At 38.4% G+C, this 123,392-nt stretch overlaps 10 protein-coding genes across 20 annotated transcripts; 3 read left to right on the top strand and 7 right to left on the bottom strand.

Moving 5' to 3' along the window:
• Positions 1-489: 489 nt before the first annotated feature.
• On the top strand, positions 490-3,655 carry LOC143881569 (uncharacterized). The gene is made up of 2 exons (XM_077384713.1): positions 490-736; positions 2,595-3,655. The coding sequence occupies exons 1-2, from the start codon at positions 538-540 to the stop codon at positions 3,197-3,199; spliced, it is 804 nt and encodes a 267-aa protein (XP_077240828.1). The 5' UTR covers positions 490-537; the 3' UTR covers positions 3,200-3,655.
• On the bottom strand, positions 2,444-19,128 carry LOC143881568 (Polynucleotidyl transferase, ribonuclease H-like superfamily protein). Of its 8 annotated transcripts, none has more exons than XM_077384706.1 (12): positions 18,923-19,047; positions 18,266-18,433; positions 15,822-16,503; positions 15,602-15,686; positions 11,656-11,743; positions 7,850-8,037; positions 6,325-6,457; positions 6,085-6,221; positions 5,801-5,875; positions 5,008-5,127; positions 4,843-4,914; positions 2,444-2,892 (listed from the first exon to the last, which is right to left on the bottom strand). In XM_077384706.1, exons 1-11 carry the CDS (start codon positions 19,002-19,004, stop codon positions 4,870-4,872), a joined length of 1,803 nt encoding a protein of 600 aa, XP_077240821.1. In that variant the 5' UTR covers positions 19,005-19,047; the 3' UTR covers positions 2,444-2,892; positions 4,843-4,869. The 8 variants fall into 8 exon arrangements, with proteins under 8 accessions (XP_077240821.1, XP_077240820.1, XP_077240824.1 ...); XM_077384705.1 differs by lacking the exon at positions 2,444-2,892 and adding an exon at positions 4,474-4,679; XM_077384709.1 differs by lacking the exon at positions 2,444-2,892 and having other exon boundaries at positions 4,474-4,914; positions 19,020-19,128.
• A 5,218-nt stretch (positions 19,129-24,346) lies between these two features.
• LOC143881571 (uncharacterized) lies at positions 24,347-30,538 on the bottom strand. The gene is made up of 9 exons (XM_077384715.1): positions 30,298-30,538; positions 29,847-29,977; positions 29,652-29,737; positions 29,244-29,338; positions 27,415-27,511; positions 25,831-25,945; positions 25,233-25,387; positions 24,773-24,898; positions 24,347-24,674 (listed from the first exon to the last, which is right to left on the bottom strand). The coding sequence occupies exons 1-9, from the start codon at positions 30,477-30,479 to the stop codon at positions 24,450-24,452; spliced, it is 1,212 nt and encodes a 403-aa protein (XP_077240830.1). The 5' UTR covers positions 30,480-30,538; the 3' UTR covers positions 24,347-24,449.
• Positions 30,539-33,792: 3,254 nt separating this feature from the next.
• Positions 33,793-50,214, top strand: EMB1187 (Protein kinase superfamily protein). 2 transcript variants are annotated; one of them, XM_077384717.1, is made up of 11 exons: positions 33,797-33,988; positions 37,142-37,233; positions 37,640-37,746; positions 44,033-44,138; positions 44,687-44,809; positions 44,998-45,089; positions 47,407-47,491; positions 48,886-48,991; positions 49,097-49,163; positions 49,619-49,711; positions 49,832-50,214. In XM_077384717.1, exons 1-11 carry the CDS (start codon positions 33,882-33,884, stop codon positions 49,949-49,951), a joined length of 1,098 nt encoding a protein of 365 aa, XP_077240832.1. In that variant the 5' UTR covers positions 33,797-33,881; the 3' UTR covers positions 49,952-50,214. The 2 variants fall into 2 exon arrangements, with proteins under 2 accessions (XP_077240833.1, XP_077240832.1); XM_077384718.1 differs by lacking the exon at positions 44,687-44,809 and having other exon boundaries at positions 33,793-33,988.
• A 1,646-nt stretch (positions 50,215-51,860) lies between these two features.
• LOC143881573 (Calcineurin-like metallo-phosphoesterase superfamily protein) lies at positions 51,861-68,501 on the bottom strand. Its single transcript, XM_077384719.1, has 13 exons — positions 68,153-68,501; positions 67,569-67,631; positions 66,670-66,848; positions 63,332-63,467; positions 62,757-62,853; positions 59,155-59,214; positions 58,935-59,035; positions 58,760-58,794; positions 53,206-53,263; positions 52,976-53,050; positions 52,753-52,907; positions 52,398-52,670; positions 51,861-52,317 (listed from the first exon to the last, which is right to left on the bottom strand). The coding sequence occupies exons 1-13, from the start codon at positions 68,282-68,284 to the stop codon at positions 52,080-52,082; spliced, it is 1,602 nt and encodes a 533-aa protein (XP_077240834.1). The 5' UTR covers positions 68,285-68,501; the 3' UTR covers positions 51,861-52,079.
• A 3,529-nt stretch (positions 68,502-72,030) lies between these two features.
• LOC143880851 (E3 ubiquitin-protein ligase ATL59-like) lies at positions 72,031-72,822 on the bottom strand. The gene has a single exon (XM_077383826.1). The coding sequence runs from the start codon at positions 72,669-72,671 to the stop codon at positions 72,135-72,137; it is 537 nt and encodes a 178-aa protein (XP_077239941.1). The 5' UTR covers positions 72,672-72,822; the 3' UTR covers positions 72,031-72,134.
• A 4,653-nt stretch (positions 72,823-77,475) lies between these two features.
• Positions 77,476-87,119, bottom strand: LOC143881574 (protein TIFY 3-like). Its single transcript, XM_077384720.1, has 5 exons — positions 86,751-87,119; positions 80,154-80,256; positions 79,792-80,014; positions 79,609-79,666; positions 77,476-77,749 (listed from the first exon to the last, which is right to left on the bottom strand). The coding sequence occupies exons 1-5, from the start codon at positions 86,951-86,953 to the stop codon at positions 77,632-77,634; spliced, it is 705 nt and encodes a 234-aa protein (XP_077240835.1). The 5' UTR covers positions 86,954-87,119; the 3' UTR covers positions 77,476-77,631.
• A 1,052-nt stretch (positions 87,120-88,171) lies between these two features.
• LOC143881575 (uncharacterized) lies at positions 88,172-97,722 on the top strand. 2 transcript variants are annotated; one of them, XR_013251970.1, is made up of 7 exons: positions 88,172-88,445; positions 88,548-88,606; positions 89,537-89,596; positions 89,760-89,829; positions 93,314-93,419; positions 93,500-93,526; positions 97,365-97,722. XR_013251970.1 is itself a non-coding variant. In XM_077384721.1 (7 exons), exons 1-7 carry the CDS (start codon positions 88,239-88,241, stop codon positions 97,412-97,414), a joined length of 543 nt encoding a protein of 180 aa, XP_077240836.1. In that variant the 5' UTR covers positions 88,180-88,238; the 3' UTR covers positions 97,415-97,722. The 2 variants fall into 2 exon arrangements, 1 of the variants encoding a protein (XP_077240836.1); XM_077384721.1 differs by having other exon boundaries at positions 88,180-88,445; positions 93,314-93,383.
• A 1,126-nt stretch (positions 97,723-98,848) lies between these two features.
• On the bottom strand, positions 98,849-104,757 carry LOC143881576 (uncharacterized). Its single transcript, XM_077384722.1, has 3 exons — positions 104,312-104,757; positions 99,350-99,484; positions 98,849-99,261 (listed from the first exon to the last, which is right to left on the bottom strand). Exons 1-3 carry the CDS (start codon positions 104,721-104,723, stop codon positions 99,119-99,121), a joined length of 690 nt encoding a protein of 229 aa, XP_077240837.1. The 5' UTR covers positions 104,724-104,757; the 3' UTR covers positions 98,849-99,118.
• A 1,092-nt stretch (positions 104,758-105,849) lies between these two features.
• On the bottom strand, positions 105,850-115,775 carry LOC143881577 (uncharacterized). 2 transcript variants are annotated; one of them, XM_077384725.1, is made up of 14 exons: positions 115,639-115,775; positions 115,438-115,511; positions 115,239-115,328; positions 114,503-114,581; positions 113,357-113,473; positions 113,038-113,241; positions 112,819-112,896; positions 111,977-112,458; positions 110,691-110,790; positions 109,039-109,098; positions 108,866-108,958; positions 108,170-108,289; positions 106,878-107,255; positions 105,850-106,299 (listed from the first exon to the last, which is right to left on the bottom strand). In XM_077384725.1, the coding sequence occupies exons 2-13, from the start codon at positions 115,509-115,511 to the stop codon at positions 106,929-106,931; spliced, it is 1,824 nt and encodes a 607-aa protein (XP_077240840.1). In that variant the 5' UTR covers positions 115,639-115,775; the 3' UTR covers positions 105,850-106,299; positions 106,878-106,928. The 2 variants fall into 2 exon arrangements, with proteins under 2 accessions (XP_077240840.1, XP_077240838.1); XM_077384723.1 differs by having other exon boundaries at positions 115,438-115,775.
• Positions 115,776-123,392: the final 7,617 nt, after the last annotated feature.

The following is a 123,392-nucleotide window of genomic DNA, read 5'->3' on the forward strand; positions in this document are numbered from 1 at the left end:
GAGCCTAGCCGAGCCTGACCGAGCCGAGCCGAGCTTTTGAGCTTAACGAGCCGAGCCGAGCCTGGCCAAGCTCGGCTCGGCTCGTTTACACCCCTACTCATATTGATTAGTGCAACATATAAATCACCAAAAAAAATTTCGAATCAAGAGAAGATCAAGTTATATAAGTATGTAACATTATTTTGTGCATATAGTTGATCAACTATAGACACCCGTATAATCGATTTTATAGCGATAGGATCATATCAAGTAATATATAGCATTATTTGGTGTATAGACGATCGTTCATTCCACATAGGATACTGGGTAATGTACTATTATCTCAAGAATGTGTGCTGGTTAGAGATCCTTCGATAAACTATATACACTGAAAAACAATGTATGCTTGGTTTACATATCTGTATTTCCGTGTATAGTCTAACATTCACTACTGGAATAACAGTGTGTCTACATTAGAATGGACTATGAGGATATACTAATCATGGGCATTTTTGTTTCAGATAACAAAGAGAAAACAAGAGAGAGAGCGAGAGAGAGATGTATTCAGTTTGGTTATCAGTGAAGGAGAACATGAATTGCGGCGTAAGAACGCCGGAAGTTTACATGCCGAGAAAGGTGAAAGGAAGAAAATGTGGGACCAAGACCGTAAGCCCGGCGAGAGAGTTGTTGCCGGAAAGTGGGTATCCGGAGGATGACATCATTTTCCGGTGGAAGTACGGGAGGGAGCGATTTTGTGGTAAGTGGAACATTCTTTTTCTCCCTTACTATGATTCCAGAGGAGGTTAAAGGTAAGCCATACAACTTATTTGATGACATGTAAAGACCATACACAAAAAACAGTTTGTTCTTCAGATATTGTTTTTTGGCAGTTGCTTCATCTTACTATAACCATTGACTGTGCCTCTGATCGAACGAAGAAGATGGCCTCATCTATTTCCGGGCCATCTGAGTGATGGCTTATCTGATCAACAGCCTGCATCATAACACATATGTGCCAAATGTGTGGTTCTGATGAAGGGCCTCCATGGATGTCACCAAAATAATATCTTATATATTTGTACCCCATGAAATTAGGCGAGTGATATTCTCGCCCGCCCCCCCCCCAACAAACAGAAATCGTTAATTAATCTTAGGAAAATGGTGCAGAGCCACAATTGTTTTAAATGGGGCCCACATGGGATCAACAGACCCGATCATGCCCATGTGCCACACGTAGGCCCAAAAGGTGGCTGCTAGGAAACAGTAAAACAGCCCCATCTAGTGTATAAGAGTAGTTATAAGCATGGTTTTAAATTTCGGATTTCGGTGGAGACCGACACCGAAATCACTAATACCCGAAACGGTATTTTTGAAATTTTGGAATTCCACGAAATTTCGACCGAAATTACCAAAATTTCGGCTGAAATCTCGGTAATTTCGGCCAAAATTTTATATTGCATAAAACATGTTTTCCTGCTTTCGCCGGATTTCGGCCGAGATTTCGATTTCAGTGGGGTCCGAAATTGGTACCGAAACCGAAATTTAAAATCATGGTTATAAGTACAGTACAGGGCTGCCCCAAGTTAAAAAAGGGGTGAATATATCACTTCCCTTTCGAAAAAAGGATTAAACATTTTAATTTTATTTTTAAATTAAACGTGAATATGAAATTTGGTGGGTTAAAAAGGGAAATGATATCCCCACAACCATGTTATAATAAGGGAAATGATTTCAGCGCTCCAATGTTTTGATAAACATGCGCTCACTAGTTTGTCATGTAGGTTTTAACTTTTAAGAGCTTTTTGAGAACCGTAATATCATCTGACATCTCTTAAAATACTACATGACAAACAAGTGGAGCGCATGTTTATCAAAACACAGGAGCGCAAAAATCATTTCCCTATAATAATTGCTGACATTTTGGTCTTTTATTATTTAAAGAGCTATCAAATATTATTACAGTTCCCAAAAAGCTCTCGAAAGCCAATTAGAAAAGTAAAGACAAGCTGAGTTAGTGCAATTATTAAAACATGGCTGTGCTATATATCATTTCCATTTTTGTAAAAATAAATAAAAATAAGAGTATAAATAGTATTATATATTCAATCTATTATGTTCGATCACATTGACACCACATGAGCGAACGCAATATGCTTAGGCCTTCGATTGAGCTGGATTCACAGCTACACAATTTTCAATAAAATTTAAACCTTACTAGGAAAAACCTGAATTTTATATCCCTTGTTTTAATTTATTTATTTTTTAAAAAACCAACCAAATAAAAAAATTGCAAATAGGACCATTCCACACTTTCTCATATGTTATCTGCAAATCTCACAAGAAATTCAAAACAAAATTTGAACCAACATCCTAATCTAGGAAATACAAGCAATTAACCATCATTTCATGTCTATTGTTGTATTTTACTCAGGAAGTATGTATTTCTTAGTAGATATATGCATAGTAAGTCGAAAAAAAGCTTGTGGTATATTGGATTTTTCCCAAACATTTCCCAGATAGATCATCTATTCCCGAATCCAAACATTTCAATTGTAATTAGAATGTACATTCCATTTGGTTTATAATCTGACCGAAGTCTTCTGCTATGCACATAGAGCTTGACATTGGTGACGCATCTAGGAACATTGTTGAGATGATTTTCCAGGCAGCATCAATGAGGCCAGGTAAGTGTGTCAAGAAAGTAGAAAAAGTCTTGAAAGTGAGGAATTCGCCGGAGACCCTAGAAAGATTTGAGGATTATAGAGAGATGGTGAAGAGAAGGGCACGATTCCTACATAAGATGCACCCGAGAAGCATTGTTGATGGGAACGAGCTCCTAAGGTTCTATGTCACAACCATGAGATGTTGCCTGCGGAAGACGACCAAGGTGTCAAAGCTCTGTTGGGATCTCACCTGCGGAGTGTGTCGGATAATTAGATTAGGTTTCGAATCGGAAGAAATGAGAAGAGATGGGATTCCACTAAAAGCGAGCAGCAACATATCAGATGATGAAATGGTTTTGAAGGAGGTAGAGAATGGCAAGAGGGCTGTGGTGGTTTGCAGGGTTATTGCAGGGAAGGCCGTTAGTATGGTTGAAGGAGGACGTGATGAAGGATTTGATGCAGTTGATAGTAGTGGAGAGTTGTATGCCAAGTTTGACCATCTGTTTGTGAAGAATCCCAGTGCTGTCCTTCCTTGCTTTGTGATAATATGTTCATGAGAGAGAGAGAGAGAGAGAGTTTCTTCGTGTTGTATCTTCATACGAGTGACAGAGATGTTGGAAATTGTAAATCAAAATCAATGTGCATGGTTTTGTAGAAAGTCTTTGATGATTTTTAGGGTAATTGTTATGTATGGAAAATGTAAGAGTCTGTTGTGTTTTCTATAATCCTTAATGTCTAGGCTAGAATATCAAAGAGTCATTGTGGATGTCCTATGATATTGCTTAGGATTCCTAAAGGACTCATGGGCACTACAACAAGGTGTTTAATGTATTTAGCTATTTTAGGAGTGTCTTGGGTGTATATGTATGAAGTGATTTGAGTAGAGATTGTAAGCTTGGAGAGAAGCTTCAAGGGTGAAGTTTCAAGGGAGAAGAAGTGTAGAGATTCTAAGAAAAAAGGGAAAAGAACACCAAGTCACTTGTAAGTTTTTTATGATATATAAAGAAGTACTTTTATTTTGGTGTTACATTTGTGTTTTATTGGAGCGTTACACGAGCCCTTTTGGCCAAGTATCTCCCAAGCTCCCTTACCTTGCTCTTATGATCACAACATTGCATTATCAATCCAGCCAATTGGGGCCAACAGGTGGTATTAGAGCTAGATGTTGATACCAACAAGTGGTATAAGAGCTTAGGATGTGTAGTGTTGAAAATCTAGTCTAAAATTTATCCGTGTTTAATTCTGTTTTTTAGTATATATTAATTTAGTCAAAATTAACATATCATACAAGGATAGAAAGAGTGTTTAGTCTAGTTTCCAACAAAAAATAGAATTGTCAATCGGAGTTTTCTACAAAAAGTCATTGTCAAAAGAGCAAAGATCTGTCAGAGTGGACTGTTTCCAAAACCCGCTTCTCAAGTCAAAAAAAATTATGTCATGTGTTTGGTTAGAAAGGATGATCTATGTTTTGGGGATGATTATGATCCAAAATTTAGAAGTTTAACGGAAAGGATTTGTTTATGAGTTTTTTGTTTAGAATAGAGAATGATACTCTAATCAATTTCTACTTGTGGTTTCCATTTGATGAGTGGTGCAAATTTTTAGTGATGTGAGAAAGAGAACGATATACTTCTCTTATTTCTCAAGTTGTTGGATGGATAAGTGTCCCATGGTTCACAACAGGTACTGTGCAACTTATTATCTCATTTCATTTCAGTGTCCCATTCAATTCTAGCAATGGGAGCAACTGGAGTTTAGTCTGCACAGATGACCACACTTTCGATGATAACAAAGTTTAGCTTATGTTAAGTGAGAAAGTGACTTCCTAAAAAACGATGTAACCAACCATCCAAACTAACTTCCATATAAGCATTGTATCGTATATACATGCATCTATTCACATAAGCATTTAAGCTAATAGCTATTATGTGTTTTCGACAACTACATATCTTTAAAAGAACACTATGATGCCCATTCTAAAAGGAGCGGCAGTAGACGAGTTCTAGTTTGGATGTAAGAGGAGAAGAAGCCTGTAACCTGGTATTAAGAAAATACGGAGGACAATCCAAGGACATCAAGATGGATTTCCACAGTAGTCTATTACCAGTGGAAAAAGTGTGCATTGATGAAACATGAATGCGGGTCTGCAACATCGTTTGACTTCAAGATGGCAGAAAAGCTGTATATTAATGAAACATACCTGTGCCATCTCCAACATCCTGTTATATCAAGAACCATCAATGGGCAAATTTGTTTTACCCATTCGGGAAACCTGTGTATTGACAAAACAAACTTGAGAGATAGAAACATGATGCAGAGGGAAAAATTCGAGAGTCGGATGGTCCATGTGACACTTTGTACTTACGATATGAGATTTCCATTCAATTTTGCCTTGTTCCTCTTTGATACCCGAGAACTGAGGTTGGCCACGGACATGAAGAAATATATGAACGAGGACAGCAGCATCAAGAGCTGCATAATCTATCTGCACATTACTTTAAAGTTCAGATTTCAGAATCTAAACATAGAACAGGACCTGTTGAATTAAGAAAAACTAAAATGCCCTTAAGTACTTTTAAAAAAGATACCCCCTATGACTACGAATGAAGACTTTGATTTATAAATAATATTTCAAGCTAGGGGAAAATTCTTGAAAAAATTCTGAATGATTAGGACATTGATGTGAATCCCAATCATTACAGCTCCAGTACGTAGACACACATGCAAATATGAGCTATTACATAGTGTCCGAGCATATGTTTCTAACCCATTCATCTGCTGGGCCCCACTATAGGTGGACCATGGTGGAAAAAAACTGTCATTGACAATCTAGGCCTTCAAGCTGAAAATAGATCGTAAATTATAAAACGGTGAAGGTCCACATTTGTAGGAGTCCACAAACCTAGGTTTAGGGGACAATTGAGGCGATTATGATGCACGGAAAATCTATAGCAGGGCCCAACAGATGAAAATTTTGGGTAAGTGAGGCCACCTGTAATTTTGCTGGCTACATCGTACAAAAGCTCTATAGGTAAACCATATCCTGTTTTTGAAAGATTAAGGCTCAGCAACTTCAACAATTAGAACTAGAATTTTATCGTTATTGTTGACCAAATATTCTTGAAAAATCAAGATAGGTGTGAGATAAAGATATGTACTTGATTTTTACTCAAAGGTCGTTGTTCCCAGTTGCTGTTCCGCCGTGTCTTGTTCAAACCAGCTCCCAATACTTCCTGGTTCAATGATGATAAATCAAGCCAAATGATTCAATGTGGTCTCCATGTTGACATATTCATAAAATAGAGAGCTTCATAGTTATCACTCATTCAGGATAAAATATATGGTCGCAATACCTATGACTAAAACAACCACCAACACCAGTACAAGAAAACGAAATAAAAGAGGAACAATATATTAGGGTAATAGACATCTTTTGAAGTACCTTGGCAAGCCCCGATAGACCACCTTTACGCTCTTTGAACAATTTTTGAATGTCAAGGAGCATCTCATAGTACTTGAAGCACTCGAGCTCTCCATAAGAATGCGACAATTGTTGAAGATCACATTGAAAGTTATACCCTGAAAGGAGCCCTTATCAAATCACATTGTACCTTCAGCATTGAAGATAAATCTGGTTGCAAAAGAATAGTCCAGAAAGTGACGCTTTTAGTGACTTTCATACCAAGCTTCAAAATTCTGGGAGAACGTAAAATCCGTTTAAGGCAGGCATCTAAGGAATTGGGTTCATCCGCAAACAACTGGATCAAGTCTAAGATGAACACCTTCTTTTCAGAAGCAATTTGCATGATTGAAACCTGGAACATAGATACACCAATAGTTTTAATACCGATAGCAATGTCTATAAACAGAAATTAGATAAATCATCATAGTCCAACAGCACGGATATCATTATAGTTATATACCAGTAGCAAAGTACGAATACAAACAGGACAACTTTTACTAGTTCTCATCAAGCTGCATAATGTAGTGATCAGAAAGCCATATGGTACTAGACATTTAAAGGCGGAAAAAGAAGGTTTAAAATGGTTTCTAGCAAGAAAAATGGGGGGAGAAAGAAAGTTGTCATTTGTTGGAATTAGTGGAAAAACAAAGTTTAAAATGGTTTCTTGCAAGAATTAACTACTCTAAAATGCCAACTTTTACATAAGATCCAAGAATACTGGTTAAAAAGAGCTGAAATACCCATAAGTTTCCATCTTTATTGATCATGGTGAAACTTGGTGGCCTTAACAACTAGAGTCCCACATATAACAAGTAATCAGTTAAAACAGTAAAGAAACCCAACAAAGCCAAAAAATGAAAGAAAAGGAAAAAGAAAAAATTACTATGATCTGTGTATAAGGATTCATATATTGAGTGTCGACATGGATACACCTAAACATCTACAAACAGGGATAAGCCCATACACGTGCATACATATAAAATTACAGAATACTAGTCATAATTTGCAACCAGATAAATATGGTATTCATTTAACAAACTAATATATCATAGGATTAAGTGATTATAAGTCAAACACGCATGAGATTAATTAAATAATGATGCATTCATCAATTTAATTTAATTCTCTTTAGTCTCTAATCTACAGCAAGAAAGAGAAATGAGTAATTTGTTTAGGGTTTTAGGTTTAGGGGAGGGGGGTAATAACAAATATTAGTTAGAAAAAATTATTAATTTTTTCTAACTAATATCACATATGTAATAAGCCTGAGGGCAGTTTAGTCATTGTACGTAATTCCAATATATAAATATGATCGAGGGGGAGCTAGTCTCTAATTCTTCTCATTCTATCATTTCCACTCTAACATGGTATCAAAGGCCTAGGGTTACGATGCCCTAGGGACCATGTCCGCCTCGCTTCGCCTCGCCTCCGCCTCTCATCCCTCTCCAACCAATGAAGACTTGATTTGGGGAGAGATAAACTGACCAGATTCGGGGAGAGATAAACTGTTCTTTGATTGCCAGAGAAAACCTAGTTGAAAGCCTTCATGACTCTAGTTGGAGAGAGATAAACTGTTCTTTGATTGCCAGAGAACCTAGTTGAAAGCCTTCATGACTGTTGATTATTGATATTAGCCTCCCAAGGGATATTTACTATGATAACCAAGCTATCATTTGTAATGAGACGATAACAAATGAAATTAAACTCTGTATGCCAATTACTCAAAGATAAAATCTATGATTACCTTGTTTGGTGTGCTGCCTTTTTCATAATTAGGTTTCCATTCACAGTCTATGCCGACAACTTTACATCCTTCAATATGACTTGTAGCCCCAAGCAACGCATCAACCTTGTCGACCCATATAATATCTTCCAAAAGCAATTCAGACGGATGCAAATAATGAGTCTGGGGAATGCTTGCTTCAGATACTGCTGCATACAGAAAATTGACCAATATAGTATAACTTCGTACGAAATTAAAGAGCTTATAATTTATAGAGAAAATAGTCAATAACTTTAGTCAAAGGACCAAGTATGTATCATATTGCAAGATGAAAAATATATCTAATTAATACCTAACCATAATGATATTCTGGAAGAAAAGGAAATGAACAGGAACTAGTATAAAAAAGAAAATAACTGAACCTAGTATCTAATATGCCAGTATGCAAGACACAAAGCATAAAATTGTTTTCAAAATAAAATTAGGATTTTAAGTTTATGCATAGTATAAAAAGGAGTTGTCATTTTAGTGTGCATGATGCAATCAACCTGAAGCATATTTCAAATATGCAATACAAAATTATGAGCTCTCGACTTTATATATGAAAGCAATGAAAAGCCTGCTGAGCTACATACACAAATTATAGTTGATCAATACAATTCCAGGTAGGACAGACTATTTTGTGAATTTTGCTGAAGCCCCAAATTTCCTGTCTGGCAGGTATCCCATTAGGTTATGGGCCGACATGCGGTAATGACAGCTACGAATAGATTCCTTTTGCTATTCAACCTAGCTGCATTTTTTTGGTCCAAGAGTTGTGACAACAATCTGGATCAAACATGTAAACAGGCAACCTATAATGGATATAAGGATTTGAGGCGACCTAGAGTTTTTGGTCCTTCAAAAGTCATTGGCAACGAAATAATTTAATTGATTACAACCTAGACTTATATCCCCACCTTTTCAACTGCCCCTATGAAACTTAAACATAGGACCATTTGGTAAATATAAGTATAACTGGCAAGAGGTTAATAGATGTGCATTACTTCCAGTATAATGAAAACCATAATACAGAATCTTAAAAACAATAGCAGTAGCAGTATTCCATTGAATACAAAGGTTGAATGGTGTCCCCAACCCCTCACTAAGGAATCCCAACTGGTTTTTAGGGTATGTTCCTCTTGTTTGTGGATTCGTCAGGTGCCTGCTCTTTTTCTTTTTGGCTTGCTTTTTTTGGATATAATTAGGGTTTTGCACTGGTTTTTCGTTTCCGGAAAGATTGAAATGCAAGGAGACCACCTTTTTCTGGCATGCTCCTCTGGTTTGTGGATTTGCAGGGGCTTTTCTTTTTCATTTTGGCTTGCTTTTTTTAATAGTAATTAGGGTTTTTCATACTTAGATAATGTTTTCCAAAGAATTTAGGATTCTTTTGGCTTGCTTTTGGCTTGGATTTAGTCTTTAGATACATCTGGATCATGGATTACAATATTTTGACTAATACGTGTTATCTTTTTTATATTGCTGGTATGCCAAGTTATTGTGGATCATTTATTTTCTCATTATGTACGGTATTAATCTGTATAAATCTGCAGACTGTTCATTTTTATTTTTATTTTTTATCTTGTTGGTATCATTTCTCATTATGTACTGTATAAATCTGCCTAACTTGTGTATCATTTGTATTTTTATCTTGCTGGTATCATTTCCCTTTTTCTTTTTCTTTTTGCCATTATGTACTGTACAAATCTGACTAACTTGTGTATCATTTGTTTTATCTTGCTGGCATGCCATTCTCCCTTTTTAGTTTATTTTTTAGAAGAAGGAGACTATTGATTCTTTTTGGGTTGCTTGCCCTTTTTTTTTCTTTTTTTTTTGTTGAGAAAAAGACTTTTTAATTTTGGAATAAGATTTTAAAAATAATAATATTTAATATTTAAAAAATTTATTTTTACCGTTTTTTTTCCTATATAAACCCGAAAAAAACAGAAAAATTTAATATATCCCGAGATTTTCCCTTGCCGAGAAATTCCCGAGAACAAGATTTGTGACATAGACGCATGTATCCATGTCCAATGTTACTGAGAATTCTGAGTTGTATTTGTATTGGCAGTTGTATCTATATCCGTATTTGGGCAATGTAGCCTTTGACAAACCTTTTTTTTTTTTTTGAATGGTCAGCCTTTGACAAACCTATCATACCCAGATCCTTCAAAAACCTAGAGTATCCAAGTTTTGAACAAGCATACCCTGATAAGGGTAAGGTATACACCTCGGACTCAGATACTCCAGATCCATATATTAATTAATTTTTTCTTTTCTGACAAGTGGATATAGCTGATTAATGGTACTTGTTTCGGATGCTTTTTTTTTCTTACTAGGATACTGTGTATCATATACTTTTTCCTTGTCTTTTCAAAATCTCAAGGACTCGTATCATTTTTATTTAGTCTAACCAATTTTTTGAGTATAATATTCTATGTCACTGCATAAACAATTTTTCCCACCGGTAACTTAAACCACTGAATAAATAAGAGAAACTTACCTCTTCAGTCAGAGTTTCACTACCAGTTGGACAACCTAATGTTTCTAAAATGCTAAATTAAGAAATGATGGAACTAAACTAAATATCAATTTATTTGTTATTTTACATAGAACGTTGCAATAATGTTATTCATGGTTAAACTAGTTCAATATTACTCATTTGTTTCTATTAGTTTTTTGTCATTTTTATGATTTGATAGGTAAAATTTTGAAATTGGAACCTATGATTGGAAAATTGCAAGTTCTGTAGTGGAAACATACTCCCCAACCATTTCAACAAAAAAAAAAAAAAAAAAAACCCCTATGTCTTAGGTTTCAATGATCCTTAGACATATTGATAGAAGCATATAACCTTGTCGTACCCATATACTAAGACTTCAAGGTATAGGGATCCCCCTACCCAATCCCTAATCACATCGGATTCTTGTCTCCTTGTCCGGGATACATAGTGACAGAGCAATAAATCATTAAAACCGAAAAATGAGACAGTTACATGCAAACTACACATTGTAGAAGCAAATAATTAATTGTATGTTGTAAATTTGTAATGTATAAATATGGTCAGACTAATTTGAATTTCTCGTAGATGTCTCTCTAGCATTTGAGAATTTAGCTTACTTATGTTCCATGTTCTTCGTTTTCTTTGTTTCGATGAGTTCTATAAAAATGGATCAAGATCATGTTTCTAGCAATGCACCAATGAAGATATTGTAGCCAGCTACACTTTGTAAAAGTGTAGATGTACCCAATTTATCTAGAAGGGCGCAAGATCTACCTTTTTTTGAAATGGAACATAAGATCTACCTTTGTTAATTCTATTTTTCAATAACCAGAAACGAAAACCAAATGCTACATTAAAAGAAAAAAAACAGGATGGAACAAGAATTCCACCAAACCCGACACCTGAAAAGAGTGAAATTTTACTTGGAGAAAGGAGATCTTTGACAACCTCCAAATCAGCCTCAGAGGCTGTTCAAAATCAATTGCTCCACAGTGGATCTAAGAGAACTGATGATGCCAGCAAACGGTGCATGGATCTTTATATTTCAACCTTCAACTTCAAACCAATTGCTACATTTCAACTTTAGAGTGAAATAACCAATTGTTTGACCACCAAAGAATAAATTAGAAATAGATATATTTCTAGTCAATTCTTCGATGCAAGATTACATATTGGATTGTATTAATCACATAAGCAATGTACTGTGGGATAGAAAAATATAACGAGGGAATAGATTCATCATGAACTCACATTTAATGGTTTTAGTAGATGTCATTTCACATACCAATGTCTTTTATGAAACCTTTAAGGGAGTGCCGCAAACACAATTCATCAACCTTCTCTGTGTAGCCAGCTTCCATAGCCAAATATACCTTCATTACAATGTGCAATGGCAGAAATTTTCTTTAGAAATTTAAACACAACAGGAGCGATTGGAACAAGCAAATGTCCTCAAAAGAAATGGATAGAAAGAAATAAACAATTAATGAGTTGATCACTACCAACCAGTAATTAACAAATGACAGTGTTAAATGAATCGACCTAGTCAGCCCCATAACAAACACAATAATAGCTAAAAACAGGGCGCAAAATTCTACCTAATATTGCGGTGATGTTTCAAGGATATGGTTCTTGAAAATAAAAATAACAAAGATTCATTTAAACCTTGAGCATATTGCAATCAAGGTTTTAAATTTCGGTTTCGGTACCTATTTCAGACCCCCCACCGAAATCCGAAATTTCGGCCGAAATTTGGTAACATTTCTTTTTCTATTTTTTTTAAATTACATTTTCTCGAAATTTCGGACCGAAATTCCGGATTTCGCCAAATTTCGGTTTCGGTCTCCACCGAAATCCAAAATTTCGGATTTCGGCCGAAATTTAAAACCATGATTGCAATACTTTGTTAGATACGAGAAATTGTTGAAACAGGTTATGGTTCAAATTTTTGGCAAGTTTTCCAAACTATTAGACATTTGAGTCATTTTTAGTGCCAATCTTCATCATACCATTTTTCCTTTGTATAGGATGACAATAATAAGGTTAATTAGGTTTTGAAATTACATAATTAATAAATTAATTCTAAGTTTATATATATATATATATATATATATATATATATATATAGATAGAGAGAGAGAGAGAGAGAGAGAGAGAACTTGACCAATTTTACCCAACTACCTACTTGGCCGGGGCCGACATGTTGGATCACACAAGCAAACGAAGCCTCCACATCATGGGGCTCGTCATCATCTGTGAATTCACCGGACTCTTGATTAGTATCATCCTCCTCAACTGTGGCATCGGCCTCTTCTTCAACACCCATGTATAAGTTTTTTGAAGGGTATTAGAAGGCATACTATTGTCATTGCTGCCCTTAGTTGTTGATTCATATAGGGGCGCCTTTCATGTAGGTTGTGCAGGTCGTGCAGTTCGAAACCCACTGAGCTTAGAGTTATTCACATTATTAAATAATGTCCTAGGAGTTCTCCCCATATTTGATGATCTCCTGATGATGGCCTGGCGATGGCTTCTCCGCCATGCCTCATATTCTTCTCCACTTTCAAAGCCGTATGGAAAGCATACTCAATGTCATATATGTGCACACCATTCAAAAAAAATGTCATATATGTGCACAGTAGTCATCTCCTTGTGAATTTTAGATCTCAACCCATTCTTAAATGAGAAAGGGGTTGTCTGACATCTTCAGAAGTCTCACACCTAACAACAATTTTTTTATGTACTCAATGACTAACAGGTTACCTTGTTGGAATGTAACCATTTGATCATAGAGATCGCCTTGAAAGTCAAGTGACAAGTAATTATCTTTAAGACGCACCTTCATCTCCTTCTAAAGGGTAGTTGGCAGATGCCCTAACTAGTGTTGTCTCCTCTCCATGTTCCTCCACCATACTTTGGCATGCCCTACCAGTTTCATCATGGCAAATCTGACACCCCGGTCATCCGTCATAACATACCAGTTGAGATACTCCTCGATGGAAGCAAATTAATCAACAAATAATTAAGGACCTATATTGTCACCAAAAGCAGGAACACTGACATTCACTTTCTTTGTGATATGTCCCAGCATAGTAAAGTTTTTCCTGTTCACATACCTCATCACCCAATATGATTAGGGGTCCCTGATTCCTCACTCGTGCAGTCCAAGTAGTGGTCCTAGGGTTGGACCAGGTAGCTAACCTTCTTCCTGGTTGGCCGAAAAGTTCAAAAGACTCTGCATCTATCAAAATCTCCAAGCTCTTCAGTTGTGGCATTCCCTTGTGTAGAGAAGTTTCTTCCTTCCCTTAGTGCATCTCAATGCTATCCAATCTCTCTTCTAGCTTAATGAGTATATCATCTCTTTAGCTATCCCCTTGTAAGCCCTTCCACTTCGAGTTGCCATAGGAAAAACCTAGGTTCTGATGCCACTTGATGTAAGACTGGCTAAGGAAATTTGGCTTTAATCACAACAATAAGAATAAGGGTAAAAAGGCTAAGGTTTGGGGTTTAATGAAGGGTATTGATGCAAACCCAGTCACTCACATTCTAATCATCAGGCCAAACATTTACCTATCTTGGGTGTGCATTACAGGAGTTTCAGCTCAATCTAAAACTAAAAATTGACAAAATTGTATTTTTGTCTGAATCAGGTATGGTTTCTAGGAAAGTAGGAATAAAGAAACAAGTTTCTAGAGGATTTGGGAATCGATTAAGTGGAGAGCAGGGGCTGTTATGACAGATTTTGGGCACTGTTTTGATTGGATTTTAGGGATTCTTATGATTGGATTTTGGGGACTGTTATGAGTGGAATAGACTGTGGTGGACTGAATTATGGTGGCTGAGTGAATAGGGGTTGATTTACGATGACCGATGGAGTGAGAAGGGGTCAGAAGTGTATGTGAAGGATACGAGAGTTGGGACTATGAGATGGGACAGGGTTATGGTGGACGATTGGGTAGGAAGTTGTTGATGGCAAATGGTAAGGGATTTAGGAATATAGGTATGGATTTAACACTGTTTCTTCAACTTACGGATAGATCAAGAAGGGGATCGAGGGCTGTCAGCAATGAAAAGGGTAGAAAAATAGGTTGGGAAAGTTGCTGGTAACAAAGATGGTGACCGGCTGGGTTGGAGGTGATGGCTAACTGGTTTCTTGATCAACAAACACAGATTAAGTTTGTACATTTTATCTTTCAAAAAAAACACAGATTAAGGGTTAGGGAATCAAGAACTTAAGTAAATAACCAAAAGAGAGGGGAAGAAGAAGACCTAAAATCACTCTAGGTCTAGGGTCCCTAGTGATCACTCTTAGGGATGAGCATCACACTGAAAGAACACACAAGGCTGCAAGTCTGAAATCTTATTGAATATCTGTATCTATAGGGGACCCGAGACCTTGTAAATATAGGCAAATCAAATTCCACACTCACCTAGTAGATGTCCAAGGACTGGCATGGACTAAAAGATGGACTCTAAACTGACTAAAACAAGGACTCTTAAATAACACAGTCTAATAAAAGAAGTCTCCATATAAACTAGGAGTCCGGTCCAATGAAAACTTGGCACTAAGGTATGTATGGGACCTCTCGATTCATAATTACAAGGTAAAAGAAGTAACTACCCTCACAATTAGGAAAAGGGACAAATACCCACATTAGATAGGGAATCTCCCATGTGGGCCCCACACCGTCTTTCTCGTGCCAAATCAAGATGGGGGCTTTGCAATTGAGTCCTCTGTGTCTCCTTTGGTACACTTTCAGAGGCTGATTCAGATCCCTATCACTATTCCTTGCATATTCAACTAAATAGCTGAATAATCCTTGTTTATTTTGATTATGATTTAGAAGCTTAAGGGGCATTTAATAGAAGGTGATCTTCATGACTAGGATCGTAGCAAAACAATCCTTTTTTAATTTCTTTAGTAACTACGAGTTTGTTCCTTAACCTTCTGATTGTACCAGATACAAGATGTTCTGCTGTGGAACTTACTTTCAAAGAGATAAAGGATTCCAGCAAGATATATTTAGAATGATGCACTTGTTTGCATAAGGTATGTTATGTAACAAGAAGTTCTTGGTAACTGTGCTGAAGATATATAAAAGGTCAAAAAGTGGGGGAAAAAAGAGCATGGAAAATTATTTATGAGTAAGAGAATCCAATCAAATCTTCTAACTTCAAATGAGAATGAATTTGTGCTAAAAGAAGTAGATACTGCCAATGTTAGTTCTTACTAGGTACTCAACAAGTTGCCTATCATTGTTAGTCTTAATCTCTGCAATATCCCAGCACCCTTTTTCTGCGAGTTTCTTTAGTAAACTGCAATTTGAGGAAACATTTCTAGTAACTATGGAGAAACAAAGGAAAATAAAATTACAATGGCTTTGAAAAATCTAAGTAAGCTGGACTTCCAACAAAAACATGAGAAGCGTACAAGATATGATTGCAAAATACCTTTCCTTGTACAGATGATATGCATCTGGAAATTCCTGTTTGAGGTTGTTCTTTTTAATAACATCGTATGCGTTCTTTAACATTTTCATATCAAGATACTTTTGAACAATTAACCTTATCATTGGCTTCCCCATGAATGTAGCCCACTTCTCTGCAGCTTTGAATTGATGATCTTCCATCATTCTACATAAAAAGGACTCACCGGACTGGCGAATGGAAAAACGTTCTAAGAGGGTGACAGCAGTCATGTAAGACTGGCGCTCTATAAATCCAAATATATATCGCTCAACAAATGTTTTTGCTCTGTCTAAGACACCAACATTAACCTCAGAACCACATATGGCTTCTCCAATGTCTTTGAGTCCAACATCAAAATTTTCAATCAATTTTACAAGAATCCGCTCTTCATGGACAACAAAACCAGTGAGGACGTCCAGAAATAACTGCACAGCCAGGCTCTTTGCTTTAGAAGAATCTACTTGTATCCTTTGTACAGTTTGCACACGACGAAGAGAAGACAACATTAAGTGACTAAAGCCTTCAGCATTTGGCGATCCAAGTAAAGGCAAAACATAGAGGCACCGAACAACAAAAGTAGCAGGTCCAGGTTGGGGAGAATTTTCCAGTGCTTGCAAGACTTGTTGTTGAAGAATTCGAAACTTCAAAGTTGCCTTAAGTGTGCCTATTAAACAGTGAGCAACAATACTGCCAACATCAAACTTGATATACATCTATCAGCTTTGGTTAGCAAATACAAGTGTTAAGAACTATTAGAACGAAGAAGGATCAATCTACAGACAAAGAACTTTGTAAAATATATGTACAAATGCATCAAGCACAAATATTATATCCCATCGAGGATAAGATGAAGCCGGGATTGCACCAGCGGGCAGTGCAAAAGACATCTAAAACAGGAATATAAATAAAGAAAAGCCATGAAACTATGAAAAGAGAATATAAGTCACAAAAGTTCTAGCACATTACCAATGATTCAATAAAAATAATACATACCCTGCTAACATTTCACATTTACAATCATAGATAGATAGTGAAAGAGAAAGAAAAACAATGACAATGATAAACTAGTTGATTATCATAGGAAACAAATAGAAATGCATGTGGTTTCTATTGGATGAATCTTGAAACGAGGCATGACCGTGCATGACCATCTGCATTTTTATTTTTATTTTGAATGCTAGCATTTGTATTATTTTGCTTTAAGTTTACGTGCATGAAGGTGCCAGTGTTTTAAAACGTGGATGTGGGCCAAAACGTGGCCAAAGCAAATCCTAGTCAACTTGCGCAGCACAATTGAGCAATCGGTTAATGCAGCTGAGTACTCGGTTGACGCAGCCGAGTACTGGGTTGTCGCAGCCATAATTCAGACGAGTCAAAAGAGTTTTGATTAACTTGGACAAAACACGGACTAGGATAAGAACATGGCCATGGTAAAAGGGAGTCGAACGTTGACAAGGGGGGAGTTTTGAAACTGTGGTTCATATATTTCATAAGCAGCTTCACTCTTTGATTGATACAATCATTTGATTCCTTTACACAGTCAATGGTAAGCAATACACATGCTTAATAAATTGATGCTGGCAAGCTTGAAAAGACATTGCAATTCAACCTCTTGGAAAGGAAAAATTCAAGGTGGTAGCTACTTTGTTCGAACTTACTACATCCATCATGACACAAATACCAAACAGGAGAATATGAACATATAATATTTGGGATGCTTTTAGATGCACAGTGAAAATGAACGATGTCCACCTTTCAAACATACCCAAGTCATCCCCTCCCACCCACATCCCCAAAATAGCAACATTAAATCCATAGCTCAAGTCATTCCCTACCATCCATACCCCCAAAAGAGCAACATTAAACCCAATAAAAAAAATTAAAAGACAAAATTCTCCAATAATTCAAGAATATGACTTAGAATAGCTAGTTACTTACATTACATATGAGCACATACATCCCTATAGCAAACAGAGGACTGTGTAATCCGAGAAGAATAATTGAAAAGGGCACTATCATGGTTTTCAACTTGACACCAGAAACAAAACCAATTCCCCACAGAAAATGTTGAAGTATAAAAGATTAAATAACGCCATCTCCATCAGCTTAAGTTTAGCTTAAGCTTTTGGAGTAATTGGTTGTTTCACATGGTATCAAAGCAAAGGTTCTGGGTTCAAAACTCCTTGATATGAAAAATCCACATGTAATGGCCAATCCAAAAGAGGGGCAACATGTGTCACGTGTAGGCCAACCCTAAAAAGAGGATCCACACATGTGAGGGAGAAATGGTAAAGTATAAAAGATAAAATAACACCATCTCCAACAGCTTAAGCTTTTGGAGTAATTGGTTGTCTTGTCTCACAGAAAAGCAATAATTTTGCACATAAACTGGTTCAAAATGAAAGTATCAGTAATGAAAAACTTACCATGTAAGTAACATTCCTTCAAAAGGTAAACAAATACAGCTGGTGAAATGTGGGACAAGTCCGCGAAAGAATGCAAACAGATACTCCTACTATGATGAATTTCCTCTTCAATTTTATCATCTTCTCCCCCAATTTGTTCCTCCAACCCCATGCTAACAAAACCAATAACTACAGAAAATAACAAATATGTTATAGAACTTCAAAAGAAAAAATACAATGAAAAAAAACCAAGAAAAAAGAACTCCCTACTCACTTACGCAATATTATCTCTTATCTTTTCTAATCAGTGTTCACAACTCTATCAAGAACATGCATAAAGACAATTGAAACTTATAGGGCTAAAGGGAATAATGCAGAAATATAGAAGGATGAGAAAAGTATGACTCAAAATGCTTCAAGTTTTGTGTGTTTCTTCTCTCTGTCTGTACCAAGTCAAAGTCATTTTTGAAATCAAAAAAATGCTTCAAGTTTGGGGAAGCGGAAGAACAAAAAATGCAGTAGTTCTGAAAGGTTATTCCACCTCATGCATTGCACATATAACTGACTCCATTCTTGCATAAATTAGGTTTTTATAGTATGAAGAGAGAGAGAGAGAGAGAGAGAGAGAGAGAGAGAGAGACAGAGAGAGAGAGAGAGAGAAGAAATCAAATAACTAACAACAGTGATGGGAACGAAGATTCCAAGCTTTTGAAAATTCGGTGGAGAAAAGAACGAGTTTCAAATGGGTAGTACAGAGCATAGACAAAGGACGAACCCGAAAAGGCTCCCTTTCAACGCTGCTTTTGCCCCTCTAGACAAAGGTATTTCGGCCCACCAGGATCTTTTTTATATGGAGGTAGTTTCTTTTCTCCCTCTATTTTTTTGTAGTTTTATTAAGGGATATGATAAATTCGCACCCACTGTAGGATAATCCGCACCCCTTGAAACGTGAATTGTGGCAGACTTTTAGCTCTTAAATAAGTCAGTTTGGATGTTCTTAGCATAGAAGGGTTAGCATAGAAGGGTTCCTGTTGGATGCTCGTTACCTTGTAGATTAGTGGTATAAATAGTCAATAGAGAGGAGACAAACATTTGATTTACCTACTGATAAATAGTAGTGTTTGGTTGTCAACCTCGTAGAGCAATGGAAGGGGGTGTTATTACCAATATGGAAAGAGTAGAGATAGAATGGAGAAAGAAAGACAGAAGGCAAAAATTTCCTAGCCAAATTTTTCATTTTTTGAGAAATTTGACTTGGAAAGTATAAGGAGGAGACATTGTTGCGACGTCGACATGCAATTATTACCTCTGAAATTTGTATTGTAGTCTCCAAGAATTTTGATGTTACATTGGCAATCAAACACTATAAAGTTACCCAAAAGTGCATTTTTGCTTAGGAAATCCTTGAGGATGCCAGGCATGTGGCAACCAAACTGAAAGGCAAATAGATTCTCCTTTCTTTACTTTTCTTTTATCCCTTTGAGAGGGGAGTCAAACAATAAAACTCTAAAAATGTCCTGTGTGTGGAAAATTCGCAGCCCCCCACAAGGAATCACTTGACGTAAATGGCAAACGAATAATAGAAAAAAAAAATGCATCCATTTTCATTGATTTTCTCAATTATTATTTTTTTGTTTTTGCAACGAACCAACCCTTAGAGGAAGGCCGCTAGCTGTCTACGCAAGGTCTACATGTACACTGGAGACCTCAGATTTCGTCCTTGCTCCTAAAGAACACAGAGATGGCTTAAGGGGTCTAGTCGCAAGAGATTTGGACAACCTTTTGCGGATTTGACCAAATCAAGCATGAGTCAGATGTGTTTGAACCATACTGAGCAAAATGTGATTAAGCTAAAAAACGGGACGGGGAAAATTCGAGTTTAATATGGTTTTGGTTCAAAAACAATGTGTTTAAACTTTTTGTCATTTACATAATATGGTGGAGGCAAAATTGGAAAGTTGGCCAAAAAACATGTTTAAAATGTTTAAAATGTTTTCCTCAAAGAAACAGAGTTTTTTTATTGTAAAAGTTTTAGACGGGCGGCGACAGCGGACCGATGGTGACATCAACGGAAAATCTTCAGGTGGCTCCAACATAAAGATTATTGGAAAGTTATCTTGTTTCCATTTAAAGTTTCCTAGTGGTAAAAAGCCAAATGGGAAAGACTTTGTTTTTAGGTTTTAGGAAAACCTAAGTATAAAAAGTCTCTTCTTTACACGACCAAGGGTGTGAAGACAATAGGAGGCTTAGGTCCAAGAGAGAAAAAAGGAAAGGGAGAGAGAAAGGGAGAGAACAGAGGTTTTCTTCTTGGGTTTTCTTGGATTTCTCTTATGTATGGTTTTGGTTGAGTGAGCAAGGAAAAATGTTACAGTTTGAGGGTTTGCGGATTTGCAGGTTAGTCCTAGTGTAATCCTTGTACGTTGTTTTCTCATAGTGGAATATCATGTTCTCGCCCATGGACATAGGCATATTAGCTGAACCATGTAAAATCTTGGTGTTCATTTTGTGGTTTGTTTTTATATTTTATTTTTCTGTTCACTTGTGCACGATCGGATAGGATTTGCCCGGCAGATTTTCACAACATGCAGGTTATGTTTCCTTTGTTACAAACAATTTGGTCACTGTCTTGCACAATTTCCTCTATTGTTTCAATGCCATGGCTGCATAATAAAGAATCAAATATTCTAAATTTAAAAGCTCACACAACTAGTAAGGAATGAAAGTTCTATAGACCCCACTGCATTTTACTCAAACAAGATTACAAATTTCTTCCTAATGGTAACACAGGAGATGATACCATATATCAAGTCGAATCATTCGAAGAGTTCACCATGTTGTCAGCAACCGACACCTTGCTTAGTCTACTAGGGGATGGCTTGGCATCTTTGTTTCCAACCTTCTTGCCATGAGTGCGGCGATGATTAGAACCATGCAATGCTCTCCTTGCTACCGTTCCCGACTGTGGGTATACCTGGCATTTTGTGTTTGGGTATCCTTCGGCGAGCATTACACCGGCGAGCAGTGCACCCATTGTTTCCTGGTCACTTGTCTCAACATCAGCCCTCTCAGTAGCCATGATTTTACTGGAATTTGAATTGAAGCAGGTAGTGCAGTAACTAGAGGGAGACTGGACAGATTTTCTTGGTTAACTGATATGAAGGCCAATGTTCTTATATACAGGGTTTATAAAGAGATGGGCCATAAAAAAGAGATTCCTAGAGGGAGAATCCAGGAGATTGGCCAACCAAGGTGACAACCGAAAGCACACCTAAGCAGCACTTTTACTGTTAAAAGAGTAATCTTGACTGGTAAGAAACTTATATACCAGTCTTTGCTTGCGGAGTTAATCATGTACTCATGGGACCTATGTGAAATGTGAGTCCCGTTATCATATGATATCGTATTGGCTTTTTCTAAACTTGATTTGATAGAACAAATTGGTAAAGAAAAGTGGGTTCTTTTTGTAATCTACGCTTTTAATTTTGGAATAGGGATTCTGGTAAGGTGTACTTCCCACTAACTTCGGGGGTTTTCACACTTGATACCCTTTAGAAGAAATGCAAGTGACCCTCCTGTGTGAACATATCATGGGATGATGCTGGCCATTATATGACTGGAAGCATGCTGGCCATTAGAAAAAATACGTATGTATCCCCTGTGTGAACATATCATGGAATGATCTTGACCATGTGATTGAAAAAATGGGCCCTCTTGAAAGATGCAAGGTAACACATTAGAAAAATACAAGTGAGGACCAGTGGTTTTGGTGATCTAAGCCGTCCAACTAGTCAGTGCTATAATCTTGTTCATATTGGAGTGGGACCACCACGGGGATGCCCTCTAAAGCATACATATAAGCGGGTGGTATTTTGTTTCTTATCAATATCAGAAGTGTATAAAGAACAAAAGTTGTTCTTCTTCCGTTTGTGCAATCAAAAGGAATCCATCGGATCAACTTGCGGGATGCAGCATTGAGAATGATTGTAGCCATTCGAGAAGTAGACCAAACAAACGATCATACAGATCCAGCAATAAGTTAGGTATTATTTCTTCCTTTCTTATTTATTTAATCACCATCAGATCATCTAGACTCTTGGATCCTGAGTTTAGGGCAAGATCGATCGAAAAAGTTTTGTTCTATGCGATTCTATGTTCCGTTGCGCATAACGATCTTGCCCGGAGTGAGAACCTTTTCTAACACCAAGGAGCCCAACCTTGGGTCTTCACTGATCACCCGATCTCCTTCTAAGTAGAGATCAATTTGTTCATCGAGCTTCCAACGCTCCAAGGGTTGATACGGTGTTCTTTCCAACAATGTACAATGTAGAAAGAAGGACTCTCTTTTGCTTCTTAGTAGGCTAATACACAGATGTAGCACACTCTTACTCTCAAAAAGAACACAAGATGATCCTAAATAGCCTCTCAAAGAGAATTACAAGTTGTGGCACTTATGAGAGAGTTGTGAGAGATAATTTGATCTTGTAGAGTGATTTCTCAGGTGAGTTTAACGATCAAAAGTGGTAAGTACAAATTAAAAGTACTTATAAATGATCCCCATAGGAATTTTATAGAGAAAACACAAAATATAGCCATTATAGGGCTGTTAACGGACAGAACAGACGAAGTTCAAACATTTGCCCAAGTAACCGTTAGGCACTGGACGTATGCCCAGTACCTCGGCCGGACGTCTGTCTACTCTCTTTTTTTTCTTTTTTTTTGTCATTTTTCCTGCCGATTTTGCTCGTAGCTACTATCATTCATTTGTGTGAAATGGTAAATGGTTTTGAAAAGGTTCGGTCTCTACGTTGGCCTTCTGGATGTGAATTCACTTATCTTTTTAAGTCCATTTAGTTTTAAATTAATCTCTCAAGGTGACATAATCTCCTAATTTCATAGAGAAACTAGTTACTCTCTAAGAAATGAAATTGACCCTCTTGAATCTTCATTCTTGGACAATTCTTGAGACTTGCCTTGGCTTCCATGGATTTTCCGTATGTTGTTCCGGCTTTGGCATCGATCTTTTGGTCCAAATGGGGAATTCCGACTTTGTTTCTATCTTCGACTCTGGACTTGGAAGAATTTACTTACAAGATAACTCATTAGTCCATATTAACTTAACTTGATAATCAATTTAAGTTTGTTAATTATCAAAACATGAGTTTCCAGAGTACTTGTTGAACCATTGGGCTAACTTATCTTTCTGGCTTCGGAATGGGAAATCTTTCTTCTGTTGCATGAATCAAATGTTTTAATACATTTGATGATCAACATTACCTATGGTTGTAAATCCCTCCTTTGACTGATCTGAATCGTCTATTTGTTATGACATGCATTGAATCTCCGACGACCAAAAAATCACACCAATCAATGACCAAAAACAAAAACAGTACTGAGGTTTTAATGTTCAATTTGAAATAAAGGTTAACATAAAATTACGGGAAGTGATATTTACGCCCCTTTTCATCACCAGGGACACCCAGCGCCAGTGTATGTGGCAATCAAGGCCACTGAATTCTTCTGACATCAAGTACATTAGCCCTCCTTTAGTCATTGATACACTGGCGCCATGTGTCCCTGGTGACGAAAAGGGGCGTAAATATCACTTCCCATTCTCATAGTGCGTGTTAAGCTTTTAACCAAATCACTAAACACAGTTATTGAAACTGACCTGACGACCCGTTTGGATAGCCCTTATGTTTGGATTTGGATTGGAGATCGAGAAATCTGTTGATCTGAAATCCAGAATTTCCAAACGGGCCAAGGGTATTTTTGTCGATTTGTCAAATGACAGAGATGCAAATCAACATTAATCAAACCAAAGCAGAAAAACTAGTACAGATATGGTTTAGGCCCTCCACATTTGCTGGGTTACTGCTAGCACTCTTAACAAAAAATAGAGAAGCTAGAGCCTAGAAGGTGCCTTGCTGGACCTATACAACAAGAGAACCTTGTTCGTGCAAGCTTAAAAATGTCTTAGAAATTGATAATAGATCGAAGGGCTATGCCTATGATTACCTTTTATAGGTGGGACCCACATGTCAAGAAATGTTGACGATCAAAAGGCTATGATTATTATCCTTTAAAGGTAGGACCGACATGAACTTACAGCAATTTTCAAAGATAAATACAACAAACATTTCTGTCTATTTTGCACTATTCTCAACTAGGAACAGAAGAGAAAATGAAATCTGTCCACAAAATGAAGTTACATTTTAAGACACCCATTACTACCAACAAGCTCACCAAGTCTTTGTGCAGCAGCATTCAGAGTCGCATCGCTCTTGCAGAAAGCAAACCTCACATATCTGTTCTGGTAATTCCGAGCTGACCCCAAAGATGGTTCTGTTGAACTGGGTGCAGAATGAAAAAACCCGCGGCCCGGGACAGCAGCCACACCCACTTTTTTTATTAGTTCAGCAACGAAATCCATCTGAAAAATTCATGTGATTGATTATAATTTCAAAATGTAGAAAGTAACGACACAGCATCCATAAAATAATAATAATAACAAACTGAGGAAGTGCGTACATCAGAAAGTGGGCAATTCTCAGGAAGTTCTGCAAATACAAAAAACGAACCCTGAGGCTGGAATTGTATTTTGAAACCAATCGAAACCAGTATCTTGACAATGAAGTCTCTCTTAGCCTCATAATCCTAAAAACATCAAGTGAAAGGTAAACAGTGTTAGAAGTATAAATGATTAAATAACACCTACTCTAACAGCTTAAACTTTTGGAGTAATCTATCAGACCTAATGCCTCATGGCAGGTTCTGGGTTCAAAACACAACTCTTTGATATTAAAATTCTACGTGTATGGCCAACACCATAAATACAAACGAGGGGGAGTGTTTGAAGTATAAATGATTAAATAACACCAACTCAAACAGCTTAAGCTTTTTGAAGTAATTGGTTGTTTCACAAACATTTCACCCATTTACAAATATTCATGAAGATGTCATGTAACAAAAGAAAATGATAAATGCTCACCATTCTCAAGGACTCAAAATACGTAGGAGGGCTTCTTAAAGCAGTTAAGGCAGCCTCCTGGAAAGGTGCAGGAGCTGAATCTGTGATTTTAACATGGATGTTTTTTATTGCAGATGCAAAGCTGGCTGGAGCAACTGCCCACCCTATCCTCCAACCTGTACCACTTTTCGCCAACCAGAAAATAGTTATTATGAACAATGGGAACCAAAGCAGAAAAAAAAAAAAAAACAAGAAAATCTTTGCAGAACCATGGGAACTGGGGTTGGTCATGCCATAAGCTAACAGAACAGTAGCCCAAAAGCAGAACAGAATCATTCAATGTTAAAAGAAAAGCACTCCAAAAGCAGTACGGAATCATTAGGCATACAACTATCCTAATACATACATACATATATATATATATATATATATATATATATATAAGGGAATAAGGGATTGGGCCTCTAGCTCAATTGGTTAATGCTTTGTTCTTTTACAAAATAAGGATCTGACCAAAATACTACTATATAATATAATATAATATATCCTAACAGAATCAATGCTCACACATCATGGCATAACTGTCTGTCAATGTCCAAGTATGATATAAAGAGCTTACCTGTAACACTAAAAGTTTTTGACAAGGATGATGTTATGATGGTCCGCTCTTGCATCCCTGGAAGAGAAGCAATGGTAGAATGTTTTTCCATGTCAAATGTTATATGCTCATATACCTGCATTGAAACATCCGACCTCGAACTTAAAATTTAAAATCCTGAAAAAATGAAAAATAAACAAAAAATATCAACTTTTTTATAACACAAAGAACCGAAGACGAAACAAACATATACCAAATTTTTATATTAGCAACATATTTCCATGAGATTAACTTCTCTTGTTGGCGTTCACCTGTATAGAATTAACATCTCCTTCAAAGATTTTTCATAACCAATTCGTTATGCAAGTCAATTTAGAGATAGACAATTATGTGTTGCCAAAATAATTAGTAGTTAAGTGCATTCTATGGAAAATTTGGCACCTAGAAATCATTTCTGATGAACCACATGTTAACTCACAGAACGTCTTTTCTCAAATAAAGTATCTTGCAACTTGATGCGTTCTTCAATTGATTAAAAGCACAATTACTGTAAATCTAAGTTTGACTGTTGAAATAGTCTCCGACTAAAGGCAACATGATTTCTCAATTATGCAGAGTTATCACCAATAACCATGGACTTTCTTGTACCTCCATAGTAGTTTCTGAATCTGATCAAGAGCAATGACTCTCCGAGATGCCATGTGTCACTTACAAAAACCTTCCCCTTAATAGTATGTCATGCTAGCCCCATAAGCAAGGGTGCAGTGCCCAAATACTCAGCCTCGATGAATAGGCAGCTCCTCTCACTACCGAATCTTATGCTAAATATGTAGTCAGTGTTGGATCTCCACACTTATTAATCATCGACTCAATCTGCATAAAATTCCAACCAAGAATGGAACCCTTGCCTCATATCTGTTCTTAAAATTTGAGGTCCGTTAACATATGTTAAAACAATGAATTTTACACGGCCCCAACATATGGTGGAAACAGTCTGACAGCTCGCAAGTTTCCAGTCTATACAAACTTGGTAACCACTACATTGCATATCTAGCCCTGTCATTGTCAAGTACACAAAGCTTTGACGCGTCTGATAATTTATGATCACATACAACTGTCCATTTCATCAACCTCCATTAAATTTCTGTTGAACACATTATGACATCGTAATTAGTTTGCAGTCTAAAATCCCATAAATAAGCAGCAATTTAGGTGTTGTTATGGCAATTCTTCAGTTTATGGTACGATGTACCAACCACCAAATGGTCCGTGCTTACTGCCACAAAAAGATTTGAAAATGAAACCTGATGAATCACCAAGTTCAATGTAAATTTTCCATACCCTTTTCAAGTTCTTTTTGTAAGGATTCATTCTACTATTATTATTATTTTTGTTTATTACTTGACAAGTTCATAATAGTATCAAAATATTGAACTAAATCACTAGTGATCTGTCGAGTTTAATACAAATCATCAAAAAAGAGCTTAAAAGAGTATCCAAAGTTTCTATTTTTTTTAGCTTAAGAGGCAATTCCACAAGTTTAAGATTAAAAATGATTTCTGTATGTCCAATAGAGAATGAATATGTTGAATAGGAATTTCATACTTCATCAGTTATAGCTATGCAGTCCATGTCGCGGCAAGCTCCAGCGATGGCATAAAGCTCATCCTTAGTGAAAACTTTCCCTGTTGGATTGTGAGGACTGTGCAATTTTCCATTAGTAACTTACCACAACTTAAAAATCATCTAGTGAGTGCTTGACAATTATACACCATATAATGAACCGGGAATTTTAAATAGTAGTGACGAAAACAAGAGTTCTACCACCTTATTACTGTTAGCTTGGTAAAAATCACTTAATAAGCTATGCAAGATCTCCAGGAATTCGAATATGCTGTAAATCAACTAAAGAGTACACATACAACATACTGAATAATGTTTAATCTGATAAAAAAGCCATGAACCAAAAGGTGAGGTCTAACACCAAAAACCCTCAACCACATCAACATGACAACTAAAAAATGAATACTAATTATTAGTTAGAAATTGATTCACTAAACCCAGGTCAAGTTCAACCCTGTGAGTCTCATAGTTATGAAACCAAGTCTTAGACAACACTGAGCCCTAGATCAAACATTGCTCCCTTGGTTAAACATATTCACTACCATGGAAATAAAATTTGTGATGACATAAAAAAAACATACAATTTATACCGGAAGAATTATTATGCACATAGACTGTAAAATATATAAATTAAAATAAATATCATGGTGAATCCATTGCATTTTCTTAATGTGTAATGTATATAAAATACCATATAAGATACAATATAATTATACTATACTTTCAAAATATCATTAACAACTTCATGTTATATGATAGTAATTATGTTAAATAATAAGAAATCGTAAAAGAGATTTTTTATATGGCAAACAAATTACAAATCCAGCCAACCTCTTTAACTACTGAGATTTTTAAGGGATAAAGCTTCTTGGCACATAACTATAGTTTGATATGGCAGACATATTACAAAAAGTGAAATAAAAACAAATGTATAAATTTTTCAAGTTTTAGTTAGCTGCCATATTGTTTTTTTCTGCCATATCCTTTTTGCAGATTGAAAGATTAGTGGCATATCTCCTGTCATATTGAACAGTATAGTATACATACTTTTCTTGAAACCTATCTAAGATAGGGTATAGTGTAGTTATGAAAGATGCAAGTAAACTAACATTCTCTAATGCAAGTACGAAAGATTCCTTGTACACAAATGATGGACAACTTTCTTTTTTGGAAGTGAAAAATGGCTTTGTTAAAGGAGGATAAAATTACAGTATTATATCATCGGGCAGAAGTTCCACAATGTATAATACAGATCTTCTCTTGGCGAGCATATCCTCCATATCATCTGCCCTCCTAGAGATTTGTGTATTAGAAGTGTCCCTATCACTACATCTTTCCACTATTCTGTCCATATGATTTGCTAATCTCCATGGTCCCTGGCATTCTTTGTTGTCCACACTGTGCCATTTGTTGAATCACCTTCAACCAAGAGTGTCTCTTCCTACATTTCATGGAAATGTGCAATCCTGTTAAATGTGTGTACACCCCCACTTAGTTTGAGTCACTCCTCCTGATTGGCCCCGAAAATGAAGAATAACATCATCATTAACATCTCTTAAAGTGCCACCAATATCTGCTGGTCATTGGTTTCTTTTTTCTAACAGACATCAATGACGAAGCATTACTTAAAAAATGATTAAATTAAAGCTTCTCGTGTACATCTAATAGAAAGGAGAGGCAATTCGAATGAAAGAAATTAAGTCCATAGCTTTAATATTTAAAAATTTCTAATGCATACACAAGGCATTCATAATGAAACATAATGAAAAGTCCATATTTTAGCATTTTTCAAAGAGGTGTGTTGTACTTACCTGTTCAATACTACAGCTTTTGTTCGAATAGTGAAAGACTTCCTGAATTTATCTACATCCAAACTCCAATAAGGGGGATCCAGCGGCACATACACCTAAATCATGCCCATTTATAAGTCTTCCCCAACAAAAGTCAAGAAACTCAAACCGATTTGGCTCACTCAGAAAATCCAGGTTACTTGCCAATATAGGCCAAAATTTTAAAATAATAATACATAATAAATGAAAAAATAGGTACGGCCCATGATTCAGTATTTCAGTTCATCCCAGGCAAGTAAATCATCAACCAGTCCACATTGCGGTATATTGATTAGAACATACACCCATTATACTTGGTTTATGAAACTTAGCAAGGATTGGGATATGGGAGTACAATGTCAATACCCAACAAGAAATACAATTACTTACTGGGGTTCCTCCAGCCATAGTGATGCATGCTTCATATGTTTCATATGCAGGATCAAATAACAAAACTTCATCACCCTGGTTAATCGCTGCATAGACAATACAAGACAAATAACTCCCCAAAAACCCATCTTATAGAACTTAACAATAAAGGCTACAAATTCTATGAGGCTATGACTTGTTAATAGGGAAACATACTTGCAAAAACTGCCGCAGCAAATGCCTCTGACTGGCCACAACAAATAGCTATATCCATAAGAGGGTTTACATCCAAATCATGCTTTTGTTTCATCAATTTTGCCAAATAGTCACAAATGCCTTGCACATGCCTTGAAAATACAAAGAAAGTCTTTAACACAGCAGAAAAATAAATAACTTGTTTCATATCCAACTTTTCTTGAGGTTGTAAGAACCACAGTTCTAGATGGTGTATTAAGTTGCAACATAACTATCATGGCATTCATGTACCACATCCATACATGCATATATAATAACTATCTTCTGATTTAAGTTAAAGTTATTGTTACTTAGTGATAACTAGTCTGAAATTTGAAGCTTTTCACTACAATCCGAGATGGACATGGAGGCTTTTGACACAAGATTCCTAGCAAAAAATTGAATATTAAGAAAAAATTTGAGAAGGTTTGACCTATATTGGTTGAAATCGGAATTAATGGCAGAAATAGCAGCGTCTTTGATGTGGGAAGGTGCGGGGAAATCTGGGAATCCTTCGGCAAGATTGATGGCGTTGCATCTTTGGGCAAGATGAGAGAGCTCTTGAATGGGAGAGGGTTTTAGGGTCTGTGCAACCCTAGAAAGCTTCCCCTCCATTCCTGCGCCTCTCTCTCTCTCTCTCTCTCTCTCTCTCTAAGCGTATCTCCTCATAACAAATCGCACCACATTTTTTAGCAGAACCGCAAAATAATGAAACAAATGGAAACGGCCATATTTTGGGAAAATGACATACAAAATGCTGGGGGCTAGTAACTCTTCAATTCAAACATTCGTAGAGCGTAGTAGAAAGAAAAAGAAAAAGACCAATTTATCCTCGTGTGTGTATGTAAGTCACCGTGGCAAGTGGGCCCTGCCAGCATGGCACGAATTGCTACAGTGACATGGCTGAGCCAGCACGGCACGAAGACGTGGCCCGTGCCGAGCCGTGGGCTTAGGCACGCGGCACAAAACGGCACGGCAAAATCTGTTAAACAATGAACCTATGTTGCTGTTTTCCAGGCCCGGCACGACACGACACGACACGGGCCGCGGGTTGTGGGCCGTGCCATGCTTAACCTCAGGCTTATTCGTGCCGGCACAGCCCATCCAAATCGTACCGGCACGTGCTAGCCCGTGGGCCATGTTGGGCTGATAATTATAATACCGTGCCGGCCCATTTGCCACCTCGATATGTGAGCGAACAAACTCATTTTCCTTCTTCATCTTCTCCAAGCAAACTATAGTTTTCTTGTTCTATGCATTTCTTGCGCCAGCAACTGCAAGAGAGCCACACCGAGTAAGGCTTCCTTCATTCTACGTTTTTCGAGGAGCTGATTTCTAGCCTAATTTCGATTGAACGATCATAACTCACCCAATTTAATTTCAATTTAATTCGGGATTCAGTGAAATTTGCACCCAGTCAAAGGTAATGAAGTCTAATTTTCAACGAAATAAACCGTACTGGAAAATTCTAAGTATTTTGAGAGTTATGACATAAATGGTGAAACTCGTCAACTAATTTATGTCCTAACTCTGATTGAGTGACCGTCACACAGCCAATTCAACTCGGAATTCAGTGACAAAAGAAACCAGACTGAAAAATTTCAAGTACTTTGACAATTACGACGGAAATGGTGAAACTTGTTTGTTGTCGGCGAGTTGATTTCTATCATAACTCTAGTTGAACAACCATAATTCAGTCAATTTAACTCGGAATTCAGTGAAATTTGCACTCAATCGAAGATATCGAAGTCTAGTTTCCAAAGAAAGAAACCGTTGTGAAAAATTTTGAGAGTTATGATGGAAATGGTGAAATTTATCTGTTTTCGACGAGCTGATTCTGTTCTGACTCTAATTGAACGACCGTAACTCAGCCAATTCAACACAGAATTCGGTGAAATTTGCCAATCGAAGATATCGAAATCTAGTTTCTAACAACAAAAACCAGGCTGAAAAATTTCAACTATTTTGATAGTTATGATGGAAATGATGAAACTAACAAGATTTTGATTTCGACGGGTGGAATAAAAAAAAATGATTTTTGCTCAAACTCGCTTCCTCCGTGCTTGGAGATTCCATCACCAACTAACAAGATTTAACTTTACAAAAAATAAAAAGAAGTGTGTCCATAGTTGGTCATGTAAACAATGTGGCAATCATTGCAGAAGAACCACCTGACAATTTTTATTTTCCAATGTCCTTTGTAGTCTCTTTTTTGGGTGACCTTCTCATGACGCTCAATGTTGAAGTTGGAGCACGACTTAAATAGAACATTGAATTCGTGTTAGTTGGAACGTCTTCATGTGAAAGTGTCAAAAAGAAAAAGAAAAAAAAACACAAGTTTTTAAGAAAAAGAAAAATAAAAGCCTGCTACGTTTGGTTTCTGGATTTTTTCTTTATTCTTGGGACTTTTGTGGAATTTCCGCAGGAAACCCACGTTTGGTTGGTGGGCCCAAAATAATCCCAAGAACCAAAATAACCCCGCATGAAACCCCAGGAAGGAAAAAAAAAACTCCCATGAACCAAAAATAAGATTGTAGAAGAATTTTTTTCTTCCCAATAGTTCAAGCAACTAAACAAAGCCTTTTTTCCCACCATAGTCCGGTCATGGGATTTTTATTTTACCGGGATACTTACAGGGAGTTTTTTTCCCCCACCAATCTCCGAGGAAGTTTTTTGTTCCACAAGAATCCCAAGAACCAAAAAAATTCAGTCAACCAAACGGAACCCCAAACCCCAAACCACACACCCTAAACCTTAAATCCGTAACACCGCCCCCACCCACACACACAAGTACCATACCCCAAACTCGAAATCCCTAGCAAGAAGACAAAGCAAAGGCCATTTTAGACATTTAAATAAGCAAAATTAATAATTTAAGAGGAAATAACAAATATGTGGGCTTTACATAGCCTTGATTAGATTGCAGGAATTTTTCGGAGAAGTTTGGAAAGAAAAAGTATTTCTAAAATTTCCTACTTTTTTACACAATAATAGGATACCTTTAACCAACCATATATATGTATAGAAGGAACCTTCCATTTAAGATAACTTCCCTCACTGGATTAATGATAATCGTATCATTTCCCGTGGCCCTGTTTGGATTGCATGAATTTTCTAGAAAAGTTTGGATAGGGAAAATATTTCTTAAAGTTTCAACTTTTTCACACACGATGGCATATAACCGGAATCAACCCTATTAAATTTTGATGTAGAGGACCTTCAATTTAGGATAATATCTCTCTAAATTAATCACAACCATATCACTTCCTTCCTAATTGTGAAAAGAAAATTTTTTCTCAAGACAAAATTTTCCATCAGAAAAGTTTTTCTCGCAATCCAAACAAGGCCAAGTTTAGTCTTTTCCATCGCGCTTGTTCAAAGATTAGAATCAGTAGTCAAGGGTAATTGGCCGACAATGTAAGTCGCTTCAAGATGTTTATAAAATCAACGGTCACGACTTCACAAACATTGCTACCTATGCCCTATGTGGGACCCCAAAAATTGACTTTTAGTATGGGAAATGATATATTCGTCCTTTTTGTTAATTTGGGACAGCCCCTTCTACGCTAGAAGAGTAGTTACAAACATGGTTTTAGATTTCGGCCGAAATCCGAAATTTTGACTTCGGATTATGGTCAGGACTGAAACCAAAATTGCCAAAATTTACCAACTTTCGGTCGAAAATTTAGGAAATTTCGGTGAATTTATCGATAAAATATTGTTTTTTTATTTCTTTACAGGATTTCGGCCGAAATTTTGGCCCAAAAAACCGAGCGCTTCTACCGAAATTCGGCCGAAATTTCGGTTTGTATGAGGACCGAAATAAAACCCGAAACTTACAAATACACTAGAGGGGCTGGCCAAGTAAAATCAAGGGACGAATATAATCACTAACGAGATTTTATATGGCTTACAAGTTACAACCTATAAAAACTCTAGCATTTACCGTCAATCTGGAAACTGACTTTTGGCATAATCGTTCTCCTGTTTTCCCATTTCTATCCAGGGAAGAGCGCCATGGAAGTTACAGAGGAAGCTCGTGAGGATGGCATTTCCATCGTTCCCTCTTCATCACTCACCGTAGACGTCTCTCTCCCTCTCTCACAGATCAAGCCTCGAATCATGTTCGTCTCAAACTCCCTCCCTCTCTCTCTCTCTCTCTCTCTCTCCTGAAATTTTTGTTTTGTCTTTTTCTTTTTGTTGTCTGTTTGATTATTTTGTTCCTCCTCTTTCTGCTGCTGGCTTTGGAAAATAAGGGTTTTCAGTTTTTATTGGATTTTATTCATTTCTTCGAACCTTTGCCTCTGAAAATGGTTCAAATCTTCAAATTTCTTCCCGTTCGCTCCCTATTTTATTCGTTTTTCTTTTCATTTGTTATGTGCCTAGATGGGTCCCAGTTGGGTTGGAATAAATTATTTTACATATTTGTAGTTTGTGGAGTTTTTATTATTATTATTATTTTTTGGCATGGCTAGGTGTCGTAGATCACAGTTCTATTGAAACGGAAAATGAATAATAAGAATGGAGTAGGAGAAAAATAGGGAAAACAGAGTTAATTCAAGGAAACTTGGCTAAACATGATTGTTGAGAAAATCCGCTGGGTAAATCGGATCGGATCGTGCGCAAATAAATGGAAAAGATAAAACTGTAAAACAAGCCATAAGATGAACACTGAGATTTAGGTGGTTTGGCCAAGCCTACATCCACGGGCTAAAACACGATCTTCTATAATGAGAAAAACAATATACAAGGATTACAATGGATTAACCCAAACCCACAAGCCCGCAAATACAAGAGAGTAATCCAAGAAAAAATCCAAGAGAAAATACATAAGAATAACCTGAGAAAAGACGCAAGAAGAAACCCTCTTCTTAGTCCTCTCTCCTATAAGAAGAAAGGAGGTCTTGATGTCCCTTGAAGTGGGTCGAGAGGCTGATCTTCCCTCTAAGAAGATCAGTCACGTTACGAACTGACTCAGGTTCATAACAATTGGTATCAAAGAAGCACGATCTTGCAGCCTCAAGTAGAAGGAAATCCGAGGAACAATGGATCATTGGGAGGAGACAATGAGAGATCTCAAAGGGCATCTAGCTTCACTAAATGTCCATTACGATCGAATGCATCGGTATTCAACCTAAAGCTAAAGGAACCTCTATGTCCGAAGAAGCCGAGTGAAGAATTTAATTTGTTCAGCAGGAGCAATGCCGAGAAGGCTTCCACTAATAAACAAAAGAAGGAAAGAAATGAGGAGTGAAAGAAATTAGATATATGAAAAAGAGAAAAATCCACAAAAGAAAGGCGTTGATGATTATCATTGTTGTCAATTTCGACAAGATCTTCGCTATCATTTTGGTCAAATTGGTCAATGACATCGAGAAGATCCTCATCCACAACCATTTGTGCATCAACATCCTAATCATTTGAAAAAAAAACCCAAAGTGAATGAGCTTCGATGAACGACACGATGAGATCGGTTTGAAAATGGAGTTGTCTCAACCCCTTGATGAAGACATATAAAAATGGTGACTAATCGCAAGACGAAGAGAAGAAGAAAGGGAGAGAGAAGGAAAAAGAAAAGGAGAGGAATGAAGAATTTCGGAATGTCATGCACAAGATCTCATTTTTCTCTAATAGGTCTACGCTTAATTATTAACCTTGAACATACGATTGATTTCAAGGCAAGTGGGTGGAGTAAATTAGTTTTGATATTTGTAGTTTGTGGAGGTTTTTTTTTCTCCAGATGTTTGGTATTGCTAGGAGTCTTAGAGATAAGGGTTAAGGTGTCTAGATTAGCTTGGGTGGGAGTTTTAGAGGAAGTGGTAAGTGGCTTTTCTATTTGGTAAAAAAAACATGTAAGTAGCATTTTTCAAGAGAACGAAGAAATTTACCTTGGAAATTGTGTTTTGGCACACAAAGGAGGACCGACCCTTCCCTCGAAGTGGGTCAAGAGGCTGAACTTCCCTTTAAGAAGATCAATCACATTGTGAACTGATTCGGATTCATAACAGATGTTAGGTAGCTAATCAATACGCCAAAAGCACCATTGGTGATGGAATGCGTTAGGCTAGGCCCTTTAAACCTGTCCCATACTAGGTCCCACCTAGTCCCATACTTAGGCAGGTCCCCACTCAGGACCGTAACATACAACCATGCTTCCGCATCCGTAGTCCTTGGCGGCCCATTTGTAAAGGCTTTCACTTTGGCCTTTTTTCTAGGTAACCCTTTCCACATTTGCCCATTCTGCGGCCAACTCTATGGCAACTTTACTCAAACGGCTTTCACTTTGGCCTTTTACCATGTGGCACTTTCTAGTTAGTCTTCTTCATAGGTCGTCCCTTTCGTGACTCGAACACGGGATGTGGTAGCTGCTCCGAAACCAAATGTTAGGTCCCTAACCAATACACCAAAAGCTTCAAAGCTCTGATGGAACGCATTGGGTTAGGCCTTTTAAACCTGTCACATACCAGGCTGGGTCCCACCTAGTTCCATACCTAAGCAGGCCCCCACTCATGACCGTAACATTATTTTTCTCTTTGCCTGCATTTTGGTTTTGGAATTACGGTTGTTTTAGATCCTTTTCATAATTGTGTTCTTTGTTTTTTTTTTTTTTTTTTTGCCTTCTGGTTTCTTGTCCTTTCATTTTTGTTGCTATTAGTCGGAATTAGTGTTCTTGTTTCATTCCCGACTTCTTTTGTCTATATCTGATTCTTTATCAGTGTTCATTTGATACAAAAAGGCATTGTGGTTTCTGTTTATTATTTGGTTTCTTTTTGAATCATTATTAGTTTTTGTGAAACAAGCAATTACTCCAAAAGCTTAAGCTGTTAGAGTTGGTGTTATTTAATCATTTATACTTCAACACTCTCCCTCACGTGTGATCCTCTTTTTTCGGGTTGGCCATACATGTGGCACGCATGATCCTCTTTGGGGTTGTCCTTAAAGGTGGAGAGATCGCCGCCCCAAGGAATTTTCTCCGTCCTCGAGTGTAAGTTGGAGTTACCACACCCCGGCTCTGATACCACTTGTTGAGACCTGGGTCAAACTCACCCGTATAAGTCCTTCCACATCAGGTTCACTTCCGATGTGGATCTTTGCTTTCACGTGGAACTCCAACAATCGAATATATTTTCCCATTTCTCCTATTCTGTTCTCTCAAAGAAGAAAATCCATTTTGAGTATGTTATTATTTTAATAATTTAAGTTTTATGTTTCCATCTTTTATTTTTTGTTTGTTTTGATTAATGCCGGGTCTCACGTTTATGCTTCCATTTACTCAGAGATTTGTGTAGGAGTCTGTTCAAGGAATGGTCGTGCCTGGAGGATTCACGTTTCTCTGTCGAGACTGTTTCTGGTGGCATCACGAATCTCTGTAAGTATTTCATGTGGATATTGCCACTCGATTCTGTTTGTCGGGTGGTTCTTTGCGTTGACAGTTGTATACTTTTGATATGGTCGTTTCCTAAATTCTAGTGTTTCTATCATGACGCTAAAACATGCTCACTGTAGAACACATTCTATTAATTTCCTAGGACTTGGTTTCATCTAATTTTTGTTGGTTTTTATCAGTAATGTCGAATTGGAATTATAACATCTAGGGTTTATCAATTCTTTTCGAACCACAATTGCAGCTTTGCATTTTTATGGAATCATGCTTTTTCAGTACTCATCTTTCTTCTTCTTTTTGATTTGAAGATGCTCCTGCATTTTTAAATGCCCAGGTACTGTTTTTTCTCTAACATTCAATGTAAGCATTTTCATTGTGTGCCGTGTTGCAGTACTGAAGGTATCTGTGAAAGAAGATAATGGAAATGATGTTCTTCTAACGGTTCGACTGTTTGGCCCAAATACAGAATATGTGATTGATCGCAAGCGGGAACTGCAGGTTAATACTCCCACTTTGTTTTAAAATTTATATTAGTAGGGGTTATATGGTTGGAATTCGACCCTCATGAAATTCTCTATGAGAGATCTTATCTGTTCATCTCCTATGCTTTCTATGGGAAATTTCTTCATTTTGGTCCAGTCCCTTTGTTTGATCCGCTGTCCTTTTCTATTTTCTCTTATTTCCTTAACACATTCCATCACTCTGTCTCTGTTTGTCTCCCTCTCTCTAATATCTTGAAAGAAACAAGATTGACGAGAATCGATCAACTGCTGTGTAGCTAAATGGATCAGTGCAGATATGTTGCACTAAAAATTGACAAATGGAAGAGCTGCATATGATATGTGCACATAATTTTTTCTTAGTAACATATTAGATGGAAATAGTAATGGTGATGACACCCATATCAATGATCTAAATTCCAAATCCGTCACCTACTGGTCTCTACTATTAATTGGCCATACTCCAAGTTTTTATCTATTTGGTGATTTTGAAAGATTTCAAAAAGAAAAACTGATAGGATACGGGAGAAGGAGCATTACATTCCTAAATAAATAGAAAAATCTCTTTCTACAAATACCTAAACCTCCATATAGGGGAAGCCTCCTTTTATGACAACAAATCATGTTGATGGTGTCTCCCTCAACACACAACTTATTTGCACCAGTTCCAGAAGATAATTTGATCCTATTCCAAACAACCCGAACTTCAGCCTCCGTCACATTGCAGTCACCACAGGAGCCTGCAAAGGAAAGATTAGAATTTGCCCCCCCACCCTCTGCCCGAAACACCGAAACACTAAGAGCGTATTTGGCTGTGATTCTAATTTTGTTTCTTTATTTTAATTTTGATTCTTAATTCTGTTTATATTTTGATTATGATTCCAAAGATTCAGAATCATGTTTGGAAAATAACATAGGAAATCATAACCAATCAACCAAGTTGAAATCAAGGCAAAACACAGGTAATCACCTAAAGGAAATCGAGTCTTTACAGAAAGCAGTAAGTGGACACCCAATGAACTACCCTATCTGATATTTGTTGGTTTTTAAGAAATAAACACCACCAAAGTTTCTGATGTTAGCTGGTTTTTTAAGATAACTGAACACCACCAATCTCATCTTTGTGATATTTCTTACAGAAATTTGGGTCTTTCATTGTGAAGATTATGCAGGTGCTAAGAGAGACTTCCCATGGACACATCAACTATCAATTGTGAATGGGATAGGAAGGGGATTGGACTACATATGCAAGGAAGCAACATAAGAGAGTTTCCGTCATGGGAATGTCAGGCTTTCTAATATCATACTAAGCGGGAACGAAGAACCATTAATCAGTGAATATGGGTTTCAGAAATTTCTTGATCCGAAAAGAGCATTACTCCTGAGAAAGGTTTAACTAAAAAGTCTGATGCATTCACTTTTGGTGACATTCTTCTTGAGTTACTAACAGGAAAAACAACAGAAAAAGTAGCTTAGACCTTATCAAATGGGTTAAGACCATGCTGAGAGAGGAATGAACCGGTGAAGTGTTTGACAAATAGGGGGCATTTCCATTGCTCAGCATTTCTCTGAACTGTGTGTCACATTTCCCTGAGAACCGCCCAACTATAGCAGAGGTGTTGGAAAAGATAGAAGAGGTCATGAATGCACAGGATGACTGTTCATTCTTATCTACCACTTCTGTCGAATCTAACTAACAATATGGCTGTCTATCAAACCACTGAAGCATATATCACATAGTTTTGGTGTGTTAGAAGTGAGGCTAGGGTTAGAGAGAGGAATAAGAAGAGGAATGGAGGGATGGAGAGTCTCCACTAAGGGAGCTCCTCATGTAAATGATGTTTATATAGGCCCACGATAGGGCAACATGATACAATGACTATAATACCCTCTACAATACAAGTAATGCCTAAACTACCCTTACACACTATTCAACACTCCCCTCAAGCTGGAGTGTGTATACTATGGAACTCCAGCTTGCTACAAAGAAAACTACAACAAACAACTAAACAATAACCACACAACAAAAAAGAACAATAATCTCATACACACGTCCAGCTTGGGACAACCCTCCTTAAGCTGGTGTGGTGAATACATAATGAAAAGCATAACAATAAATATCAGGCCACAAGAGTACAATAGCGAGATCAACGGCCATAAAAAAGGAATAGCTCCCCTTGAATCAGCATGATGGTGAGAGCAATCAGAACATGGCCTCCCCATGACTCATAACACGACGAACGAAGTTGCATGCCGGCAACCATCAAACAGAAGCGCCTCAGCAGGGACAACAATGAGCCTCGAACAAAATAAGGACACCCAAGGCGCGCACTGCGAACAACAACGGAGTAGTACTGACGGAGACATTAACTGAGTAGCACAATCCCAATAGAAGAAGAAGAAGAAGAAATCCCACCACTATAAGGTTGAGAGGAACCAATCAACGACAGGGGACATCGTCGCCTGGAGAAAGATAACCAACAACGATAGGGGACACCATCGCCTGGAGAGACAACCGACCAACGACGGCGGACAACACGTCGCCCGGAGAGACAACTAACCAACGACGGGGGACACCGTTGCCCGGAGAGAGATAACCGACGATGAAGGGGGGGGGGGGGGGGACACCGTCGCCTGGAGATATAACCAACCAACGACGGGTGACACTATCGTCCAGAGAGACAAGGTCAACGGGGGACACCGTCGCCTTGAGATATATCCGACCAACGACGGGGGAGACAAGGCCGACAGTAGCTCGTCGCCTGAAGAGATAACCACCAGCGACGGGGGACACCGTCGTATGGAGACAAGGTCGACTGCTGACAGCACGTCGCCTGATGAGATACCGACCAACGATGGGTGAGCCTCGAACAATGAGAAGAATTGACAATGAGAAGAAGAAACCAAACAATCGAAGAATGGTGAAATACATCAACTAAAGGAGACAACACGACAGACGAGGAAGAACAACCACCAACCAACCACAACAAGAATGATTCAGAACATAAAGGAATCACCAACAACACTCCCCTTTGGGCGAGACTACATGAACCCGGAGACAGCAATAAGATAAGAAAAGCAACACCAAAACAACATGAAGACAACACTCCCTCTTTGGAACTACATGACAACACTCTTGCTCAAGTTGAAGGACGACTTGCAAAGAAAAGAAGACCTTTGAGGCACAAAATCCTTCTTAGACATTTCATCGAACAATTGGGGTGCACCTTGGAGATCAAGAAAAAGGCCATAGAAGCCAAAAAAAATATATAGAAAAGAGAAAATAAAGGATTAGGGTGGAAGTTTGGGGAATGGAAAAGGATTTGAGGCACAAAATCCCTCTTAGTCATTTCATCGAACAATTGGGGTGCACCTTGGAGATCAAGAAAAAGGCCATAGAAGCCAAAAAATATATAGAAAAGAGAAAATAAAGGATGAGGGTGGAGTTTGGGGAATGGAAAGGATTTTGGGGAGTAAATCTAAACAAAGACAAAGGCCATAGAAGCCAAAAAAATATAGAAAAGAGAAAATAAAGGGTTAGGGTTGAGATTTGGGATTTTTGCCGTGGGGATTTAGGGGAAATATAGCGCAATGGGGTGTGGGGCCGAGAGAGAGAGAGAGAGAGAGAGAGAGAATCTAGGGGCGTTTGCACAAAAACAACAAAGGAAAGAGATTTTTTGAAAATGGAAAGAAAAGAGAGAAAATTATAGGGAGAGAGATGGAGATATTTTAGGGATTTTTGGGAGAGATTTGGGCGTGGATTTGGGTTTTACGGCAAACCAAAACAAAAAAAAGGGTTACAACAAATAGATAGAGAGAGATGGTTCTGTGGATGATAGAGAGAGAATGGTGTGATGGTTCTTCTTCTTTCCTTCTTTCCCTAGGATCTTTGCTCTGATATCATGTTAGAACTGAGGCTAGGGTTAGAGAGAGGAAGAAGAAGAGGAATGGAGGGATGGATAGTCTCCACTAAGGGAGCTTCTCATGTAAATGATGTATATCATGGTTTTAAATTTCGACCGAAATGCGAAATTTCAGACCGAAATGCGAAATTTCAGATTTCGGTGAGGAACGAAACGAAATGGTACCGAAACCGATATTCCCGAAAATTTCCAAATTTCCTTCGAAATTTCGAGAATTCCGTCGAAATTTAGAATAAAATAATACTTTTTTATTCCGTTACCGAAATTTCGTCCCAAAAATTCGGGATTTCGTGCGGCAATTTTGGGATTTTGGATCAGTCCGAAATTTTAGCCAAAACCGAAATTTAAAACCATGATGTATATATAGGCCCAAGATAGGGCAACATGATACAATGACTATAATACCCTCTACAATATAATTGATGCCTAAACTACCCTTACACATTATTCAGCATGGTGCAACATTTTGTCTGAGTTGTCTTGATATCATGTTTTAACATTCAAAAGGCAAAAACCCATGTGTTATATTTTAGGATCAATAATTATACCATTAGTGCAAATAAAGGTGATCATATAGATCTTCTATCTGGTAAAAAATAAAAATTCAAGTTCCAAAATAGAGTAAGCATACATAACTCCAAAAAAAAAAACAAATCACCATTCAACACAAAATGTAAAAATCCAGCAATTTCCCCTTGCCAGTACTGCAATTATGAGTGTGCACCAAGGTTTCATAAGACTGAACTTGAAAACCTGTTTGGATAAAAATTCCGATATTGCTGGAGAAAGAAGCACGGCGATTGGAAAGAGTTGAGATTGCCGAGGGCAAAGAGAAAGAAAACCCTAGACAACGGAGGATCAAGGGTGGAAAGAGGTGAAATGGAAAGCCCACAAGAAAGCTTTCTACGATGCATAATCCCTTGACAGAGCTCGGGGCAGCAGTATGAAAGTGGTGGATTCTGGCAAAATAAGCCGTGGGGCATGGAAGGGTGATGTTTGACTGTTTTTCTTATCCTCATATAAGAAAATGGAGATGGGCAGAGAGATTGGGGTGTCTGTTACTTCTGCCCATCTAAGGAATATGAAGATCGGATGCTAATAGGACTCCTCGACAAATTGATTATATAAATATATAACACATACTGATATAGTATATCACTAATATACTTACACTTTTGGTTTTGGTATGCAGTTCTGTGGGGATGGACACAAAAATATTTTGGTTGTTTCGTGTCGGTTTCAATGAAAATTTAAAACCATTGTCTGAGACCTACATAATATAACAAGTTAGTCTTCTATATGTAGGCATGACATGGTTCACAACTAAAATATCCAATGTGCTTCCTCCATTCGTTTTCTAGGATAACTTCGGACTGTATGTGCTAAGACTGCAAAAACTGGAAATATGTGCTAAGACTAAGACAACAACAACTGGAAACACGGCTATGAATAGATGTTAACAGTGATGCATATATGTGCCTTTTTACTTTTCCTTCAAGAACATTTTTGAAAAAATACATGCACTTTTTACGATTTTTTTCCCAGTTATTTGTCGACGAAAAATCAATTAACTTCGAAAAAAGGGGCTCCTTGCCATTACAGATATTCATATTGCACAACCCTTGGTAGACATGCACGTTAGGGAGTATTGAGTTTCATGCAACTAGCTTGTGTTGTCATTAGATGATTATTTGTCCTTCAAGATTTGAATGGGCCTCAGGAATAGTGGGACAAAAATCCAATGACAATTTATTCATTTAGATTTTATCAAAAGGCCAAAACAATAACATCAGTAATAGGGTTATGGATTGTTCTCTGTTTTGCATTGGTACAATGACTTGCATTCACAATAAGAGGTGTTATCACTTTTTTTTAATATCAACCTTTGTTTTCAACTTTTTAATGTTACTTGCAAGGTCGTATGCTGTAGCAATGCCACTTTGATAAAGAAGAATGATTTAAGTAACCGATTTCTTTTGTATAATGTCAAATTATGTATTCTCTTATACGTAATGTCATTTTATAAAGTAATTTGATTCTTATAATGATCATGTGGGATAGATTTGATTGTTTTCAAAGAATTTCAGAAACTATAATACCAATGAAGATGGCAACACATGGTGTACGAGATTTGTGCAGTCAGTACATTGCTCAATGTAGAACACCCGAAAGGGCCAAACACAATCTACTTGTTTAAGGCCTTTGGTGATAATTTCTTTTCATTTTATGTCTATTTGGAAGTTCTTGTAGAGATGAAAATTAATTCTATTTACAGTCTTACTATCATATTAAGTCATTTGTCATACGTAGTACATGTGATTTTGATTTCTCTTGGTAAGTTACTTATCCCATTGTGTTCAGGCCATACGCCATCTCTCGGCTGCAGGATTTGGTGCTGAGTTGCTTGGAGTATTTGGAAATGGAATGGTGCAATCTTTCATCAATGCACGCACACTTTCTCCATCCGGTAAGAAATATCATGTCAGTAGATTGTTTCAGCTTTTGAAATTTTAATTGATTAACAATTTAACTTGCTACCCATATAGGGGAACCTTTTCTTTAGAAGGCCCCAAAAACTGATCTTAATTGACTTCTCCTGCACTTAGATATCCTTTGGCATTCATTGGAGCTTCATCAAAGATAAACACCCTCAACACGCATAAATTTGTACCCTTATTTTCGATCTTATCCAGAATTTTGTTTTCTTCCCTATGAGTGCCGAACTAATTCAGTTGGACCTCCCAAATGAGGTGAAATATCGAAACTTGTAATAGGATAAACACAATCTGCACTTGTTGTTCCTAATTGTTCTAATGGATAACATTGGTACAGTTGTCCCCATTGATTTGCCAACGAGTTTACTTTTCTATAAGATTAATGCTAATCCTCAGTGCTCATGGCATCGTAGTAATAGAATCTGCGACACTAATCTCAGTGCCCGTGCTAAATATTTACTCTAAATACTTCCACAACCTGATTTTGTTGGCTTGAATCTGTTCTTTTGGTCTTTGTCAGACATGAGCAAGCCAAAACTAGCTGCTGAGATTGCAAGGCAACTTCGTAAATTCCATGAGGTGGAGATACCAGGTTCTAGAGAACCAGAGCTGTGGAATGATATCTTCAAGTTCCTAGAGAGAGGTCCTTCAGAACTAATGTGACCTTTGTTTTCTAAGAATATCTTTTTTCCCCTCAATTTCAAGTTAACGTAATTGTTGCTTTCAAAATTCCATCACTAATCTGTTTGTCGTAATCTTGTATAGTCATCTTGATTTATTTTTTACTTTTCTAACAAATGCCACAACTGAACTAATTCTTTATGGTTGCAGCATCAGCTCTTAAATTTGATGATAGTGAGAAGCAGAGAAAGTATGAGACAGTATCATTTAGAGAAGTCTATGATGCTGTTGCAGAGCTTAAGGTGAACTTTCCTCACCGCAGAGCTGTGCATATGCAGTTTGATCCTACTTATTGAATGTGGTCCTCTTTATTTCTACTACTTGTCTTTCTGGTTATGGAAATTTTCTATTCAACATCGAATGTGGTCCTCTTTCATTGGCCTTTCTCGCTGCGATTTGGGGATTTGAGAGAGAGGAACAATCCCATCTTCAAAGGATCGACAAGTAACATTCACTCTATTCAACAACAAGTTTCGTGCGTGTTTGTGTGTGCGTGCTCCTGCATGCGAGCAGGTGGACATGAATATGTGCACGTGCACATGTATGGGCGTGCATGCATGTATGTGTGCACGCGCCTTTGGAATGACCAGGAAGAAAGAATGAAGTACTACCTAGTTAATTAGGAGATTGTTTGCAAATTGAAGGCACAGGGCATGCTAAGGGTTCATAGCCTTAGAGTGATGAACATCGTTCTACTTGGAAAATGGATCCGACGGTTTGACAAGGGTCATATTTGGCAGGGGGTTATAGCAGAGAAGTATGGGATTGGATGGGGTTGTTGGACCTCGAGTGGTTTTTCTTAAACAGTAAGTGGATTCTGCGTGGGTTTGGGTGATCAGATTCGGTTTTAGCATGACTATTGGAGTAGTGGTTTACCGCTGAAGGATGAGTTTTTGCATCTTTTCAGGATGGCATTAGTTCGTGAGGTGGGGATAGCAGAGTCGTTCCATAGGGAGGATGGTGACATGGTGTGGATATTTTTTTTTTGAAAGAGAAGTTTATTGGGCAGGTGAATACATGGGAAATTTAGAGTCAATGTATATTCGTCAGAGTGATAAAGATCGCCAGATCTGGAAGGGGTGTCCTGATTGTCGTTTTCGGTGAGCTTTCCATGCTGGTCTCTCCTGCGTTCTGGCTCCCTCTAGGAGGATGTGGATGATTGTGGCGGCCCGTCGGGTGCTTGTCTTTTGTTGGACAGCTTACTTGGACATTATTCTTGTCGTGGTTCAATTGCGGAACCTGAAACAGGTCTAAATCATGTGCGGAGTTGATGTTGAAGTCCATTGATCACCTTTTAATGCATTGCAACTTTGTGGGTGAGGTTTGGAGTTTTACCCCCTTATTTTGTTTGGAATGGCTTACATAATTCGTAAGCATATCGTTGTGATGATCGAGGCGTGGGCTTTTATTCCTTGGCTGCCAAGAGGCAATGCATTGTGGAATCACACCTTGAATGTTGTTCTTTGGTTTGTTTTGAAAGAGAGAAGAGTATGAACAAGTTGGGATTATGTCCGCTGCCCTAGAAAATGGCTTTCATCATGTGGATTGTGACTTGTTGGATTCGCTCGTGTGGAAGGTGCGTCTTTGAATGACATTCGATGGGTGAGTGAGGCAAAGGGCCTCCCTTGGCGATTTGCTGATGCATTGGAGGTGGTCCTTGACCATATTAGAGGGACACTTGTTAATCTTCAAGTACATGTATATGTCAGCAAAAGGAGACGCTGATTCTCTGGCTCGCAATGGAGTGACTAGAACATACTTAGAAGTCCAGGACCATCTTCCTTTTGATGATCATGGCTTATTTGTTTTCTATGTTTTTTGTTGCTTTTTTTTTTTATCTTCTTTTGCCTTGTCCCGCTCCTTCGAGCCGTGTTTCTTGGCTCTTTCTCAAAAAAGCTTACCTACATCGTTCAGGAAAAAAAAACATTTATCTGTGCTGCAACTGATGGTTCTATACTGTTGAAAATATCTTCACTATCAGTCTTATAGGCATCAAATAGATTTTTTGGTTCACTTGATGTGAATTATTTATTTCAAATAATATTCATGAGGATGTGAAGTCACAATTATGGGACTCGATCTTTGCAAGTTTGTGAATTTTTGCTGAACTAGTCATGGAATTCAACTCCTAATGGGATGAGAAAACAAAACTGAGCATTCCTAAGGTCGTTTGTACCAGCCAAAGAAAGTATCCCTCATTACTTCAGACATTAATGAAATACCATGGGCTATCTTCATCTTTAAATATGCACACCATTAATGAAGCCACTGGATGGATATTTCCATTGCAGAAGGAATGTAGGGCTAGTTTGGAATTGTGTTGTTGTAAGAACTGATGAGGCTGTTCCGTTAAAATATATTGTTGAGTGTTTTAGGCATTAGTGCCATTTTTTATTCATGTTTAGAAAATTGCATTCAAGGAATGTCCATGCAGCACTTTCACAGTTTCATCTTTTTGTGCCTGTTTTTGCTAATTGCAAGACTTGCATGTAAAGAGTCTGAGTTTTATTTAGGATTGATACCTTGGATGATTATTTTTCCTTGTTCTTTTTTCAACAGGATCTAACAGAGCTTTTGGATGCTCCTGTCGTGTTTGCTCACAATGACTTACTTTCTGGAAACTTGATGCTAAATGATGATGAAGGTAAATACAATTCACATACAGTAAGTCAATAAATTCTTTGGTTGGAGGGTTTCATAGGATTGCTCTGCTAATATTGCCGCCACAATTTAAATTGAACGCATATGTAATTATTTGTCTTTTCTACCTGGACCTTCATTGTGACCTGGTGGTCACGGGTTCGAGTCACGGAAACAGCTTCTCTGCAAAGCAGGGGTAAGGCTGTGTACATCTCGCCCTCCCCAGACCCCGCAATGGCGGGAGCCTCATCCACCGGGCTGTCCTTTTTTTTACCTGGACCTTCATGCAGTTCGCTGGATTGTTGCTAAGTGCAGTATGTGAGCCATGCCCACAGAATTTGCATTCTGCCTATCTTTTCTTATTATTTCCCCTTTTTATTTGACATCATCCAAAATTTAGTACTATATGTCATTAATAAAGGGTATGGAGGACCCCAGGCCTTTGGCAATCTGTTATCAAATTAATAGCTTGCCATTTTTTAAGAATTCTGTCATATTTATTGTTCGTTGGTTATTTTTCCAAGGGTCTCTTTATGTGCTCCCTTTATACAAAAATTATCTTTGGTTTCTTTTCCAAGAGCTGTTGTGTCAGATGGAAAAGGTGACAGGCTCTACCTGTTTCAGTTTTCATTATCCTATACGACTATGCAAACATATCCACAGCTTTCTTTTGATAGAAAAAAAAATGAAAAAGGCTTTGAATGAAACCTCACAAATTCTTTTTTTTTTTTCTTCAAATTTTCTTCTGACTGATAATGCAACCTCATTTTCTGTATGTGTATAGCATATGGCATTAATTATGATGCATGAGGATGCTAAAAAAGCATGCTGCAAAGCATTGAAAACTTATTCTGTATATTTACGGCCTGATTCATGTGCAACTTCTAAGTGTTTTCCTCCGTAGGAAGTTACACGTGCCTTTCAAAAGATGTAGTCTTATTCTGGTCTTCCCTTAAAGTATAGTACGAAAGCAATATCTTGAATGGGACATCAAATAAGTACACTATTAAGTCTTGCATTTGTTCATGGCATTACTGCGGCAAGGTATGGGCATCAGTACATAAATAAAAAAGCTTTTCTTATGATTTTTGACCAGAACTATATTTTTTTTCTAAACAGAATATTACTAGAATATGCATTATTCTTATAAGCATTGTATATCTAATCTCCAAACATCAGATTCTCAGGGTTTATAGTCTAGATGCTCTAGTTTCTGGTGCATGTGATTCAACAGTGTGAATTGTACTGTTTTCTCCCAGCACCCACTATTTTTTGGGTTGACTTGATATTATTATTGTTGTTATGTTACGTGTGTTCCCGTGTTAAATGTTAGTGTTCTTCGTGGGAACTCCACCTCATTAATTTTGATTCCTTTGTTAAGAAATAATTTTTTTCCAGAGAAACTCTACCTCATTGATTTTGAGTATGGATCATATAACTACAGAGGTTATGACATAGCAAATCACTTCAATGAGTATGCAGGCTTTGACTGTGACTACAACTTGTACGTATTTTGTTTCTCATCATTTGTTTTATCCTCTCTGTTCTTCTGAAATGAATGCACTATGAAACAATATTCTGATTATTGGATCTGTGTTTCGAATTGCAGATATCCCGATAAGGATGCACAATATCATTTCTTTAGGCATTATTTTCAGCCTGACAAACCTCACAAGGTATGTAAGTTCTGTTGTGTTAACTCATTTTTCAAACTAATATTCATTGACTTGCACTAGTCAACTTGGCTTTGTTGTATTTACTAGGCCGATCAAAAGGCCATTCATTGTCCATGAACAAAATTTGCACAAGTGAATTAAATAAAATCTTACATATAAAATCAGATTTGAAGAACTCCATCAAAATCTGCAAGATCTTATGTTCACAAAGTCACTCCATAGATCTTCCCCTTATTCTGAAAATGCGGATTGCTTTTGGTTGATTAATGAAGAAAAGAAGAAATAATGAAGAACAAAAGGAAAGCCTAAGTAAGTCATGCAACATATTTGAGGATATTAAAACAAAATGGTTTCTTGTTTCATGAACAGCTACATTGTTCTACTGGGCATATCTCTCATGATATTTGATCATAAAATCACTCTTTTACATCTGGCTCATCTCTTTCTGTCACTAGGTACGTGACGAAGATCTAGAGGCACTTTATGTCGAAACAAATTCTTTTATGTTAGCATCACATTTGTACTGGGCTCTGTGGGCACTGATCCAGGTAGGTAATCTTTACCCCTCTCCCAGCAAGAAACAATAATGATGCAAATCATGTTATGTAAGATTCTTCAAGTGCTGAAGGAAAACAATCTTATTATTGTTTTGTTTGTATGATACATAGGCGAAGGTGTCTCCAATTGACTTTGATTATCTTGATTACTTCTTCCTTCGCTACAATGAATACAGAAGGCGAAAAGAGACGTGCTTCTTGATTGCACGAACTTACCTTACAAACTCCTGAATGGAGGTGAATTCTCAACATTGCTTCTATATCTGGAGCCTGTAATCTTAGTCTCTGTATGTTGTTCTACTAGGGAAAACTCAAATCCTGGTTAGGTATGTTGGTCAATATTCTTTCTGTAACCATTATTTAGTTGAGTTTAAGAACTCTACTGCAGCAGCTATCGGCACTTATTTCTTACATGTATTTCTTAAACATGGTGTACGCATAAAATTCATAAGTCATGAATTTTTGTGATCTAATTCTTTGCTCATTCTTGAGAACTCTTCCATTTGTTCTTTCTTGATCCTTGGTTTGGCGCAATGATGCTATCAGAAAGGCTGAAATAGACTTTTTCTCAACCGATTTTAAAAGGTTACAAAAAATGACATGAATCCTGCACTTTATGCATGGGCTCCCTTAATCTATCATTCCTCCTAAAAAAGAATTAGATTCTATTAATCTTTGCTAATTATACAAGATCTTAATTGGTGCTTATATAGAGCACTTAATGGGTAAACGTGAAAAAAGGCTAAGATAAGCATTGAAAGAGATAGGGATTTGCTAGGGACCATCGCAGAAGGCATTTCGCAGATGGACTATTGAATGTGAGAGCAGCCACCTCGGTTAAATTAGGAAACATGCCCATGACTTGTTCATCAATCAGCAGCTAGCATTCCTCTAAAAAAATGTAAAAACAAGGGATATTTGTCGATTAATCTCCAAGTCTATACAAATTTCATATTCTCTAAATTATAATGCTTTGAGAAAATAATTCACCACATCCCTATATTTGGTGGTCAATGTTCCAGATTTGGATTTCTCTCCTGTTCTATGGGTCCCACTGTTAGGATTAATGATCAACATTGGATCTCACATGAGATTTGCTGTGCACAATCCTGACCTTTGATTTTGTTGGCATCATGCTACAACCATATGGTCCTGGGTCCCCTACCGAACGGAGCCGTACTTGGCCGAAAGTGAGGGAAGTGTTGTGCCGCAAGTGGTGGCACTCATTCAAGGAGAGACGAAAGTGCGCAGGATAGATGCTTCGGAAGACCGCTCCAAAGGAAGCTCGGGTGTATCTGAGCAGGAATTGAGAGTTGCTTGAGGGAAAGAAATAACTCCGGTCGCTCTTTTGATGGAACTCAAGCAACCTTTATAGATCAATGCATCAGGATATCAGGCAATGGGGCAGACTTGTGTTGGATAGGCGGATTAACGAGTGGATCACATCCATATGGCAATGTGGACCTAAGGCCCTGTTTGAATTGCAGCCGTTTTCTCGAAACTTTTGGAAAGGAAATCACCCCCTCTAAGGATGAATTTACCCCCTCTTACCGGTTATGGGCTGTGGTTGTGGCTTCACAACCCATAACCGCTACAACACGGTACAATCTCTCTCTCCACCACCATCACACACCCCTACTCTTAGGGGTGCAACTCGGGGGTTCAACCTGAAAAAAAATTGGGTCAGGTCAGGTTGAGTTCGGTCAGGTTCGGGCTCGGGTTGAGTTTTCCCAACCCGAGTTGAGTTCGGGTTGGGTTCAGGTTGAAGGCTTGGGCAATCCGACCCGAGTGAAACGCGGCAATTTTTATCAAATTTTTTTTTTGTAAGCTTAAAAACTCAGGTTGGGTCGCATCTTAAAGCTCACTTGTGCCTCAGAATTAGATGGATGTGTCTTAAATAACCATTGTCATAAAGGCTCCATTTCTCTCGTCGTACGTAAAAAAAGTTTATGTTCATTTTTTACAACACAGAACAAATTTGACGCGTCGAAAGAAATGGAGCCAAAAGAGAAAAAAAAAATCAGGGAGTCTGAGGAATGGAGCCTTTATGAAAATGGTCATGTGATTTATATATGGGATTGGAGGATTCAATTTCTAATGTAAAAATCAAACAGGAAATAGGCTTGACCTGAGAAACATGTGTTGCAGATAAATATGAAAAAATAATATATAAATGATCAATTCATGCCAACCCCAACTAGTTTGGGACAAAGGCTTCGTTGAGTTGAGTTGAGAAAGATCAATTCATCATCATCATCGTCTGCATAGACAAAAAAAGAGGGGGGGGGGGGGGGGGGGGGGGCACTTTCAAAAAATCCAATTCAATCTGAATCGAAACTCGGTATCAATCCCATCACATTCACTGGTCAATCCAGTCCTTAAACAGCAACATCATATAAAGAGGGACGTTCAGAGCTGCAATGATCATGAGCAATCGAAACATCCGGATCAGCCTTTGAATCACCATCCTTGCTCGTGATTTATTATTAATTTGCACTACTCTTCTGGTATCATCTGAATTTATCTCTACGGCAAAAGACACCTCTGTCTCTTGAGCAGAATGCTTCTTTGCTGATGGCCGCACCACAGCATTGCCCCTGTCATAAAATATAATCCTACTATTGATCTCTGACAGTAAATAATAACTAAACACTAAAGAGCAAATGTATACACTCACCTTCCTGTTAATCCCAAATCACCTGATGAGCTTGTAAGTGGAACCTTCTTTACAGCTTTCTTGACAAGATGCATTGATCCCTCCGCATCCCAAATCATTTCGTAATCACAGTTGTCATCTTCAACCTTCTCTTTAGATCCAGCAGCGTTAATGTTGCTTCTTATTGCTCTTTCAATGAACTCCATAAAACGATCATAGTGATGCCGACAACCCAAACCATTTGTTGGCCAAAAAAGGAGCAGAAGAAGGGTGACTCCGAATAGGGACAGATACCTATTGTTTTTTTAAAGACAAAAACATAACTCAGTGAGAAGATTGGGCCAACAAGTAGTGGCTTGGAACAAGTATTTAATACCAGATGTATATGTGTGTTTGCAGAGGAAGAAAACATAGTTGAGTCGATACTGCATCTTCTTTTAGACCGGTGGCGTTTGAAGATTCCCCAACAGATAACAGCATGAATGATGGATGCAAGTTGCCCTGTTGCCAGCTCAAGGTCCCTACGGTGTGCTGTATAAGGTGCATAATTATTAGATGTACAACGCTGACAAATAAAAAGAAAACTATAATGTGTATACCTCTTTTACTAGCCCAAAAGCTGTTTGGTGTGTCACACTACATTGATCATGATCATGAGCTGACAAGACAAGTATCTGCGGCGAGTATCAATTATGGTTTAACTACAGGCTTTTTTTCAACAAACAGTAATTTGAAATTTCAAACACAGGAATAATTCTATTTCCCTACAAAGTCAAGATACTTCTCCGAAAGCAAGTATCGAGAGAGGAAGATGGAATAGAGAACATACAGGTCTGATCAAGTCCAGCAAATGAGCTGATGTTTCCTCAGTAAGATAATTCTGATACCTATATTCACATAATAATAGCAGGTAAACTGTCCACCAGGTCACAGTTGTAGCAGAACAACAGAAATTAGTGTATTCCAAAGTGTGTGTGCGCGCGCACATGTGTGTGCATCTCCCTCCCTCTCTGTGGGTGTGGAAGGGGGTGCGTGGGTGGGTTATGTGTGTCAACAGACAGTCCAATGAGAAAGTACTCCTAAGCAACACCTGAAATAGTAACCACCAGTAATAAATATTACCAGCAGTTTGAAAATATCATTATACTATTGCATTCTAATAAAAAGAGAAAACTCAACTCAATAAAGCCTTTGTCCCAAACTAGTTGGGGTCGGCTAAATGAATCCTTTAGAAAATTTCCATGAAGAAGGTGAAAGGAATCTACCAGGCTCTAATCCTGGCTCTAGTTGGGTTCTTTTACGTGGATCATTTTCTTCCATTCTATCCTATCCAAGGTCATGTTCTCTGTTATGTTCCAAGCTATCTAAAAAGAGAAAACCCAAAAAAAAACAATATTTTCCAAAATAAAAAATCGCAACTACATGCTTTTTCTAATAATATCGCAAAAATATCATGTTTTCTCCATGATATTACCTCATATTCCCATTTTAGATTAGTTTAAAGAGCATAACCTAAAGTCCTCATGCACAAGGGCTTCTGCCACAATATTTTTGTGAAATTAACTCATTTTTTTTTTACTTTTTTGGCTAAATTTTTTTTTTTAAAGTATAACTCAACCACTCTCGAGGGCTTTATAGTACCAGATTATTTTCTTTTCTTTTTTTCTTTATTGTCTTCTTTCCTTCAGTCTCAAATCAGTTCATGCCATAAAAAACAATTCAAGTATTCACAACCCTTTTTTCCGTTTTGTTTTCTTCTATTTTCTCTTTTCTTGTTTGAAGTGTTTTCTTTCTTTTCTTCTTTTTTCTCGAACCAGTTCACAGACTGCACAACCTTTTTTTTCTATTTTTTGGTTTCCTTTTTCTGTTCTGTTTTCCTTCTTTTATTCTCGAATCAATTCGTGCATGGCACTGTTTTTTTTTTCTTTTCTTTTTTTAATTTCAGGTTTTTTTCCCCTTCTTTTAACGAGTTCGTGACACCTTCTTTCCCTTTTCACCTTCTTTTAACCAGTTCATGACACTTTTTTCTCGAACCAGGTTAGGGTTTATTGTTCTGCTTACATTTTGATTTCCATTTGTTTAGGGAATTAGGGTTTAATCTAGTTCCCAAAAATCTGAATTAGGAGAATAAAAGTTTAATCTGCTCTCATTTTAGTTTGTATTTGTTTAGGGAATTAGTATTTAAACTACTACGCTAAAAATATGAATTAAGATTTTTTGATGAGATGTTTGACTGGATTGGGTCATCGCCTATAGTTTTTCAGTATGTTAGACGATCTGCCAACTCTGTGGCCGATAGTCTCCTGAGGGATGGAGTTTCTAAAGAGGCATTAGCGTTATTTGATGCCCTTCCTCCCTATTTATATGTTTTTAGGGGAGCTAGTGGCTTTTCTTTTTTGTTCATCTTTTGTAACATGACCATCTCCGTCTCCTTTTATTTTAATAAATTTTTGGCTATCATCCAAAACAAATATGAATTAAGGTTTAATTTACTGTGTTGGCTTGATGCATGAGTAACTGTGTAGAATTTTACTGTTTAAATCGTTTTAGTTTCAATTTTTGAATTAGTTAACTTGCATTTGCAATGCTTATGAATTCATAAAAAATTATGAATGTGTAATATTATTTTTCCTCTTAATTTCTTTCACTTTTATTATCTTTCCACATATAATTGATAATTTTTCTCTTTGCTAAAATATATTTTTTCAATATATAATGGTTTGTGAGCAACTGCTCAAATAAGCTTATTTGAGCAGCTGCTCACAAACCATATATCCCATATACCATAACCATAATCCTAACTATAACCTATAGAATGAATGGGTTGGGTGACGCAAACAACTATGGGAGATGGTGTATTTAGAGGGGTGCTCAGGCTGAGCGATACCTCAGAAACATTTTACCTATATATATATATATATATATATATATATATATATATATAAATGTTTTTCTTCACGATACCTCAGATAAGTTATCTGGGCAAGAGCTCAAAAAAACATATGGGCCCACATTGTTTGGATGGTCCAAAGATAGATAGAGTGTGCACAAAAAATCTGGTCCACAGGATTATCCTCACCCTTCGATTTGTGGAGGTTAAAGTGGATGGGTATAAACCTCCACAAATCTGTCAATTTTTAACCTTAAAAAATCGAAGGGTTAGGATGATCCTATGGAGCTGATTTTTTGGGCACACCCTATCTATGTAAGGGTCTATCAAATGAATGCTTTGGATCATCCAAACAATGTGGGCCCACATGATTTTTTGAGCTCTTGCTCAGATAACTTATCTGAGGTATCGCTCAGAAAACGTTTCCCCATATATATATATATATATATATAGAGAGAGAGAGAGAGAATAGTGTTCCTGCGCAGCTGCTCAGATAGCTTATCTGAGCAGCTGCTTCAAAAACTCATGTGGCCCACATTTCTGGGTGATCTAAAGCATTCATTTGAAAGGCCCTTCCATTGATAGGGTGTGTACCAAAAATCAGGCCTATAGGATCATCCTAACCCAATCAAAGGTGGAGGGGAAAATGGACAGACATTGTTTCTGACCATTTTTTCCCTCCACAAATGGCAGGGTTAGGATGATCCTAAATGGCTCATTTTTGGTACACACCCTATTCATGGAAGGGCCTTCCAAATGAAAGCTTTGGATCACCCCAAAAATGTGGGGCCACATGAGTTTTTGAAGCAGCTGCTCAGATAAGCTGCGCAGGAACACTTTTCTCATATATGATATATATATATATATATATAGGGAAAAGTATTTCTGAGCTAGAACTCACAAACATGGTGTGTGTGCGCGTGCGTTTGGGGGGGGGGGGGGGGGGCACATTGTTTGGATGATCCAGGGCATTCATTTGATAGGTCCTCATACAGATAGGGTGTGCCCAAAAAATCAGCTCCATGGGATCATCTTAACCCTACGATTTGTAGAGGCAAAAAATGGACAGATTTGTGAAGGTTTATACACGTCCATTTTTACCTCCACAAATCGTAGGGTTGGGATGCTCCAATGGAGCTGATATTTTGGGCACACCTTATTTGTATGAGGGCCTATCAAATGAATGCTTTGGATCATCCAAACAATGTGCATCCAAGGTAAAAGGGAGTCCACTCAAAGGGGTCCACGATGGCACGGGAGTTTTGAAACTACGGTCCACATGGTAAAACTTGAAACATACTGTCCCTTAGGCTCGTTAGACTCGATCAATAGCATAGTGTTGGCAAAATATATTTTTATGTGTTCTTCCTTTTACTTCTTGTACAGGGGTAAGCTATCTGACCTTTTGCCACTGGAGGAGGTGTAAGCTTAAAAACGAGAATAAAACCTATCTTTTGAGGAGATTGGAAACCTAAACATATGCATATGGAAAATAATGAATGGACAAAACATCTAAAACTAGCATAGGATCCCAGATCTGAATCCAACCTCAGCAATCCAGCATGTACTAGCACGGTCTCTTCTCTATTCTAGCAAGCAGCAAGTTTATAATATTAAATTAAAAAAATGCGCATGAGGTTGAGAGAACGAAGGCAAGAGAAGAGAGCAAGAATCAGGGAAATGTAGCGGAAATCCTACCAGAACATCAGAAACACTAAGATTGTTGTCACCAACAGAAGGTCTTCATCATGAAGCCTTTATCCTGGTTGTGGCAGGCAAAAGAGGACACTAGTGATGCTACATAAAATACCTTTTAGGTCCATCACACAATGTTGAAGTTGGGCTTTGAAGGAACTGTACCTATGGTCACACATTCAGAGCTGGCTTCCTTGCTGAATTACATAGAATTTCTGGGATTTTCCTAGGTTTCAAAAGCTAAAACATAAAGTAGGATATCACCTAGAGCTAGGGCAATTGATGAGGGAAAGGATAAAAAGAGACCTTCAATGGAAGAGAGGGCCTTTATTTATAGAGGTTGGGGTAGCTTGGCATGGTGCAGTATTTTCCTAAATGTTGGTTAGGTTGGTAACATGTGTCCTTTAATAGGTGGCTTCAATCTAGGGTATGTAGCAATTTGGATACAAAAATAGGAGAGGCTAAGGTTATTAGAATTCAACAAAGAGGCTAATTTGGGAAAGATACTCCTCCCCAAAGAAATAATAGCAACCACTACATATAGTATCAGTGTAAACATATTGTTCCTCTTTTGATGAATTTTATAAGATATCTGGGATTTCCAAAGGTTTCAAAAGCTACTGTTTAAAGTAGGATATGTCCTAGAACTAGGGCTATTAAGTACGACACAGAACTAGGGCCGTTAATGACAACAAGGACAAAAAGAGCCCTTCTAAGGAAGAGAGGGCCTTTATTTATAGAGGTTGGGGTGGCTTGGTTTAGTGCAGTATTTTCCTAAAGGTTAGTTAGGTTGGTAACATGCATCCTTTAATAGGTAGTTTAGATTTAGGGTAAGATTCGGAGGATTCAACAAAGAGGCTCGTTGGGGTACTCCTAGCCAATGAATAATAACAACCACTAGATATAGTATGAGAAGAACAATATTGTTTTCCTTGTCTTTTTACGTAGTTGTTTCAATCAATAGCATAGTGTTGATTTGTTCTTTTTATTTTTTCAACACGAGTAAGCCGGCGGACCTTTTGCCATGGAGGATCTAAGCTGAAAAGAGAGAATAAAACTTGAGTTACCACTGATCTTTTGAGGAGATTTGAAACCTAAGTATATGCATACGCAAAACAATGACATGACACAAGAAGGCCTAACACTCGCTTACGACCTACAGAATCTGGGTCTCAATTACAGGATGCTAAGCACAAATCCCACCATGGCAGGACAATTTATTCTCTATCCTAGCAACTTCATCAAATGAAAAGAAAAAGAAAATACAAATGCAAGCTTGAGATGAAGGAAAGACGAGTAGGAAAATATAATAGAGGAGGCTCTACCAGAACTCCGGGAATATAGAGATTGTCGCCACCAACGAAGGGTCCTCAAAGGTGTTGTTTTAGGCAAGAGAATAAAGTAGGTGAAGCCACTTTAAATGCCTACTTGGTCCATAACTCAAAGCCCAAGTCGAGCTTCAATGGAACTATACCTACTCTCTAACATTCTAATCTTGTTTTTGCTCGTTCCCTATTCTTTGTTCCCTCCTTCGTAGTGTCTAATATTTTGCTTAAGCTTGCAAGGATTTGGGGATTCCTTAAGAACATATTATTACAAGGCAGTGTGTATCTCGATGTCTCTACATGTTAATTGGAAGTCACAACCAGATTCAAAATGCAAAATACCTGACAGTGGTATACTCACTTCATGTTCAGAGAAATCAATATAGAAAGCAATAGCACCAAAGTTCCATTGAACTAGTCAGTACATATGAGAGAGAGCTTTCTCATGAACAATGCGAATCCAGGTGACTTACATTATTCCTTCATCTGCTCGAGTCCGAGAAACCCTCTGGAGGTGAAGGAACAAACACATTAGAGACATTTAATTACTGCAAGAATTAAATGCATGTAACATCAGAGCCCGCTACTAAGTTTGAGACAATGGACTATTAATTACTTAAAAAATTATTAAAGACAAACACAGTATACCTGGTTGATAATGGGAGAAGAACGATATGGACCACAGGGAGTTCCATTGGGCCGGTAAAGTGGGATATGTGTCAATAACACTCTTGGATTTAACAAAGCATCTAAATAATATTAAACAGACTGATAAGAATTACCATTAAAAACACAGACTGATGAGAATTATACATGGCAAACAGCCAACTTTCATCGTATATGTGCAGAAAGGATCAATATCACATACCCGTTGATGCATTTTTGACAAAATTCCAGGCTTCGGAAGTCAGAGTTCTTTGGGAGGGCCCTGCACAGTCAATATCCATTTCCTTTACTTTATGCAATCATGCATGGAGCAAGTATAAGCAAATATGCATTCATTTTTAAACAGAAGCAGATGGCTTAGTGCACTATCTATTTAACTATCTCCATGTTTTAAACATACTATACTCAGGTGGAAACATATTTTTCAAAAAAAATAAAAATAAATAAATAAATAAAGGATCAATTACTGTTGTATGCTGGAGAGTTGAAAAAATGACGAGAAAATGTTGAGTTTTGAAAAAACACTAACAAATGCTACTTTATTAAAAGAAATGTTGCTAGGGACGAAAATACCCCCCTTTCTTACTTTAATCTTTCTCTTCTCTTCTTGGTTTTATCATTTTACTCTTTTACTTGCAGGTTTTACACTCTTTCATTTTTAGGTTTTACTCCGACGCATTTTGTGTGAAACGACGAGATTTTCCGGCGATAGAAGCCTTCTTCTCCGGCGAAAAATCTCATTTCTCTGGCAGCAGATACTCCTTTGTCCTGAGGGATTCTGAGGATCAACAACTATGCCTTTCTTGAAAGCCAAGAGCACCGATCTATCAGTGTTTATATTGTCATGTGAGTAGAGGAATAAAATAGAATGGGAAGATGAGAAGGAGAAATTGGATTATGGCCGTGTTGAGAAACCCCATTTGATAATTTTTTGTTGTGTTACTGTGGCTAATGGAAAACTCCACTACCTCTCTTAACTTCTAAACTTGTAAAAGAGATGCTATGGCAAAGTCATATGTTCATCATTTTCGTGCTATCCAATGGACATCAACTGATTAGTTATTTTCAGAGATCTCCCCCTCTTCTTCTCAACGCAAAAACAGGTACTCGAAGCCATAACAGGATATTCGAAGCCAAAATTTATTTGGTCGAAGCCAAAAATTACTTGGTCGAAGTGAAAAATGTTTTCCTGTAACATTCGCCGTTGTGTTTTTCGCTTCGACTAAAGTTTTTTAGGCTTCGAATAACTGGTTTTTTTGCTTCGACTAACATGTTTTTGGTTGCGACTAAAACTTTTAAATTCCAGTAACATTTGGAACTTTCTTTGTCTTTAACTAATATATTTTAGCTTCGAGAAATATTTGTTGGCTTCGACTATCATTTTTTTTTTTTGCTTCGACTATCATTTTTTGGATTCGACTATCATTTTTGGCTTGGAGTAACTTTTTGTTGGCTTCAACTAGCATTTTTTGGGCTTCGACTATCATTTTTGCCAAACTTACATTTTGCTTCGAGTACCATTTTGGCTTCCACTACCCTTTTGCCTAATGAAAGCTCTTTGGGCAACTGATTTTGGCTACAACCACTAAAAAAGGGAAAATACTTACAAAGATAATGGGATTTTAGATATTTGGAGGAAGAATAAGAAAATGAGAAAGGGGCGTCTCTAGAGAACTCCTTCTAACCTCTCAAGACAAATGAGCATATGCCGGAGAAATGAAGATGTTTCGCCGGAGAAGAAGGCTTCTATCGCCGGAAAGATAAAGTGTAAAAACAAATAAGAGAAAGATAAAGTAAGGTTAGGGGTATTTTCGTCTTAAAAAGTTCTTTTTTAATAAAGTAGCATTTGTTAGTATTTTTTCAAAACTCAACATTTTTTCGTCATTTTTTCAACTCTCCAGCATGCAACAGTAATTGATCCATAAATAAATAATAATCGGATGGGAACACCTCCTCATTAAAAATGGGAATCTCAAATTTAACCAGAGAGCTACAATGTTCCATCAGAAGTGGCTGCTTTCACGAGTTTACAATAAGATCCAAACATGTTAGAGAAAACTGTCACGCCAGGATTAGTAGAGCAAACAAACCTAAACAACTAAAATCTGCAGCTCCAGATTGTAACAAGGGTAAATATGAGGATACTAAATTGCTTCATAAAACTTCTTCTTACATACCTATATTTGTATAATTATAAATTTCCTACATATTGATCATATAATAGTTTTTTAGCCTTCTGGCATCCTGGCTATTCCCATTCACATCTGTGATCTAAGATCCCTGCTCGAAAAGAACATGGGTTATGGAAGGGAGAGTTACAAAAAACAAATATCCTTGATGGAAAAAAAGGAGGAGGAAAATAAGTTCTGCTACGGACAGTCGCACCCCAAGATCTTTTTTCTCCTTATCCCACATGCCCACGGTGATCGAGGCTGTTGATCTGGTTATGACCATGATACTTTGTGTGCTTATAGATCCATGCTGGTTTGGCCAACAGTACCGATCATCACAGACATGTGTCATGCTTACGGCGAGGCCATGAACAAAAATGGTAGAAGGGTTGCAAGTGTCAGTAGCAATGGACTTCGAGGATAATAAATCAGAGAATGACATGGTGGAGATCACCATGGCTGGTGAATCTTATTATCAGTCAATCAAGATAAACTACGCTTTTGACTTGTTAGAAGATGGTCAGTCCAGCAAGATCCACTTCCATCACCGTCTGAACAACCATAACCCACAGTATGGGTGTTTCAACTTTCAAACAGGATCATTTCCTGATAAAGAACAACTGCGACCTCTTACATAGCAAAAAATGAAAAAGAATAAAAATGAATCTCCTAAAGAACTAGATTTTTGGGTTTTTTAGTACAATCAATTCAATAAGGTTAGTATAGACTGGTTTGGCATGGATAACGGCAAGAGTTCTAAAAATTGGACTGAAGGAATACAACAAATGAAGATATTCCATAGTTTGAAGCATACGGAATCTTTAATAATAATACTTGATAAATAAAGGTCCCAGAACACACACACACGCAGATATATTTGTGTGTGTGTGTGTGTAGTGTATCCTATGTGTCCATGTCAACATTTCGCATGAAACTTCATCCTACGCACTTAGCACCATTTTCTTGTCCCCAACAAAGAGACCATAAACATGAAGCTTCCTAGATGCAATAAATATATCGAAAGGGATAAGGAAGAAAAAACTGACAAGAGTAAACAAGAGAGCTAAAACTAAACATTTTACTGCAATTCAAAAATTCCTGCTTGTATTGCAATCTGGAGGTCGCAAGTTAAAACCAGCTTATTACCACTTCAACCCCCACCATGTCAACTCATAATGATAGTCACAAATAGTTGTCCCGGAAATTTCTCGGGAAGGTTGTATATCAGGATATTTTAATTATTTTTTTTTGTTATTGTTCAGTTTATATTGAGGAAAATTTGGAAAAAAAAGATTTAAAATATATAAAAATATAAACTCTATGAATAAAATTAGGAGTTTAGGATAACAAATAATATCTTGAATTTATCGAGATATTTTTGTGAAATTTTTTGCAGTAAAAATAAAATACGAAGGCATCTCAATGATTTTTTAGAAACTTGGGAAATACTCAGGATTTTGTCATTTGATCCAAAAATCGCAAAAATGTCGCGATATTTTCAAAAACATCGAAGATGTTAGTGACGTTGCTCACAATGCCCAGGGTAAAGAAAAAAAGAGAGAAAGTAGTATCTCATATAATGTGTCCATAAATTCAGAAACATGGCAGGAAGTTTCAAACTTTCAATGTTTACCATCAAGAGTTTGGGCATCAACAACAATGAACTCCACCTTCCCAACAGTAAAGCGATAATTCCTCATTCCAAATTCTTTTTCATAGCGGCTAATCACCTGTATGATAAGAAATAAATTTCACTTGTGCGATAATAAAGTCCCCAAACCAATAAGGACAGTGTGAACGAACAATTTCATAGGACAGAAGTCCTCAGATGTTCAGCCGTAAAAGGATTTCTCTGAATGTTCTCCCAAACTATCATCACTGGAAAACAATTCAGTTGTACAAACCTTTTTTGGAAAACTAAATTACTGGTTTGAGCATATGAGTGATGAACTCCTAGAATAGAGGCAAAGCAATAAACAACAAAAAAGGGAATAATTTTTTAGAACAAAAATCTAGAGGTGGGGTAAACCTAAAACACTCAATAAGATGATGTTGTACTCGACTATAAACACTTGGAAAGATTTGGGAGCCAAAATTTTTGGGCAACTTAAAATCTGTCATGTATGAACCAGACAATACCAAGAAAACCTCCCTAAAATCTGTACAAAAACAAATTCTGAATGTTCCAATGGGTCACTATCAGCGTACCGTTGGATGAAGAGAATGAAATCCTGCATAGCCAATGTCATGGTTTCCAGCAAGGTAGTATACTTTTATATGTGAAGTTCCTCCTCGTTGGTTCATGTCAAAGATGTGTTTAAAGCGGCTCAAAGATTGTTGCCACCTATTCCAATACCAATAGAAGACAATCAGGGAGGCAGAACGAAACAAAAACTTCTTGATAACAAAGTTTGTGGAATTCTATACGAGGGATGCCGCTTTCTGATACTAGACAAGAAATTTGTGTATTTGAAGGATTTCGAAGTGGAGTACATCAGTTAAACAAGCATTCACATGAAGAACCAGTGAAGCAATTTTTTAATCAAATGACATCAGATCTGATATTTCTTTGACTGGCTTGAATAATTATAATGACTATAGGTGTTAAACTAAATACCCAGAGCAACTGTAAATACAACTAGGGTTTATTAGTATTATGAAGTAAATGCAAAGAAACAAATAACTCTCTACTCTAGTACTCAAACTAAGGTGTTTGGAGCAAGGAAAACTTGCTGGTAAGCAGAAGGTGCTGATCTTCAGACATTCGTTCATCATTATAACTGCAACTTGTCCATTGCTTTTCACATGTCTATGGTGGATTCTTTCCCTCAAACAGAATGATAATCTATCAAATTTTGTTTTAATGGGGAAAAAGAATTAAGCAGCATGCGCAAACTACTCTAACAATCACAGTAAAAGACTTTTTCTTCTTCACATGTCTCCTATTTTCCACTTCTCAATTGACTTGGTAAAAATATGCAAGGCTAGTTGATGCAGATCTAGGGACCCAAGATCTGAAAAAAGAAAAGGAGAAAAAAAAAGGAAAAGGGAGAATGAAGAAATAGGAAAAGAACAATATAAACCAGCTGTAAAAGGGGGTCCAAATTGGGGCAAAGACCTGCAATTAAAATGGAGAATGAAGAAGGAACTTGGTTTCAAAAACTGCAGAAAAGCTTCCTGAAACATACATGATACCCACTTACTCAGATACAGATACAGGCACAGGCACAGACACAAGACATGTACAAATTATATATAATAAAACTTAACTATATTTAATTTTGAAGACAAAATAACTAATAAATTTGAAATAGCATCTATATGAATCACACACTCAAAAGTATGATCCAAATATGCAACATTAGCAAGCAAAAAGCATGACAGTTAATTTGAAAAGTGACGTATAATTGAAACATGAAGCTATTTTGACCAACAGAAGTATTCATCAATTGTCCGGTATGGGTATCAGTGTCGTATTGAGTTGGTCTACAAATGTATTAAGGTATCATAAATAGTTGAAATTATATGGTGTCCAGGCATACATGCCAGTATCAGGGGCATCCACCCTTGATATTTGATCCAAGGATCAAGAGGATAAAAGTCAAGGATCCTCTTGTTCCTTGGATCAGATATCAAGGGTGGCTGCTCGTGAATCCCCCGTTCTTGGTCTCTTTGGAGTGTCTTGGGTGATTGTGTGCCATGTTATACTACGCTTTCAAGACATTGCATCATTTTATCGACGATTTATTTACAACTTTAATTTTGTGATAGCACATATTACGAAGTGCTTAAAGCATTGTGTATTCCACTTAACTCCTAAGGCCGACAGGAGCTTCAATCTCAACAAGACCAAAATGATGAGTGCTCCAATTCTAGCGCTTCTGGACTTTAATAAAGACTTTGAGGTTGAATGTGACGCCTCTACAGTAGGAATAGGAGATGTCCTTAGTCAATAAGGGCATCTTGTGACGGATGTGTTAGGTCAGAGGACGTGCTTAATTGGGACCATGAGACCAATGATCGTCTATTTTGATTCCCTTACGAACCAATATCTGGTAGACACATTCTTCGGCCCTGTTGGACTGTTGTGTCAGTTGATGGGCACTGACCCGAGATCATTGTATGATTTGAACAATTTCTGAATGTCTCATCTGATTTGGATGGGTAACACTGACTTTAATTGAAAATCTAAACACTTTATGCTCCAAAAATTTCTCCAAGGAACCCGCAAACCCTAAGTTTGCACCAGCTTCTTTGGAGATTTACTGATATCGCTGTGGAAATCTTGGAGACCGTGGAAGGGCATGAAATTGAGTTGAAGCACGTTTTTTATTCCACCAATGGTGAGGCAGATGGCTTGGTCTATTGTGGTGTTTCTAGAGGCGCTCTTGGGTGTTTGATCATCTTCACTCTGGAGGATGATTGTATTTGTGTCCTCTCTGTTCGTTTTTTTTTTAATGATGGAAATTTTGGTAAGTAAAAGAAAAAGAAGATACAAGCACCTTCGCGAGATGGTCTGAGGAAGGATAGAGAGGAAATAGAAAAAGAAAAATAAACAATTGCTCTTGCCACCCCTCTTACGGAGGGAGGAAATTAAAAAAAAAAAACTCTAGGCCTTCTGATACTGAATAGCTTGCCAAGAGTCAAGACTAAACTTTTAACAACATTAGTTTGTTGACTCGTTCATTTGTCTATGGATGTAGACCTCATGTAAAGTGGAAACTCATCATATAAAGTGATTATCTTTCGAACACCACAACGCATCACCCTTTCTTTGAAATAAAAATCGGCAACATCTGAGGCATCCAATGGTTATTTTAGGTAAGGAAGTGTGACGTCTTTGAAATCTATAAACAAGAATGAAAATGGAACTCAGAACTTGTTGAGCTCATCAAAGACCTGACACAAAGTCCACGCTAACATCCTCTCACGATGCTACAGGTATAGAAAAATGGTAAAGAATTGTCCTTATATCTTCATATAACTCCTGCAGCACCTCGAACTCGATAACATTGGTTGACACATAGCCTAGCATCATGGATCTACTGCCCACCCCATCAAGTACCTTATTATGATTACCTGCCTTATGTCATATGAATTATTGCAAATATCTCATCATCGCATGTCTACAGTTAGTATATGTCCTTGAACAACTCGTGAAGGTCAGTCATGATCAGATACCTGAGCAGTTTTCAGGAATTTGAAAAAGGCCAAGGGCATGGGGAATAGAGCGTGGAGTGGTCACTAGTACGCACTTAGACTAGTAAATTCTATACCGTTACTGAAGAAAGAGATGAACCAAATGTAGCTGTTCTGTTAACATGCATATCAGAGAAATGTTGAGGAAATTGATCGTTTGGAAAAAGAAACAGCAATGCAAACTTTGAGGAAAAAAAATAAGTTACACAGGTTAGCCCAAGTCACCTGAGTTTCAAACATGAGGACGGTCTAGTTAGAAAAAGAAAGACCATAGTCATATTCTAATACAGGAATCATTGAATAACTAGAACCATTTTCTAAAGTAAAAAAATACAGCTATCACTTACTCTTCATCTGACAAGAAAGGCCCGCCATCAAAGTGATCGCCCAAAAACAGAATTACGTCAGGTTTGAATGGCAAAATAGATGCATGAAAAGATCTTCGCATGTACAAATCTGCATAGAACTGTATAGCCTCCAGAGCAAGTGATTTTGGAGGAAGGCCAAGGGATGTCCTGTCCATAAGCTGCTCCAAATGAAATTTGAACGTAGAATAAGAGAAAAATAGAGGGTTTCCATGAGCTGCAAGGAATATTCATGCAAGTGACATCATCTTTAGGGTTCAAAACTAGTACGAGAATGGCATCTCCGGTTTTTGCAGTAAAAGGCAACTCAAAGGTTCTATTATGGAAATTTCCATGCTTAGAAAATCCTCAAATAAATTGGATGTGAGATTCCAAAGATGCTGTCACTAGACTTATAATTTTGCTGCACCGCTCAAGAACCAGTTATCTCATTTTTTAATGGTAACCAATTTTATCTCAAGAAAATATGACTGAGATGGTCGATACAAAGCAAAACGAAAACCATAGCGGACTAAAACGAAATACAAACAAAAAAGGAAAAGAAATCAAAGTGGAAACAAATCAAACAACGGCAACGCTTCCATAGAAACGCCTTCTCTAGCAGGATTATCAGCCACCTCATCGGTGGATTGCCGGGATATGTTGAAAGAAAAAAGAAGAAGATCCCACCCAATCTTGCATTTCATCAAAAAACCAATCGAATCTCCAATGGTGCTTTTGTGAACCATTGAACCATCGGATGACATTTAGGGAATCCCTTTCTACCACCGTGTTATCAGACGATCCTCTATGTACCAATTTTAATCCTTGGTGCCTAGCAAGTGCAAGAATGACCTTACCAAAAGATTACAAGACCAAAGGTCGAGACAAAAGTAAGTGACCTGTGGATCAGCAAGAACAGCAACCTTCACTCGATCATTACTATATGGTATACCGCTTGTTGTCTGCAGTAAATCCAAAATTAGGTTAGTAGTATACATAAACATTGTTTATGAAATAGTGAATCTCCCTTGCATCACAAAGCAAACCGGAAGCAAAGAAAAACTAAGAAATTTAGATGGCGCAATAGGGAAAGAGTTTTGAGCAATTGGACAATATTATGAAACAGAACATAAGGGAAGATATTATGACTCATGTGAAACATAAAAGGAATATAGTTTGAATATAGCAAGTGAAGCAAAACTTGTAACAACCAAGAAGAGTGGACATGCAAGTCATGATTTGTTACTCCAGTTAGTAGCATCTGACCATAGGGAGAACCATAGGGGGGGAAAAATCTGTGTGATGGCAAAGAAAATACCGGCAAATGTCAGTTGAATACTTCAGATAGGGTAGTTAGTCACGTCTTGATATGAGAGGCGTTAGTTCAAGACAAGGGGCAGATACATAGATAGATGAAGGAGGAGAAAGGGGGGCAGATACATAGATAGATGGATGAAGAAAAAGAAGAATGATTAAGGATTACCGGAGAGGAGTGGTGAGGTTGAGGCCAAGAGCATGTCCATAAAGGCAGCCAAAAGGAAACCATCTCACCGTAGAGGAGACTGATGGACCAAATACAGCAGAGGAAGAGGGTGAGCTTTGAGAGGCTCTGCATCGCCAATAATCCCCAATCTCCCACTCTTCCACTGCACAATTATGTTTTTTGGGTGAAATACTGGGAGTCGGAAAATTAGGGCTGTCCACGGATTGGGTCGATTCGGATTCGGGATCCTACTCCTGGGTTTCGTGTCTTTGTTACCGATCCACTTCAAATCGGACCCTCCACCAGTTGATCCTACTAGGGCTAGGCCCTGTTTGTTTTGAATTTTGATAAGTGATTTTGGAGATTTTACACGGTGTAAGCCCTTATAGTCCCTTATTTTTCAAGAACTACCGTACGGACCACTCTTAGGATAATCCAAACCGTCCATGTGATGGGCTATTGGGCCATCACGTTAGTAGGTTGGGCCAAAAAAATCATTTTCACAGGGTGATCCTAGTCCTCCAATCTATAAAGGTTTCCATAATATGCAGTTCATCTATAGATCAGTAGGCTAGGATCATCCTATAGAAATGATTTTTTATAGATCAGTAGGCTAGGATCATCCTATAGAAATGATTTTTTAGGCACAACCTATTAAGTTATGGCCACACTTTAGATCATCCTGTAGTATGGTCCGTAGAATAGTTCTTTCACTTCTATGTAAACTTTTCTTCTTCTTCTATTAAGTTTTAATAGAAAACTCTATTTCTCTTTCCTTCCCAAGACAGTACACAATGCAAGAATACTCTCTCTCGGATTTGTTTTCCACCGTTCTCTTACAATCGAGCTGGCTCTAGCTTAGGCAGCTATCGTGAGCCTGGGATATCAAACTTATTGCTCTTCGGCATAAGTCACGGGTTTGCTCCCCGAGACTTGTGATCGAATCCCACCCGGGATTACCTGATCCGCGTGGTTTATGGGCGATTGCGTGCATCCGTACTTCCAAAGATGGTGGGGACACCCTATGTTACAAAAAAAAAAAAAAAAAAAACATGATTCTATGAAATAACTTTGCCGATGAGATGAGAGACATCAACGACTAGGAATCAAGGCTCTACAAGTTCTTTCATTTGGGTGTTTTGGGATCGTTTGAAAGGCATGTTTTGATTATTTTTGTTGTTGTCATCTGATCCATGTTTTTTAATTTCCACACGACTTGATTTCAATGTGGGTCGAGTCGAGTGGACTAAATCATTGTGACTCAATAAAAACTCAAAGGTATTTTCCTATCAATTCATGGAGATTTTATAGATATACCGGTAGTATCGGCCCATGCTAAGCATGGTCTAAAATGGTGGGCCCCACACCGTCAAAACATGTTGTGTAAATGGTGGTCCCCACCCTAATGCATAGGTTTGGGTAGAGATAGCAGACCTGTCTCATCAATATTAGGGGTAAAATTAAGGTTGCAAAAGGGTCGGGTTGGGTTGGGTTTTTCAAAACCCTAGCCCAACCCTGGATCCCATTATCTTGGCCTTGACCCACTCTGACCCTGAGTCAGGGCCAAAAAACCTCAACCCATTGCCCGCCCTGCAGGGCTCAATGCGGCCCTGGCCCTCCCTGATTGGGCAGGGCAGGGTAGGGCCGGGTTAGGCTGGCCCTGATTGACCCTAGTGAAAACACCTTTTAAAAGTGCAAAAAATAAAGCAACCACATATTATATAGAACAAAATGATCAATAAACAGAGAAGGGGAACAAAATAAGACAATATGAACTCAACAACATGACGGTGACGGGCAGCAGAGACAATTAATCTAAAGAAACATCAATCCAAGACAATAGAAAACATTAGCAAAAGAAACATGCACGTGGGCCGGGTCAGGGTGACCCGAGGCATTAACCCAGAACCCGACCCGACCCTGAGTCAGGGCCTAAAAAATGAATCCTGACCCGCCCTCAAGGTTGGAAAATCCAGCCCAGACCCTGTTCGGGCTCAGGGCGGGTCAGGGTTGACAGGGTCAAACTTGCACCCCTAGGTAAAATAGTAGGTATGCATAGGCAAGGTTTTAAATTTCGGTTTCAATACTGATTTCAGACCCCACTGAAATCCGAAATTTCAGGCTGAAATTTGGTAATAATTAAAAAACATTATTTAATTTATTTTGAAATAATGTTTCCTTTTTTTTTATAAAAAATATACATTTTCTCGAAATTTTGATCAAAAATTGGTAAAGTTCAAAATTCAGAATTTCGCCAAGTTTCAATTTCGGTCTCCACCGAAATTTAAAACCATGTGCATAGGTTTGTGTAAATGGGTCCCACCAAACCCCAGCTTAGTCACCAATAAAGGAGTTTTAATTAATCACTTTATCTCGCTAATTAACCCAAAGCGACATCAAGGAGGTTTGAACTTAGAACCTTTGCTCTGATACCATGTGAAACAACTAGTTACTGGGGAAGGTGTTCTTTAATTTTTAATTATCTAGCATAAACTGAGAATGACTTATACCAAAATTTAAAAAATATATATACACACACACACACACTAGTAAAAAACCCCGTGCGATGCACGGGCCGACAAAGAACTGTACGGACCACATCACAAGTTGATCCAAACCGTCCATGTGATGGAACACAACATAAATAGGTTGTGCCCAAAAAATCATTTCCACAGGCTGATCCTAGCCTTCTAGTCTTATAGAGGTTTCCATAATATGTTATTCGTCTTAAATCGGATGGTTAAGATCACCCATAGATTTTTTATTAAAAAAGCATAAAGGAGGAGGGTAGGATTGAAATTATGTGGCTTTAATGGGTGCCTCTGTTAAAAAGCATAAAGGAGGGGTAGGATTGAAAATATGTGTGTTAAATGGGTGCCTCTGTTAAAAAAAGTCAAAAAAAGTGATGTGTAATTCCACAAAAAATTCTCTTATTTTCTCTTCTACTATATAGTACTAGTAAAAAAACCCGTGCGATGCACGGGCCGACAAAGAACGGTACGGACCACGTCATAGGTTGATCCAAACCGTCCATGTGATGGAACACAACATACATAGGTTGTGCCCCAAAAATCATTTCCATAGGCCGATCCTAGCCCTCCAATCTATAGATGTTTCCATAATTCCTCTTATCTTAAATCGGATGGTTAAGATCACCCTATAGTTTTTTAATTAAAAAACCATAAAGGAGGGGGTAAGATCAAAATTATACGGCGTTAATGGGTGCCTTTGTTAAAAGCATAAAGGAGGGGTAGGATTGCAATTATATGATTCAATGAGTGCCTTTGTTAAAAGCATAAAGGAGGGGGGGTAGAATTGAAATTATATGAGTTGAATGAGTGCATTTGTTCAAAAAAGTCAAAAAATGTGAGGTGTAATTCTCACGTAATTTTCAAAAAAATCGAAAAAACTCTTCTCTTTTCATCTCAGCTTATTGTATTAGATTATATATATATATATATATATATATATATATATATATATAGAGAGAGAGGATAATGATTGTACGCTCGAGTGCCCAATCACATGGGTCCCACATTTTTTGTGGTGATCCAAAACATTCATTTGCAAGGCTCTATCATAAATAGGGTGTGTACCAAAAATCAGCTCTATTGAATCATCCTAAACCCTCCAAAAGTGGAGGGCAAAAATGGGCCAGATTTGTGGACACACAGTGTGTGCATTTTGACCTCCATAAGTGGATGGGTTAGGATGATCCTATGGAGCTGATTTTTGGTACACACACCATCTATGTATGGGCTTTTCAAATGAATGCTTTGGATCATCCAAACAAAGTAGGCTCACATGTGATTGAACACTCGAGCGTACCATAAGCTTGGTACGCGAGTGTACAATCCTTTTCCTCATAACAATCAACACGAAAAAAAGGGTTTTCCTTCCATTAATTTATACACTCCAGTCGTATTTAAATTTTACAGGGAAGAGAAGTAAATAAATAGGTGAGGAGGATGGAGCTGAGGGTCTAGGAAGGGGCGAAGAAAGGGAGATCGTCCCCGAAGAGATAAAGAAGCCTTTCGACGGGCCAGCTGGGCTCAGGTCTTGGGTGGAAGCCCACTACGGGTGGGCCCAGCAAGGGGGCCCTACAGAGAGGGCAGGTGTTGTGGTCATGATGATCCAGCCATCTATCGAGACATCTCTTGTGGAAAACGTGGCAGCAGTTCCTCAGGTCCCACACCTTATCACGCCACCTCAGCTCGTTTAGGCAAACCGCGCACGTGCTTCCTCTTTCTCCCAACCCTGTCTCACCATAGCTCATCACGTGGAGACTGTCTCGGATCCTCTGGGCCGAAACGTAGTAGGTAGAAGAAGAAGAGGAGGAGGAGGTAGGGCCCACGTCGTTATGTCGAGGGACTTGTCCATCCATGGAGGATGAGGAGGAGGAGGGCCCCCACCGACCTACACATCTGAGAGCCACCCATCTCACAAGGCTCACAACCAGGGCTGCCTTATAGTATAGATGCTTTATGACCAAACCCGAGTACTCCGCTGATAAACCCATTACAGTACCTTTGGATTTATTATTTTATATATAAACCAAGGCTATGTGTGTGTGTGTGTGAGAGAGAGAGAGAGAGAGAGAGAGATTTAACAATCAACAAGATGGAGCTAGGTTCAAACAATAGCAGAGAGAGAGAGAGAGCGAAGGGGAGATTTACACAAGCCTATGGCTTGTATTTAAAGGCAAAGAAGGTGAGAGAGGGGGTGGTGCTTTTAACCTTTTTTCCCCACTAGGAATAAAAAGCTCTTTTATCCATCTACTGTATGCACACGTTAATAAAAGGAAAAGTAAAGGAGAGGGAAAAAAATGAGAGAGGTGGGGGGCCATTGAGGTGAAGAAAAGTTGATTTGCAAGGTGTATGATGATGACGATGGAAATGAGATTATTAAATGTGTGGGTTAAAGTAGAAAGGTGGCGTCGAGTTTATTAGCATCGAGTGGAGTTTACTTTTGGTCTTTAGTACTATACTTGCATGATAGAGTCTGTCTAGGCGAATTTCCAAAACTAATTTCAAAATCTCTTTTTTTTTTGGGAGAGAAATGACTATTCCAAACTAATATCAAAATCACTTTTCTTAAGTAGTCTTTTCAAATTAATGAAGAAATCTATCTTGAAAGTTATGTCTTTGCACATGAAGGAGAAAGACCCTCGCCTCGAAGTGGGCGTGAGGCCAATCTTCTCTCTAAGAAGATCAATCACACTACGAACCAATTAGGGCTCGTAACCGTGGTTTGAAATTTTGACCGAAATACGAAATTTCGGATTTCGGTCAACACCGACACTGAAATGGCCGAAACGTACAAAATTTCGGTCGATCGGAAATTTCGCTTGAAATTTTGATAATTTCGGTGAAATTTTGGACAAAATATTAATTTTTAATTCCTTTACAAAATTTCAGCCAAAATTACCAAAATTTTGGCCCATAAACCGATATTTCGCCCATCTTTACCCAATTTCGTCCGAAATTTTGATTTCGGCTAGGTTTGAAATTTATGCTGAAACCGAAATTTCAAACCATGCTCGTAACATGACACATTGGTTTGTGAACTAGAGTTGAGGCCTAATGGTGGAAGCAGATGACATCTTTGCCCTCATGGAAGGAATAATCGGAGGAAAAGAGAGACCTCCAATTGAGAGAGATCCAGAAAGAGAGAGTTTTAGGAATCAGAATACCACCCCTTTCACAGTAACAAGTTCCACTTAAAAATTTCACTGGAACTTCTACAGGAATCAGAATACAACCTCTTCCGTAGTTAACAAGTTCTTCAGCTAAAAATCCCATCTGGACTTCCGAAATTCCGCCCACTTCTTACAACAAAATGTTGGTATCCGTGGAAAAAGAATGGGATATTGATTCTGATTCCGCAATCTGCTACACCGAACGTGACCTAAGGGGGTGAATAATGGGAAATGATATCCACACTCCCTTGTTTTAATAAGGGCACTCTTACAAGGGGTGAATAATGGGAAATGATATACACACTCACTTGTTTTAATAAGGGCAGTCTTACTTACGTTTTTTTATAGAAAAGTACAGAATGTGTGCGATAGTTTCGAGGAATTACATATTTTGGGTATTTTTGAAAACAAGAATAAAAAACAGGTGATTCTTCAAAATCGGGTGGGGAAAAAGACCCTAATACCCTTCTGACATCAACATAAATCTCCTTTTTCATTACTGCCCATTAAATGGCACGCTTCACAAGGGTTCTCTTGGTTCGTCTGAATGTGTATTTGAACCGACAGAACCTTGGTTTGTTTCTATCTTGGCCATCGGAAATAACTAGAGACGGATGGATGTTTGACACGTGTTGAAATTTTTTTTGGAACGCTGGCGCCTCTATACACAGTCGGTTTGGTTTAGATTTGAAATCTTTCTTTGAACCCACAACCCCATCGGTTCGTTTAAATCTTGGCCGTCGTCAATATGCATAGACTGTTGGATCCACGACACGTGGACATCAATATGGAACGGTGGCGTCTTCTAATAATACTGTCTCTCTGTATGAGATTTCGTGGGCGTACGCATTATTTTCGCGGGCGTACACTCTGTTTCTGCTTACACGCTATTTCCGCCGGCGTACCCCTTGATATTCCGGCGACGTACTCTAGAATTCGGTGGCGTATTCGATATTCCGGCGGCGTACTCGATACGTTTGGAACACATGTTTGAACCCAGAAAATCAAGCAGCGTACTCGATATTCCGGCGGCGTACTCTAGAATCCAGCGGCGCACTCTAGAATCCAGCGGCGTACTCAAGAATCTAAAGGCGTTCTAAGCCAAAAGAGACATGGGAAATAAAAAGCGTACTTGATATGTTTGAATGATGGGGTGTTTTTTGAATCCGACAGCGTACTTGATATTCCGGTGGCGTATTCAAGGATCCGGCGGCGTTCTAAGCCAAAAGAGACATGGGAAATAATAAAATGTTCAATAACATCGCCGTTCTAAGCCAAAAGAGACGTACGTGGGGAAAACTTTGACGCTTTTTGATGATATTTTCACTCCCCCTGCATTGACGTTCTCATCCTTTAAAATTTTTAAAGATAATGATTGACGTTCTCATCCATCAGGAAGGGCAACATACGAGGACTCTGATCTTGTCAGAAGGGTATCAGGGTCTTTTTCCCACCCGATTTTGAAAAATCGCCCGTGTTTGATTCTTGTTTTCAAAAGTAGCCGAAATTCATAATTCCTTCAAACTACGGCACTCATTTCATACTTTTCTCTCTTTTTTTTCTAAATATTATTACAGTTCCCAAAAAGCTACCAACATCCAACAGAAAAGTGGGAAAAGTATGAAAACAAGGGAGTTGAGTGCGAATATCTTTTCACTAGGAATCTTTGACGACCAAGATGATGAAGATTGAAGTGGGCTGTGCTTCAGCTTCGATTGTGTGTCTTGATACCCACAGCTTTAAAGTTAAAGATTCTCATTTCTTCTTTCTTTCGTGAATTAATTTTAGACGTTGGCAGGTGAATCCAAACGAGATATATATGTATAACTTTAAAATAAAAGGCAAAAGAAAGGAGATCCGACCGGATTTGAAGGTTGGCCCACCCCCTATTACTCATATTTGTGTGTCTTGATACTCACAGCTTTAAAGTTAAAGATTCTCAATTCTTATTTCTTTGGTGAATTAATTTTAGACGTCGGCCACACAGGATCATCCTTTTGCCTTCATTCACTGCGTGGCCGCTCTCACATGCAACAGAGCAAATGCTAAATGCCCTAGCAAATCCCGACCAACACTCTAATGTGCGGTCCCTCTATAGATCAGATGGCTAGGATCAACCTATGGAAATGATTTTTTAGGGCACAACCTATTTAGGTTGTGGGCCGTACGGTATTTTTTGAAAAATAATAGACTCTAAGGTCTTTCATCGTATAAAAACTCATATATACTTTTAATTTAAAGTAAGGTGGCCCTTTCCTCTCTAATGGCCACCACCCATAGATAGTTAAATGTGGTGGGCCACACCATGCAAAAGTGGAATGGGAGGGGTGGATGGTCCTAACAAGTCCTAGTCAGATCCCACCAATACAATTTACTAGACACCGTCAGCACCGCATCAGCCTTCACCTAGCCCTTAATAATAAACTGGCATCCCATGTGTTAGATAAACCGTCTGCTCAAAATCATTGCCTCAATTCTTCTTAGAAGTTAGAACAACCCAAAATAGATGCCTTCAGTTCAGACCAAGAGAAAGTCGACATCCATGGGCATTTTCAACTGTGATGACTTTCCTTCATCTTCATCGAGCGGCCCCACGAGGAAAGGAATAATTAATCAAAACAAAAAGCAGTGTAATAACAAATTCACAACAACCTTCTATTTTCTTAAAAGCTTACTGTTCACCGTTGGTTCCTCTTGTGATAGGCAAGTTGGTTAATGAGGCAACTCACTAGAATAGGCAGCTAGGTTCAATCATGTCTGTGCTCTATTTAAGCACACCTTTGGATTTATTGTAAATCATCCAAGAATCAGTGAAAATTCCACAAGATAAGAACTTTTTCCTTCATATCTTTATTCCCCCACCCAACCAAAACCTGATCTTCCCTACAGTTGAAACCGCTACAGATGTGAGAATCAGAATAAGAGGACCATATGCTCTCCCACCGACAGAATGAGGGAGCACTGTTCGGATTAGAGCAAAGCAAATATCCTCCTAATCACTACCCAATCCAACCCGTCATCCAATTGTACCCAAACACGTAGGTAAGAAAAAATAAATTGTACTTTCATTTTCTTTGTTTTTAAGCCTTTCCTCACCCTCTCTTCACTCATGCCCTCTCTAGTCTCTGCTTCTCGCACCCTCCCTAGCCCTCTCTTACCACTCGATAGACTAAGATTCCAGATTGCCAAGAAGATCCTAATGGCATGTAGCTTCTCTCTTGGAAACATTAAACACAGTAAATGAGGCTTAGGGCATGTTTGGCTACCATGATTTTTTATTTTATTTTTCACCATAAACTAGTGTCTCCAATTGACGAGAGGGGTAGGGCAGTTGAAGTAGCTTAAAATCAGGAAACTAGTGTGGAACTGGCCAACAATCAGGAAATAAAAAACTCTACTCAAAATAGGATAGACATTTTCGTGATTTTTAGTTGCTTCGAGCCCTCGTCTCAATCATGCCTTCTCAAATCTCTCTCCCTTCTCCCATCGGCCTTACCTCTCTCTCACCACTTGGAGACACTAATTTACCGTGAAAAAATTTCCTGGTTGCTGAGAGCTTTTTGGGAATAGTTAAGGGCCTCTTACAGCTGTTTAAACACTGTAATAGAAGGTGAGTTCGGCTCCATGTAGAAGTGCAGCATCCCGAAATGGTTGATTAGGATAAAGTACATCAACTTAGGTATGTGCATACAGTTTTGTAAGGAAAGCAGTCTGATAATTCATGTGAATTTAGGTTCCAACAATATTTAAGAAGGCTTGGAACTGGTCTGTCTTTGGTTCATCATGCTGTAGCGACAGTGGGAGGCACCTCTTCCTTCAGCATATGCCTGCTGCTTCCATTCTTGTCTGTATCCTCCCCCATGGACTTTGACAGAGGATATGGATTCTTGCTCACCAACCTGAAACACAAATATTGCAATTCAAGATTAGAAAAAATACTGCTTATTATATTTTTAGGGGCCGTTTGGATATGCGGATTTTAGAATCTTGGATTTCTTCAAAATTGTAGATGGGAGACGAGAAAGAGACTAGCCGTCGTTTTCTGATTTCTCTCCCTTCTTTCCATCAGCAAGAGAGGATCCATCAGCAAGAGAGGAGGAGATCGTCCCATGTTTCCAGGTTTTAGAAATCTCAGGATGGGGGAGAAATTTCCAAAATATTGGAAAATCCAGAATTCTAAAGGGAAGCAAAACGGATGGTCTCCTTCTCTTGTCTCCCAACTAGGATTTTGAGGAAATCCAAGATTCTAAAATCCGCGTATCAAAACGGCCCCTTAAAGTCATACTGCAAATTTTGGTCTAATGACAACCATAACATGAAATAGAAGGGTCCCACTACCAAATCAGGCAGAAGACCTAAGTTTTCCTTCTCATTGCTTTCCTCACAGGTGGGCACTTCATGCTGATCAACGTCATTTTGATCAAGTGGAGGACAGGCTCATTGCCTCTGATCTCATACTAAGCTGTGTAGATCAGTATCTTGATTAAAAGAAGGGATGCAAATATCTTAAAGATGCCCTTTTCATCAAGGTCTTGTTCAAGGGCTTAGGATCATCCAATCATTGTTGGACTACATTAGATCAACAGCACCAAACACCATCAAGTCTAAGGACAAGGGAGGCGCAAAACGCACTAACAAAACAAAATTGTAAACCAGGGACACTTCTTTGTATCCATTTGCCTAGTGTTTCTTCCAACCAGCGAGAGAGTACTACCCATTTTCTCCCTTTATCTCTCACTACAACTAGCCGACCCCAACTAGTTTGGGACAAAGGCTTAGTTGAGCTGAGTTGAGTTATCTCTCTCCACAACTACCCATTTTCTCCCTTTATCTCTCTCTACAACTACGGCTGGAAAACATTTCCCCATGTGCACTCAAACCTATCTTATGGATTTCTCCCTAAAACAAGTATCTACTTTCCCAAACCACCTTTAAATCTCTCCATCTCAGGATAATTTCCTGGAGATGATATTTTCACCCCTCTGCAGTACGTATTCGCCCGCTTATAGCGTGAACAGTGGGCAACTTCAACGCTTTTTGACGTCAAATCACGTTAAAAGGGGGCGAGCGAGTACTGCAGTGGGGGTGAAAATATCATCGCCCTAATTTCCTCTTGAGCAGCATTAAACTGATAATCGATTGAATTTATTTGACTTCAAGGCCCACCTGAACTTATCCCTTTAGAGAAAGCCTTTAATCTCTGAATAAAGTGAAGAAAGAAAAGGAGAAAAGGGAGGAACTGATGTAATGTCACACGCTAGCCCTTGAAACTTGTCTCTCACAAGTTTGTTCAATACAAATACATATCACTATAAAATGATGCATCCTCTATATCGTGATATATAGGTGATACATCAGCAACAAGTTATTTACCACTCTTAATGTATTTAAATATAGGTAATAGATTGGCAGCGAATCAATAATATGCTAGAATACTAGATAATCATGTATAATGCGGCAGATATTAGCACCATTCTCATTACTTTAAAGTTCTCTTGGCTGTCTACAACCTCGTAACAGCCAATGTGAGAAGTGTAAACTAAAAAGAAGGGTGTAAACAGCTTCACAAAGGACCTGAGAATACTAGTACCAACAAATATTAAAAAATAAGAACAGATTTAAATACGTTTTCCCTAGTATTTCCTAATAGTCATGATGTTTGTAAGAAAGAGGGACTCATCACCCAAATTTCGAAACCTTCGATGCATTTGCACATATCTCAAACAAATAAAAAAGAGGGGGAAAGATAGTCCTTTACCTGTCCCGTCGCTTCTCTAAGAATCGCTGAAGAGAGTGCCGCCTTGCGATGGGAAGCTCTGAGCAAACATATGAATAAAGTTTTAAAAAAAAAATATCACTGAGCTGTAACAAACATAATGAATAAAGTTTTTTTTTTTTTTTTTAAATGAATCCAATGAAGCTTTAAGATTAGAGTCTTCACCGGCTTGCAGTTTGCTGAGTGGATTGTTCTGATTGGGGAGAACTTGGGGCTGTGGAGATGCTGCCGCAGAAGTGCTCTGAAGGGATAGAGATCTAGTGAGAACCGGGGAAGCGGCAGCAGAACTGACAGCCACATTCTTAATGTTACTAGTATTAGCGGCAGCGGCAGCGGCAGAGGCAGAGGCAGCAGCGGCGGCGGCAGCAATAAGCATAATTGCCTGAGCCTATTGGTAGTTAGGGGAAGAAAGTTAATCAGTCCATGTTCTAAGCAAAATCGGGTCAGATGACAATTCTAAGAATGTTATTTTTTTTTAATGATACAATTCTAAGAATGTTCAGCAGATGAAATAATTTGATGCTGACCTTTTCTTGAGTAACCGCATCATAGACACTGACAGTTCCGGAATAGAAAATAGTAAGCTGAGTAGGAGGTGCAGTAGCGGTTGTCAACGGCATTGTGTTGGACCTCGAATCAAAACAATCAAACAAATAATTGTGAGCCATTGCAATAGATATATATTGGACGTTTCACAAATTCAATTGGCTGAATACAGGCTTGATTGTTGACAAAATAATAAAAGCCCTCTCCGCACTTTATTAAATGCAATTTAATTTTCAGTACATGTAAATTGAAAGGTGGATGATCTACTTTACCCCAGTTTCGCTATGATTGAAATAAAAAGCAACCTCTAGGTACTGTCTTTAAGCACCCCATCTATGGACAATTATACAAGTCTACCTCCCTTGCACAATGTGTAATTTGAAACTGCTAAATCTTTCCAATCCACCTCTACGTCTCAGATTATTGACAAATATGCGACAAACCATATTACTAATAAGCCTCAGCTTTTGTCCTCCGTTTCTTCATCTGCTTCACAAGAAAATGCAACTCTTGGTGATGGATCTTTGACTTTGACTGTAATTAGTGGTATTGTCAATGTGACATTATCTCCTTCTTGAATTTGTCCTCTAATTGTTTGCTCCTAAATTTCCTTCTAAAATCTAGAAGAATTCAAGCCAGGCTCTTCAGTCTTCTCAGTCAACGGAGGATGTAGGCTTTAATTCACACAGATGCTGACTTTCCTCCCCAAAATCTCCAAAGCCATTTGCCTAATAGGGCCAAGTTCACCTCCTTCAACCTTCTAATGCCCAAACCCTAGCCTTAATTGGTTTGCAGACTTCCTGCCATTTCACGAGATGCAGTTTCCTCCTCATTCGAGCCCCCCAAAGAAATCTTCTTTGGATAAGTTCAATCCTTTTAATGATACTCATAGGACATCTAAAAATCAACAACTGGTAAATAGGAATGTTAGCCAGTACAGCCTTGACTAGAGTTAAATAGCCTCCCAGAGACACCAAATTACGCTTCCCGGTGTCCAACTCCAGTCTCCTTTCCACCCTCTCAACAATGGGATCCCAAAGATTCTTGTTAGGTCTCCCCCACCTGAAGGAAGACCCAAGTATGAGGTGGGGAGAGAGTCAATACTACAACACAGAAGATTCGCCATTCCTTCCAAATCCTCATGCTTTATATGAATCCTAAAGATCTTGGACTTCGAAAAGTTTGATCTCTGCCTTGTAATCACCTCATAGCATCTTAATATCGCTTTGAGCTTAGCTACCTTATCTACGATTGGTACACTAAACAAAAGGGTGTCACCGGCAAACTAAAGATGAGAAATCCGAGGCCCGCTATCACTTAACCCAAAACCCTCAATGAAGCCCAAATCTTTCCCTCTATCCATAAGCTTACTTAGGATCTCATCAACAATCACGAAGAGAAATGGAGAGAGAGGGTCCCCTTGTCTTAAACCTCTGGAAGACTGGAAGAAGCCCTTAGACGAACCATTCACAATGATAGAAAACCAAGCGGAAGAGATGCAACCGCAATCCATTCTCGCAATTTCCGTCCAAAGCCCATTCTTGCCAATAAGTCCAATAAACAATCCCATTCTACTCTGTCATACAGTTTCTCCATGTCCAGTTTGCACACTAACTGGCTCAAATCTTTTTTCCTGTAGCAATCCACCACCTCATTGGCCAGTAAAGCGCAATCTGTAATTTGCCTTCCCCCAACAAAAGCAAATTGACTCGAGGATATCAAATCGGGAAGAACCTTCTTTAATCTTTTTGCCAGAACCTTTGCCAAGATCTTACAAAGACACCCCACTAAACTAATAGAGCGAAAGTCATTCAATCTTGGGGCCCCTTTTACCTTCGGAATAAGGACAACAAATGTAGCTCCCGTGCTTCTATCCAGCTGAAGGCCATCAAAGAATTCATCAAAGACTCGCATTATATCATTTTGGACGTACTCCCAACAGTCCTGAAAGAAAGCAAGACATAATCCATCAGGACCAGGAGCCTTATCCCTTCCCAAAGCAAATAGAGCCATCTTTACTTCCTCCTCACTAAAGGGTCTCTCCAACCACTCCCTTTCTCTATCATGTAGACTATTAAAGGCAAGCCCATCGGGTTTAGGACGCAAAAGACCTTCTGAAGAATAAAGCTTCTCATAAAACGAAACAATCCCCCCCCCCCCCGGCATCTATCACAAGCTTGGAAATATGATTACCCCTTCTTTTGTCACTAGCAATCCTACGAAAGTAAGCTGTATTCTTATCCCCTTCTTTAAGCCATCTAACCCGAGATTTTTGCCTCCAAGCTATTTCTTCTTGAAGAATGATTCGGTTATGCTCCTGTCCTCTTTACATCACCCCAGCTCTTCAAATTCATCCAACGAAGCCATATTGGATTCTTCTTTAGAGGAAATCTCCTTTATCCTCTCCAATAGACATTCCTTCTTTTCAACCTCTCCTCTCTTTCTTTCTTTCCCTGCCCCAAAGTTTATGTTTATTCTTTAGAACTCGAAGCCTGTGACCTATGACAATATCGCCCAGGCCAGAAACAAACACTTCATTCCACCATTTACCAAGTCTCTTCCATTTTAGGCTCCTCCAGCCAAGCTAGTCTAGGGTCAAGGAGGATCAGGAAATGATCCGAAGTGGAATGAGATAAAGCCAATTGGAACACATCCGGGAGTTTAGCCAACTAACTAGAACAAATTAGGAACTGATCAATACGGCTCCTACTACTATTTCTTGACCCGCTCCAGTTAATAGAAGGTCTATAAGTTCATGCCTCCCAATGAAATCCGAGAAGGCTGACATATTTTGATTGGTTCTTCTACAGCCCACCCTTTCTTCCACCCTTCTTATCTCATTGAAATCCCCTCCTATACACCAGGGGAAGGCCCATCTATCCCTTGCCTCCTCTAATTCAGACCAAAAAAGCTAGTTCTCCACTCGACCGTGGGGGCCATAGACACCGGTGGAAGTCAAGACGGATTTGTCTACTATTCTACACAAGACCACGGATAAAGCTAACCAAATTGTCAATCATCTCGAACATTGCTGAATCCCAACCTATCAAGATCCCTCAGCTGATCCCACCGCATTTATTGTGATATAATCCCAAGAAGATTTACCACCAATCGCTCTAATCTCTACTCTAGATATCTCCCCCAACTTAGTTTCCTGCAGATAAAGAATCACAAGCTTGATTTTCTTGACCATTTGCTTAACTTGGGCCTTCTTCTCTAACGAACCCAATCCCCACACATTCCATGACAAGACCTTCATTGATAACCAACTAACGAGAATTCCGCCGAGGCCGAATCATTTCTCTGATTCCCCCTCCCCTTGCCTCTGACTTTGCTCGCTGAGTTTCCATCGTAATTAATTGATGATTTCAATCTCCCGATCTCTATAGCCATTTTCTTTGACCTCTCTACAAACTGACCCAAATCCTTCTTATCTGATATGTCTTTCTCTTTGGCCGAAAGGAATAAATTCCTTAAGTTTTCTTTCTTCCCTGAGAACGAAAGGCCCAACTCTTTACTCGTCTCCACTGATTGTGTAGCCATCCAAGTAATACGATCTTTAAACCTTCCTTTATTTAGTTTAAAGGAAGGTTTAACAGATTTAAAATGGCGGTAAAAGGCTCAACCTCGAAATTTAACATTGAGAAATTTGATGGAAAGGGAAGCTTCACACTTTGGAAGAGAAGAGTGAAAGACATCCGTGCCCAATAAGGCTTGGCTAAGGTGTTGAAGGGAAAGGAAGGGAAACCAAAGAAGATGGCAAGTGCCATGTGAAAAGATATTTGGTCAATCGATTGTATCTGAAGCGGCATTTGTACAGGTTGAAGATGCAGGAAGGCGATAATCTTTTGGAACACATGAATATGTTCAACGGTCTTGTGATACATCTCCACGAGGTTGAAGAAACAATGAAAGAAGAAGACAATGCCCTATTACTTCTTACTTCAGTTCATGATTCGCAAGATAATCTGGCGACTACATTATTATTCCATAAGGATACCATGAAGTTGGAAGAAGTCACGATGAAGCTTTAATCAAACGAGATTAGGGGTATGCCTAATCAAGATGTTAGTCAAGAGCATAGGTAGATTGTTTGTGGGAAGAATCGGGAAGGAATGATGTTTGAAAACAGGGGATCCAAAAAAAGGCAGGTTAAGATCGAGAGTCATTAGTAAAGGCATTCAATGTTGTTGTTGTGAGGAATATAATCACATGACACGGGACTGTCTGAAGAGAGCTGACAAGTCGGTCAATAGTGCTATAAATACAATAGTGGCATTAACAAATGAGCGGAGAGAAATAGTTAGTTATGTTCTCACAGTCACCACAACTAATTACAGTTATCATGGTGAGTGGATACTAGACTTAGTATACTATGTTCATGTATGCTCCATATGAGATTATTTTGATACGTTTCGCGAGATAAATACAGGTGTAGTTTCCTTGGGTGGTAGGTCTACTTGTGATGTCACAAAAAATAGGATGATGAAGAAAAGATGTTCGATGGAGTGGTTTGCATTTTGGGTGGGGTGCCATATGTACCAAAGATATAAAAGAATCTGGCGTCTCTTGGCTAATTGGACTCCAAGGGTCACAGATATACAGCTTCAAGTAGAGCCATGAAAATCACACGCAGGTATGATTTTGAATCTCCAATTAAAGGAGAGAAGTGTGACGGATTATATCAAATGATGGGGAATACGGCTTCTAAAAGTATTCTTATCATCTAGATGGTTGGTTAGAAACAGAGTGGTGTATGCATACATTAGTGTTTTTCGCAATTGGTGCAAAGACTGGTTTCCAAAAACGTTATGCACGATCCGGATACTAAGTTGGCCCAATGATTTTTGTGTGGCAAAAAGATAAGATGAAACCCATAACTCAACCATAGAGGGGAGAGGGTCGTAGCGTATGGAGTAGGGATTCACACGTGGTGTTATAGACACGAATCAGTTCGCAAGTTCTCTTATTTGGATTGAAAGAAAGGAAGACAAAACTTCACGTGAATGATCTTCTTAAAGGGAAGATCAGCCTCTCGATTCACTTCGAGGAAAGGGTTAGTTCTCCTTTGTGTTCAGAGACATAATTTTGGGTTTGATATTCTTCATTGAATTGAAAAATGGCTGATTAAAAGTTATTTATACCAAATAAAACCACTTGACAACCAAGAGACACAATACTATAAACCCAGGGACCAAATAAGACCTATAACTCGACTAACTCTTATCCACAACCCTACTCATAAAAAATTCTGCTAACTCCAAAAACTAACACAATATTCATGATAAGATAACAACTTATTCACCATCCTATGTATGTAACATTACATCCGCCTTGAAATCAATCTTGTCCTCAAGGTTGAAGATTAAGCGCTGGTGGAGTTCCACGAGCCTTTTCTTAGTTGAGATATGTCTCAATGCCGCAATGGCACCCCAATTCATATGCTCATGCAATGATCCCAAAATCCTCTTGACTCCAAATTGAGATCTTCTTATGTAAAAGTTTCCAAAATTCTTCTCCCCGCTTTTTATTTTTATGGCTCCCTCTCTTTCTTCTTCCCTTCATCTTGCAAGTAGTCATTATTTCATATGCTAACATCAAGGTTTGAGACAGCTCTATTTTCAAATTGATCTCATTGTGCCGTTCATCAAAGCTCATTCGCTGTGTTTTTGGAATAATTGAGAAGTTGATACACAGGTGGTTGTGGGTGTGGATCTTCTCGATCATGTGGGACAATTTAAGACGAATGACAAATTTTTTGGCCACGGCATTGTCAAAATTGACAAACATTGAAAATCATCAATGCATTTCTTTTCCGTGTTATTGTATTTGCTTTCTTTCTCTCTTCTTCTTTTCTCCATTTTTTCTATTTTGCCTTTTCTTTTTCATTGTGCAACCCTTCTCGACAATGTTGTCACTACACTTCACTTAGTTTCATTAGACATGGCAATTCTTCTAACTTCATGCCAAGCAACAGTGACATCTTGTTGAAATTGGCATTCATATAAGCACAATGCCTTTTGATCTCTCATAGTCTCCTTCAAATAATCCATTGTTCCTCTGATTTGCTTCTGCACGAGTTAGATAATGCGCTATGATACCAAATGTTACAAACAAAAATCAGTTCGCAACGTGATTGATCTTCCTACAGAGAAGATCAGCCTCTCGACCCACTTCAAAAGAAGGGCCAGTCCTATGTGAGCAGAGACATGGTTTTGGGTTTGAATTTGGTGTGTTCTGAAATTAAGGCTGATTATAACCACTTGACAACCAAGAAACCCAATCCTATAAAACTCTATTACCAATCAAGACCTAGGCTAACATTCATCCACAGCCCTTATCTGATAAAACACCCTTCTATCATAAAAGAAAATAGGGATAGCAAAATAAGGAAACATAAATCAGCAGAATATGAAAAGGAAAATAAGGAAACCCTAAATATGGTAATAACTTAAATAAAGAAAATATAATCTAGATAAAGAAAACCAATTCTAATATTATCATAAAGAATCCTACTAACTCTAAAAACTAACACAATATTCATGATAAGGTAAAAAGGATGGGAGGGGAGGGTATACCTGAGAAAGAGATTGCGCGGCGCATCTTGCATCTGTTTGTTGAGATTCAGAGATAATCCCCCAACCATCTCTTCCTTCTTCAAGAAAAAAACACTCTCCGAAATCTCCGTCTCGGACCTTTTCTCGCCTATGTTCTCACCCTCATGCTTCTCTTCTTCTTCTTCTTTTGCAATTTTTTTCCACGTTCTTCCTGACAAATCCATCAATAATCGATTGATGAGAAGCTGCTTCTACTTTCTGAGTCTTCCTTTTCTCTGCTGATAATCGTTTGAGTTTTGAAGCGGTAGGAAGAAAGGGTTTTACTGAAGACCGGAGTTGGACCTCAGACAAAAATACCCTGAAATGAAATGATGAAAGCGACTGGGAAAGAGGGTCACGCAACACAGGAATAGAAACACGAAAACACTTTCAAAAGGCAATGACAAGAATGCGCCTACTTAAGGCTTATATTTACAATCAAGAAGGTAAAGTAAGGCATCACCGTTCGTTTGTTGGGCGGGCCACAACGGAAAAGGAAGATTTCTTGTGACTAATCTTGTCCCGAGAAAAAAAAAGAACGGTGATGACAGTTTCACCCCTTCCCTTATAACGTGATTTGACATAAAGTTGCTCACTTTTCACATCAAATCAAGTTATAAGAGGAGCGTGCATATAATACAGGGGGAGGGAAAATATCATCTCCCAAAAACCCCTTGACGAAGTGGGGGAGGGGGGCAATATTTATTTCCCCGACCTAAATAGTTTAACTAGGGGTGCAACTTGGGTCCGGTTAAACCTGATTTCGGCTTGGATGGGTTGGCATTTCATTAGGCTGGGTTGGGAAAAGCCAACCCGATCTAATTTTGCGTTGAGGTCTTAGCAACCCAACGTCACCCCAACCCAACTTCCATCTTCTAATATTAGGGAAATGATAAATGCGCCCCTCTTCATCACATGGGACACCCAACTGCAGTGTACGTGACAATCAAGTCCATTGATTCCTTCTGATGTGAAGTACATTAGCCCCTCTAGCATCTTCAGTCATTGATACACTGCTTCTCGGTGTCCCAAGTGATGAGAAGGGGCACATTTATCATTTCCCTAATTTTTTCTTAAGTTTCTTTAGGCTAGTGTACTTTTTGTCTCAATCCGACCCGATTTTTGGTTAGGGTTGAGAAATTTAAAGGCAAGATGGGTTAGAGTTGATGGAATGCTGGCTAGGGTTGACCTCAACCTGATCCAACCCTACCCGAGTTGCACACCTACATAACATAAGACGGTCCTAACCCTCAGGTTTTTATAATGTGCATTGCCATTACGGGACGAGGGTTACAGCCTATTTACCTCTTCCTCCTCGAAAGTGAAAAAGAAAAAAAAGGGGGCATTGACGCGCACTCACCGTACAAAGTCATCTCTGGTTCACTTGAGGGGAGGGAGAGTGGAAAAGAGAAGAGGCATAGCTGTGATTGGGAGAGGGGGGGGAAGGGGGAGAGAGGGAGAGAGATTTATATGATGGATCTTTCATGGGTGAGTGCCTTATTGGTAGGGGCAGGGTGCTTGGCACTAGGCTATCTAATCGCAAAACTCCGTCCCTTCCCTTTCACTGTCCGTTCCCCCTCTCCTTCCCCCGTGGTCGTCGCTCAACATAAAAAGCAGCAAAAATCCCTACCACTCGAGATCGAAAAACTTGCAGACATTCTCGATGATTTTAAAATGGTCATTTTATCCTCTCCCTTCTCCCCCTATTTTGATTTCTTTTTCCGATCACGGTTTCTTTGCATTGTTCAAATTTTATTACCTTTTCTTCTTCTTTTATAGGTTTTGGTCGTAAGGAATGATTTGAAAATGGGGAAAGGAAAGATTGCTGCTCAGTGCAGGTATATACATATATATTCAAATTTACTGTGCTTTTGATCGCACGCCTTTATGCATACCCTGTGCAAAAGCTTTATTTTTTAACTAATTTTTCTTTGTATCTGTTAGTTGAAATTTTTATTAAAGGATGAAGTTAAGATACAATAGTTCATATAGGGAACAAAAGAGGAGTGATAAATCGACTCCCCATCTGTCTTTCTTTCTCCTCTTTCTCTCTCTAACGCAGAGGAGAGAGAAAGACACATGGGGAGTCGATTCAAGATATTTGGGAGTCGATTTATCACTGCCCGAAGAAAAATAGGCAATCTTATAAAGTCAGCATATGATTCCATGTCATCAAGCCAGGGCTTCTAAGTATTTAACATTAAACTTCCCCACTTATCAGCTACTGAATTGCATTTTGATGAATATGTTCAATTGTTACCATCCTATAATGGGCTTACAGTTTTGACCCATTCTCATCATGCTCATCATCGCGTACAATTTGGTTCCATTTTAAGTGGAATGAAGTAAATGTTTTATTGTTTTCTTGGCCTTTTGTACAAGTTGCGTTGGTAAGATCTGATCATTCTTTCCTTATCTCATAATGGTTTGGGATGGGGCTCATAGTCTTGGTGATGTTAATCTAGCCTGCTTTAGAGTTGGAGTTTGTCTTTCTTTGTTTAGAGGAAGAATGTTTTGGCATTGTTGTTGATTTAAACTTGCAAGTTGCATCCACTTCTTTTCTTTCGGTGCATGCTATTTGGATAGTTTTGTGATGGGTCTTCATTCCTTTGTGTTGAATCATAAATTGAAATGAAATTTGGTCTGGTGCCCTGATTTGAGACCCTTTTGGCTTTTGCTATTTCCCAGTGTAATTTATGCGTCGTGCTTAAGATTTTCTAGAAAAATGATGTAACTTTAATGATAATACTTGTGTTTTCTTTTGCTAGTCACGCAACTTTGGGTCTGTATAAAAAGCTCCTTCACAGGGCACCGAAAGCATTGAACAGGTATTTTCTTGCTACTTTTTTTTTTATGTGTTTGAGTTTTGGGTGTTTTCATACTTATCTCTTGGAAACTTCTTGCTATTCTAACCCATGAGAATAAAATTTTATGTGTTTGTTTCATATGTTTGTTTTTTTCTTTATTGTTTGGAGTTTCTACTTTTTGTAGGTGGGAGATGTGCGGGCAAGTTAAGGTGGTTTTGAAAAGTGAAAGTGAGGAAGATTTGCTAGCTTTACAAGTAAATATAATTGAAAGTATTGGGAAGTAGGAAAGAAATTATTTATGAATTTTCTCTCTCAATGTTATATCAACTTGTCTAATTAAAAAAACAAAAAGGAAAGAAAATAAAAATAAACTGTCATATCATCTCAGGTAGTCATTGAATTTGTAATATTTAGCTTATCTACCTTCTAGTAGATGACGATTCATGTGTGCACTGCATATTCTTTAAGTGTCACTACTGGCCTTCATTTCGTCTTGAAAAGAACTTCATTTATTCTTCGATAGCCAACGGTGTTGATTCATGTCCATGGTGTATGTAAATCTAATACATGTACAAGTTAGTGTGGCCTTTTAGTCATTTCTACATGGTGGACGTGTTGGATGCGTAGGACCACCTTGCAAGGCTAAGTACTCGTGGGTGACCAATAGCGAAGTAGTACCGTGAAGGAAAGGTGAAAACAGCCCCCGTTGAGGAGTGAAATAGAACATGGAGCTGTGAGCTTCCAAGCAGTGGGAGAGTTGGATATCTGATCGCGTGCCTATTGAAGAATGAGCCGGTGTGTCGTGGTAGCGCTACGAGATGGCAATTTCTCATGTAGAAGATTAGATCCGCGGACCATTTGATTGACCATAGATGCGAACCAATCGACCAGTATCTAAGAGAAGTAGTTCTTCTATCATTCAAGGCCAAGGGGAGAACATGTAGCGGCTTGTCTAGATCTTGTGTTGGTTTTTATAGATTGGCAATTGTGGTTTATATTTTGCTTTATCCATGAGTTGTTATTGCATGCTTGTTGTGATGATGCTTTATAATTAGGTTAGTTAATTGATCGCGTGATTGACTTCGACATGCTGATGTTTTACTCGCACAAGAAGACCAACCCCGATCAATGGGATAAGGCTAGTTATCTTGTAGGTGGTAAGCCACTCGCATATTTTTGTACCCATTTAGGATGTTTGATACGAGAAGTACGACCTAAGTTGATGTAGAAGTATCTTGTGTGGTGTAATTAGGCAGCCATACACCTAGTTCAAGGTTGCTTTATAAAAACACATCACCGCATGTGTATCATGCCACACATACTGAAGATCGTCACCCCCAAGTATATGATTGATGCTTATTCACAGGCTAAAAGTTGGCCCCGTGGGCGATACTTGTGCTCGCAACGTCCCTTCACTTTGTTTGGAGGTTGGTGTTTAGTGATTATTGCTTTGACATGTTTGCTCATAGCCTTGTTTCTCAACCTTGAGGTCACAGGTTCGATCCCAGCTTACCTACCAAAAAATATTTGCTCATGGCCTTGATTGATATGGTTCGTTTGTACATTGCTAGGAAAGCGGATAGAATAACACTTTATAACATCCATGGAGATTCACGAATGCTATAGAAGAGATTTTGGGCATATCGGATGGTCATAGTACAGAGATTCAACACGTCTAGCGATTGGCAAATTCGGATACGGATTCACTTGCTCTCTTGGGTGTTGATAGAGATGCTATTTTGTTATTTGATCACATGCCTCCTTGAGGCTGTATTCACTGTTGGGATGCCTCTCTTTTGTTTTTGTTTTTTTTTTTTTTTTGAAGAGGTAACGAATTTTATTAATACCGAAAACGCAAGTGCTGGAGACGAGACGTCCCCAAAACATTGTGTGTTACAAATTCAACCTATATTTAGGATAATGTTTACAATGTATGATCCCCCACCAGAGCTGCGCCCCCAATAATGGTATCATTACAGTTCACTGCGGCCCCAAAACATTGTGTGTTACAAATTCAACCTATATTTAGGATAATGTTTACAATGTATGATCCCCCACCAGAGCTGCGCCCCCAATAATGGTATCATTACAGTTCACTGCGGCCCCAAAACATTGTGTGTTACAAATTCAACCTATATTTAGGATAATGTTTACAATGTATGATCCCCCACCAGAGCTGCGCCCCCAATAATGGTATCATTACAGTTCACTGCGGCATAGGTTACTGGTAGTTTTCCCAACACCCCAAAGACATCGCAAAATCCTTTACGATTGTTGATACCACATTGATACCAGCCACCACACATTTTGATAGATTAATCTTCAATCCAGTTATAATCTCAAACCATCGGAACAATCACTTGATATTAATAATTTGCCCAGGGCAATCTTTAATGAATAACACAGTGTCATCTGCGAATTGCAGATGCGAGATCGCAAATGAATTATGCGACGGATTGAGGCCCTTGATGAAACCACAAACTTCGTCTCTCGAGATAAGTGTATTCAGTGACTCTGCCACTAAAATGAACAGGTAGGGGGAAAGCGGGTTTCCTTGTTGAAGTCCACGGGTGCTATTGAAATATACTTCGGGAGTGCCATTAACTAGAACCGAAAAAGATGCAGAGGAAAGACAAGTAGGTATCCATCTCCGCCATTTATCTCCGAATCCCATTCTTCCCAATATATAATCGAGCACCCCCAGTTTACATGGTCACAGGCCTTCTCAAGATCAACCTGAATCAGGATTCCACTTTCGTTCTCTCTTTTCATTGAGTCTAGCACTTCATTAGCAATTAGAACCCCATCCCGAATATGTCGCTTGTTAATAAATGCTCCTTGTTATTTAGATATAGCCTCGCCCATCACCGTACGTATTCATCTCTCCAACACTTTTGCAAGGTTTTTGTACATGTTGTGAACCAAACTGATCGGGCGAAAATCCTTGATTTCCTCCGCTCCCTCTGTCTTGTGTATCAAGCTGATGAAAGTTGAGCTGGCTTCTTTACTAATAATACCCCGTTCGTGAAATTCATTCATAAAATCCATTACATCACCTTTTATGACATCCCAATATTTGGTGTAGAATCCCATTGGAAATTCATCTGGTCCCGGCGCTTTATCCTTAGATTCATTGAGTTTACTGCCTCTTCAACCTCTTCAAGTGAGAAGCTTCTCTCAAGCCAAATTGCCCTATCATTTGAAATTGTTTTGAAGTTGATTCCCGCAAATTTAGGTCTCCATTCTTGCCTTCGCAAGTATAACTTGTGATAGCAGTCAACAATTAAGCTTCTAATCTCCTCCTTGTCCTCAATCAGCACGCCATTCCCGCCTTCATTCCTGCTTCTTTTTTGTTGTTTTCTCATTTTCCTCTTTCTTTGCGTTTGTATTATTTTTGTTTGACCATCTCAATCATTAGTCTCTTGCCCCTTCTCTTTAATAATTGTTTTACCATTCAGAAAAAAAAAAAACAACTATGAGGCAAGACTCACAATGTTGTTTTGGTTGGCACGGTGAATGGAATTAGCAATACTTATTGGTTGAACCGTTGAGTTCTTTGGCTGTGTTACCAATCATTTTTTCCTCGGAAATTGTTTAAATTGTATTCTTCATGTGTACTTGTTCTGTATGGCTTAGTTTGACAAGATTATGGTGTGTGTGCCTCTTTTTTCATTCACATCTATTATGGAGACTTCTTATTTGCCAAAAAAATTATTGATCCCCATTCACATTTGACAGGAAAGAGCAAAGTCACTGAAGTTGCCGACACATGTCACAATTGATGCTGGAAGGACACAAATTGCACCAAGTGAGTCATGAAAACCTCTTTTAAAGTTCTATACAGGTTCGTTTTCTGAAGATATTTTGGATTTTTCCGCTGGTTTCTTTCATCTCTAATTGATTATTTTATCTCATTTTCTTCAGATTCAAGGACAGTGATGGCTATTCTGGGTAAGTTGTTTTCTTATATCCCTAAATTAGAGCTTGTTTATAAGACTAACTCCCACACTTCTATTTCATAAGTTGACATAATGCCCCATGTTTCTCTTATATTAAGCAAGAGTTAGTTGATGCTCAGTGATTTAAATGATGTAATTGTAAATTTTCTTGAAGATTGTTTGGTACTAGCTGCAGAGATGTAAATATATGGCCTGAGATGCCCGAGTTATAGCTTTGGTTCTTCTTTCTTTTATTTTTCCTTTTTCTTTCCTTTCTTTTTGTAGTTTTTCTCTTTCCTCGAATGTATGCCTGTTTGGTCCGTTCCTTTTTTTAATGAATTACTTGTTCAAAATGAAAAAGAAATTGTCTTGAACTTTGAATAATCAAGTGCCTGCAAAAATAAATGCTATCATAGTCAAGATATTCTTACATGTAGGAAGGGAGGCAAATCTAACCTGCCTATGTTCTGCTTTACTGCTTGGTTCTGGAACTTCAAAAGAATTTCTTATGGGTATTTTGTTAATATGGTGTACAGAACTACTTACCGCATAGAAACTTGGATGAGTATTTTAGCGTCGAATATAGATGTTGGGGTTGGAGTAAGTGACTCTAAGGTGTGATTTATCCATGCAAATATAATGCAATGCAATACAATACAGTACAATACAATACAATACAATACAACATAATATAATATACTATAATATATACTATTTAGGCTTTACCACATCTCGAATTCAAATTTGAATATGAATTGCAGAGGCTCGGTGATCCCACCCCTTTGGTAGGTAGAACTGACATAATTGAGTCTCGTCCCTTTCCTGCCTCATTAGCATGTCTTCCCTTTGTGGCCCCACCATTAATGCTCATAGAGCCATCCGATTTCTCCGAGTCATCTTGGCCATCCGATCTTTTCAGCAACATCTGCCTTTCCTCCCCCTCCAACGACTCTTTGGAGACTCAGCTGATTCTCTTTTCTCCTGTTCTTTGTCGAAGCATCCCCATCTAACCTTGCCATAAAGACCCCTATGGAATACCATCGGTTCATCACTTTCAGACGAAGCGAGGGACATAGAAAAGCCCATTCATCCATGAAAAGCAGAGCCCTCGCAAACCCCAGGTTTTCCTTTTCTTCGAAATCCATTTCTACCTCTAGGACTGAACCCAGCATACTCCCAGTCCTTCCACTGTCTTCCTGTCCCAAGCATGTAGGCGACATTCCACGGTTCCAATCTTAGTAACCATTCCCCATACGACCATCCACCCCTTCAAAGGACAGTTAGGGCTTGCTTCTCGGATCCAAACTTGAATAAAACGTCATTGCTTATAACATTTTTGGTTTTGGTAATTATGGTAGGTCCCATAACCATTTCTCCCACTCATGTAGATCCTCCAAGCTCCAGTTTTCCTTTTTTACTTCTTCCTTACGAGTGATCACCACAGCCTGGGAGTTTCCTTCTTCCTCTATTGCCACTGTGCCTCCAGCTGGCCTCTTTGAGCCATTCTTCGTTCGGCTACACATGGATTTACGTTTCTCCTTTTTATCTCTTTGTTTGCTCCTGCATCATCTACACTGCAGCCTCTTCTTGAAATAATGATATTAGCGGCTTGCACATAACCAGTTGCCCATGAAGACCTATATTCTGCTCACTATTGGCTTTGGGATTGGCCTTTTCTTCCTCATTCTTGTTTCCCATTTGGCTTTGTCTTCTTCTGTCTCTACCTATTCTGGTTATTGCCTCTTCAAGTTCCTCCCTTTGTCAGCTGTTTTCTCTCTCGTTGTTTGGGTTTCGACCGAACACTATCAAGCTCCTTCTACAGCATTCCTTCTTCAACTCCAGAGCGTCGAACGCATCAGGCACGTTGCATTCTGCTTGCAACGGATCCAGGAATACTTCTTTCAGACTTTCGATTGATGTTCCACAAGAGCCGAACCCTACTTTGTTGATCGTCATTCTTCATCTCATCACAGTTCCAAAGTCCAAACTGATTCTCCTCGATGGACAACCATCTTATTGTCCTCAGATGATGCACTCCTTACTGTTGGTTTAGAATCTGCAACACCAACAGTATTCCTCTTTTCGTGAAGTTGGTTGGCTCCTTCACTCATTGGGTTTCATGGTCCTTCTCAATTGGGCCAAGCATGACATAAGCTCCGCAGAAATGACTTGGATGATAATTGGCCTTTAGGGATCTGGTCCCCTAAGAATATGCATCTTCTTAATCAAGCTTTTATGGATTCAATGGTTTTTGGGGGAGCGTTTGAGCAGAACCATATGGTGATAATGGTCAATTCATATGAAAAATGGCTCCCTGTATAATGTTTTGGGGATCTAGCTTGACTGGAAACTGTTGGATCTTCAAAGAGCAACATGCTCTATATGGAAGAGTGTGTGAAATTCACGATTTGGTCATTAATTGCATGTTTTTTTGTAATGGAAGAATTTGAGGGTTTCTTTAGTTCAAGATGAAGAGTTAACTATTTGAAGACACGAGTGGATAAAAGAGGATGGGGGTTGGAGAGGGGTAACCAATTGTATACCAAGTGTGGATCGGAGAGGACTTAAATGGATGGCCCCTCCATTTGATGCTATCAAGGAGAGCTCTCTTGGTAATCCTGGCTCAATCGTAATGGGGTTGCTTTTAGAAACAATAAGGGAAAGCCATTGCTGAAAGATGACTTTAGCACGGAAGTTTTAGACAACAAAACATAGCTCAGGCCTTTGGTGACAAGATTTTGGAGTTGGATAGTACTGACATCGTTTTAGCATATAATCATTAGGGAAGCGATTGACCTCACTGACATTAGCTAGGGAGGGTCATTGAGGCTGGATTTGGTTGTGGGGCAAAACTCTGCTCTTGTTGTAATAACTTATAATTTAATTATTTTTCTCATCCCCCTTTCTTCCTTTTCAATACAGGCTTTATGTTAAAAGGGGAAAAATACTTGGGTGATCTGCTTCAGAATCACTTATTAGCGTATTTTATTGTTTGCTAATTTAGTCTTCCCATTTGGGTATTTGGGTTGCATATAAGATACTTGTTGCATTTGTAGACTTTGCAACCGCAGGTTAATGTAGGCATGATTCGTATGCATAAGCAAGACACATCTCTCTGTCCATAGTTGCTAACAGAATAAAAAATGTGAACTGGGTCTTTGTACCCGAGAGTGATCGACAGAGGTCCATCGTGGCATCTGATTTTTCTCAACTAAACATTGATCTGGATGTCTTTTTTGCACATTTTCAGAGGGGAATTCCTTACAGATATGGCATGTCATAGATTTCTATCCTATATTCTACATGGCGAGCAAAGCAAGCCTGTGACTTAATGGATACTAGATTTTACATCCTCTATTCATGCTCTGATTTTATTTTATATTTTCTTTAAATTCGTGCATGTATCATTTTTCTGAATTGGCAGTGACAATTGGAAAACTCTGCCATTTAAGCTCCGTTCGGTTTAACACACATATCCTAATACAAGATTATCTTATTCTGCAATAAGCAGTAACATAAAGGGCTGAAAAAAAATACCTCTAGGACATCTCGCCCCTTGATTTGTGTTGTAGTTTTGTTGCTGTTACAATAAGTCACTGTTTGTTACCGCATCATAATCTAGTATCTTGTATAAACACATATACCCTACCTAAACACATATACCCTACCTACTACAAGATTATATTCTCCTATGCTGGGCAAAATGGAAAGTACATGAGGAAGATATAGTAGCTTGTTATGTTTGGCCTAATGTGTGATTCAAATGTGACTTCTGTCTTTGCCTGTGGTAAAGGGATGTACCTGTTAAGGCACCTTTGTTTCTCAATTTATTTGTTTCTTTACTTACGCAGGTCCTGCTGATGTGGTTGATGATGTAACCGGTGGATTGAAGCTTTTGTGATAATATCCATTGAAGGAATAGAAGCACATATGAAGGGCTTCATTCAGGCCATAATACACTGGAAATATATGGAAACCGTCACACCCAAAGGGTACTGAAGAATCATGTTTATTTGTGGATAATATTAATGCTTCCATCATTCTCTATATGGACTCAAACTAAGGAGGCTTTCTGATCTTCATGCTGCGAAATGTTGTAACTGTCTGATGAAAGTGTATTAACTTTTGGCTGCTGCTTGTTAAACATAAGCTCTGTCTCTCAAAACTAACTTACATGAGATGTCAATGGCAAGTGCAGAATTTGGTCTCTCTCTCTCTCTCTCTCTTGGTAGGATGGCTTGAAGCACAACTTTGATTTATTAGAAATAATGTTTGACAAAACGGGATTTCTCGTTTGGAAAATAAAGACTAAATCCCATGTTACCATTCAGGAAAAAAAAAGGAAGAAGACGATGAAATCCCAAGTTGTGACACATGCACAAAAGACAAGGAAATGAGCTCGTATCCCCACAAAATGCCCAAAAAAAAAGTGGAATTTACCAAATTGTCAGTCAATTTCACCTTCATCTTTATTTTCCAAGAAAATCCCCTTTTTAAAAGTGCTTTCAATAATGTTTTATTTATTTATTTTTATTATTCTTATAGCTCTAATTTGGAAATTATATTCCAATTAATCAACGAGAATAACCATGATTACTACAAAAAGATTTTCTAACAAAGCCCTTAACTAGCTCAATTGGTTGGCCCATCATGTGTAATGAAATCTAGGAATCATGGCACTACAATGCTTCATGAATTCTTTAGTCCTCAGGGAGGAGACGTGTATATGGGAAATCAAGAGCATTGATCTTGTAGAACATCCCCCAGCAGACTTACTATACCTAAGATGGACTACTAAATCAAATGGTATAGCCTATCTGATTTAGATTTAGATAACTAACGAGGAATGCATGCCCAAACCCACGGGATCAAATAGACAGAAACAGGGTCACTTCTTGTAGAAAGTGTTACTGTTTTTTTTTGTTTCAGGTTGTGTTGGAGACATTTCCAAAGAATCCCGGCCAAAATCTCTATTTGGGATGAGATCCGTACTTTGACACCTGAGATTCAGTATGAATGATTTTCCGAAGATGGGTCTAAAATCAGAAACAGTCCCCACCCCTCAATTAACAAGGGAAAGACGAGAAGAGTTAAAAGGGGGAGAATGGGTTGTGGGATAGTGGGAACATATGGGCATATTTTGTTTGAGTCGGTCCAATTTGGATTCTTCGATTCTCACAATTGGTTGTCGTAATCTTAAACGAACAGGGCCTAATTGGTAATACCATGATCCTCTACCTGATATCATTCGAAAAATAAAGTTGCAGCAACACCATTTGAGAAAAAAAAAACAAAAAAGACTCTTGATGCATGTTACAGAGGTAATACCCATAAATGACAGGAGATCAGGAGAAAATCAAATTATAAGTTCAAACTTCCACAAGAAAATTGTTTACAAACAGCTGGTTGACATCAAACACACTAGTAAGCCTTCCTTTTACTACCAAGTAGCACCATTTTCAACAGACATATCTAAGAAACAAACGGCCAAGTGCATTCAGAAAAGAATGCATCTAATACCACATACCACACTGATTAAACATGCAAAACTCAACAAAATGGGAGAGATTCTAAAACCGGAAAGTATGTTCCTTCATTCTGGGCATTATGCACGCAGACTGTGCATAAAACCATGGAGGTACCCACCGGCCATTATCAAAGAAACAAAAGATACAAGACCTGCTGGAAATAATTTCTTGGACTTCATGAACCTTGAACCCATAACAGTCAGAAGCGCAGCCGAGAGGCCTGAACAGCAACCAAAAAAAAGTTAAAATTCAATATGATCATGTTAATTAGTTAAGTTGCTGCGGCAAGAGAGGTAAAAGTATCTTACCAAAGCCCAGGGCTGATGCAAAAGTTGGCCTTACTGGAAGCTCAGAATACACATACAACAATAACAATGCAGACAACCCACCAGAAGCTAACGACTTCTGGCTGCCACCTTTTATATAGCCCATAACTCCTCCAGCTGTGAAGATATCAAGCAAAACCGTATATAAATTGCAGAAATAGTTGCATAGCCAGGTTTTCCCCCAAGGCCACGCCAAAGAACCAACAAATATTTATTTTTTTAAACGATGAACAAGCATTATTAAGAGAACAGAAAGATAAAAGTTCAAGTGAACAGATGTTAGAAAAATGCTAAAACAACATCAAAGAAATAGAGAGAAGCTCTGGGTGGGTCCTCAAAAGGAAAATGGTCCCTAACAACAAGGTCCCCTCTATAGGTGTGCTGAAAATGATGAGATTGTCCCTTAATATGGTAAAACTTCTCCTTGAAATCTCCATAGATATCACCCCCACCCACCCCCGCCTCCCCCCAACCCCATCTCGACGCCCCCCAAATGACAGCGAGGCCGACACGCAAACCGTCCTACAGAAATCCCCTCAAAAATCAATGTGTTGAGCTCAGCACGGCAGACATGCAAAATACCCTCCCAACGCACCAGAAGCCCCACCTTGTTAGAATTGGAAACACTGATAGGTGCAGAAAAGAACCTTCTCACCAAAGTGTCATGAAAATGGGGAATCCCATGAATCCCATCAGCACGGCAGACATGCAAAATACCCTCCCAACGCACCAGAAGCCCCACCTTGTTAGAATTGGAAACACTGATAGGTGCAGAAAAGAACCTTCTCACCAAAGTGTCATGAAAATGGGGAATCCCATGAATCCCATCGGGCACTGAGTTACCAATGCTCGACCCATCAAAGTTAAGGAGGAGACCAACGACAGGACAGCCAGTCAATATACGCAGAGCTCACATGAATCACATCCCAGGCAGAAATGAGAAAATACTTCGACACACCAATGAACTCCTTTAGCCTCGCTGCCATCTCACCATTGTAGAGAATACATCTTGGCTAATAGTAGATGCCAGTCTCGAGGATCCCTTAAAGATCCTCCTACTCCTATCCTTCCACACTAGCCAGTGTCTCAGCTAGAGCCAAGTCCCAGAGACTCCTGCCTCTCAAGGCCCACGGGGCATAGGCCCAAGGAGCCAACCAACTCATAAATATGCTCTAGGAGAACCCAAAACACCTCAAAGAGAGACAAGATGGACAGAAAAATCTGTCCCATAATGTTGCAGTGTACGAAAATACGGTCCATATCCTCTGCCTGATCCCACAAACTGCACCTGATAATTATAATTTGTTTTTGATTTCTCAGGTGAGCAAGCGTGAGAAGAATCTTACCCACGGAAGTCGTTTAGGAAAGCGCCACGACACAAGGGGCCAGAATCTTCCACACACCTTCCAAGTCGGGATGTGGTCACTAGGCTGCACACCATAAGAGAAAACATCCATCAGAGCCAACCATCCAAATCCTCTGATCTGGGCTGTCCATTGAATGTACGACGACTCCAGTCATCCCAAGAACAAAACAACGATGTCCACCCCCTATCAAAGAAGGCATGCTGGAATCTAACATCTCATAGCACCATGCCATTCTCCCATCAGATTCCCTCACACTTGCGGATCGATCGGACGCAACACGAAAAAAACCTTGGGAAGTCTTCCCCAAGAGTACAAGCACACATGATACATCCACTAGTGAACTTCTGTAGGCATGACGAAGATGGTGTCTCTCCCGGAGATTCAACATGTCAATGAACGAGCTTGAAGGAAAGATTCCGGAGACCTCTCTACATTTGGATCTTGAGCCATTGAATCTCTATGAGAATTGCTTCAATGGAAGGCTTTTCAAAGAACATCACAAAGTCACTATGATGTAGGACCGGGGAAGAGAATTAAAAGAAGAAGAAGAAAGAAGAGAAGAATTTAGAGAGAAGTAGAAGTAGAAGAAAAAGAAATAGATGAAGAGGGAAAGAATAGAAGAATAGAAGGAGATGGGGAGAAGTTCTCAATTCAATTAACCATCCAAAACTTGTTTAAGTTCCATACATGAGGCTTATATATAGGCAATGGAAATAAAATTCCATGGAAAATAAAAGCCCAAAAGCTAAAAACATGGAAATAAAATCCTAGAAACTAAATTACATGGAAAATTAAAAACATGTAAATAAATAGTAATGGGCAAATATGCCACTTATTTGGGCTATTATCTGCATCATTCTCCACCGCTTGAAAATAACTCGCCCTCGAGTTCTAGTCCGCCTGGATCAAATATGTAGACGATCCACTGAAACAGTAGGAGTCGTAATCCGTCAACAACACTCCTGATGTCTAATGCCCGTGACAACCGTGGAAGTGATTAGAAATGCTGGCGAAGCGATATGGAAGAAATCGCCCATGTAGAATCATACGAACACAAACCACTCTGGAGAAGTAAACTAGCTCGGAAGATAGCAACATACTCCTTCTGGATCAGCATGTTAGCTATAGGCAGTACCAATCCATGACCAGCTTCAATAAGGTCATCATCCACCGGTATCTTATCTAGCTCAATGAAATCAACAATAAAGTCATCCGTTGGCTCAGTGATGTCAGGCTAACAATCATCCTGATGATCATCATGTGCACTGAAATCCTCTGTCTCAACCTCCACAATCTAATCGATCGGAACATCTACCAAATAATAAATTCTGTCACTGTGCTCATGTAATGATATGGAATTGGCATCCTCAATGAACTGCTCGTGCTCTCCAAGCTCTGGCAATGCCTCATCAGTAACTGGACTCTCTGGCTCTATACCTTCCATCTCTGATTCTGTATCTGCCATCATGGACTCTGTATCTGACATAAGCAAAGGCTCAACATCTATAATGATCGCATCCACAACGTCAGCTGGATCATCACGCGGCTCCTCAACACTGTTAGCAAATTCCTTCTCCCCTTCTTGAGAACTAATACCATCAACAGGTGGTAGGGGAGAAGAAGTGGCTAAGTGGCTCTGCAAATCTCACTCACGGATGCGACGCTCTAGGCATTTGTTTGCTGCTTCAATTTCGGCTTCTCGTTCACGTCGAGCGGCTTCTTCACGGTGATATTGATAAATTCTCAATAATTGATATGCATAAATTCTCAAAAATTCATAACGAACTTCTTCCCACAGACAGAATGGTGGCTTGCCCAAGTCACTGCGCTCTAGCACGAAGAATCTTCATTTCGACATGGCGACGCTGCATACTGTATCCTTGACTCGACGAATGGTTATTTGATGATCATAACCATAGTATTTATGGTATGCATCAAGTGCCTTGATCCATTCTGGAAACGCATCCTCGAAATCTCCAGAGGGATAGTAGTAGTCATCATAACCATAAAAATATGGAATCCGTAGTGCAGAAAAATATCGATCCTCGTATCTATCAAAATATGGAACAATTGGTGGAGCTATTAGGATTGGTATCGAAAAATGAAATCAATTGTCTGATCTGTCTGTCATGTCGAATGGAACACAATATTTTTCACGGATCTCAAATCAGTTTCCTGAATTGCCCGGATTAGTGGTTGAACAAAAAGGGACGGATGATGAGAGTTACTCGAAGTAGTGCTTGCGCTCGATGTTGACTGCTGAGAGTGGGTTAGATAGACTCTTAAAGTCGTCACGAACAACTCTCGTGTAGACCGTGAGGCCAAATTCTGAGCAAAGATTGACCCGAGGGAAGAGAGAGAAAATGAGAGGGAGAGAGAGAGAGAGAGAGCGAGAGAAGATTTTTTTTTCTTTTTTTCTTTTTCCTTTTTTCCTTTTCCCTTCTCTGGTTACGTATATGTTACGTGATAGATTCAAGCATTAAGATATTGGGAGTGTCCAACGGTAAAATGGGGGTGTAATATTTAAAGGAAGGGGTGTCCCAAGGAGGAAAGGGGGGCTTTTTTTCTTTGTTTCTTTTTTAGCTTTGCCCTCACGTAACTCAGTTACATAACGTAACAGAGAAGAAAGCAAGCGTCCTCTCAGGCTTTATGGGTCACATGAGTGACTTGCCTAATAAAAATGTGGGGGGTAAATAAATACTAATAGGCAAATATGCCACTTATTTGGCCTACTATCTGCATCACACTAAGTTCTACGAGCTTCGAGTTCTCAAGAATTAGCTTGTCAGAGCTTTGTCATAGGATCACAGCCGGAACTCTCCATTGTAGAGGATTGATCTATGAGGGAGTCAGTTTTTCAGCAAATCTATGGAGAAATGGATTTTTGGAGGAGCCCCAATGGAATGCTGGCGGGTCTCAGACGCCTGAAGTACCTCGGAAGGCTTGATATTCACAAGAACGAGAGAGAGAGAGAGAGAGAGAGAGAGAGAGATTAGGAAATTCAGTTGCGAAATCTCATTATCTCACTGATAACGGTATTTCGGAAGAATCCCCATTGAAATTGGGTGCTTGTCGATGCTCAACTACCTCGATCACTTTGGGAATCATCTCACCAGCAAAATCCAAATTACTCATTTTTTTTGTGCAAATAAACATAAACTGCAGAAAACAAATGGGGTCATAAAATTGTGCAATGAAATAATTTACCTCTGTAAACATGTATGCCCACAATTGGTTTACACTAGCAAGAAAAAGAGACCCCAAGGGAATTACGTTTCAAAGCCCACAATTTGGACTCTGAATCTACCAGATAATGGATGAAGCCTTATAAGCACTTTCTCACTGGTAAAAGACAAATTCATCAAAAACCCAACAACTGAACTCAATGAGGAGGCAAAAACAGACACAACTTCACTTTTGACCGGAAAATCATCACTTGAACCGAGTTAGATTAAACCAGTTCTATGATAAACATTTCTTTCCTTTCAATGGAGACAGCTTACATAAAACTCATAAATGTATGTAAGGCAAAATTATAAGAAAAATGAGGAGAGAGAGATAGGGAAAGGAAAAATACCTCCGACCAAGGCAGCATAAATCAAGGTCAATTTCTGAGATAATGACATGGCCATCTTCTTCTTACCACCTTCCTCTCCTCCTCCTTCTCCTTCTTGGCTATTGTTGTTGCCTCCACCTCCACCACCACCACCACCACCGCCAAAATCTCCTCCTCCTCCGGTAATTTGGGTTTCCTCGATCTCCAACTCGATCTCCAGAGGCGACTCTTCGGGCCCTTCTGTGGTAACCCTAACTTTGCCCGAACAAGGAGTGGTCAAGGGGGATCTACTGTTATTAAAGATGCAGAGTTTTGGGAACGATGATGATGCCCTAGCCCAAGAAGAAGAAAACAAAGCCCTCCGAGTCGGAAGCAGGAGTGCAGATTGCGAGACTCTAGTGGGCGAAACAGTAATGCTAATACTTGAAGCCATTTCTTCCGTTTATTTTGCGGGGGCTCTTTTTTCCCTTTATATTTACACTTAGTCGCGTGAACTCTTGAGAATTGTCAGAGACACTTGGTGGATTTTGACTTGAGGACATCTAAGCTCTCTCTCTCTCTCTCTGGTCTACTTACACAAAAGAGTACTCTTCAGAAGTCACTTGTATTGTAAAAACATATTTTAATTATTCAAAAGAGTACTTCCATTTAACTAGGATTTCATTTGAAACCGTATACTCCTTTTTTTTGTTTTTGTTTCTTCTATTTTTCTCTGAGCAGGGGAATACTAGTTCTCTTGAACACTAGGTGCAACCCTTTTTCTTGGTTTAGGCATTCTATCCTCGGGACTTATTTCCATGGTAGCCTTGCATAAGTGTGGAAATTAGTCTTTACATGAAAGCCTCGGCTGGGCTTGCCTACCTCCTATTTTTCTAACTCTCTCTCTCTCTCTCTCTCTCTCTGTTTCTCGCTTTGATTATTTGCATCTCCACCATTTGATCATTCATGATACCAATTTGTCCCAGCACCAAGTAGTGGATATAAACTTAGAATTTACACTGTCCACAGTATGGACATAAAAAATGTTGCATGCCTTTAATGGCAATGGTGCCTAAGAAGGGTTTGGCTGACCTTACTAAGATATCATGGCATAAGTACTTTACCTTTCTAAGAAATACTAAGCACATCCAATTGTTTAAATAAGATTTTGAGAGATGTGCTGTGTTAAGTGTTAAAATCATCATATTTTAGAAAATTTTAGTCTATTAATCATAGAACATATTGTAAAAGGAGATTTTATATGGTGTAAGCCCTTATAGTCCAGTATTTTATAAAAATTACTGTACAGCTTACGCCATAGGATGATCCAAACCGTCCATTTGATGGGCCACAACGTAAATAGGTCGTGCCCTAAAAATCATTTCCATAGGATGATCCACCAACCCTCCGATCTATAGAGGTTTTCATAATGTGCAGTTCCTCTATAAATCAGAGGGCTGGGTTTTGTAGAAGCTGGTATTTGACCCCTCAAATAAGCTATTTCTTATGCTTGATTTCGGAAAGTGATTTTGCATCTCAGTTGAAGTCATTTGGGGGAGCATCAGGCCTATATACATCACTTTGGACCATGATCATATGCATTTTGTCAAAGACCTCCAACTTTAAGTAAATGTACCTCCAATCACACTACACCAAAGGTAGAATGAAGACATTGAGAAACAACTTACAAAGCAGCTTGAGAAGAAAATTGTTCCAGTGTAAAAATACCTTCCAATGAAATTCCTGATTCTTAACTTTCAAAAAAAAAATAAAAAAATACTGACTCTCCAATGACATTGTTATCCAGGCAGAAATCTTCAAGGAGATGATCAGATAAGCAAAACCCACCAAGCCAATTTAAGGATTCAAGAGGATCAGCATGCCCCAAAACATTGAGCTTCTTTCCGGATCACTGTCTTCTGATCCAGCCCATTATTTCAATCTCTGCTGTACATCAAAGTCTACATTGCAGGACCCAGTATTTCAGACACCCGATGCATTCAGACAACCATCATGTTTACATAGAATGCCTGCAAAAGGAACACAGACATTAGCAAGCAGTAGTATCACATATAAAAACCAGAAATTTCTTGAAACCACATATACTCAAAATACATAAAAGGTATTCTTAACTTCAAATGTTTACACATTAGCATTAGCCAAGGCTTCCAACTCGATTAACACTTTTTTTGTTAAGACAACCCACTTTATTAAAAGAAAATAAGAATTACAAAACTATATCAATGGGCAGCATGTGGGCTATGTACAACTCACTCCTAGATACCCAGCATGTGGCTAAATCATTTGCGCTTCACAGACTGGGCACACAGGGTCCCTACCCAATACACAGATCTGTCACCCAGCAACACTCAATTAACGTGGGTTTGTATAATTTTATGCATCCTCTCTGATTTTTTTTCAGGAATTTTCCATCTGGAAGTCCTGGTTATTAGATAAGAAACCCCCTTTGTGTGTGTGTGTGTGTGTGTGTGTGTTTGTGTGTGTGTGTGTGTGTGTGTGTCTGTGTGTGTGTTCATTTACAAATGTTTTGTATTTATGCATGTGCTTTTGTTAGTAATATGATTGAATGATAGAAGTTCAAACCCACCAAATGTAATTTCAACTGTGAAATATATACACACGTTCTGTTTGATTCCCACTAGGTAGAGCTCCAGCTTTCATTCTCTGGCAAGAAGAGGTACCGGAACCTCGAGTCAAAGGGTACAATGACAAAGCTTCGAGCACTGAGGAGCCTCTGTTTTTGCTGAGATGTAGAGTCTCTAACCATGGCTGCCTGTTCAGGAGAAAGAAATCGACAGATCCAGTCTGCCAACAGTGAATCCTCCACTATGCCTTTTGCGAAACAGTGCAATGGCTTTGGCACTAGAAGCTTCCCTTTATTGTTTATGCCAACAGATGCCTGGATATAATCCCTCATTGAGTCATGGAGCTCCTCAATAACCTTGTCTGCTGTAAAGATCCTAACCTGCACCAAAATAAACAATGCTATTTTTTGTAAAACAAATACATACAAAGAAAAATCATGGCAAAATGCTGCCATCTTGTTAGACAACTGTGTTATGCCAATGTCAGTGTTGTTCTTCTTTGTTTATTTGGGGACAAGAATGACACTGATAATTTTGGAACCATATGTTTTATAATTTTACTTTTGTGCTAATTACAGGCCTCAATGAGACATTTAATTAAATTCCAGGCTGACTTGGTCAATTAAACTGAAGAAAGCTATACCTAATCTAGCAGTGACGACTAATTTAACAATGTACTCCCTAAACCTATTTACCTATCTGAGTATAGTAGGCTACTACTGAAGCCAAAATAACCAGAAAGGCAGGGCACACTTAAGTTATCAAAGATGTATGTTTTTTTTTTGGAATGGTATCAATGATATATGTTTGAGAACTACCCGATAGATCTCGATTTTCATAATCAATGGGTTCTAATTTGGCTCAGCTGAGTTTAACCAGCGAAAAATCTGGTAGTGTCGATTCAAAATTGGAGCAATAGTTAAATAACAACTATAACATAAGCTGGGCATCAATTGACTAATGAAAAAGAGTGCTGTGGAGATGCACAATGACTAGTGTCGAATCAAAATTGGAGCAATAGTTAAATAACAACTATAACATGAGCTGGGCATCAATTGACTAATGAACAAGAGTGCTGCGGAAATGCACAATGAGAAATGTTGTACATAATATCAGTTTTTTTTTAAAAAAAAATCACCCAGCAAATAAAACAAGATGTCTATTAAAGCTTGACCAAAGTTTATATTCTTTTTTTTGAAATGGTCCAAAGTTTATATTCTACGCTTGCTCTATTATTGATATTATTACAATTCAGTCCACAAAGAAAAGCAAGTGAAAAAGAACCCTTGCTTACCGCAGGTGAAGAATACATCCCGCAACTAAGAGCAAATGTCAAAAGGGGCTCCGGGCTATCAATGGAATACTTTCTCAGCTCCTCTGAATTTTTGAATTTATGAAGAGCCAGAACCAGTGCCTGACAAGAGGAAGCACTACATTATGTAAAGATTCCGTAGAAGAAAAATGCAAGGACTTGCCATCTATAACTGACTACCATTGAAAACCTCTGAGTTGAACATGAGACAGCATGAGCATGGCTCCATACTGTTCATCTGATGAGCCCCACTGTGGATTAACCACCGCCAAAAATACATCGAGAGGGTGACCTGATAAGCTCCCCATTGAAAGTGGACCACCACTCCTCTTTTCTAACCATCCTTTGCAGGCCACTGACCGCATGATTAGAATCAACCTATCAGTGTGGTGTTTGCATAATGGATAATCATTGCAGAGCCCTCTCTATGAACAGTCTGGACTCTGGATCATGCTATGTAATCTCACAATCCAATCATAGGTTGTACTACACTCCTAATAATCTCAGTAAAGTTGTAAATAGTATCTTCCCCCATAAATATTGTAGGAATAAAACTAAGAGATACGTAACATAGAAGATATCAAAGTTTTTCTAAAGAGCCATGTAATGCCAGACAGCAGTCCAAATAGTAACATCTTAAAAAATTGGAGCAGTTTCCTTGTTACATAGATTTCATACTATTTGTGGGCGATGCACTGGAGGTTTCATCTTCAGAATAATGTATTCAATGTCAACTGCACTGAACGAATGCCCTCCGACAGTATAAGCCACCTGCATGCCAATTATGGTAGCTCATTAAGCATTTCCAAGTATTTAAAAAAAATGAATCTGACACTAATTTTAAATCAAACCTTCTGCATTAATGAAAAAAGTTTGATGTCGCTTCTCGGAATTCCATATGCCAGATAAGCCTGAAAGAAAGTCTCATGCACTATTGAGATCCACTTAAGGCCACTGATTAACAATAACTTAACAGAAATTATGCAATTAACAGTCAAAGAATGGAGCAAGGTTAGCTATGAAGGAATTGACCAATTCAGTTTGTTGTGTGATAAGTCCAAGCGAAACATTGTTAAGAATTTTGTTTGTGTCCTAATAAGGGTAGGAAGGTTTGCAACTTGATTTGGGTGAGGTTTAGGATTCCTAATCCTCCCCTAATCATGCATTTTGCAGGGTTCGAAGTATGCATAATTTTTAAAGGTCTGTAACCTTAACTACAATGATATGATTGAATAAAATTAAGTTTATATTCCCAAGGTTTTCTCACCCTTCTTTAAGGTAGCGTCAATCCTCCCTCTTCGTTCACTCTCTCTCTCTCTCTCTCTCTCTCTCTCTCTCTCTCTCTCTCTCTCTCTCTCACTATTCTTGGAAAAGTAATCTGAGAACCCCGGATTCAAATCAATTTGGTATCGGCGCCACAAGTCTTAGGTTTGAATGGCTTATAGGAATAGCGGATTATGACGGAAAGATCCGAGCCTATGGATCATAATCAATACACAATAAAGATTTGAGACATTCCGGGATTTTATGAAAGAGGGTTCTTGTTTTCCAACTAATTCCTTTGATTCAAGGAAGAGGTTCCAAAGATGCCAGAATTAATATATTATTGATTTCTTTTTCAAAGTTAAATTTTTATTTTTATTTATATACATCTTATTTCTAATCACATATTCTGGGATACTCGTATCCTTTCCCATGGCCTAGACTTTAAAAAAATGTTAAGAGTTGTAAAACCTCTATTATATCTGGTCCCTATGCAAATTTGGATATTATACTCAAAACTTAAATTGCAAAAATACACATATGCGACCCTAAAAACAAGATGCATGATAATTAAGAGTTGTAACACCTCTTGTATATCTGGTCCCTATGCAAATTTGGATATTATACTCAAAACTTAAATTGCAAAAATACAAATATGAGACACTAAAACAAGATGGATGATAATTAATTCAACAAACAAATGTATACATGGAGTATTCAATCTGACTATTGGGATAGCATCATGTGAGATACATTATGATGGCCATATACAAGCATCCAAGTATTAGAGATTAATGTCAGTACCATCTATAACAAAACAGTCTTCATTTTTTGGGCATGCACACTTGGACACCTCTCCATTTGTATTCTTTGTTCACTTGTTCATTACCTAAAATCTCAAGCCCGTTTAGCACGAGGGACAAGCTTGGGTAGACCACAAATAGGCTCCAACTTGGTCTGTTTTAGCCCTTCAATCATTTTGGGGACATCCTTGGGTATTGTGGTGGCTCTACCCCTGTCATAGCTCTATTTTGCATCCTTTTCTCTTTTTTATTAATAGTCTATCTTTACAGAAAATAACAAAAGTACCATATGATCTTTTTGCTATTAATACCTGAAACAACTTTTTTTGAATGGTTATTAATACCTGAAATAACTAAAAACATTATTCAGAATTTTTATATAGCTCTATGTACAATTGGCTATCTCTTCCAAAATAAAAAGAAAGCATGGAACTTACATGCATGATCAAGGCATTATACAAGTTGATCCAAAATGCCAGCCTTTCATTGCAACTCATGCAAGCCGGGTTTATTTTTGCCAACTGCTCCACAAGCAATCTGCATGGATGAAAGGAACAAGAATATAAAAACAAATTACTCGGAAGCACTCCTCAAATCAAGAATTTAATTTCAAATAAAGATGTTATGAAAGAGGTAAAAAACACAAACCAATGGGTTTCAAGCAATGTTAAAATATTTGCAAACTATGAAACCCTAATATGGATATAGACGGAGATACGGCACGGCAATTTTCAAAATATAGGACATGTATATGGATATCCTGTGTCATGAGATGCAGCACAAGACATCAACAAATAAAATATCATACAACTGAACTAGATTTAACTTAGACGATGCAATTAATAATAAATTTAAAATAACATTTTTAAGACACATACTCAAAGTTATGATTGCAAATATAAGACCTAAATCTAAAAAAATGACATAATACTTCATTGGAATAGAGAGGCGTATGTTTGAAACAAGACAATTATTTGACCAACAAAAGTATTCATCAAGTATCCGTTAAGTATTGGATATAGTGTCATGTCGGACATGGTATATTGGGCTTCTAGAAGTACCTTAGTCTCATAGCTTGCAGATCTACTTAGATCGGAACAGAGTCAACTCACTTTTACATGGCACCAAGTACTAAATTACAACCAATGAGTTTTTCATCGTTCATCTGAGTCAAACTCAGCAATCAGGAGACCTATTTCTACTGAAACCAATTTTTTAAGCATTGATGTATTGAATAAACAATTGCCATATATGAATAAGGGCATAAAAGTCGTATCATAGGTCGTTAGTAAGAGGAGTCAACCAAAGCCAAAGACTAAGGGGCCGTTTGGATACGCGGATTTTAGAATCTTGGATTTCCTCAAAATTGTAGATGGGAGATGAGAGAAGGAAGAGACCAGCCATCGTTTTCTGATTTCTCACCTTCTTTCCGAAAGCAAGAGAGGAGATCGTCCCATGTTTCCAGGTTTTAGAAATCTCGGGATGGGGAAGAGATTTCTAAAACCTGGATTTCTTACTTAAAATCCAAGAAACGCTTTCAGGACAGCATGCAACAGCTTGATCATGAACCCTTTTTTACACTGTTTTCAAACTTAAAACTGGATTCTAAAATCCGCGTATTCAAATGGCCCCTAAGTGTTACATCCAAGTAATCCAAGCGGGATTACCAAAAGAACAAAACATCTGATCATAAGGTTCATTAAGGTGCAATGAAGCATCTAACCTGAAGCTTTTAAGAGCCACAGCAGCATACTCGAGCTGTTCCTTTCCAACAGACATCCAAGTCACATCCGCTGCCACACTGTATCTTCCAATATTTGTCCAATTTAACTTCCCCTGAACTCTGTAAGGATCAAATGTATTTTTTGCTCCTATGACTTCACAAATGTGCTGCTCAATTAAGGGACTATGGGAAAATGAGGGCATTATGGATGAATCCGAGAAAGATGCCAAGGAAGAAGAGGACAGGTGTCCATGTGGGGAAACTGGAGAAGGGATACAATCTGAAGAAGAGAGCTTGGAAGAATCTGCTAAACAGAGAAAAATATTTCTCATGCACCGCACCATTTCTTCTGAAAGCTGATTAGGGTGGTGCCAAAGGTCATTCACAAGAAAACCCTTATTCGACGACTCCAACTCAACAGACTGCACAGGAAAATCATCCATCATTGTTTCCGGTTTGCCTCCATCGCATGGTCCCAAGTTCTGTGTCAAAAGTTAATGGCCAGATCACAGTTTGAAACTATATATTCTAAACTTCACCGTTTGAAGATTTAACATATTACTCTAAAAACCCAAGAGAGCACTAAAACTCAAAAACTCAGACTATTCATAAGCTATTTAAACTCGAAAAAAAGTAGATCAAGTACTAGAAGTTTCAAATCAAAGTCAGACTCTCATCAAGTCTGAACAAAGTTGGTAGTTTAAAACCTTTCTAAACTTCATGGAGCTTAATTTAAAAAAGGCAACTGTTTGTCCTGAAAAGATGTCGTTCAGCATGTCAAAGAACTGAATTCTTGATGCTCTAAAAAGTTAAAAATAAAATTAAAAAGAGTGATTACAGACCTTTTCTGCTGAGAATGTATTAAATTGTCTGCTAATCGCGACTGTTTGTAAATGACCACATCCAATAGATAAATCTGGCTGCAAAGGATCAACCATAAGAGAATTGCCACAATTTGAAGCTCTCATATGAGATATGCATTGGAAAAAACACCAAAAGTGCATCAAATACATCCAAGAAATTCAATTGTATATCCAAAGAGAAAGAAAATTAAAGAATACCAGCTCTCTTGAATAAGAGGGAGAGTAAGGTAGTGGTGATGCTGATCCTGATGGTGATGGTGACACTGAATGTCTTAAACGGTACTCAGCAAGGCGACGCTCATTCCTCTCCTGACTAAGCTGAAAATGCAAGGCAAACAATTCTTCTTCAAGCTTTAGAACTGCGATCTCCAGCACAGCTATGTTAGCCAAGAGCTCTTGGGCCTGCACAAATCATGAAGACAAATGTACTTAGAGAATAACTACATAAAGGCAAGAAAACACAAGCTACAACTTAAAAACCAAGAAAAAAAAAGACACAAGTAGAAAGGTAGAATGCCTTGTTTGGAAGCTGACAAGAAGAATTGGATAAAGGTGAGGTAGTATGCGCAACAGCTCTTGCCAAAGCAACATGCAAGTCAATCTCTTCTTGTAGCTGTATTTGTAATTTTTGAACCTGTAAATTGGAATCAAATTAATAGAGTTTTCCTCAAGAACACATAATTTGTAACCAGAAAACATTAAACAATATAAGAGCTAGGAGGATTGCGAACATTTTATTTGTCATTGTGTTGTTGGTTTACTCCTGCATTGACTATCTGTAGAAAATTAACCTCCTATCTGAATCAAGAGTTAGGATCCACTTTCTTGTAATCTTAGCGTCAGCTAACAGGTAATATAGTGTGCATTTGAGAGCTCTAAATAATTCAAGTCTCCAATCTCTAAGGTAATATAAAGCACTGAACGACTTGTCAATTTCAATGTTTCCAATTGATTCTGCTTTTTTTCCCCCCTGAATTCTTTGACAGAACTTGGTGTTGTCCTTTATACTTAATCCTTCATTCATGTCAATAAATCAAATAAAATAGATGCATTCTCAAACTTCAAAGGCCCTGTTTGTTTTAGATTATGACTACTGATTGTGGAGTCCCCAACCGACTATTGGACCGAGAATGGCACTAAATTTGAGTCCAATAATCAGTTGGGGACTCCACAATCGGTTGTCATAATCTAAAACAAACAGGCCCTAACTGTATTTTGAATTAAAGTATGACCATTGTAGGAAAGGAAAACCTAATGGGTTCCTCACATGACACTTTGAAAACATATCACTATAGTAATGTATCTTACTTGAGTAATCAACAAGAACCATGTTTGGGTCAACGAGCTCAACTCACAAACTTAGATACTGTCTACCACATACAACAACAACGATCAATTTTCAAAGACCACGTGGAGAAATGAAGCTTATTGCACAACATTGAATAAAAAAAAATCCATCACTCTATTTATCAATACAATATGTCATTCCTTACACGCGCACACACACACACACACACACACACACACACACACACACACACACACACACACACACACACATGCCATTCCATCTATCACTCTAAAGAAATGACATTCATGCTACCTAAGCGCAACAGTTCAGTTGTCCTTTGTTACAAGAAACAGGGACTGACGATGCACTTACATCCTTTTCAAGCTGGGATCTATAAAGACACATTTTCCCATCCCTCTCGCTTCCTTTTGCACCATGCCCAGTCTTAATGTCCTGAAGAACCAAGACATGTCAGGATACATAGATAAGAAAACCAAGGAAATTTCAAGTTCAGTCCATGGTATGCATTTTAGTCCTAATTCTATGTCATACTTATCAATTTCTAAGAATCTAGCTGTGAAAGGCACTATAGGTCGGCCTTCCATAAAAAGTAGGACTCATAAGCAAGAAACTAAACAACAACGAATAGAAGAGAGAAAGCCAAGCTAATCTAAATCTGAATTGCTTCCATGAATATGTCAATTTCAATGTTTCCAACAAAATAGAAAATTGGAAATTAAGAAGAAAAAAAAACAGAATCAATTTCAAAGTCTCATAATTTATTTTGTAATGTTGTGCTGATTTTTCTTTCTTTTACCAATCAGAAGACAAAAGAGTAGAAAAACAAGACATGGTTCCTGAATGGATTGATACCCAATTGTTATATTTTCATCACCAATTGAAATGATTGCAATTTGTGTTCATATAATTACAATGTTGGGTCCAAATTTATCGACTATGAAAAGTGACATAAAAACAGAATTAACAAATCAAGACCTTCTTTGTGTTTCCAAACAATTTTCAATCATTTAGGATCATAATAACACAAAAAAAGAAGAAGAAGGGAAAGCAAACAAGAGGAGAATAAATATTGAATAAATCGATACTTTCCTCCAACACATACGAATTAGCCGAAGACGAAGATGACTGATTGGAGATTCTCCTACCCTTTTGCAGATATCTGTGAATGAAGCTGCCTCTGTCATAATTTACAGTGAAGAAAATCAATAGAAATTTTCCAAAAAAAGGTTAAAAACAAAGACAAATGCAAAATGGAAAAGAAAAAGAAAATAAAAATGGCCTCTTACAGATTCATGGGCGTAACTACACTCTGAGAAGTGTAAATGTCATGTTCGAGAGTTTCGGATTTGAGGCAAAGCATCTTAACATATAACGTAGAATAATATGAGAGAAAATGGAAGAAATAAAAGGGCAGGTACCAAAAATCCTTCTCTTCTTCTAAATGCCGAGAGAAAGCTAAAAAAACCCCAGACGGACCCCCTTTTTACCTAATTTCTTTTTTACTCGTCCCTGGGAAGAAAAACACGAACTGAAAAACACACCGACAGTCAGAAAACTAAAAATAAAGATCCGAGAGAGAGAGAGAGTGAAAAAGAGTTTGGAGATTCGTAGTAGCGCTTTATTCCCGCTTTTTGTAAAGCAGGGATGGGAATACAAAGAGAGAGGGAGATCCCACTAACTAAATGACGACAATACCCCTCTATCGCTTCTTTAATTACATGCTTTTGGTACTTGCCCTTCCAAAGAAATCAGTCTTTCTTTCACTCTTCTGTGAAGGGGTGAGATTAAAAAACACAAATTGATCTCAGCCCTTCAAAGAAATGTGAAAAGCTTATTTCTTTTTTAAGGCACTCAGTTGCGAGGGAGGTGAACCAGCCTCTCAAGAAATTATGTCGTTTCAAGTGTTATAGCATTTCTCAATTGGGATTTGCTAAGCTCCATTGCAAATGGCTTTTCGCGGTTGGTCTGTTGCACGTCAGACTAGCTACCTCGAGAATGAAGACAAAAGCTATTGTCTTCATTAACGAGGTGGTTGGTCTGATGTGCGACAGACCAGCTGCTATAAACGTTTGCCATAATCTTCAAAAAATTTCTTATAGGTTAACTATTAGAGAGTAAATATATAAAGTTTTCTTTTTATAAAATACTAGCAAAAAATGGTATGGTGCACGAGAAAGAGATGGTGGGCCATGCCATTTTTAAAGAAAGAGACTAATATGTGAGAGAGAGAGAGAGAAAAAATGAGGGATAATTAAGATAGATTCACCTAACTAGGAATTGCCGAAAGCATTTTATTGTTTTATTAGTAGGAATCCATATTAAATAAAAAGGGATTTGCTAGGGACCATAGCGGAAGGCATTTCGCGGAGAGGTTGTTGGATGAGAAAGCAACTCATCTCTTGTCTCATTCATTTAATTCATCTGAGGTGCCTTCTGCGATGGTCCCTAGCAAATCCCAAATAAAAAAAGGTGTATTTCTCACATTCCCACTACTGTAATGAATAATGATACTACTCTCTCAGTCTCACCAATCATAACTACCAACATCATAACATATTTATTTGGAAAAATAGTCACAACTACCACAATCACAGCGTATTCACACGGAAAATAATACCAACACGCTTGAGATGGATGGAACAACGCTACAAAGCTAAGTAATAAAGAAGGAGAAGAAATACGTAAGAAAAGCAGAGAGGAGAGCACAAAGCTTCAATTACAGTTTCATTTTCCTGCTATGGTAAACAATAAACATGAAGTAAAGAGGGAGCAGGTGAATGAATGAATGTATGAATGGTACTAGCTGCATGGCCCTCATTCATTAATTTGAGGTCCACTTCCTTTGTCTTTTTTCATCTCATATTTATTACAGATATATCCAACATCCAAACTGATGAGCCAACAAGTCCCCTGTCATGTCGGAGTAAAACACCTCTTACCCATTATTGTACTGAAAAACAGAAAAATACAAAGAGCGTCTACATATGGACATGTCCCGAAAACCCCATATGTCCAACTGTGGAAGCATTTATACCACCTTGCACCAAAAGCCTCTCCTCTGTTGATGATGATGAACCTGGGCACATGAAATGTTAGGGTCCTCTGCTCCAAAGATGGGAAGGAGTTGCACCTTGTCAAAGTATAAAAGATTAAACAACGCTTTCTTTAACATGGTATAAGAGCCAAAGGTCCTTAATTCAAAAATCCTCATGCAATGGCCAAACCCAAAAGAGGGGCCAACATGTGTCACATGTAGGCCAACCCTAAAAGGAAGGACCACACGTGAGAGGGAGTGTTAAAGTAAAAAAGATTAAATAACGCCTTCTCTAACAGCTTAAGCTTTTGGAGTTACTGGTTGTTTCACAGATCTAATTTAACGACTGCTTAGACACCTGTTCTCTCACTGGCATCTACTCTCTTGGCCGAACTCTTTCCTGGAACAACAGGTTCAAAACTGGAGATATAAAGCTCTGCAGACTTTGACAGGGTATTAGTTAACAGAGATTGGCTTGGCTCTGCAAATTCCCCAATTCTTTTGTTGTCTACAAAAATCTCGATGTTTCTGATCATTCTCCAATCGCTGTCTATCTCAAGCCCAACAACATCCAGAAAGGTTAACCATTTCGATTTAATGTGGCCTCAGGATACTTCCATCTATGAAATTGTTGATAGAGATGTGAGGCAACACAATGTTTCAGGTGACCCAGAAATTAAAAGAGGTTAAAAGGGCAACTAACAAATTTTACACCCATTTTTAAGTGGATCCAATGGATGTAAATTTTGTTTTACGCCCATTTTACATAAAGGAAACTGAGCCCAAAGGAAAAGAAAATAAAAATGGGTGTGAATTTTGTTTTACGCCCATTTTACGTCGAAAGAAATGGAGCCCCAAAAGAAAATAAAATGGTGACAACAGGTAGCTTAACCCCTTTTGCTTTATTTTTATTTTTTTTAAGGAAAGATAATTGCTCGACTAAATAAGGTAAAGGGATAGCTGATGCCTCTGGCACTATGTACCCTCGGTTTTAATTTCTATATTTTTGGTTTTTAATTCATTCTGGTAGTGGTCCGCCTAACCCCAGTTTGCCCATAAAAAGAAAAAGGGAAAGGGAAAGGGAAAGGGAAAGGGATAGCCCATCTAATGCCATTTTTGTAACAGATGAAATGGCCAAGGGCCTAGGATCATCCGATCAAGGTCTTCTTGACGGCATCTGATGGGACTTGTGATTAACTACCCAGATCAATGGATCCGATCTCCTGTATGTGACACAAGCGAGACCCAAGCAAGTATGTTAGGACGGAGTCTAACAAGTATCAAGGTGTGTTACAATTGCTTCAGTTAAGACAAGTTTCGCCCCCACCAATTAAAGAGCAGCTCTGCTTCGGGTTTTCACAGAATTGCCTCCACAGCCACAATTGATTGATGTCTATCAGCGAATGTACCGGTGACAATAGACCTAAATTACCCTTGAATTCTTTAGAAAATAAAAACTAGAATGAAATAGAAAAAGAATAAATTAAAAAGATTATCATTATTTTATAGGCTTTACTGTTGGGTATTCACCCTGACCATGCACGATTAATGAGGACTGTTAAGATCGTGTTGATCGCAACTCTATGATCTAGATCGACTCCATATCGCTACCACTGGCTAGAGTAAAACTCTGGTCCCTCCTGTAATGGTCATTATATAGTTGGATCGTGATTTAGTCATTATTTGACTGTTGGATCGCGACCGATCATAAACATTTGGTTCAGATTGATGCCGATTGTTGGTACACGTCTTGTCGCAATGCTATGATCAAGTTCACACCCATATATGATGGATCTCATCTGACCACTATACTAATAGTATGATCACACTAACTAATTAGGATCAACACTGATCATGATCAATGGTCTAGATCCACTAAGAAAAATTTAAGGTGTCTAATCTGGCCTCGTGACATGAATCCAAAGTAAACCAAAAAGTGCCACTATGTGTCTCTATCACCCATTGCGCCTACTACAGAACACCTTTAACATGTTTGAGTATCGAAACTTGTGGCTCCTACCTTCTCACTATGCTAATACAATAAAAAGAAAGGGGCTGTATTTCCTTAACCCACAATGACGATATGAACTAAAGAAGAAAAAATCATTGATAATCATGAACCACAAAGTAAGAGATATTTTTTATCCTAGTTGTTCTTTGCATATATCATGTAGTAAATTGTATTATTCTTGCCAATGTTCTAGAGCTGATTATATGAATTAAATATACAAGAAAGATATCAGTTTCCCCAATGAGGTGGTGTTTAAGTTCCTCATAATACATGTGTGCATTACTCTCACCATAGAACATGGTACCAGATCTATTTTACAGAGCAGGTGATTCTGGTGACATATGGGATTTGAGATTTAAAGGATTAATGCTTTGATGGAGATATGATTTCAGTGAGATGGGATTTGGTCCTAAATTAAACTATATTTAGCCAACCAAAGAACATTAGGACAAGATCCATATGATTCTCATGTCGTGACTAAAAAAATCATATATGCGTATCATGATTAGCTGCCAAAGAAAATCCAAGTTGAAAGAGTACGTTGATCTGATTTTGATGACATGGCATTTGACACTAAATCTTCCCATGTAAATCCGGTACTTGAGGTGTTCGACATGAGAATCCAATTGGAACTATAATATATGCATATGTATGGCAGTGAGATATGAAAGCCCTCCTCCCCAAATGTTCTCATGGCAACCCCCACCTCCCACTTCTTTTCTTCTTCAATTTAAAGCCAACCAGAGATCAACTTGGTGACCAAAATAATAACTTGTTGCATCTAAACCCATATAGGAAATTATTTTTGATAAAAAGGAATGTTTTTTGTTCCTTATAAACAATCACAACTCACCATTGAACATATGATTGTAAAGAGAGTGGTCCTACCATATAGGGGCTGAGATGCAAAAATCGCATAATTAGTGACACATAAGTAATGAAATTACACCTCTGTATCATAACATGAAAGTACATTCCACTCCCATGTCAAAAATACAAAAAGGAAAAAGCATATAGGGCCCTTGTAGTCTTGTACAATAGGTAGTTCCCCTACAACCAGTAGCAAATAAGCACAGACGAATGGTTATTTATACCCGATCCGGTAAAAAGCCAAGAACATATCCACTAGCTTCCTCCCTCCATGCTAATAAACCCAACTGATTATGCCGCCTCCCAATCAGTTGGGTCAAAAAAAGAGAGAGAAAGAAGGACAATACCAAAGGCTATGGAACTTAACCGTGGCCAACTCGGGTGCACTAGCTAAGTTCATGAAAAAGAAACAGTACCAAAAGCAACAAAAAAAAAAAAAAAACCAATATAGGTTAGAAAAGATGGAAAAGCTTCTTCCATATATGGTATCTTGACCCTAGTCATCTCCATGGATATACCAGCAGAGAAGCATGGTGGCGCAACGCTTAAGGATATAAATCCTAGCCCGTTGCTCCTTCACTAGTGATGCACACCTCCTGGAGAAGCCATGCCTGCCCTTCTTTGGCCTGGCACTGGCACACTTAGCATGACTCTCGGCCATGGTAAACCAAATCTCACATCCTTAAGGGCTACACCCTATGTGATATATATGTGTGTATAGTTAGAAGAGAGAGAGAGAGAGAGAGAGAGAGAGAGAGAGAGAGAGAGAGAGGGTTAGTTGACTAGGTTTAGAGAGGGGGAGTGAACATGGTCAGGTTCGAAAACTGAGACCCGAAGGGAGTGCATGGAAAAGTGCAACAAATCAGTATTATTTTCAAGTACGAACGTGGTTGTGGAGTTTTATGTAGTCAAGAGATATTTTAAAGTAGTGCAAGAAGATTAAAAAAGTTGTCAAGGAGCATTAGAGAAGGAAATGTGCTTAGGTAAAAGAGGGCATTGGAATATGTATTTAGACATGGTGCCGGGTAGATTATCAAAGTTGGGAGGCAAGGTTATCAGCTTGGCTCGCAGCCCCACAGGCTAAAACTCAAACTTTCACTTGAGGCTCTGCTCCTTTCTTAACTGGGAATTGCTAGCGTCTATCGCAAAAGGCATTTCGCGGCTGGTCTGTTGCATGTCAGACCAGCCACCTCGTGAATGGAGACAATGGAGACAATAGCTACTGTCTTTTGCGATGGACCCTAGCAAATCCCTTTTAACTTTGGCACATGTATACTTGTTGAGTTGAGCCTTACTAAGCCAGTCCAGTATAAGCTGATGAAGTTTGCTTTTCTAATGCACGCAGCCCCCTTGGAAGAACAATAAAATATTCAAGAATAGAGCCATAACTTTTATAGTATAATATATAAGCATATTATTAAATATAATCTCTAGGGCTTGGTATAATATGATACGATGTCTGCAATCTTATACGATTTAGTATAAAATATGATTGGGTCATTTCATTTTTATCTTTGTATATGAATAAGAACGAAGTGATTTTGGTTCAAGTGTGGTTGGGAGCCTGCCAGAGAGGCAAAGAGATCTTCCTTGTTCTACTCTGGCCACAGCGGGGTGAGATTGAGAATCGACCTCCACATATCTCATCACAGTATCCCAGATGCCATGTTCTGAAATATTGGTCAAACACAGACAAACTTGATCACCTTGGATACGGATGTTGATATGAGATTCGTACAGTTATTGATTTGAGCTCCCAACTCTTTACATTATATTCAGACCCAGCACTTAATGCCTGAAACCCAATCTTAATCTGGAGTCTTAGATACTATGAAAAATATACAAATTGAATTGAAGCAAAATGGATGTGATAACTATACAAGCATGGTTTAAAATTTCGGTTTCGGTAACCGTTTCGGACCCCACCAAAAACCAAAATTTGGTAATTTGGTTTCGAAATTCCGGACCGAAATTCTGAAATTTCAGACCGAAATTTTGTAACACTTTTTTTTTAATTGAAAAAGGCATATAATCGACTGAAATTTGGTAAATGGCGAAATAATGAATTTTGGCATATTTCGGTTTGATTTCGGTCGAAATTTAAAACCAAGTATACAAGAAGACAGGACAAGGCGATATTATTTTTTATTTTATTTTGGATTTCTAATTCTAAGTATTTATTACTAACCGCCCCACTTTTCTTTGTTCTATGCGCAGGTGTCAAGATAGATCCCGTGCTTTTTTTCAGCACGAGATCCCGTTTTGCTAGGAGCCCTCTGTATACAAAAGGGAGTGCATAGGCAATTTAACCAAGGCAAATTTGCAGCCCCTCTTTCTCAAGAAAGAAACGCCACCTGATATGAATTAAATGAATAGGACAAATTCAACCATGAGGTGCCTCTTCCTATACATACATAAACAAGAGTTGCAAGGAAGTCCATGATTCTAATGGCCCATGGATGCTCAAAAAAGTTTTGGACTTTTATTTGTCTTGCAAAACTTAACGCATTTGTTAGGAATAATTTGCCCTATTATCACAGCATCACACATGCCATAGTTCATCATTGCTCGCTATCCCCGCTATCTGTTAAATTTTAAAGTGTATTGTTCGGAAGCTAATTTGTTTAGCTTAGTTTTACTTTATTTTATTTTTGAGAGACGTAGTGAGAACAAAATTGTAATTTTGTGCCCAAGGGCATTTTGGTCATTTTGTTGGCCTAGCCTGCACACGTATAAGTTGCACAGTTTTGCTTCATCTTTCCCTCAATCTTCCCACTCCCTTCCTATTTCAAATTAAAACCCTTTCTTGAAACTCTAAACCCACCACCACTTCCCTTAGCCATTAGGCTCCATTTTTTCATACCTACTACCACTTACCTAAGCAATTAATGCTCCACTTTTCATTGACCAACCTAATCTCAATTCCTCACTTTTGCTGAGATTTTTTTGTAAAGATTCTACACTAGGAAGGCCTCTATTGAAGTTCTTGTGTGCAAGCTTGTGATGTGAAGCAAAGTACCAACTTGCCCCATTTTCTCTATGTTTTGAAGGTTTCTTTTTTATTGTTCTTATCTTGTAGTATTGTTCTTTTATCATATATTGGATACATCGTGTTGGTGTTTAATCTTCTTCTACTTTGGTTGTCAATCTTGGGCTAATGTAAACCTCGGTTTCACTATTTGAGAAATGGATATTCCGGTGTTACTAAATCAGTCTTTGTCTATACTATCACCACCATTCGCTTGGCACATGTCGTGGGAACCATTCACATGAAAATGGCAATAGCCCAAAATTATAAGTTGACCTGCCACTTAGAAAGAAATTAA

The sequence above is a fragment of the Tasmannia lanceolata genome, unplaced genomic scaffold (assembly GCF_043159265.1).
Source record: "Tasmannia lanceolata isolate RefF3 unplaced genomic scaffold, GAP_Taslan_0.1 ptg000007l, whole genome shotgun sequence".
NCBI classification, from domain to species: domain Eukaryota; kingdom Viridiplantae; phylum Streptophyta; class Magnoliopsida; order Canellales; family Winteraceae; genus Tasmannia; species Tasmannia lanceolata.

What these genes read in the sequence shown, in the direction of transcription:
- LOC143881569 (XM_077384713.1), top strand. Translation starts at nt 538, where the DNA reads ATGTATTCAGTTTGGTTATCAGTGAAGGAGAACATGAATTGCGGCGTA. An exon ending in CGGGAGGGAGCGATTTTGTG is followed by an intron (nt 737 to 2,594) that starts GTAAGTGGAACA and finishes CTATGCACATAG; the next exon opens with AGCTTGACATTGGTGACGCA.
- LOC143881568 (XM_077384706.1), bottom strand. Translation starts at nt 19,004, where the DNA reads ATGCTCTGTACTACCCATTTGAAACTCGTTCTTTTCTCCACCGAATTT. An exon ending in TATCATCTGTACAAGGAAAG is followed by an intron (nt 15,687 to 15,821) that starts GTATTTTGCAAT and finishes CTCAAATTGCAG; the next exon opens with TTTACTAAAGAAACTCGCAG. An exon ending in GACCTTTGAGTAAAAATCAA is followed by an intron (nt 5,128 to 5,800) that starts GTACATATCTTT and finishes AGTAATGTGCAG; the next exon opens with ATAGATTATGCAGCTCTTGA.
- LOC143881571 (XM_077384715.1), bottom strand. Translation starts at nt 30,479, where the DNA reads ATGGAGGGGAAGCTTTCTAGGGTTGCACAGACCCTAAAACCCTCTCCC. An exon ending in TCCGATTTCAACCAATATAG is followed by an intron (nt 29,978 to 30,297) that starts GTCAAACCTTCT and finishes TGTATTTTCAAG; the next exon opens with GCATGTGCAAGGCATTTGTG. An exon ending in AAAAACTTTTAGTGTTACAG is followed by an intron (nt 25,388 to 25,830) that starts GTAAGCTCTTTA and finishes AAAGTGGTACAG; the next exon opens with GTTGGAGGATAGGGTGGGCA.
- EMB1187 (XM_077384717.1), top strand. Translation starts at nt 33,882, where the DNA reads ATGGAAGTTACAGAGGAAGCTCGTGAGGATGGCATTTCCATCGTTCCC. An exon ending in CAGATCAAGCCTCGAATCAT is followed by an intron (nt 33,989 to 37,141) that starts GTTCGTCTCAAA and finishes CCATTTACTCAG; the next exon opens with AGATTTGTGTAGGAGTCTGT. An exon ending in TTTGACTGTGACTACAACTT is followed by an intron (nt 48,992 to 49,096) that starts GTACGTATTTTG and finishes TTCGAATTGCAG; the next exon opens with ATATCCCGATAAGGATGCAC.
- LOC143881573 (XM_077384719.1), bottom strand. Translation starts at nt 68,284, where the DNA reads ATGCAGAGCCTCTCAAAGCTCACCCTCTTCCTCTGCTGTATTTGGTCC. An exon ending in CGAGCAGATGAAGGAATAAT is followed by an intron (nt 53,264 to 58,759) that starts GTAAGTCACCTG and finishes ATGTGAATATAG; the next exon opens with GTATCAGAATTATCTTACTG. An exon ending in TGCTGGACTTGATCAGACCT is followed by an intron (nt 53,051 to 53,205) that starts GTATGTTCTCTA and finishes TACTCGCCGCAG; the next exon opens with ATACTTGTCTTGTCAGCTCA.
- LOC143880851 (XM_077383826.1), bottom strand. Translation starts at nt 72,671, where the DNA reads ATGGGTTTATCAGCGGAGTACTCGGGTTTGGTCATAAAGCATCTATAC.
- LOC143881574 (XM_077384720.1), bottom strand. Translation starts at nt 86,953, where the DNA reads ATGGATTTGTCAGGAAGAACGTGGAAAAAAATTGCAAAAGAAGAAGAA. An exon ending in CCGCGCAATCTCTTTCTCAG is followed by an intron (nt 80,257 to 86,750) that starts GTATACCCTCCC and finishes TTTTGATTCGAG; the next exon opens with GTCCAACACAATGCCGTTGA. An exon ending in ACTCAGCAAACTGCAAGCCG is followed by an intron (nt 79,667 to 79,791) that starts GTGAAGACTCTA and finishes ATGTTTGCTCAG; the next exon opens with AGCTTCCCATCGCAAGGCGG.
- LOC143881575 (XM_077384721.1), top strand. Translation starts at nt 88,239, where the DNA reads ATGATGGATCTTTCATGGGTGAGTGCCTTATTGGTAGGGGCAGGGTGC. An exon ending in TTCTCGATGATTTTAAAATG is followed by an intron (nt 88,446 to 88,547) that starts GTCATTTTATCC and finishes CTTCTTTTATAG; the next exon opens with GTTTTGGTCGTAAGGAATGA. An exon ending in AAGGACACAAATTGCACCAA is followed by an intron (nt 93,384 to 93,499) that starts GTGAGTCATGAA and finishes CATTTTCTTCAG; the next exon opens with ATTCAAGGACAGTGATGGCT.
- LOC143881576 (XM_077384722.1), bottom strand. Translation starts at nt 104,723, where the DNA reads ATGGCTTCAAGTATTAGCATTACTGTTTCGCCCACTAGAGTCTCGCAA. An exon ending in TTATGCTGCCTTGGTCGGAG is followed by an intron (nt 99,485 to 104,311) that starts GTATTTTTCCTT and finishes ATATCTTCACAG; the next exon opens with CTGGAGGAGTTATGGGCTAT. An exon ending in TGCATCAGCCCTGGGCTTTG is followed by an intron (nt 99,262 to 99,349) that starts GTAAGATACTTT and finishes GTTGCTGTTCAG; the next exon opens with GCCTCTCGGCTGCGCTTCTG.
- LOC143881577 (XM_077384725.1), bottom strand. Translation starts at nt 115,511, where the DNA reads ATGCTTTGCCTCAAATCCGAAACTCTCGAACATGACATTTACACTTCT. An exon ending in AATTCGTATGTGTTGGAGGA is followed by an intron (nt 114,582 to 115,238) that starts AAGTATCGATTT and finishes GGTTCTTCAGGA; the next exon opens with CATTAAGACTGGGCATGGTG. An exon ending in ATAATGCCTTGATCATGCAT is followed by an intron (nt 109,099 to 110,690) that starts GTAAGTTCCATG and finishes ACTTTCTTTCAG; the next exon opens with GCTTATCTGGCATATGGAAT.